We start from the raw sequence: 121,600 nt of genomic DNA, 5'->3' as shown, positions 1-121,600 counted from the left end.
TTTGATGTGTCTCTGTTGTTTTTTCAACTGGAAATACCTCGGTTAGGACCTCAAGAGGTGCACCATCTACAAATAAATTTTGTACATACCTTTAGACGTTCTATTAAAAGCAGGATATAGGTGGCCCGTTGTCACTTCCCTTCAACGCGAATCTTACTGTGTCATTATTCACTGCAGTGGACTTTTGGTTCTATTCTGGCGGTATGTACGGGTTCTATGTTGTAATGTAGAAAAATACAGTGTTGCAGTGCTTTTGCTGATTCAGTTTTAGGTATAGTATTTCTGGAGGTCGGCTCCAAGCAATGGGCTAGAGTATTGGACTCACCGGTCTCAGCTGTACCATCGCGTCCAGGTAACGTGCCGCAGTCGGTGCTTGTAGTGATAGCGATATCGTCGAGCGCAAAGTACGCTGCTGTCGGTATAGCTTCGAAATAGGCTGAAAACATCAGCTGGAGAGAATAGTGCAGGTACGTCAGTGCATAACTGTATTCTTTAAAAATTCGAAGTATTCAGGGTAGTGCCAATATCTAATACACATGGTGCTCAAGAGCAACATAGAAGGAAAGGGATTGGTATCAGTAGGTTTCGTCTTTAGTATAACTCTTCAATGTGTTCATAGTAGTTGGTTACATTTGGAGCCAATCCCTAAATTTATCACGACCGACCATTGGGTCAGGTGCTAATTATTACGCGTGGCTAACGATTCAATCAGAAACCGTCACAATATACAGCCGCTGTCTCCGGCCGAAAAGGGACGCCACCAGATTTTCTTTCTTTTTATTTGTGTGGTACGTTTAAGACTTTATCTTAAAGTCACATGCGAAGTTGTTCAGAAAACAAAATATTTAAAGATTCAGGAAAGCTATACACTGAAGCCTCATTGTAACCGAAAGGGTTTTCTGCAATGTAGTGGATAGAACAAACACAGCTTTTCTCTATGGAAGCTACCACACAAGACGTTGTGTCCGGTGTCTCATTTTAACGAATAAACGAAATAAAATATTTCTTATCAAGCATTATATAACTAGCCCTAAATGAACTTAACTTCTAATGAGGGTACAACAAGGGCCAGTTGGCTGAAAGTATGGAAAATAGAAACGCGCTTCTAGTTACCACAACAGCAGAGAAACATAAGGCGACCGGCAGATGAATCGACATTCTGTTGTCTTTCCCCCCTCCAATAGTTTTAACTTGAAGAGCGCTATTTTATTTTCAACACCTTCGCAGGAGATTTCTAACTGAGCGCCACAATGCCACAAAACTGAATTTACCGCTCATAGCCTCCACTGTCTAGCACCGCACAAAATATTCAAGAACGATTTCTGGCCTCAGAGGGGCCCATACGGAGCTTTATTCTGGATGGCTAGGCGGCTTAAGTGGGACAAAATATTGCCCCTCGCTGGAACTCGAGTACGCAGATTGCCTAACCATACCACACACCGCAGTGCTCAAAGCTTGCGGAGCTGTGCTTTGCCTCGACAATGAAAAAAATGGGCTTTTTACAAACTCATTAGAGTTACGCAGTTCTAGGACCTTCTCCCTAGGCAAGCACCATTGAGAGCGCCCTGTGTTTCTTGGACGCCTTGCGCTGTATAGTATGCGTTTTTCAGGCCTGATTGCATAGTTACACCGTATAGAAGTGTATTTGGCGAGAATGAATGTATTCATTACCCGATGGCTTCACGAGACCAAAATGAGTGACAGCGGCGGAAAACGAGGTGTAAGACAACATTCGTTTTTCACAAGGCGGCAATGAAAAACGGTTGATAGCCTATGGTGGTCGGGAGTATCTAAGCTCCACTACTAGATACTATAATAATGCAGTGCAATCATGTAATCGGCTGTTGCGCCAGTGTTCCTGTATGTGATGCAAAACGGGGGTCCAAAAACGCCATGCGTCCGCTTTTACCATATAAACAGGGCTATGTATCTGGATACTATATTCCCCTCCCTTTGTCCACATTCCACAAATCTAAGGCTCTGAAGTCTGCATGCGCCGCAGAGGAAGCGCGTGCGCGTTGACGAGGCTTGACGGTCGGTTGGTGCACCAATATTCGCGCGCATCGCTGGCACATTTAGAAGAATGGTGCCTAGTGGAAAAGACGACTTCTGACTTTTCCGTCCCGCAGCTAGGTGCTGAATCCCATAAGGCCGCGGCGGAAGCGGCCATGCGCAAGTGTTTCCGCCTCGAGTCTGTTTTGGATGTTTTACTGCCCTTGCACTTATAGGAGCCATTCCCCCAATTTAGCCTTTGTGTGTTTGTTCGTCGGCGAGCATATTTGTCTGAAGCCGGTTTTGGGGCAGGCTGCTCACCTGCCCATCGCGTGGTGGGCCACGCAAAAAGGGACGCCACGAGATGTTCTGGGCTTTTTATTTTTGTGGTACGTTTGAAACTTTACCTTAAACTCACATGTGAAGTTGTTCAGAAAATAAGCTATTTAAACATTCAGGGAAACCATACACTGAAACCTCCCTGTAATGGAAAGGGTTTTCAGCAGTCTAGTGGACAGACCAACCACAGCTGTCCTCTGCGAAGCTCCCACACATGATGTTGTATATATATATATATATATACAGCTCCCACACATGATGTTGTATATATATATATACAACATCATGTGTGGGAGCTTCGCAGAGGACAGCTGTGGTTGGTCTGTCCACTAGATTGCTGAAAACCCTTTCCATTACAGGGAGGTTTCAGTGTATGGTTTCCCTGAATGTTTAAATAGCTTATTTTCTGAAAAACGTCACATGCAATATATATATATATATATATATATATATATATATATATATATATATATATATATATATATATATATATATATATATATATATATATATATTCTCTTTCAAGGAACGTTTAGCCAACTAGCCCGCAACAGCACCCTCGTGAACTCCTTGCGAAGACTACGCGACACGCTCTACTATCTCATGGAACGGGCATTGCAGGGGAGAAGTCACTATCTCTGAAGACACCGTTACCAAAACGATACCTTGAATTATAAATTTTTCTCTTTAACCGACAGCCCTCCTATGAGTAGCACGGGCATCGGCTAGGACCTGCTTGCTGCGCAGCATAGAGGTGGTCTCACTTACATGGGTTTTTTGATGTGCTGCAACCCGTCCATGTTGCCAAGTCTCATTTTGGGTACCGTTCTGCTTCCACAGAGGCACCTTGGTGCCGGCATAAAGAGACACTATGCCAAATACCTGGGAAAAGAGCCCAACTTGTGATACAAGAACCAGCGAGGCAGTAGTTTGAACAGCGACCGAGCATTACTATATCATGCCTTGTACGCACCGGCAGTGTATTGAAGTTTAATGATACGCGGGAAATTTAAGTTTCATATTTGCAGGCGTCCACAGGACCCCACTTCTTAACTGAGCTATAAACGCGGAAAGATGAGTAGAATTTGACGAAGAGTAGTACAGGATACTAGGAAACTGATTTCACAGCCGGTGAAATTGTACTGGTTGCTTTCTCACAGAAACGGTGTGCGGCAACCTTGTCTAGTTGGCCGCTATAGCCGGATACAACTTAAGTCTGCAGTGAAGATCCGGCCACGTTCACGACCGCCGCGGAGAATTCCTTCGCAACAAAAAAGTGGTACGTTGTTGAAAATTTCCTTGCTACCTAATCAATAAGCTAACCAACAGAGGAAATTATAAGATAATAATTTTGATCCCTCTGGCATGCTTAACACAGTAAAACATTAAAAAGCTGATGTATTTTATTGTTGTGGTTGGCTAGCGGTGCAATACCGCACGCCGCGGACCATGGCCCAACTGCTGTTTTTTTAGTTTTACATGGAACCCCCAACATCTGAACTGCAGAATGCGTTAGCCTAGAAATTACAGTACATAAACTGAACGAATCTGGACATTCTGGATCAGATAACTCGCAATACAGTTTTAAGACATGTGTGTCAACCCTTGGAAGCATGCGCAGATATGAAAAACAAAGACACGGTGGCGTCGAAGGCAGGAAATTGCACCCGGCGTTCTTTTTTTCTTTTCTTCTAGCACCGAAACAAGATGTACGGTACTTTATTGTAGCTTGAGCTACACTGGCCGAGGTTGAGCAGTGTCGCGTGGCTCCTGGAGAGCCGTGCTGCGCATGCGCGAGGAGCAAGTGACGTCACAGCTGCGCAGCTGGTGCGCCGGAGCCGACAAGAAGAAGAGGATGGTGAGGAATGAGAGCCAGGCTACAGCCATGGAGAAGGAAAGCAAAGCCGCTGCTGAGCGGAAAAGTTGAATTCGCCGGATTCCGAAGTGGTTGCCTGGCAGTTAGCGGTTAACCAGAGGAAGAACGAACAGGCTAAGGCCAAGCGCGCAGCGGAGACGCCAGAGCAACGAGAGGAACGCCTAGCAAAGCAGCGTCGCCAGAAGGCTGAGCGGCGTGCCGGGGCCTCTCAGCAGCAGCCTCAGGACGGTGTCAAGACTCGCCGATCGACGGACTATACGGTGAAACTCAGTGAAAGTGCCAGAGCGATTCGGGCCTTTTCATGCCGACTTTGTGAACAATCCGTTTGGGTATGTGTGCGACGTGTGTGAAAGACTATGGCACTTAACTTGACGCAGAGCAACGAGAGTAATGCCTAGCAAAGCAGCGTCGCCGAGGTGTGTACATCTCGCCCTCACCTCACGCTACGTATATCCTGGCACAGCAGAGCTAAGCCACCGCCAGTTTTTGCGTACACCGATAGCAGAAATTGAAAGAACGCGATAAAAAATCAGGTCAGGGTGTTATGCTGAGTTTGGAGGGAAGTGGCTTCACTGAATTGCGCGCCGTCCTAGCAAACGTCTGCAGCCGCCACAATAATCGATGCACGTGTGGCAAGTCGTCCACCATCTAACAAAGAACATTGCTATATTCATATACAACAGTGTTCGTCCCTACGACACGCTGCCCTCTTGTGCTTACGAAATTTTGGCTGTTTGCTGGATGGCGATCTTTGGATGTCTTGTGATTCGGCCAGCCGCATTCCTTCATGGCAAAATACAAGCTAAATATAGTCACAAATCCTGAATAAAACGACAGCAAAGCAGACTGAAGGTAATTCAACGTTGATGTGTCCTCCATTCCTAACTGGCGGAGGCAGAAATAGTTTTTCCAAACAGCAAACATACAGCGGGAAAAAATTGTGGCTGAAGACTGCCGGGCATTCTTGTGAAGTAAATTAAGGACAGCAGCTGCAGCCGCGTTGCGGCACGAAGCGTCAAGTTTCGTGCAAGCTGTCGATGGCTCCAGCATTTATGAGGAAGCAAGAATTTTCGATACGAAGGCGAACAACCTTGTGTTCTTTGCTTCTAATGCGTGCGAGGACAAACTGCTTAGCATTTACAGCTACGTGGTCAGGCTCGGCAAGGCGCACATCTATTTGTTACAAAGTGGTAACGCGTGAGAATCTCCAGCGTATTTCTGAACACCGATGGACACAACGCTTGAGCAAAAAGGATCGGTCTGCTGATGACCTTACTGAGCGAACATGAAGGTTTCGTTGAACTGTGCTGTTGCTTGCTTTGAGAAATTTTGAAAAGCTGCGCCTTTACGTCATATTTTAGCAGAAGACGATCACGAGCTGCGCGCTGCCTACCGCATGTGCTATGTGGGTGGAGTAGAGCTCCTGGATGAATAGCGACGTCGAACAGAGCTAAGCTAGATAAATGCTCATGACGGGCTCGTTGGGTGGCTTACTGAAAGTGTCCATATTATGAATTATGTAATTCTTTATATTTCCGTAAAAACTTTCATGGAGCCACTATGGAGCACTTGGAGTCGGTATGGACTAGATAGACGCGCGCGTGGAAGCTTAGACTCTATATGGCTTCATGTGCACCGTGTGGAAGCCATATATTAATTATATGGGTGCTTAAAGATTCCGTACGGGTAATGTACGGATTTCAGTATATTTTTTCGTACCTTTTGGACTCGATAAGTCATATTTCTATAATTGGACACGAGCGGTTAATATGGAGCGTTTCAGTGAGAAAAATGCCCTGATGGAGTTAGAACTCGCCTCGGGGAGAAGAGTGCGCACCTCATCATTCCTGGCGCCATGACTTCCAGTCTCCAATCACTGGACACTTGCCTCAAGTAGCCGTTTCAGTCAAACGTGAAGCACTTGTGGGTAAATGAATGGACGGCGTTTTTTGTTTCCTGGCAACTACAGGATGCGTATGCAATCAAAACACTGCTATTTTGACATTGGATCAGTGATGCGCAAAATGCACTCCCGGCGTAACTGGCGCTGAAATAAGCTTTGTATCACAGTCTGCGCTTGAAGGGGGTAGCTGTGCTATCACGGAAAGTGTGCAGGTGATAGGAAAGAGCATATTTTTTCCTATCTTGGGAGTCAAAACGACCATGAGTTAATTTGCTTCGCATTGCATGCCCTCGCTAAGCCCACTTCATCCCCTTGATTTTAATTAGGATGTCATTAACATGCGATTGCTCCCTCACCCAGTATGTGTTTTTCCTTTTTTAATCTTCATGCTATCTCTTTCTTTTCCATCCTATCATTTTCCTGCATGGTTCTGCCCTACAGATGAGTACCGGTAAAATACAGCTGTTATGTACTGGACTCTGAAGGAATATTCCCAAACTTGTACTTATTATTTCAGAGAATCTGGGAAATGAGCTCCCCCCATGCTTATTCTTCTAGTTATTTTATTTTCATGGTCCGGGTCGGCGGTCAGTGCCTACCCTAAATATATGTATTCCATTACCAGTTCTAACTTTTCGCTACCAATTATAAGCTCCTATTCTCTTCAGAGGCTATTGGACATTACTTTGGTTTTCTGCCTATTGGTTTGAGACCGATTGATCTGCTTTGCCGAAGCTCCAATTTCCTCCGAGTGACATAGCACGGCAGTGCAATCAGCTAATAGCAGATTACTAAGGTATGCTCCATATGTCTCATCTCCAGCTGTTCCCACTCCAAGCCTCTGAATACCTTCTGTGAGCAGGCAGTGAATAGCATGGCCGAGATCGTGTCTCTGTGCCTGGTACCCTTTTTACTAGAATTGTATTGCTGACATTATGGAGAACAATGGGGGCTGTGCAGCCGTTATAGGTACCCTCCAGTATTTTTGCATAAGGCTTATCTACACCCTAATTCTATAACGCACGCGTAATTGCTTAGGCTTCGATAAAATGCTTTGTCGTAATCAATAAACGCTATATATATAAGGGTTTGTCATATACTACGTATTTCTCTATCACCTGAATGAAAGTGCGAATATGGTCTGTTGTCGAGTAGCTTACCGATAGCTCTCATAAACATACGTTTTCCTGACTTCATTAGCAATTAATTAAGTAAATACCTATTAGGAAATGGAGAGTAAGCTATTTGGCCTGTTTGTTCAAGTCCTTGAGGTAGAATTCTTTATGGATTACGATGATGGCGTTCTTCGAAGCTTCCGGTGCACTCGAGATCATCAGGAAGTGCGTACACAGAGTTCATAGCTTGTAAAGGATAATCTCCCGACCCTGCTTATACTAATCTGCTGTCACCTGATCTCCACCAGCTGCTTTGCCCTTTTACATTGCTCTTAAGGCTTTATTTAATTCTTCTTTCGATATTTGCGGGATATCCCTTCACTTTGCGCAGGTGCCTCTCTATTTACCGCCTTTATTACTTTGGTTAAAGCATAAATTTCAGCTGAACTCTTTGGTTAATTGAACTATCTTATCAAAACTGCGAAGGACATCTTCATCGTTTTAGGCTACCTGCATTCTTTAGAGCATACTTAATTTTCTGCATTCTACAGTTCCTGAAATCGGTTACCTTGCGCAAATTGATTACTTTGAAAGCTTTCCCATTTCTATCTGGTATGTAGGTAAGAAGCTTTCATGCTTTGCCTTTTTTAATCGAATCTTTCGTCTCCTTAGAAAGATTGCCAATATCGTGCTTAGCCATTCCACCGCATACTTCAGCTGAGCACTCCGTAATGATAGCTATGGTGTGATAGTTCACTGCTTGAACATTACTGCTATCGTCCTGAGTTAAAGCCAAATATCTGTTCCACAACGAAATCTTGGATTCATCTAATTTCTCGACCACAGAGAACTCTTTCATTGGCTTGTGCCCTACAAATTTCTTCTGTTCATTTAAGACTGTGGTAGTTCCCGACCTTACTATCCCAGGGGCTCTAGAACTCACATTTCCGAGCAGCGCAACATCATGCACGATGCCATCATCATCACGCAACATCATCACGATGCAACATCATCACGATGCCAGCGTGAGAGCAGAGTATGAAATTTATTGCATTTTTAGCCGCATTGGTCGGGCTTGGTCTATTCCGCGTCTGCTCACTGTTCTCTGGCTTGCGGAAGAAGGTATTTATGGTCCGCAAATTATTTCCCTGCGAGAACTCTAGCAATAACTGCTCCCTAGTATTCATAGAGCCTATGCCATAGATGGTCACAGCCTGGTCTCCAGGAAGCTTTCATTCATTCATTCATTCATTCATTCATTCATTCATTCATTCATTCATTCATTCATTCATTCATTCATTCATTCATTCATTCATTCATTCATTCATTCATTCATTCATCATTCATTCATTCATTCATTCATTCATTCATTCATTCATTCATTCATTCATTCATTCATTCATTCATTTTATTTTATTCATACTCTTGCCATACAAATTATCAAAACACTGACTGAACCCATAGCTGGAGGCTAGTGTGGGCTTCAGAAACAAAATACATGATGGCAATGACACAGAACGTGTGTATAATAAAAAGCACAGAATCACGGAGAAATACATAAAAACAGCATACATTGAGGAGAAAATAAAATAATGCGCATTTTACAGCAGAATAAATAAAAATCTTACATCTTATCGCTTGTCTTGGCATTGAATCCGCCCGTTAAAGCAGTGCGCTTCGTTTTTTACTTTCGTGATGTTGCAGTATCCATGCCTTCATTGAAGTTTTCGACGATATGTTCATCATGGCTGGATGTAGGCACGTGGGCCTGTACCACGTTCGGTTTGCGTTTCTTATTAAGCATAATAAGGTTGACCGCAACCTTCTCGTTAATACTTTAGAATTCCTCTATGTCGCCAGCTATATCTTGATTGATGAGGAATCCCACATCTAGTTCTTGTCTCTCCGCTAATCAACGATAGCATATTACGTGTCCGTCCTTTAGCACTGTAGACGCCTCATAGATGTGTGATCCTAATCTTCCTAAACCTATGACGTTTCATTTCGCACACGCTAGTTCCTCAGACAGCCCTGCTAGACTAGTCTCACTGAATAGGTCTCTACTTTTAAATGTTGTCAGGTTCAGTTTAATGGCGGCCTCTCTGGAGCAAGAGCTTCTTAGCATCATCTGATGCGTCAGAGGTCTAACCGCCGCCTTGGTGAATTGCTCCACAGCCGCAGGGGAGTGAAGAGGGAGCGTTACCTGGCATATTCATATAGAAGATTTTAGCCAAGTGCACAGCAAGGGTGGCCAAAATGGTGTTGGATTGATCGGTCGGTCCTCATCAGCGAAATCAGGCGTATTCCACGCCTCGTTTGCAGTTGCATCGGCACGCGGATACTCTGATTTTTTCGGTGGAGAATTTTTCGGCACTTCATTTTGAAACCTGGTCCTCTTGCACGTTCTATCTCTATGCCATCGCAGCATCCATGAAGAGGTAAACATAATCGAAGACCAGCACTTTTTCCGGCGTAATTCTTTATCTAGACGCCCTTACAAATCACCGGGAATTCCGTGAGAAAAGAATGTCGCCTAAAATGCATTCAGACTTTTTACTTTGCACTGATGATCACTTAAGACAATAGACTAACTGCTGGAATTAACTTTCATGAACTTGTGAAGGTCGCGTTCGCGCTTTCGTATATCTGCGACATGACGCGACACACCGTTCTCGTCTTCTGAGTGTGCCGGATACTTTGACGACTGCATTTCATCTTTTCGGCCTGACAAAGTTATGATATCCTTCTCTTTTTCGCTTGAAGCAATGCTGTCGCGCGTTCCAGAACTATAAAAAAACTTACTGATAAAATATTCGCAAGAAGTGCTCCATAGAAGGAAATGTTCGGCGGCACATTAAATAATCAACAAATCGTGAAGTGAGAGCAGACGACCTCACCGTGCGGCGATGATAATCAGAAATTTTGTAAGGGCCATTTTCTTCTTACCTCAAGGCTATTTCTCTCGTCCCCAAAGATGATGTAGTAGAAGCTGACGCACTGCGCGCTTCTTGTGCCCCGTGACAAAATATCTCCGATGAGGGGCGATGGGGGCGGTTGGTTTCCTTTGGTTGCTCTCATTCTCGCTAGCAAGATGTAGGATCCTGTTCAACGAAACAAGAATAACGTTACTGGCAAAATAAATTTGAGATGTGAGTACTCTTATCTCTTTCGACCTTATCGTACAGTGTAATCCCTCTTATTTTGATGGCTGTACCACTACTGGTCCTAAGATCATCTTGCTGGCACTGTTTTCAAAAACACCCGCAATAAACGGGTCCTCATGTGCGTAAGATTTCCGTGGAAAACTCAAGCTTCTCTGCATCCGTATGTGAGACTAGGGAATGATTGAATATAAAGAAAAAATGAAATGAAGAAATTTGGGAGGGGGGGGGGGGGGGCTAACCACATTTCTAAAAAGGAAAATTCGCCACTTTCAGAATGCCAACTGTGATGTCAACAATGAGTGTAATTTTCTTGCGAAGCTGACGCAAAAATTGCGGTTAGAACCGGTTCCATTGCCCTTATATCTTATGCGTGAGTCATCATTTCACAGAATGTCCGAGTACTTTTTATGGTATTATCATATGCGATTTTACTAATCTGAACCACTAACTCACCTTATTCCATTTTTTTCAGAAAAGTGCATATTTGAAACATTTTGGGGTCCTTAATAATTTTTTTTTTTTGGGGGGGGGGGGCAAACTTCTATAATCCTACAATAGGACCAGGATGGACAGGAGGACGGGCCCCGCAGGGCCTCACACAGCTACATTCTGTTCGTTCAGCAGTTCCGCCCCCCCCTCACCCCTTGCGGGGGTTTTGCGGCTGTAATGGCTATTTCTGCGCGGTGCACGCCACTTTTTTTCACGGCCGGAAATATAGTCCGAACGCTCTGGCCGGCTGTTTTGAGACGAAAAGGGTTGTGCCCGCTGAGCAGAAGCTAATGTTGAATTAGAAAAAATGCCAATTCTTGCTCATTGGAAAAGCATACCAGGCAAGGACTCCTCAAGCTGAAACAAAAGGTAAAAATCATCACAGATGCAAAGAAATGAAAATACCAGGCATTGCTTCTCATGAACAACTCTCTTTCCACCTACATTTAAGATTTATCCAAGAAAAAATCTTAGGATAACTGTGAAGCGAGGTAAGTTTTCTGCCAATAACAGGGAGCATGAGACCAGAGCGGGTAAGACAGATATACTTTAGAGGTCTTGAAGGATTGAGTGTTTAGAGCTTCCAAATTTGGTTTTCGTCACACGTTCATATATTAAGAAAATTGAGAGCAATTCAATGCATACCCCTGATGAGAATGTGCACAATTTATAAAACTACACCGAATATCACTCTTGATGTACTGAGTGATATCTCTACTTAAACATCGAAAAAGAAAGTATATTTATTATAGACCACAATAGCAGTATATTCCAATGGCAAGGAAGAGACATTACAGAAAATAAATAGTTAATCGAGTGGAGAGAAAGGCGGTACATTCCGCAAAAAAAAAAAAAACCCAGCTAACTGCCATATATTTACTGGCAGGTTATAATCAGAAAACACAACGGGCACAGAGTTTAGTTTTTGACAATTGTGCAAACGATAAAGATTAGGCACAATTCAGGCTGCTTCATCTATTAATAATTACATTTCAGAAACTAGACAATTAAAGAATTCATTAAAGGCCAGTATGATACAAAAATTATCATTTTTTCAGTTTATCTGCTTCAGAAGGTTCACGCAGTCCTCATAACCGTAAATATACTTATACTGCTCATAATTATACTGTTATAATTATAATATGCATATTATAATTACTGTTATACTGTTATTATAATATACTGTTATAATTATAATCATAGTGCTAAGTGAACATACGGCATAGAAAATTTCGCTCACATGTGTAAAGGTCTACCAGGGCATTGTAGGTAAGGAAATCGCGAATAAAGCAAGAACTAGAGATATTGACACGTCGGTGTAAAGACGCGCTAACGCACTAGGCGGTTAGGAAGGCTCCCAAGTGTGCACGGGCCGGCATCGGGTGATGAACAACGTTTATTCCCGATAAGATGGCATATATATACAGTGCCCTGACGTACTCAGTCATATGCAGATTATGCTGCAGCGAGTGACTTCAGACTTGCTCAGCTCTGCTACATCTTTCCTTCTTCGAACAAACCGGGTTCAGCGTCGCTCCGGTAGAGGGTACCGACAAGGTTCACGTCGCAACCATGTGCTTCGACGTAGCTCTTGGCCGGGCTCTGTGCAAGGGTCTTCTTGAGGGGCGGAACTTTTTTCCTGTTGCGGAGCCATCAGTCGTAGATGTTCTCGTGTGCGTCGAATTTCCCTGCCGTCTTCCGTTTTGAGGATCGCCGAGCGAGGTTCGTTAGCTGGCCTGAGGACGACAGCTGGAGACCAGGTCCGGTTGATTGTGTCATACACGGTGACCTGCTGGCCTGGCTTCGCAGGTGTCAGGTACCTGCTGCCACGGTTGTAGTACGTCCTTTGGCGTTGGCGTATATCACGAAGCCGGCCGTGGACCACGTTGCTGGGTATAGCTTGTGGCTCCAAATGGCTTGTAGGCACCGGGAGAGGAGTTCGTGTTTGGCGTCCCATCAGCCTCTGCACAGGGGACTGTAGCACATCATCACGCGGTGTATTGCGCCATTCAAGCAAAGCCATCTGAAATGCAGGCGTTTTAAGGGAACATTTTTTTAGAAGCTTCTTGGCTTGCTGCACCGCTCTTTCCGTCATGCCGTTAGACCGCGGGTAGTAGGGGCTTGACGTGACTTGGGCGATACCTAGGCTGTTCAGAAAATCCTTAAACTCACGGCTGTTAAAAGGCGGTCCATTATCAATGCACAACTTCACAGGCAAGCTGTGAACAGAGAAAATTTCAGAGCACCAGGAGATCAGCGAGGTTGCTGTGGTGGTGCGAAGTTCCCGCAGTTCTAAAAAAAAGAGTAAAAGTCGACGATGAGGGCAAATTCGCGACCTTCGTAAAAGAACAAGTCAATGCCAACAACTTGCCAGGGTAGGGTGGGAGCGTCGTGACTTAAAAGGGGCATTTTGGCGTTTCGCGGCTGATTTCTGAGACACACCTTGCAGCTTTTGCCTTGAACTCCCAGGATAATCCGGCTGCGGAGCAAGCGGTCTTCCAAGTCCCCGAACTCGCCGTTTTTTGCTAGCAGCTTTAGGTCTGTCAGCCAGTCGTTAAAAGGTTCCCCTTGTTTTCGGTCTCTTGATCCGAAGCGGAACTCATGGAATGTCAGACTGGTCGATTGCTTGTAGAATTCCTTAAACTTTTAAAGCAAAATGTCGACGTCGTTCTTGTCCTCTTCCTCGTCGAATTTGAAAGTGCTATATGTTTTCCTGCCGGCTTCTCCAATCGTTACAAGCAACGGCGCTGCTTGCATTCTTTAGGCTGTTTCCTTAACTGGATTGCCGTGGAAAACAGCATGAACTCATTTTTCCATGTTTTCCAAGCAGTCCATGCGTCGCCCGAGGTATCCAGTGGTTTCGGGGCCGGGAGCAGCGTCGACGGAGCGGACACAGTGAATGGGCACCGCTGCCACCATGTGCACGGGCCGGCATCGGGTGATGAACAACGTTTATTTCCGATAAGATGGCATATATATACAGTGCGCTGACGTACTCAGTCATGCGCAGATTATGCTGCAGCGAGTGACGTCAGAATTGCTGAGCTCTGCTACACCAACAACGTCCGGGGCCGACACCGACGGAGGAGAACTTCGTTGTCCCCTCCCTTACAGTCCTCACGTCGTCGTCTTCCGTAGAGCTAGCGTAATGAGCCCCCCCCCCCCCCCCCCCATCTCTCCCCCGTTCGTAAAGCACCGGCCGGATGCTAAAAGGAAACCAGCGTCAGAGGGGGTGTCATGGTGTTCTTGCGTGATACGGTCTCAGGCGAACGACCTGGACCACCTTGGGGAGCGCGTCGCGTCGTGAGCGTGGAGTTTCATCAGTAATGACTTCATAGTTGAGATCGCCGATGCGCTGCAGTACTTCGTAGGGGCCGAAGTAACGACGTAAGAGCTTGTCGCTGGGTCCGCGGCGTCGGATAGGGGACCAAACCCAGACAAGGTCGCCTAGGAAATATTCGACCTCCGTCTCCACAGGTTGTACCGTCGGGCATGTTGGTCCGGCTGAGCGCGAATTCGCACCCGTGCTAGTTGACGACCATCGTCGGCGCGCTGTAGAAAGTGGGCAACGTTGGTATTTGGGTGGTCGTCGACGTGAGGGAGCATGGCGTCGAGTGTAATGGTCACCTGTCGTCCATAGACGAGGCTAAACGGTGTCACGTTGGTTGTTTCCTGGACGGCGGTATTATAGGCGAACGGGACATAAGGCAGGACTTCATCCCACGTTTTGTGCTCCACGTCCACGTACATAGAAAGCATGTCCGCGAGAGTCTTGTTCAGGCGTTCGGTCAGGCCGTTTGTCTGGGGTCGTCCTGCGGTGGCTGGTGTAGCTGAAGGCAAGAATATGCTGCATGAGCTCAGCAGTAAATGCAGCTTCTCTGTCAGTAATGAGAACCCGAGGTGCGCCGTGGCACAAGACGATTTGAAGCACAAAAAATTGGCCACATCGATAGCGGTTCCACTCGAAAGAGCGACCGTCTCCGCGTAACGCGTGGGATAGTCTGTGGCGACATTATCCACCACTTTCCGGAGTTTGATATGGGGAACGGGCCGAGCATGTCCATCCCGATTTGTTGGAATAGTCGGGACGGCGGGTCAATGGGCTTGAGGAAGCCGGTGGGCTTGGCAGGAGGAACCTTGGGGCGCTGGCTGGTCACGAGGAGCCGACGGCCTAGGCCCTTCGACGCGCCGAGTGGCATGTGCAGGGGGACAGTGTATTCAGAAGTGAGCAGCGTCTCGGGTCGATGGTGCCGGTAGGTAGGGTGAGTCATGGCGTCGGTTCCAGTTTTGGGGCGGAGGAGCAACGGTGAGCTCGGTTCGGGTCTGGCAGGCTGTGGCACAGTAGAATGACGCGGGCCAGGAACCCCCCGCTTACGGAAGTACGCAGACACAGGGCTTTGAAGACCGATGACCAGGAGGATGAAAGTCGGCCGCCGCGGTGGCTCAGCGGTTATGGTGCTCGGCTGCTGACCCAAAAGACGCGGGTTCGATCCCGGCAGCAGCGGCTAGAATTTCTTTGGAGGAGAAATTCTAGAGGCCCGTGTACTGTGCGATGTCAGTGCACGTTAAAGAACTCCAGGTGGTCGAAATTTCCGGAGCCCTCCACTACGGCGTCTCTCATAGCCTTAGTCGCTTTGGGACGTTAAAGCCCATAAACCAAACCAAACCAAACCGATGAAAGTTGGGTGGTACCCCGCAACAGCCATCCGAAAAACTAGGCGTGATGAACGATGGAGAAGAGGGGATTTAATCGCAGTCGGCCTAGCGCGAGCGCTGCGTCCCGCGCCGCTGCCATCTTCGTCTTATTTATTTATTTACAATACTCTAAGGGCCCTCGTTCGATGGTATTACATAGGGGGGGGAGGGAGCAATACAAGCTTGAAAATACGGCACAAGCACTTGAAGCAAAATACATGTAATAACAAAGTATGAAATAACGCAAGTAATGTACACAAATAACGCAACAAACAACGCAGAATGAAATACTCAGTAAATGCACATAATACAACAAAAATACCAAGTTTGTTAGTCCATGGTTTGCTTTATCGAATTCTGAAACGATTGTAAGTTAACCTCAGTACCTATGAGTGATGGCAGGTTATTCCAGTGTATTATGGTGCGAGGAATGAATTCTTTCGCGTAAAGCGATGAACGGCATGTTATGCGTTTTATTTTGTTATCGTGGTCACGGCGAGGAAAGACTGCAGGGTGTGGCAAAAAGAAGTCGTCGTGGAGGGTGGGACGGTTGTACAGTTTGTGAAGTAAGGTTAGGCGAGCGAAATGGCGTCGACATTATAATGTTTCCAACTCGGCACGTATAGTTTTAATGCTGTGACACTGGTGAAGCGTGAATAATCTGAAAAGATGAAGTGAACAGCACGGTTTTGCAGGGATTCAGTGCTGTTTATGATGTATGCACTTGTTGAGGGTCCCATATGGCAGAAGCGTACTCAACTTTCAGGGCGGATTAGCGTGATGTAAGCATGAGAGAAGCCAACAGCCACAGAAACCAAGGGGCAGAGGGGATTTTTAATTAATTTATTTATATTGTGGTGTTGATCAATATATAATATTACTGAATATGTTATCGCTTAAAGCTAATTAATTAGAAAAGCAGAAGAAAAAACAACCACATGCCGCCGGTGGGATCCGAGCCCACGACCTCCGAATTACGCGTCCGGTGCTCTACCTCTGAGCTACGGCGACGGCTGTCAAACCTTCTGCTTTCAGGGGTATTTATGTTTACAAATAACCTAACCTTGGGAGTGTTCACCAGCGCCACCCACGTTCTTAAGCGGCGGACGCAGCACGTCCTGAGTTACCGCTGATGTGACGTAGAACGTCATCGAACGGCGAGGGTGGAAGCTGTGTGAGAACCCTCTTATGCTTCCTAAGGCATCAAGGCTGCCAGAACCAAGGCCCTCGTTAAGCGATTAAGCAGACAAGGAAAGGGGAATGAGGGGCTCGTTATAAATATGAGAGAAGCCAACAGCCACAAAAACCAAGGGGCACAGGAGATTTTTAATTTATTTATTTATTTTGTGGTGTTGATCAATTTATAATATTACTGAATATGTTATCGCTTAAAGCTAATTGATTAGAAATGCAGAAGAAAAAACAACCACATGCCGCCGGTGGGATCCGAACCCACGACCTCCGAATTACGCGTCCGGTGCTCTACCGCTGAGCTACGGCGACGGCTGTCAAACCTTCTGCTTTCAGGGGTATTTATGTTTACAAATAACCTAACCTTGGGAGTGTTCACCAGTGCCACCCACGTTCTCAATATTAATATTAATAGTAATATTATAAATTGATCAACACCACAAAATAAATAAATGAATTAAAAATCCCCTGTGCCCCTTGGTTTCTGTGGCTGTTGGCTTCTCTCATATTTATAACGAGCTCCTCATTCCCCTATCCTCGTGATGTAAGCAAGTTTTTTTAAGTGTGAAGGCACGTATTCGAGATTACGCCTAAGAAGGCCGAGTGCGCGATTTGCTGATGCTAAGATTTTGCTAATATGCTAATGCCAAGTTAGGTATGACTGAGAGTGAACTCCTAGGTACTTGTAAGTTGTAAGTTCTACGCTATCGTTATTGAGAAAGTTGGCTGTAGTAATTCGAGTGGAACGTTTAGTAAACAAAATTAACTTTGAGATGCATTTAGAGACATTAGCCAGGAGGAACACCGAGCCGCTGCAGCGTCAAGATCAGTTTGAAGGGAATGGCGGTCGTTTTCATTAGTAATATTACGATATACAATACCCCTCTGATGTACAATCCTCTCCACCAGGAGCTCGAACGAGCGGTCTCCGCATTGCACCCTTCCATCGTTTTCCTCCGCTGGGTCTCAGGACATTCAGGGATTGACGGCAAAGAGCTGGCCCATCAGCTCGCCCGCGACACACTTTTCCGGGCACCGTTGACCCCTTGGCCCAAGCCCTCGGAGGACGGTGGGAGACTCACCCTTCGCCGCACCATAAAAGAGGTCTACCTCGAGCTTCGCCTCGACAAACGCCTTTACCCTCCCCCTCATCCATCACTCACAGTGCCGGAGGCTCGCCTTCTTCGGCACATCGAAATGAATGCAGTCATCGCCCCGTCTCGCCTCTTTCTCTATCGCTATCGATCGTACCCTTCCATTCTCAACTGCCCCTGTATCTATGGGGACCTGCCCATTGCCTCTTCTATTGCCCGGCTGCTCAGCAGTCAGGTTCCTACCGCCCCCCCCCCCCCCCTACCTTCTTTATCGATCACCACCTTGCTCGACTGGCTTGGCGCTGAAGCGGAGGAAGAACGACTTCTGGTCGCCCAGGTGGTGGACATGCTCGGCCTGTAAATTATGGCCGAATAAAGGTCTACTACAACTACTTACGGTATATAACACATTAATCCGCGAATAACCTAATTTGAGACGATACACACTTGGGTAGTTTGATAACAAAAATTAAAAAAAGCAGAGGACCAAGTACACTGCCCTCGGGGACTCCAGATGTTACGGGCACAGAAGACGAGTTCAAGCTGTTGACAGAGGTGAATTGTTTTCTATTGTAAAGGAACTGTTCTATCCATGAAATAACGTTTGGATGAAGATTAAGTTGGTAAATTTCGTTAGGAGCCTGTAATGGGGAATGCGATCAAAAGCTTCAGAAAAGTGTAAAAATACTGCGTCAACTTGTAACCCTGCGTCTACGGCGGAAAATATGTCGTTAGTAAATCCACCGAGTTGGGTGTCGCATGAATAACCCCTGCGAAAACCGTGCTGGTATGTGAAAAAGATATCGTGCTCCTCTAGATAATTAATGACTTTAGTATGCATTATGTGCTCCTGGAGCTTACCGATGTTGCTGATTAATGAGATAGGGCGATAGTTAAGAGGAACACTGTGGTCTCCGGATTTGAATAGGGGTATTACTTTCGCCGTGCGCCAGTCATTAAAATTGTAGCAAATGATAATGATTGTGAAAAAAGCAATGTAAATACGTGATAGAGGTTAGAGAGGCATTTTTTAGTATTTTGTTACTAAAACCAAGATGATCAGAGCTAGTAGTAATTTTGAGGTTATTCAAAAGGGCGAGGATGCCTGATACACTAATGATTATTTCTGGCATGGACTGGCTTCGGCATCGGTTTCTGGCATCGGTTTCAGTGACTGCTTCACCGTCAGTATTATTTAGTACTATTTCGGGGTGGGAACTCCGATTGATGACGTGCCAGAATCTATGAGAGTTATTGGTTAACGTGGTGGACAGGTCGTGACTGAAGAAATGATGACGAGTTGTTTTTAGCAGTGACAAATATTCGTGATCGCAATGCCTTTACTTTGTCCATGACGATGGAAGACCTGTTTTGACTGCTTGGCGGTACAACCGTTTTTTCTTGTTATTAAGACGAAGAAGGCGATTTGCTTACCCCGGTGCATTTTTATGATATCTGATGGTGATGACTGGCACAAACCTGTCAGCAAGATTAGTCAATGTGTTTTTAAGCGATTGCCAATTTGTTTCGATTGAGCGAGATGAATAGTGGGCTAGAAAGTCCTCCGAAAATGATTGCAGCGCACATTTAATCCCATCAAAATTACCGTGGTTGTAGCAACGAATTCGCTTAGTGGAAGTTGTCTTTCTACTGAATGGACGAGTGATGCATCCGGTGATGATGTCGTGATCAGACAGGCCTTGTAAATTCAAGATATCGGAACAAACCTCAGGGTTATTTGTTAGGACGAGATCAAGAATATTTGCCGCTGTGGCAGAACGCCGGGTAGGATTAGTGATAAGTTGAACAAGAGAAAAATCTATGCAGGTATGAAGGAACATGTGGGCTTCCTGATCACTGGGGTTAACCGTAAGATTAGGCCAATCAATGTTTGGGAAGTTAAAATCACCAAATACAAGGAAAATGGAGTTAGCAAAACGCACATATAAGTGAGAAATTATGCATATTTGTAGCGCAACCAGGACAGAAACACAGGGAAAGAAAGACATACATGAGCGCTCGTGTTTGTCTTTCTTTCCTTGTGTTTCTGTCCTGGTCTGTCTTTCCACGTGTTTCTGTCCTAGTTGCGCTACAAATACGTATAATTTGTCACAAATCCAACTAGCCCAACATCTAACTCTTTTAAATCACATATGAGTCACTCAGTAATCTATGAAATTCACCAGAAAATGTGGCAGTCATATCTGGCGGTCGGTAGAATGCAGCAATAGCAACATCAGCAACACCGATTTTGCAACGTATCCAAACACATTCAAGAAAAGTAGGGACAGCGTTGGGGTCAGCAGATATTTGTTTCCTTGTTGCATTAAGGATGCCACTCTCTTTTATATTTTTCCTATCACAACGAAAAAGTAAAAATTTGGATTCACTGAGAAGAATGTTAACATCCGGAATAGAATCATCCAACCAAGTTTCAGTTAATACCTGAAGTGAAGCGCACGTTGCATCGATGAGTGAAGAAAGGGCAACAGATTTTGAAAGTACGCTTCGGATATTTGTAAAAAGCAAATTATTACTATTCTCTGAACTAAGACGAGTGTTCAAAGAGGATGATGAAGACGCTGGAAAAGATGTGGTGGCTTTACTTAAAAAAATAAATGCTGCATATGCTACGAATTCATGTAGTCTATTTTACCAAAAAAACATTAAAATCGATTAAATACCGAGGAAGCGTTAGCCACACAGAATAATAGCGTCAAATTGGATATATCTTTAAAGAACTAAGGAAGGTTAAATAATTTCTATTAACTCCACAATTAAGCTTTTCGCAGACGATTGCGTTATTTATCGAGTAATCAAATACGCATCAGACTCATCCATACTTCAAAGTGACCTAAATAAGGTATCTAATTGGTGTAATAGTTGGCTCATGAAACTGAATACTAACAAGTCTAAGGTCATGCGTATTTCACACCGATCTGCTAACAAAAATCTTATTCCCTACAATATTTCAGGTTCTCTCCTTGAGCAAGTTACCACATATAAATATTTAGAGGTTCATATAACTTCTAACCTTTCATGGCAGGCACATGTTGATTATATTGTTAACAATGCTAACCGCATGCTTGGCTACTTGCGTCGTAATTTTTCCATGGCTCCATCTTCTTTAAAGCCGCCGCGGTGGCTCAGCGGTTATGGTGCTCGGCTGCTGACCCGAAAGACGCGGGTTCGATCCCGGCCGCGGCGGCTGGAATTTCTTTGGAGGAGAAATTCTAGAGGCCCGTGTACTGTGCGATGTCAGTGCAGGTTAAAGAACCCCAGGTGGTCGAAATTTCCGGAGCCCTTCACTACGGCGTCTCTCATAGCCTCAGTCGCTTTGGGACGTTAAACCCCATAAACCAACCAACCATCTTCTTTAAAGCTACTACTCCATAAAACCTTAGATCGAAATTAGAATACGCGTGCTCTGTGTGGGACCCGGGACATGAAACTCTTACTAATCAGTTAGAGTCAGTACAGAATCGTAGCGCCCGATTTATTTTGTCTAACTTTTCCCGCGCTGCTAGTATAACTGCCATGAAAAATACTTTGAACCTTCCTAGCCTGTCCCTTCGTAGAAAACTCGCGCGAATGCTAACTTTTCACAAGATTTACTACCACGATCATCAGCTAAAACGGGATCTTCTATCTGGGTGGTGGTGAAAACTTTTAATTACTGAAATAGAGTTTGGGAGCCACACAGTGGCCCCGCTACATGGTCGGCGTCCCTAGTCCGGGACACCGCATGACAACGCCCCGTCTCTCGCCCGTTTCACCAGAGCCCTGTGGGACTCAAGCGAGGAGCAGTTGAGGAGGGCAGTCTCCCATGCCTCTCTAGAAGGGGTAGGGGAAGGGGGGAGGTGGGGATTTTGAGTATATGCCCACACCATGTGGAAGATATCACAGGTCTCCCCACAGTGCGGGCATCGCCCATCCGTGTTAGGATCGTAATGCTTTAAGATTGCAGGACAGAGTAGAGTACCTGTCTGCAGGCGCCTTAAAGTTCGCTCCTCCGTCTTACTCAGCCCCTTTGCAGGGGCCGGGAAAAGGCGGTGGATGTCGCTATAATGCGTTATAATTTCCTTGAATCGCAGCAGCGGCTGGTTAGTCTCCGAGCCAGAAGAGCTGGGATGAGAAGCCCGGTGAGTAAGCGCTCGGGCAGCCGCGTCAGCGGCCTCATTACCTCGTAAGCCCTGGTGGCCAGGAGCCCAAATGATTCTTTTGGGTGTTGGATCAGTGGCAGTCCGTCTTAGAATACAAGCAGCTAAGGGGGAGATCTCCCCTGCCAAGTAATGATCACATGCTTTTCGGGAGTCCGTAATGATGATTCTCGAATTGGCGTGGGCGGCAGCAAGCGCTATCCCTACTTCCTCGGCTCGCATTGAATTCGGGACTCGAAAAGAGAGTCCATCAACGTGCATTTCCTGGTGAACGACAGCGGCCGTGTAAAATCCCGTGGGCGATGGCCCTGCTACGTCTACATAATATACACCGGGTCGGGAGCCGTGTTGTCTCTCAAGAGACCGAGCCCGCGCTTGTCGCCTGTTTATGTGCATGTCGGTGTCCATGTTACGGGGGAGCGGGGAGACCCAGAGCATATGGCGCCACAGTACTGGGATACGCTCCGCCTCCTCTGGAGTGCAGTCCTGTTGGATGTGTAAGCGGTTTAGCAGGCGGCGCCCAGGAGTCGTCTGCATGAGCCGCGTGTATTGGTTCACGAGGTGGGCCTCCCGCAGCTCCTGGTAGGAGTTTAGCACCCCCAATGCCTTGAGTTTGGCATTAGAGGTAGCCACCGGGAGATCCAGGGCTCACTTAGTTGCCTTGCGGATGATGGCGTCTATTCGCGCCTGTCTTGCTTAGTAGTGCGGAGATATGGCACGGCGTAGAGGATCCGGCTAGTCACGAAGGCATAGACGAGCCGAAGCGCGTCCCTGCCCCGCAGACCGCCCCGCTTGTTGGAAACGCGGCGGATCATGCGCCCTACCTGTTCGCCTACTCTCTTGAGTTTCACAATGGTGGAGTCCGGTCTGAGTCTGTGGTGAATGAAAAGGCCCAGAATACGGAGCTCCTCCACCTCTCTAATAGGACCTCCTGACAGAGAGATGTGTATTGCTGTCCTTTCCTTTGGGTTCGCTCTGACATGCAGAAGCTCTGATTTCGCTGGAGCACATTGGAGACCACAGTCATTAGCATACGCATCGACTATGGAAGCAGCCTGCTGAAGGCGCTCCTCCATGTCCCCAAGGCTCCCCTGAGTGGTCCAAATTGTAATATCATCTGCATATAACGCGTGTTGAATGCCTTCCACCCGGGCCAATTGGCTTGGGAGGCGCATCATAGCAATGTTGAACAGGAGCGGTGATAACACTGCTCCCTGAGGGGTACCCCGTGTTCCCATCATGTAAGGGCCGTATTCCTCGCCCTCAATCTTCTATCTGAACCATCATTCATATCACCTCGCACGGATCATCGCCACAAGGTACGCATTCCATACTGCCGAAGCAATGCATACTTTAACTCGTTTATACCCAGGACGGCGAGCGATTGGAACCACCTGCCCACCTTGGTTGCCGATATTTCTGACACCTGTTTATTTAAAAATGCCGCGGAAAACTATGTGTTTGACTAAGCTGTTTTGTTAGCTAATCTGATATGTATTTTGTTCAAGCTTACGTTTTTTCTTTCTTTACCGTATTACATTACATTTTGCATTTACTTTTTGTATTTATTTTGCTGCATTGTCTTTAATTTTTTATCCACTCCCTTCTGTAACGCCCCACTGGGGCCCTGAAAGTATTGTAATAAATAAATAAATAAATAAATAAATAAATAAATAAATAAATAAATAAATAAATAAATAAATAAATAAATAAATAAATAAATAAATAAATAAATAAAAAGATGTAGTGCATTCTTCTGATTGGTGTCATGGTGATGTTTTCGGCGCCATTGAGAGTCGGTCGTGAACGACCGGGCAATCTGGCGGCATTCTTCGGCGTGCTGAGCAGCTTCGGTAACTGTGGTACATTCAGATGCGTCAGGGTTGTAGGGGAGCACAGTATCGAGGGGAGCAGATGGATGCCGACCGTAAACGTATAAGTAACGTATTTAGAATTAATAATACTTGTCTTGACATTGTACCCAGTATTTTATTGTAGAAACTGACAGTTTTTAGGAGTTTTCACAACTCTTTACAGAAACAAGCTTGGTGTGGAAGGAAGCACCATAGCATAGAAGACTAACTCCACTAACTGCTAAGTTATATTGAGAACATCAACGGCCACAATACAATTTTGAAGAATGCGGAATGTACAATATTATACGTGAGTCAAGATCCTCAGAAGACATATTTTAAATTAAGACAAATTTTTTGTAAGTTAAGATCTCAAGGATAACTCTTAGCAACTTCAGTTACATTCAAGCCGGGCCCACCAGCTGTAATTTCGTTGTTTGTGATGTGAGCGCCCCCCCCCCCCCCCCCAATTCTTTTTTTCTGCAAGTCAAGTTTTTTATTGATTCTGGGTTTTATTATATATTGGTTTAGGCCCTTTGTATTCTACGCGTTGCAGGTCTGGCAATTTTATTGTGATTTTTTTTTCTCTGCCTGCACTAATTTATGTTCTCCCCCACAGCCGCACCAAGGCGCTCACCGCCGACCCCTCGCTCTTGTGCCTACGGCGTGGTGCAGGTGATTTTCGGCGCCTTCCGAGTTTTACTTTTCTTAAAAAAATTGGCGGGGTTTGCTCCGCATAAACCGACGTGTGATGGGCGAAAGCGCGGTGACATATAAGGTGACTCCACAAGCGACAACATAACGACGAGATGCCGCAAATCTCAAATCCGTTAACTACTTTTTGGGCGGTGGACCGGGCTAAGTTTTTGGAAATGAGCCGGGTGAAATTTGGAGGTCACCAGTGCGTCGCGCACGCTTAATTACGACTATCAGGAGTTCTCCAACCTAATATCTAGAGAACGTCCCTAGAAAACGCGCAATGGAGACAACTGGTCTTTACCGCGAACGCGAACTAACTACAATAGACAAATGCTGTCCTATAATATGGCGTGCAATTTAAACAATTGCGATGAACTGTAATAGGATAAAAATAACAGTGTGTCGTTTCTTTCTTTACTGTACTAACCCAACCTGCTGTTGTGCCTTCCCTCTTGACATGAATGTTTGATGATTATGTCCTTATTGACGCCCTGAACATGTTTACTTCGATGCAATGTGCTCTCTTTTTAAATATTTCACAAACATACCATGTGCTGTAGCGTTATGTGATTGTGGGTTTTTGTGGATAATGAAGCTGCTATCAGTGGTGGGGACCTCCGTCAAGCCTATAGGTATAGGCTTCTTGTCCCTGGTGCTTAAATACCCTATATCAAATAAAATCTGATTGATTGAATGATGGATTGAGATTTTAGTCGCCCGACTTGCAGTGCCTCCTGTGCAGTGCACGTTAGTTATACGAAGAGCGCCAAAAGGCGACCGAAAAAAAAAATAAACGTTAGTGTTGCACAAATTTAAGGAAAGTAACTTATCATTTTTTGAAGGGCACATCAACCGCATCGGGAGAAAAGAGGAAAGCAGATGTAGAAAGAGGAAGCAAGCAGAAACGCAAATCCTGAATGCAAGCTGAAGGAAGGAAGGGAAAACTTTATTTACACTAATGGTTTTTCCTGCGGTTTAGGGGCATCTTCAGAGACGTCTTGGTTCTACCCCCAGGAGCCTTCTCTGTCGAAGTCGTCCGCCTCTAATCAATGCAAGCTGAATTAATTTTCAGCGTTCATGTTAGGCCACCCGCCGCTCAGTACTTATTTAGGGCGCTCGGCTACCTCGCTTCGGCGAGCGCGGCTTCGGCCGCTTATCTGTTTTTTGAGCAGCGTCCGCTCCGGCGGACGCAGTTGTTGCTGCGACGCGCGTCTTTCCTTTTCTCTCTCTCTTTCTTCTGATCTTTTAACTCTCCTCTATCTGCACGTGGCAGCGGTGGTGGCTTGGCTCGAGCCAGTAGCAGGCCAGTGCAATTTCCTTTTCATCCTTCTCACAGCAACAACAACAACGAGCCGGAGTGGTGGTGGTGAAAACTTTTATTTGGAAAAAAGAGTTTGTGAGCCACAGAGTGGCCCCGCTACATGGTCGGCGTCCCTAGTCCGGGACACCGCACGACGAGGCCCCGTCTCTCGCCCGTTTCACCAGAACCCTTTGGGACTCAAGCGAGGAGCAGTTGAGGAGGGCAGTCTCCCATGCCTCTCTGGAAGGGGTAGGGGAAGGGGGGAGGGGGGGATTTTGAGTACATGCCCACACCATGTGGAAGATATCACAGGTCTCCCCACAGTGAGGGCATCGCCCATCCGTGTTAGGATCGTAATGTTTTATTATTGCAGGACAGAGTAGAGTACCTGTCTGCAGGCGCCTTAAAGTTCGCTCCTCCGTCTTACTCAGCCCTTTTGCAGGGGCCGGGAAAAGGCGGTGGTTGTCGCTATAATGTGTTAATATTTCCCAGAATCGCAGCAGCGGCTGGTTAGTCTCCGAGCCAGAAGAGCTGGGATGAGGAGCCCGGTGAGTAAGCGCTCGGGCAGCCGCGTCAGCGGCCTCATTACCTCGTAAGCCCTGGTGGCCAGGAGCCCAAATGATTCGTTTGGGTGTTGGATCAGTGGCAGTCCGTCGTAGAATACAAGCAGCTAAGGGGGAGATCTCCCCTGCCAGGTAATGTTCACATGCTTTTCGGGAGTCCGTGATGATTATTCTCGAATTGGCGTGGGCGGCAGCAAGCGCTATCGCTACTTCCTCGGCCCACATTGAATTCGGGGCTCGAAAGGAGAGTCCATCAACGTGCATTTCCTGGTGAACGACAGGGGCCGAGTAAAATCCCGTGGGCGATGGCCCTGCTACGTCAACATAATATACACCGGGTCGGGAGCCGTGTTGTCTCTCAAGAGCCCGAGCCCGCGCTTGTCGTCTGTTTTCATGCATGTCGGTGTCCATGTTACGGGGGAGCGGGGAGACCCAGAGCATATGGCGCCATATTACTGGGATACGCTCCGCCTCCTCTGGAGTGCAGTCGTGTTGGATGTGTAAGCGGTTTAGCAGGCGGCGCCCAGGAGCCGTCTGCGTGAGCCGCGTGTATTGGTTCACGAGGTGGGCCTCCCGCAGCTCCTGGTAGGAGTTTAGCACCCCCAATGCCTTGAGTTTGGCATTAGAGGTAGCCACCGGGAGATCCAGGGCTCGCTTAGTTGCCTTGCGGATGATGGCGTCTATTCGCGCCTCGTCTTGCTTAGTAGTGCGGAGATATGGCACGGCGTAGAGGATCCGGCTAGTCACGAAGGCATAGACGAGCCGAAGCGCGTCCCTGCCCCGCAGACCACCCCGCTTGTTGGAAACGCGGCGGATCATGCGCCCTACCTGTTCGCCTACTCTCTTGAGTTTCGCAATAGTGGAGTCCGGTCTGAGTCTCTGGTGAATGAAAAGGCCCAGAATACGGAGCTCCTCCACCTCTCTAATAGGACCTCCTGACAGAGAGATGTGTATTGCTGTCCCATCCTTTGGGTTCACTCTGACATGCAGAAGCTCTGATTTCGCTGGAACACATTGGAGCCCACAGTCATTAGCATACGCATCGACTATGGAAGCAGCCTGCTGATGGCGGTCCTCCATGTCCTCAAGGCTCCCCTGAGTGGTCCAAATTGTAATATCATCTGCATATAACGCGTGTTGAATGCCTTCCACCCGGGCCAATTGGCTTGGGAGGCGCATCATAGCAATGTTGAACAGGAGCGGTGATAACACTGCTCCCTGAGGGGTACCCCGTGCTCCCATCATGTAAGGGCCGTATTCCTCGCCCTCAATCCGAAGAAAGGCCTGGCGATTAGACAAGAAATCCCTTACATACGCGTAGGTCCTAGCCCCACAATCGGTAGAACTCAAGTTGGCCAGGATGCTTCCGTGTTTCACATTGTCGAAAGCCCCTTTCAGATCAAGGGCGAGGATGGCTTTGTCATTGTGTTGCATAGTTGTGGGTCGTATTACATCCCTGTGCAGCTGGAGAAGGACATCCTGTGCAGACATGTGAGGGCGAAACCCGAACATGGTGACTGCAAAGAAGCCCTTACTCTCCAGGTATGGAGAGAGGCGATCCCGTACCATCGTCTCCATAAGCTTGCCCGCACATGAGGTCAGTGATATGGGCCTCAGGTTGTCCGTATTCACGGCCTTACCTGTTTTAGGGATAAACGTCACAAGTGACGTTTTCCACTCGGGAGGGAGTGGACGCCCGTCCCAGATCTGGTTGATGTATTCTAATAAATGAAGGTAGGCTGAGTCCGGTAGGTTCGCCAACAGGTTCACTGTTATGTGGTCCCGTCCCGGAGCCGTACCCCGGCGCATTTTTGCTAAGGCCGCCTTAAGGTCGTGCAACTCAAAAGGGGCATCGAGTGTTTCATTAGGCCTGCCAGAGTACATGTACTGTGGCCCAGGCGGGTCCTCCATACGACAGAGATATCTGTCGCACAGAGTGTCCGCAAGTTGCGCCGTCGTACCTTGGAACCCTTGCAGAGCCCGCCGGAGCTGCTTTTGCGTCTCCCCTCTCGTTTGGGAGGGGTCGATTAGACTGCGAAAGAGACGCCACGTCCCCTTCGAGCTCATCTGATGAGCTGCGGCGTCGCAGCGTGCTATCCAATTTGAATCTGAGAGATCGGCAGCATACGCTGCAGCCTGCTCTGTGAGTTTGGCTATGCGGTCGCGTAATTTGCGATTAGTTTTCTGCTTTTTCCACCGTTTAGTTAAGCTCCGGCGCGCCTCCCACAAATGCAGGAGGTGGGTGTCCACTGCGGGGTTCTCTTCGGTGGTTTGTAGTGTTGTGACGTGTTGTTTCTGAATGATGTATATGTGGTTAGCCCATTCCGCGTAGCCGCCGGAAAATAGTACGGGAGGGATAGTGTGATTCCGGAATTTGTGCCAATCGGTCAGCTTGGCCTGACCCCATTTTTTGCGCGCTGCCTTTGCCTCGAGTGTAATCCGGAGAAGGAGGCGATCGCTGCCTAGAGAATCTCCCAAGTTCTCCCATGCAGCCGCTCTAGCATTTTTAACGAGAGAAAGGTCTGGACACGTGTCGCGGGTTACCGAATTCCCCACTCGAGTGGGATACGCCGGGTCCGTGAGCAACGTGAGGCTGAGGGTGGAGATGAGCTCCGCCAGCTTACGTCCTCTTGCCTGTTCGAAGTGGTAGCCCCAATGAAGGCTGGGAGCATTGAAATCTCCAACGATCACTGAGGCTCTTTGGCTGCCAATTTTATCGCGCGAAGGAAGATTTCATTGAAAGTTACGCGCGGCTTACGCGGAGGGCAGTATATGTTGAGGATATGTATTGACGGGTCGCGGCGTCTGAGAGGCAGTACTCGGACCATTGTATATTCTTGCTCGGTACTCAAGTCTAAGTCGACCTGAACCACGGTGTAAGCCTTATTCACCAGGATGCACGTAGAGGGCCCCCCCTGAAAGATGCTGTAGCCTGATAATTTAGCGTCTATGCCGGGCTCCTGTAGGGCAATGAGCGCCGGCATGTCACCTAGGGACTGCAGGTAAAGCTGGAGGTGTGACCGCTTTTTCCAAGATCTGAAACCCCTGCAGTTCCATTGGACGATCTGGAATTTTTCAAAGTTTTTAGCATTCCTATTACATCTGCTAGCCATCTTGTCGTATTTATTTAAGGGTGATCGGAATAGCTCTGGCCGGGAGCCGGCGCAACCCCAGTGAGGGGCCGCACCGACCCACCAGCTGCCGAGCCTGAACCATGTTCCTCCGCTGCCTGACGGAAGGCTGTCTTACGTTTGAGGTGAGGGGATTCGCAGCTTGTGGCGTTCTTAATTTGGGTGCTGACCCAGGGCTGCACGGCTTTAAGGACCGATTCAGTGACCTGGGCCATAAGGTCGGGAAGTGCTTGCGTTAAAGCTGCCTTGAACATGTCCTGAAAGGACTCGCGGACTGCTAACATGATTTGGTTCGGGAGGGCCGCCACTTGCTCCTCCAGTTGCTCGGTTTGGCGCTGCAGTGCCTCTAGGCCGGCGACGCGACCAGCAGATCCAACTACCGTGTCCCCGCTCTGCCGCGAGACGCTAGTGAGGCAAGATGTTACGGGTGATCCGTCATCCTCGTCGTCTGGCTCAGCTTCTTGCATTGGTTCAGATGACCCGGCCTGTTTGGCCTCTAATTCCTGAATTTTGCGCGCTAGAATTTGGTTCTGGCGCCTGAGCTCCTCTACCTGCTGCTGTAGGGCGGTTTCGGTTGGGGAGGGACGGGTAGGGGAGGGACGGGTAGTGGGCCCGGAGACTGCCCTACTCCAACTGCTCACCTGTGGTTGGACGGGTGCCAAGGGCGGGAAGTCCCTGGCGTTGAGGACCGGGGGCGCCGCCTGGGTCGCGGACTTGACAGGTTTCGATGGCCCGGTTTTGGCCTTGGTTTCCTGATCGGCTGACGCTTTCTTGGCCTTGGGCGGAGGAGCCTGCTTGGGCCCCGTCTTTGTCTTCGGTTTGGATCCTGATGGGGAGCTGGGTTTGATGGGTTTCCGGAACCGCCCGGCACAGCCAGGAGCTCCGGTAGGGTGGCCGCCTCTGCAGATGAGGCAGCTCGGAACGCAGTCATGTTCCGCCGGGCCGTCAGGAGTGGCATCGGGAACCTGGACTCCGCAGCGTTTGCAGCGCCCCGGCTGCGGTCGCGGGCACGCATCGGCCCGATGGCCCACTGTGCCACAGCGGTGGCATGCAGGCACTGTTTTCTTGTACAGGCGAACAGGGAGCCGTTCGTAGCTGTACAACACCGTCCGTGGCACCTTAGTCCCCGCGAAGGTGATCACCGCAACCGGGGTTCCCCCCAGCTTGCGCACAGACACCACATTTGGTTCCGCACAGAGTTTTCTTTTAACGGTTTCAGACGTTTCGTCAGGCGAAACACTCACTACGCCGCGACAGAACGCACCGGAGAGTTTGGGGTGTCCCCGGAACGGTAGCTCGCGTTCCCCAACCCGCAGCACAACATCCCGGAGTAGCTTCTCCGCGGCGTCGACTGATTTCAACGCACATACTAGCACGTTTTGGTCCCAAACAGGCCACACCGCAAGTCCTGCATTTGCGTCGTCTCCGAGGATGCTGTGGATTGCAGCGCCGGCTTGTCCGGGACCAAAAGTTGCTCTGAGGTCGACCGTGTTTCGCGGTTTCAGCACCACGACGATGTGCCCGGGTTCGAACCCGACCGCGGCAGCAGCGTTCCGATGGAGGCGAAACGCGAAAGGCGCCCGTGTGCTTTGCGATGTCAGTGCACGTTAAAGGTACCCAGGTAGTCGAATTATTCCGGAGACCTCCTCTACGTCACCATTTCCTTCATTCCTTCTCTCAGTGCCTCCTTTATCTTTTCACTTACGGCGCGGTTCAGGTGTCCACCGAGATATGCGAAACATACTATTTCCTTTCCCAAAAACTACTTTTTCCAATTTTTATGCTAGGTTTTTTTTTTCACGAGTCGCTTCCAACACACCCCTCTAAAGTAAGACAGGTTTCGCATCCCAGAACTGTGGAGACGTGCTCTCCACATGCGGCCTCTTCCAGCAAACATGTCACACGAAGATCATAATGGTCGGCGCCTGGCACGAGCGGAAGCGCTAGCCCGACATTATGGCAACAAAACAGGCGTATACGACGTGGACGCCTCCGGTCCTCAGCACGGGGGATGGTACACGCTCGCGGTGGTTCGCAACAGCAACAGTTAACGGCCTCACCTTCCGAGCCAGCAGTGTAACACAAGCAGAAGAGGTCGCGATTGCTCTCGCGGCCTCACATTCCGATTCAAAATACATAATCACCGACTCGTGAGGGGCCTGTCGGAACGTCGAACAAGGCTGCACTCCCTTCCTAGCCTATCGAATCTACCAGCATTGCATACCGGATACGGACCCCGCACACCGTTACCTTATATGGGCCCCTGCTCATCAGGTGTTGGCAGGAAACGAGGCAGCAGACGCAGCCGCCCGCGCGCTCTCTCACCGGGCTGTTTTCTCCTCCTCATCCGATCAGGAACCCGATTTTAATCTGGTCTATACATTCAAAGATATTACCACATATCAAAATTGTCATCGCCTTTACCCTAGCCCATGTAAAGGCCTCCCTGCTGAAAAAAAGTTCTATGATGCAATAACCTCATAGATCATTCATCAAAGAATATCATACAATCTGTATGACATATCATATAATCTCTATGATATAACATACAATTCGTATGATATATCATACAGATTGTATATGTCATACAGATTGTATGATATTCTATGATGAATGATCTATGACGTTATTGCATCATAGAACTTTTTCAGCAGGGCTGAAGAAGGCGGATGAGCGGCTGCTTCTCCGCCTTCTCACCAATACATTGCTGTGCCCGGCAGCGCTAAAACATTTTGACCCCTCGTTTAGCGGCAGCTGCCCACAATGTAGTGCAGTGTCTTCTGACAACTATCACATGGTGTGGGCCTGCCCCTCCAACCCCGCTATTCCCCCCATCCCCAACCCAACCCGGGAGGACTGGGAGGCGACCCTGCTCGGCTGCCACGACTTACAGGCCCAACAAGCCTTAGTCGGGCGCGCCCGGGCGGCGGCCACCGCCACTGGGGTCCCATACTAGGGACCTCCACCCAGTGTTTGCAAGGATCGGTCCCTTACGGGCTGATCCAAACATACCTCCTGTCCCTTCTTAGTAAATGTTTTCACCACCACCACCACCGTGCACTTATAAGGAAGCTGATAGACGCGCATCGCGCGGAAGAACATTCCTCAGGAACATCCATCAAGCCTACTGGAACATCCCTCAAGCCAGGAACATCGCTCAAAGCTTGCCTACTGGAACATCCCTCAAGCCTACTGAAATTGAAAACATCCGGGGGGGGGGGGGGGTAAATAGCGCAGCAATTCTCGCGCATCTCGGTGGACACACCAACCGCCCCGTAAGGGAAGCCAGATGAAGGAAGTTAATGTTAAAGGAAGTTAAAGTTAAGAGGTGCTGTGTGGAGGGCTCCGGAGTAATTTCGACCACCTGGGGATCTTTAACGTGTACTGACATCGCACAGCACAAGGGCGCCTTTTCCGTGTGCCTGCATCGAAACATGGCCGCCGTGGTAGGGTTCGACCTCGGTTACTCTGGATCAGTAGAGGAAGGCGCTAACCACTGAGGCACCGCGGCGGGTTAGTAGAGAGCTGCGGGGTAATTTTGACCAGGTCCATTTTCATCCAGTCCTACCCCTATCCTGAACAACGAACGTGCACCACACTGCGCGTGGACAAATTTGGGTCTCCTTCCCATTCTTCGTAGCCTTGGCTCATAGCCGCGGAAAGTCGTCCACCAGCATAGTGGCTTAGCAGTCTGCCTCGGCTGTGGTAGCGTTTGTGTAGGAACACAAGGCCGTTAGGGCGGGTACAAGCATGCCCCGGGCAATCGCGCGGGTCCTTCCTTTGCTGTCGCACCAAAGCCAACTCTCAAAAATTCGCGTTACGCACTCGTAAGCTAACTCTCAGAAATTCAGGGGGCACTTTGACTGTCTAAAGTGCGTAAAGGCGAAAGCGTTCTCCGCAACCACTTTCGCTGCTTCTGTGGCACTGGTGCCGTCACATATAATTGAGTACTAATTCCTAAGTGATGACAAATCACTAATTAATGGTTAATCACTGATTAATGCCTGAATACTAATTAACTGCTAATTAATGACGCTAGTGGAACGCGAGAGTGTGTTGTAGCGCTGCCTGGGAGTCCACGGAACGCCACCACCCGTTCGGCGCGATGCCTTGCCCTTTGAACGCAACGCTTTTTGACGAAAGGAAATGGCGCAATAATTCTCTGTCATCTCGGTGGACACCTGAACCGCACCGTAGAGGAAGGGAGGAAGTGGGAGTGAAAGAAGACAAAGAGGGCCCATAATCAAGAAAATGAAAATTGTATTTGAGGAAAGGAAATTACGCAGTGACTGTCTCACATATCTCGGTGGACACCCGTCAAAATTCAGGGGGTCACTTTTTTGACCGAAAGTGTGGTCACTGCTGTGTGACTAAGATGTTAAGCTTCGCCTCTAAGAGTGGAACGCGACAGCGTCTTGCAACGCTGCCAGGGAGTCCATAGAACGCCATCGCCCATTCGGTTCCACGCCTCGCTCGTCGGTAAATTGGTTTTTGAGGACAGGAAATGTACCTGTACCTCATATCTCGGTGGACACCTGAACCTCGCCGGAAGGGAAGGGAGGAGGATGGGAGTGAGCGAAGACACCGTATTCACTGGACGGGCCTTTGTTCATTCCAGACCTTCGAGCTGGCATGGCGGAGTGGATAGCATGCTCGTCTCGCACGCCGAAGACCGGGGTTCGATTTCCGATTCCCTACTCTGTTTTATTTATTTATATGGCCTGACTAGAAAAGTTAATTAGGCTAATTTGGTAATTAAGCAATTAACTAAGCTCTGTCCCACTTACTTGGAGCATCACTATGGTTGGTTGGTTTATAGGGTTTAACGTCCCAAAGCGACTGAGGCTATGAGAGACGCCGTAGTGGAGGGCTCCGGAAATTTCGACCACCTGGGGTTCTTTAACGTGCACTGACATCGCACAGTACACGGGCCTCGAATTTCTCCTCCAAAGAAATTCAACCGCCGCGGCCGTGATCGAACCCGCGTCTTTCGGGACAGCAGCCGAGCACCATAGCCACTGAGCCACCGCGGCGGCGCATCATCACTATACGATCCCTTCAATTGGTTGCATGGTTACTAGCCAAAGTACAATTGGCCCCGTTTGAAATTCGCGCACTGTGACGTCACGACCGTTTCGACCAATTGAAAAGCGTGACATTTCTGTCGACAACTGCTGCTTACAACGAAGATACATTAAGGGCTTTCGCCTTAAAAATTCGCGTTACGCACTCGTAAGCGTCTTCTGATTTAATTTGCTTGGATCTGTGCACACATTCGTCCGCTTTTGCACATTAAGGCCCCAGCACGCAGGCGTGAAAAAACATACGCAGGGCACTCAATGTTCATAGTACGAGCCTGCGTACTATGAACATTGCACGCAGAAGCTCTGCCCAGTGCCCCGAACAATGAACAAAGTTTTAGGTCCCTTAGCCTGCCTTACGCAACAGAGGCTTGCAATGAACTTTCTATTTAAATATTTAAAAGATATTGGACATCTAGATAAGCTTTAAATTCACTTGCACGTTACCTTCATGCATTCTTCATACAGTGAACTTCGTCAGCCCATTTGTCGGACTATGCACTACATCATTCCATAGGTTAAGATAAGATAAAAGATAAAAATGTATTGTGTACAAATCGGTTACATGAATTCAGTACACAGACGAGGGTCCCAAAGTCAAGCGACTGTCACGGGACCCCCGGTAGATTAATACTAACTTGATTAAAAAACAAGCAGCATCACAGACAGGTACAATTAGCAGTAATAACAATGGTATTTTAAATAAGTAACATTTATATAATGAGAATGAAATAGATTATCAGGTTACATCTGTTAGGATAAACGAACAATTCAAAAGACGCTTATTCGTCTTTCCGTAACGAAGGAGCACTGGGTTAACAAGAGCTTGCTTGCTTGTTGCTTGTTTCGTGTCCAACACCTGAGTCTGGTCTTTACGCGCCGCGCGAGCGCTCGTCCTCCTCATCCTCTCCTCACATCACTCTCTCCTCCCACGGGCGGCTCGGGTTGCTCTGACTCAAAGTTCGGGTTGCTCGCCCTCCGCTGAAGGATCTCCGTCGGCGGGGATGAGTTGGCGCTCACATTCAGCCATCCTGTGCCACCGACCGTCCAGGTCGGAATCGTCCTCGCGTTCCAATTCTTCAGAACTTGTCTCGTTGAATTCCCGGTCCCAAATCTTCAGCTTATCAACCGGTGCAATACTGCTGTATGCTCTTCGCCTTTGCCGCGCCGGAGGCACGTTTTCGATGCGGTAGCGGTCGTTGGGAAGCCTTTCTCGGATGATGTACGGTCCTTTGTATTTTTCTTTCAGTTTCCTTGACTCCCCACTTGCTGCCGGTTCTCGCTCAACTAGTACATCTCCGGGATTGTATGTCAGCGCTTCCACCCGCTTCCTGTTGTACCGCTCCTGTTGCTTGCGTTGATCCTCTCGGATATTCTCCGCCGCTGTGGCTCGCCTGGTTTCAACTTCATGGTCAAATTCCTCGGCGAGGGCGTCTTCCACGGTGTCGCCCTTGATGCCTCGCGGCCTCAAGTCCGAACGGAGTAGTTTTAGTGGCTTTGTGGAGCGTATTGTTTATGCCCCACATCACCTGAGGCAACGCAGAGTCCCAGTCTTTGCCGTTTGCATCTTTCGTCAAGCTTGCCACTGCCGGGGTTATCATGCGATTATATCTTTCGACTTGTCAGTTAGCTCGCGGAGTGGCAGTAGCGTTATTGACGTGCATGATGTTGTAAGTTTCGCACGCTGCTTTGAATTTGGCACTTGTATAAGCAGTTCCGCGGTCCGTGATCACCATAGCCGCGGGGCCAAAGATTCCTGCCACATCGTGTAGAAACTGCGCCGCTGGTGCAGCTGATGTGATGCGGACTGCACGCAACAATACGAACTTTGTGAACGAGTCGACGACTACAATTATGTAGGCGTTTCCGGACTTGCTTCTTACAAATGGGCCTAGGTGACCGATGTGTATGGATCGAAATGGCTTGTTGCCCTTGTCAATGCTGTGAAGTTTGCCCGGTGTCTTTCCAGATGGCGTCTTGTGGAAAAGACATTCGATGCAAGAAGCTATGTATCTTCTAACGTAACGCTTCATGCTGGGAAACCAATACCTTTCCCTAAGTTTCTTCATGGTTTTCTCCACTCCAAAATGATCAATGTCATCATGACATGTCCTGACGATTCTCCAGCGAGCCTGGTTTGGAACTACCCACAGCAGTCCTACGTTCGAGTCGGTTTCTTGGTTCTTCTTGAATACTATGCGGTTACGCAACTGGTATTCGTTTTTGACGCGCCTGTCTTCTTTGGATAGGTCTTCTTTTTTTTTTTCTAGCCTTTCCTTCAAAGCTCGAACCTTTGGATCATTCAGCTGGGCAACAGTGAGCACGTCTTCTGTCGCTACGCATGTTGCAAGGACGTGAAGGCCAGGAACAATATCCGTCTTTTCTGGAGGGTCGTATGCAGAGCGGCTTAGTGCATCAACATGAGTCATTGCCGCCCCCTTGCGATATTCTATGTCGAAGGTGAACTCTTGCAGTCGCAGCCACCATCTGCCAATACAGGGAAGCAGATTTCTTTTGCTCATCGTTGCCCGTATTGCGTTGCATTCAGTGACCACCTCGAAGTTCATCCCGATAAGGTACACTCGAAACTTTCCTAACGCCCAAACAACCGCAAGCGGTTCTAGTACGTACGAGTGGTATCTCTCTTCGTAGTCAGTTGTCCGCCGGCTTGCGTAGACGACAGGATGAAGCTGCCCATCTGCTTGTTCTTGCAGAAGTATTGCTCCTAGGCCGTCTTTGCTGGCATCCGTGTGCACTTCTGTTCTTGCGTCGAACGCGAAATGCGACAAAACTGGCCTTTCAGTCAACATCATCTTCAGTTCAGTGAACGCGGCATCGTGCTCTGAAGTCCACTTCCAAACTGCGTCCTTAGACGTCAGTCGCGTTAGAGGTTTAGCGATGCTGGCGAACCATTTTACAAATCTTGGAAAATAGCTTGCCAGACCCAAAAACTGACGCACCTGGTGTACATTCGTTGGTTCGGGAAAGTCAGCGACGCTCTGGATCTTTAAACTGCCGGGTCGCACCCCTCTGGCAGAAATGTCGTAGCCAAGGTAATTGACTTTTTCGAAGAAGATACGGCACTTGCTTAATTGCAGCGCTAAACCCGCTCCACGGAGGACATCCAAAAGCATCCTCAGGTGGTCAAGCCCCTCTTCCACGGTCGTTGTGGGCAGCAGGATGTCATCCATGTAGGCGAGAGCCACGGTGTATCGTAGAGGACCCAGTACAGCGTTGATCATTCTCTGGAACACTGCCGGTGCGTTGGCCAAGCCAAATGGCATTCGGAAGAATTCGTAATGGCCGTCTGGAGTAACAAACGCAGTGCTGTGTCTCGATTCCTCGGTCATAGGAATTTGATAGTAGCCTGACGCAAGATCTAGGCTCGTGAAGAAGCATTTCCCTCTCAGACGGTCCAGTTGATCCTTAATTAAAGGCAGTGGATACCGGTCCTTTTTTGTGACACGGTTGAGGGCACGGTAGTCCACGCAAATTCATTGCTCCCCTGTCTTTTTTCGCACCAGTAGGATAGGACTTGCATAATCCGATTTGGAGTGGAGAACAATGCCAGATTGCTTTAGTTCTTCAATCATTTCTTTTGTGTGTGCCCGTTCGGCGTAAGAGAGTCGGTAGGGACGAAATTTCACTGGCTCCAGCGTTGTTAGCTCAATGCTCATTTCAGCGGCATTTGTGCAGCCAATCTCTGAAACGGTGGTTGCGAAGCAGTTCCGATACCCAAAAATAAGCTTTTCGAGCTTTGCACGTTCCTCAGGAGCAACACCAGGACCTACTTGAATCTCTTCGCTCGGTATCATTAAGGGCTGGAAAATGCTGGTGACCGACTCACCCTCTCGTGGCGATGCATCGTCTGGGTAGCAAATTTTCGCTCGTGCGACTCGTTCGTTCTCTTTGATGGTCGGTTCATGATTGGAAATGTTCATTATAGGAACTACTGTTTCGTCGGTCCCGTCAACGCTGAGGACACAGTGTGGTATGCAATGCTCTCGACCTTCTTGGAACCTGAGCTGCATGTCCACGAAGACATCCGAGCGTGGTGCGCTACCAGTGGCGTAGAGCTTAACGAAACCCACGTATTTTGGGGACACAACCGTTGTTTCCTTCGCCCATAGACACACAGGTCGTTCTTTGAGCTCTGTAATTTCAATGGACTGAAGCGTGAGGTCTCTATTGTCCTCGTTCCTATGCTCCTCAAAAATCCACACTGTGTTCTTCCGCCTCACAATCGTGACGTGTGGTTTCTCGGTGAAAGGTTGGCCCACGAGTAGGGGTATGGACTGTGACGCGTCGGGCACGACCAGCACGGTAACGTCCGCTGTAGCTTGGTCGACCGTGAGGGTGATGTTCGTTTCCCCACACGGTGTCACATGTCCGGACCCGTAGCCCCCGATAGTGAACGGCTTGGTCAACTTCGTGTAAGCGACTCCGATTCGGTTGGCATCCTCCTCCCGCAGAGTTACGCATTGGCTACCGAGATCGACGTATGCTCGTATGTCGCAGCCGTTCGCTTTCGCAATCATAAAGTAGTTTTCGTTCGCCTCTTCAGCGGCTCGTAGGTCAAAGCCCAACACGTTCTGAGCGACGCGGGCTCCTCTCTCCGTTTTTGCCCTGCAGTCTTTTTCTCCGTGGCCCACTCGTCCGCAAGCGTTGCATGTCGCCTTTCGCTGTGGTGCCGGACAATTGAGGGACACGTGACCGTACTTGCTGCAGTTGAAGCAGAGGGGTTCTCCTCTTTCATTCCATGGCGGCTTCCTCCTCGCCTTCGGAGAAAGGGTTTTGTGGTCGGTAGTGTTCAAGCTCGACGCCATTGCTTCGCTTTTGTTGCCATGGGCGTTGGCATAAGCGGGGAAACGAGAATGGTTCGGGGGACCACTTGATTTTGAACTTTTAGGGGCAGTGTTTCCCAATCTTTCTTCGAGACGTTTCAGGCAGTGAAAAAGGTCTTCCGGCGACTCGTACGTGCGTACGCTCACTGCTCTAATTACCTCGTCATCATATAGCCCCGTGATTAGGTATTCAATGCAAGCTTCATCTGTGATGTTGCAACGGCGAGCTTTCGAGAGCTTGTCGTAGTAATAATACTCGATGGGCTGACCGCGCTTTTGTCGTCGCTCCTGCATTCCTAGGTGGAGTCGTTGGAATCCCGCTGTCGTGGGTAGGGCGCGCTTAATTTCTTCTTTACATTCCGGCCATGTTTTGTTGACGGAAGAGAGGGAGTCATACCATGTCTTCGCAGGCCCTTCCAACCTCGAGAGTGCTTTGCCACATGTCCGCCGGTCAGACCAATGGTAGACTTGTGCCAAATCGTCCACGCGTCTTATCCACGCGTCTACTGTCGGAGAGCGGGATGACACCGGATCAAACGATGGTACTAACCGAGCTGTCTCTCCCGCGCCGATGATGGGTGTGGCCGCTGCTTGCTGCGTCTGAAGCAAGGCAATAGACGATATGCGAAATTGCTTGGCGGTCTGGCAACATCGCGCCCACAACTTCCGGTTTCCATCTTGGTGCGGGCGAGGTCGTCGAGCTGGTGCATCGTTTGCTATGCGTACATTCTTGATATCGGTACAGCTCTCATGAATCTTGCGCGTGAAATTTCAACAGGCAAGCTTCAGCTGTTGTGCTGTTTTCACTGTTGATCTTTTACCAAATGTAGGTGCTTTCAGTAAACGCCAAATTCCTCCTACCGCGTCCTGAGCTTCGCTTGAAGTCTGGCGCTGATGATAGCCAGAATCGGCACTGGGAAATGTGTTGGCATGTCGAACTCTGCGCCACTGTCATTTTAATTCGCGCATTAAAGCACCGGTTCAAGCATCACGCATTATCATAGCTGTTGTATTCCCAGGTGGACGCGATTTCATCTGGTGGGGTAGCGAGCGGTTATTTTGCGCTGAGTGCACAGATGTCTTGACAAATTTCTGTGACAGCGTGAACTTTCGTTCGCGCCAATGCCAGGAGCTTCGTGCATTGCAGTATATTCACACAGGACCCTCGACCAGCTGCGTAATGTGATTCCTTTAATGCAACGTACAATGCCTATCCGCAGTTTTCAACGTCACCGTTTCAGAGCCCGGCGCCGGCTGGTTTTCGCCGCAATTAGCGAGTATTGCGATGTTGTCAGTCGATATTAACAAGAGGAAAGTGGGCACTTATAATTCAAGATATTGTAAACAAAGACGCAGTTTTTTTTCATATAAGCACTGAGCTACCGCGGCGGCTTGATTAGAGAAAGAGCGTACAGCTGTAGGTGCCTGCACGGACTCGATACGCTGGTCAAGCTGTGTATGCGGGGGTGAAATTCGCATGTTCGGTTGCCTCCGACACTTAATTCGCTTCCTCCCAAACCTACACAAATTTCTTTGTTGCGAAGCAAGCTGTTGCAGCTTGCCACAACTATAATAAAATCTGATGGCCTGAAGCGTTTTCAGAACAATGTTGCACGAACTTTCTAGCTTGGAAATGCGTCGCGCCTTCACAATAAAGTACCTATATATTTTTTTCTGACTTTCTTCGCCGGAGATATCGAATGTATAGGAATCCTCAAAAAATAAATCATTCGCACCTAAGTTTTTATACGTAGGATGTATTGCTTCACAAAGACGTCTTAACGCGCATAACATATGCGGGCGCGATCACGTACGACATTATAAGAAAACAATGTGTGGGATCTTGCAACAACCCCATGGTCCAGAGAGATTGCTAGCCCTTCCAAAACTAACACGGGAAAAACTTATTGAACACGTAACAAAAGCAGTAGAGTGCGTGCGGTTCTTCGAGTGCGCTTAGTACGCCACGGCATGAGCAATCGAGGTTTTTAGATGGAGCGCACTGAGTGCCCATGGCCGCGATTTACCTGCACATTAATGAACGTGCTTCTCCGCAACTGGAATACACGCTTGAGGAACACAGACGTAGGCTTACTCAAAAAAAATTACCTTCTTTATTACGTTGCTCAAGTATGCGTCTACTCACGCCCGACCGGAGAGTTAATAAATGCACTAAATCGTATTTTAATTTTGATCAGAGGCAACAAAGGCTGTCGTCTGTATCTTAATGTAAACGCAAATCACCTAGAAAGCTTTGTGAAAAATCAGCGCAGAAAGCGCAAGCTGTGCACTGAATGGCGTTCTGACTCACGATACCTCACATGGCATTTGCTGTTACTAAAACGTTGGGACAGAGTAAAGAAAAAATAGAAAAACGAAAAGCTGGAACCCACCTAGTTCTGGCACGCAGCGTAGTTTCTGTGCATATTGGACAACATAGCGTAAGAGCGCATCGTCATTCCGCTTTTCAAACGAAGCGCAGCCGTTTTAACCCAACGCAGTGCCGCGGTTTCGTTTTCTGTACCGAACCAACATGGAGGACTTAGTTCTCGGAGCGCCGAGAGATGGCGGTGCGCATTTCGCATATCGCTCTATTCTGTTGATGGCTTCTCTCACTGCTGCCTGGACGCTGGCCTGCAGGATTTCCGCCACGTTAACCGTTGACTGAGGTATCGGAGGTAAGCTTCCACTTGTCACCACGTTGTCGGATCCGCCTTGGCTTGAGTCGTCGGTGTCGTCGTTCCTGCCATCGCTGCTCGGTCGTCCGCCATCTTCGTTTGCCATATCCGTTGAAGATGCTCCGGTGCGGGTGACAGGCATGGTGGGGCTTGCCGGTTAACTTCGTAAGTTCGGGCGAACGTTGACTCTACCCCACTTCTGAATTGTTAGGGTGAAAAGAACAATTAAAAAGACGTTTATTCGTCTTTCCGTAACAAAGGAGCACTGGGTTAACAAGAGGCCGTGTTGCTTGTTTCGCGTCCAACACCTGAGTCTGTTCTTTACGCGCTGCGCGAGCGCTCGTCCTCCTCATCCTCTCCTCACATCACTCTCTCCTCCCACGGGCGGCTCGGGTTGCTCTGACTCAAAGTTCGGGTTGCTCGCCCTCCGGCGAAGGATCTCCGTCGGCGGGGATGAGCTGCCGCTCACACATCAATACTCGCCGTTGCATCCTTGTACTCATTTCATGGCCGCATTTTATCTTCGTTTTTTTTTTTACCTTTTCCACACTGCTCTCCTTTTGTCTGTATCTCCCAAATTCCCCTCCCTACGCAGAGTAGCATGCCAGCGATTTTTAAACGCCGGCTAAATTCTCTGTATTTCATTAGAGTTTCTCGCTATCTCGTGAAAAAATTACTTCGTGCTGTCTATAGCCTAGATATCCGTCCGTTCACAAGTCGATCCTCTGCAAAGTAGCCTTTTCGTATTTTGCATCCCGCTGTTGTTTTGGGTGGCGCTTTTATAATAATCTTTATTATCACATTCTTTTTAGAGATTTTTCTTTGAATTTACAGTTAAGAGTAATTGCTCAAAAGGCTTCTTTACCGGAACGAGGCTACAGGTTAGAGAGAAACAGCTGAAGACGTTACCTGTAGCGTTCCCAAGGGTGTGGTCCTTACGGGGTCGCGGAAGTGCAGTCTTAGCGGCGCCTCCAGCGAACACCCATTCTTGCGCCCACAAAACCTGTTCGAATGGTAATGCTCCGTTGAACCAAGTGCAGAACCCGTCCTCGAAATCGCAATGCTGCTGAAACGGAACTGTAAGGCAAGACCACTTCTTGATGCATCTAAAAACATAAACGCAACTTAATGCAATGGTAATATACATTGAAAAGTGTTATTATGTTATCTGTAACAGAGATTTCTCAGAGAACTGGCTTGAGTTTGAGTACATACAGTATCTTTATGCCGCCAAAAGTGTAATAGCCACGCTGAACCCTAAACACCTAAATCTTTTTTCCTTGCAGCTGAAATTCAAGAATACAACGATCACAGCTGTAGCTATGTAATGTGAACCCACACTATTATTTTCTTTATTATTTATTTATTAATTTCCTGGAATATTGTGTGGATGGCCGCAATAAAAAAACAAGAAATATCACAAGGATAATAAAAGAGCTGTCCGAAATTCTCAATGCATTGTTTACAACAACAACGTTCTTTACTACGTTATCGTCGCTCTGCGGCGTTGCATCTACAAGGGCTCGTGACAGGCAATCGCCGTCGGAGTGCTTGCTTCCGGACTTCTAAAGAATGGTGATGGCAAACTTAGTTTCGTAAGGTCCATCGAATGAGGCAGCCAGACGGGTCCTTCAAGCTGGCGAGTCACCACAGCACGTGATGGCCAGTCACAACGCCTGTCGTATAACGTTAAAAGGTCTGTCGTTTAAGTACGGGCGGAAAAACGATGTGGCCCACACTACCGCAAGGCACTCCTTCCGTGTCATGGACTAGGTGGCCTGTACCTTTCATAACGAGTGGCTGGCACACACTATTATTCTCTTGCGGCTTTTATTGTTGCGGACAAGAACGACGTCTAGCCCCTCGCTGCTTGGTCTCTGTGAATTTCGGTTTCGTTGTTTTCATCGTAGAGTACAAGCATCGGCTGCTACTGCAAGCAGCGCTTGATTTCCTGGAATGATTCAGGTTGCGGACCTTCCCATTTCAATCGTACACCCGACTTCTTTAGCTGGGTAAATAGTCTGGCGTTGCGGAAAAAAGTTCTTTACAAATATTCGGGAATATGCGCAAAGCTTTCTTATCGGTCTGCGGTGGAAACTGCGCGATAGCGGCGGTTTTCTGCGCTGTTGTGTTTGAGAGCACACATTACCCTGGCCCCCGTGAAAACCAGCGCCGTGCGCCCGCCATTGCGTAAAGCAAGCCCGGGCTCATCGCTAGCGTCGCCTCGAGATTGAACCGACGCTTCACCGGCCGCCCTATCCAGGCTGCAAACTTTCAATGGCCGAACACTCTCGTCCATTCGTCCAATTCGAACGGTGGCCAGTGGCGTGACCTGATTAGAGATTGCTGACTGGAGATTGCTGTCCTTCTTCACGAGGACGACCGGGGCTGTCCAGGGGCTCTTCGATGGCTGGATGATGTCTTCGCAAAAGCATTTCTTCCACTTGGTCCCGGATGGCTTGCCGTTCTCGCGGCGATGCACGGTATGGGCTTCGGAGGAGAGGCCGGGTGTGCTGGCAGTCACAATGCGATTTTTGGCAATCGACGTTTGTCAGAGCTTGGGCGATGACGAGAAGCACTCGCTGCAGCTTCGAAGCAGACTGCGGGTCTGGTCTTGTCTGTTCCCAAGCAGGGCGGGGCTCATATAGAAAACACGCTTGTGATCTTCCTTAGGTGGACCACACAGGACTTGACCTGAGAGGGCGAAGGCATCATGAACGTCCGATAGTTCGTGCAAGAAAGCGATCGTCATTTTTTTGTTGACGTGCCATATTCTTCGCGGAACTTCGTGAGTAGCACTTCAGCCTGGTCGTAGCGGAAATGGGCAATGCCTCTTGCGATGTCGTCCACTTGGTCTAGAAGCAACTTCATGTTGCCTTCGATGATAGCTTCAATATTCTCGGCTTCTGTGGCACCTATAGCGATGATGACGCTCACTTTTTCATTCAAGACATTCAGGACAACGTGATGCGTCGGAGCTGTCATGGAAGGGATTGCCTCGTTTGTTGAAAGCGTGATCAGCTTGGATCGCAAGTCGATGATCACTTGATGCTGATAAAGGAAATTCATGCCCAAGATCACTTCGCGTGAGTATTTCTGTTGCTCTACGAAGGCCGCGGGATAGGTATGTTCCTTGACGGTCACTCACACAGTACAGTGTCCTGGTGGTGTAATGAGGTGACCTCCTGCGGGGCTGACTTGTGAGCCGTCCCTAGTGGTCGTGACTTTACTCAGCTGCGCAGCGAATGTTCCATTGATCATCGAATAGCCAGCTCGTGTGTCGACTAGAGCGGTAACTGTAGATCCAACGATAGCAACATACAAGTCGGATGTGGCTATTTCTGTATAGCTGCATGTGGATGCGGCAGGTTCTTTCGTTGCACGCCGTTCTCGGCGTCTGGTCCCAGCTTCGTCGGGTATGTGAATCGTCGGTCGTATATGTCGCCGATGACTTTCTAGGTGGCAACCTCATTCTGAATTCAGACAGCGTCGTGGTTGAGCTCCTGTTTATAGGTGGCATGCGGGCGTCTCCCTGCGACGTGGTTGCTGGAGGACCTTCGCCGTTTCCTCTGTAAGCAACCTAACCTCCACAGGTTGCTTTGCTTCGTTGCCCCTACGGGGGCCAAGAGACCTTCCTCGGACAGCCGGGCTTAGCTGTAGACCGGTGATGTAAAAGATATGTTTGAAGGCGACAGGGAGCGGGAAAGACGGCTTTACTACACGTACTCACTTCTACACAGCTATTCGTCGATTCCCCGTGGTCTTGGGGGCGTTGATGGCGAAACCGCGTAGGCTGATTCGTCTGTACGGGCAATGACAAAGTACTGGTAGGTAAAGCCATGATGGAAGCAGAGTGGGCGGTCGCCGGGAGTCCTGTAGTCGTAAGATTTTTTATGCCGTTGTGCCGCTAGTAAGATGGGCCTGCCGGATGTATGGGGTGTGGTTCTTGTAGAGCTGGCTCCCGTCGAAGAGCGCTTAGGGGGTTTCTTCGAGGCGCAGGACTGCGTAGTGGGGTGGCGTAGGTTATGGTTTCAGCTTCCGTTGGTGTCAGCGGTGACGGGCAGTCAAGCATGGATTATGTCCGTAATCATGAATTATGTCCGTGAGCGACGCCACCTGAGTCTGCTTTCCTGGAGCAGGCAGCAGCCGCCATAATTCTTCCCGAACAATTTCGCGTATTAGATCTCTCAGGTGATCCCCGCTTTTTGGCGCCTCATCTATGGGGCTTGCAGAGAGCACTTGAAGTGGTCGGTTGCACAGACGGGTCCGGGCGTAAAGGGTCTTCTCGACAGTAGAAGCGAACACCACAAACTCGGCGACGGTTTTTGGCGGGTTTTGGATCAGGCCGCGAACTCCTTCACACCACGCATCAGAAGGGTGAGTTTCTTTTCAAAAGTCGCGCATCAAAAGACGCTTCATTTCTTTTGGGTGTTGGGTTTTGAATTCGTGATTGAATTCTTATCGAATTCCGGTGTTGAATTCGTGAATGCGGGAGAGCCTCCCCGCTTTTTTTCCGCACGACACTACTGAAAGTTCCCAGCAGCTGCTTCTGGAAGGTCGTCCAGGTCGTGTTCTAGCTTTGCCATTCAGTGGAAAGTAAACATTAGACAGTTTGGCGATGTCGTCCCAGGCCTTCAGCGCGGCCACTCGGTGCTGCACGTCCACTACATTTTTGCGCGCTTGTCCATGGAAAGTCGGTGGCTCTCGGGGCTAGCGAAGCACTACAGGCGCTGACTGTGCACCAGGGTCTACTGCGGAGGACGTAGCAGGATTTCAGGTCGTTACGTCCACGAGATATTACATAGTACGGGGTCAATGCAGTCAGGCAAGCAGAAGCACAGCGACAATGGCTTCCAAAGGAAACTGTTTAGTTGGTCTGATTCGCACCCGCAAAGAATTGAATGACTCAGCAGTGGGGTAGCTGCCGGATGGCGGCCGGATGACGGAATAGCGGCCGCTTTTGGCTGTGCGTAATTTAAAGCAGACTCCGACTTTTAAGATGCGGCGTGCAGAGTGACCCCAAGTATGGAACAATGTAGGATCACTTCAGCCTTGCTGCGATCCTTCTAGATAAATCTGGTCGCGTGGAGCATCACAAGTATAGCGATAGAACTGCGTGTCGGGGTCGTTATATTTGCGATATTGTCAAGTCCAAATAATGTCGTCAAAATTTGTTTAATGTAATCAAACCTAATCACGAAGCGCGAAATGCCCCTCATAGGGGGTCCTCCAGGCAATAGTGTCGAATGATTCTCATGACCTCGACGATAATAGCTTTTTACCTGTTACTGTGATATTGCAGGGCATGTGGGATGAAATCTGGTTAGCCGCGGCTTAATCAGAGGCAGGAACAGCAAAACTAAAACTTACTTCTTGCAGTCTTACAGCTGTGTAGCTGGATGGCGCTGACGGCACATAGGGGAATGACTGTATGTTGCCGTGCTTCCATTGAGCACTCGAATGAGATCTGTGGGAAAAAGCATTTTTTAAGAAAAAGGCAGACTTTGCGTGCTCAGTTTCATTTGATGCTTCAAGTCTTCATCGCCTACCAAGTGGCATTGTTATAGTGCGGGAAACAAATGCTACTACAAATACGACAGCGCCCGTGCTGTCCGTCTTTCTGTGTGTTTTGTGTAGAATTCAGCGCTGTTTTTACTTTCCTGAACACAATGTCACACCAACTAGCCCCGCAAAAGGTACTGTTAAACAAATACTACCGCTACATTATTTTGTCAGAGGTCAGATGTACGAGTGGTAATCGTACGGTTGGTCGGATTAATCCGCACTGGATAACCAAAAAGTCTTCTACATTTGCTGTCTGAACAGACTACAAAAATAATGGAACCAGTATTGTTGCATAACACGCTGTCGCTTTTTTAAGAAACTTGGAATTTACATTATTAACACCGCGTCACGAAGGGGATTCCCTTTTTGGTCGTATGTTTCCAAATCCAGCAACATCGAAGACAATAAGGTCCATCGGGAAAAGCTCAGCACTCGGTGAAGTCAGGGGAATAATTATTGAACAAAGCAGAAAGACATTGCATAGCAGATTTCCTTACTCCAGGCGTCGAACGATTCTCACGATCTCGAGGATAATAGCTTTTTACCTGTTACTGTGATATTCAGCCGCGGCGGCTGAATTTCGATGAAGGCGAAATTCTAGAGGCCCGTGTACTGTGCGATGTCAGTGCACGTTAAAGAACCCCAGGTGGTCGAAATTTCCGGAGCCCTTCACTACGGCGTCTCTCATAGCCTAAGTCGCTTTGGGACGTTAAACCCCATAAAACCAAACCAAACTTATCACTTAGAATGAGCTCGCCGCTTGTGTCTTTAATTGTGCTCGCTGAATAATATCGTTCTTTAACTCGGGGCCACAATTGACCTGGGTTCTATCTAAGGGAACAGTGATGTATTTGTAAACATGAATCCTTGGGAGACATGGGTGCTGTTTTCTATTCAGTAGCATGAGCCTGCTAAGCAATCTAGAATTCTTTAGATTGGATTTGTTTTGTAGAGCGGAACAAGCATTTTTTCTCTTACATGTCGTTTTTAACTACTGACTGAACCGCAGTGAAAGTAGGTAAGGCTAGGTGACTATCGCTGGAATATATGATTGAATAAGCGTTGCAACTCAGTCATTCAGTGAATTTCGTTGCCATTCACTGAGCAGTCATAAAAGTTGGGACGCCAAACATCCGCAAAAGCTGAAATTTTGTAATTTTTTTCATAGAACCAGATTTTTATAAACACATAAATGTTTAGTGATGTTTCTTTCATTACTCACACAACACTCCAAAGGAAATATAGCAATAAAGGCTGTATGAAACCTTGTAGATAGGTATAACAGGCAGAGATCAGGCGCTGTGGCTGTCACTAATTGCATTATGTTAGCAATAGAAGGAACAATTCAAGTGGTCTGTGTTACCAGCTGAGGCAACTTGAAAACAAAGCAGAAATAAAAATATACCACATCCCGTGCAAAAAAATTTACAATAAAACATACATTGAATTATTGTTCTCACATTTATTTAAAATCGTCCACTGAAGTGAACAAAATGTTTAGGTCAGCCACTGTAATTTTATCGATTGCACTAAGAATATCAACAGCAAATATTGAGGAACAGGAGGGCGGACGACTGCAAGCACCTAATGCTACTTTCATAGAGCAGATTTGGATTTCAAACAAAACAAGATTTATTAGGCTTTAAACTTGATTAGAAAAAGGCATTCTGCATTAGTGACGGCTACGAGCCCACTTCTGCTACATCAAGCACTCCCGTCAAAGCCATAAATATCGTAGCGTCTGTCAGTGTGGCACAATTTTCTGCTACCACTATTCGATGGGGCACAGGCTTCAGTGGGACATAGCATGAGAGTCAAATCCTTTCCAGGGCTGATGAAGTAAATATGGTTAGTAAGGTATATATTGCTTCAAGCTTCTTTTCACTTTATTTATGTGCCTGGGACCATTTTGGGTGTACTAGATTAGCTGCTGTCTTAAAACCGCATGGAATAGCTACTGCGCAAAACGTGGCTGGTTTGATGTTGCGCTTAAAAAACAGAAAAACTCACGTTAAATGGTTCTTCTTCCTTGAAAGTAAGCTCTACCGCGACCCATCTATAATGAAACGATGAATCCCATGGTTGCCGCCAGAGCGTTTCCGTGTTGCGCTTTCGGTCTGAAAAGTAGTTTATTGAGTGCCACCCGCATAATGGACCACTTGGCCACTTTCACTACACTCATCGTTCACTCAGATGCATAGGTTCATCTATGAATAGGGCTAGTACAGCTATAGATTCGCAAGTAGATCGTCATTCAAGCCTACTGCAATTCAAGTAAACCCCTATCTAGTACCACGGTATCATTAAATATAATACCCCCCCCTCCCCCCGCACCATGGCCCATGAATATGCTGTCGTACAGCGAAATACTAGTATTATAGAAAATATGACCCACCCAAAGGGAGTTCAGCAAGCCCTCAGAATCGCAGCACGAATTTTATACATATGTCGATTTTATTATTTTTATTCGCAATGCACATGGGTCTCATCGGGGTCATTTCTTGGGGGCGGCGAAGACTACATGTGAAACGCATTTCACTTTGAGACTTTTTTTAGAAAAAGAGCCAAGAAATCTTCAGATTTCAACATTACACGCAAATAATGAAGGTGAAACGCTTTTTCTAACTTATAACCAATCGTTCATATTTAAAACTGCGCGAACAAAACAAAGACCGAGCAAGAACACAGTAACACACACAAGCGCTTGTGTGTGTTACTGTGTTCTTGCTCGGTCCTTGTTTTGTTCGCGCAGTTTTAAATATGAGCGATTCAAACCAACTAGCCCGCCAGAAGATACTTTATAACCAATGTACAGCGGATAAATAAATACGGAACCTCCTTGTTCGATGGGTTCTCAAAGTGGTACATTCTTTTCAAGGCTTACAGCTTCTGTTACAATAAGCTTCCTGCATAGAAACGCACTCCATTCGTTTGGATAGATTCAAATGCTAGCCACGTACTCAAGACAGCGATTGTGCTCTTAGTGTTTCAGCAGCGTGCGCAATTAAAAACAGCGTCCATTTCTCGAGCACGCTTTTGTCGACAAGGCGATAGAAGCTTTCTCATTTTAATCCTTGAGAAGTTATGGCGAACTATGCAAGTGCGAAAGTTACTTTGAGAAAGTATAGCTGGGACTGGTGTGTGTGTAAAGTTACTTTCATGGAAATATTGCCGCTGCCAGTGCGTGGAATTCCAAATGCACTGTGGTGTCCTGAGGGCCTTAATTGTGCTTGTGTGAACTTGCGGCTGCATCTGACAGGTGCACACTTTACCAAACACTTTGTAGCGGAGCTTTGGCCGTTTCCATAACTGTTAAAACACGAAGTTCTTTGTTAACGGCACACCAGGTTCGGGTACGAGAGTAATTGTACAACCATAAACAGGATTCTGTTTACAGACAGCTACATTTCTCATTGCTGAAAGGTACTTCACCGAAATGAAAGTGGTTGGGTTTTTGCTTAAGATCATGATTTTTGTCGCGGTGGCGATCACGGAAAAAGCCTCCAACGGTGAAACAGCGTGAATGCGGAACGACAAAAAATTAAGCATTTTGAATAACACTTGATACCACGGACTTATGACAAGCTCTGTTCAGTGAAATGTGCAAATAATGAGTCAGGACTGCTGTTATAGAATCCCTTTCGCAGCAGCTACAGGATAATTTGCGAAGCTGATAAAAGGAGGCGCAGTACAGAGCAGAACACGTGAATCAATAGCTTTAGCGAAATAAAATGAGCATATGGCCGGAACTGACCTGACTGACAGCTGTGCTGGGAACTACTAAATCTCCATGCGAAGAAATGGCCTGTTCATGTTCTTACACAATATCCATGCAGTATATGACACGCTACGATTGGCGGAAAGAGGAGAAAGAAGCTATAACAATGCCGTGGTTATCAAAACCACAGGTGTAAGTCTGGGCAGATTGAAAGCACATATCAACTGTTGTGATCATACAAGCAGAGCTCTCAATGAGGTCTCGACAAAAACAAAACCTAGAGAACAACTCATAAGCTACGGTAAGCAAGATGGCAGTGGAGACTTCGCTGCCTCTAGATGAGGTAATGTATGACATGATAGCCCTCTACACCAAGCATGTCGGGCTCTAGTTAAAGAGGTCTCAGAAGACACATTTCGGGCAGAAACGTGGAGGCTAACAAATAGGGTTCAGCTTAAGTTAAGGAAAACGCACCAAGCTATGGAAAGAAAAATTATAGCTGTAACGTTAAGAGATCGGAAGCTGGCAGAGTGGGTGAGGGAACAAACGCGGGTTTATGACATACTAATCGAAATCAAGAGGAAGAAATGGGCTTCGGCAGGGCATGTAATGCGAAGGCAAGTTAACCGGTGGTCCTTAAGGGTAACGGAGTGGATTACAAGAGATAACAAACATAGCAGGGGGCGGCAGAAAGTTAGGTGGGCGGATGAGATTAAGAAGTTTGCGGGGATACGGTGGCCGCTACCGGCAAAGGACAGGGCTAAATGGAGAGACATGGGAGAGGCCTTTGCCCTGCAGTAGGCGTAGTCAGTCTGATGCCGATGATGCCAGGGGAAACTGCGTAAATACCACGTACTCTTAGCCTTTTGAAAGGGAACTGTTTCCAGCACTGTCCTGCATCCTTTTAGTCCCATAGTACCTAATGGAGTAAAAAGCAGCTCAAGGCTTTCTGTCTTGGTTTTCAAAGTGATCCATTTTTTAAAACTTTATGTGCGTGATGTGGCGTCATAAACAGGTTTCACAGGAAGTGTTCGAAAATTCAGTTCAATGGGCTAGTTGTCTGTGAAGCTGAATTAAAATACACTGTAGAAATGAATGCACCTCGGCGAATTAGCATGATGTTTCTGATAAAAACGCAAAGTACGAATCACAGGGACGGAACTAAACACGGGAAAGCAAATTATAGAAACCGGTACCAAAGAAAAAGTCCATTCCGGCTCATGAACCTTTCCAGGAGCAGTTTCCTCTGAGTGGCAGGCATAAGCATGGGCCTGAGCAAATGCTCCCAGATATGTGCCATTAAGCGCAGGAATAAGACTGGCCACTTATGAGACATGTCGTATGCAGGTTTCAGGCAGTAACTATTCAGCGCGTGGTAGTGAAGAGACGAAGGGTGGAACTAGAGACGCCATTTTTAGTCCGCGTCGTTTAGGCTCATAACGGATTAGTCACGCGCGTTGTGAGTCCCTAGCTTTGACTGCATTTTCACTGCTTATGAAAATGAGGCCTGTGCTAAATGAAGCCAGCAGTAGTATGAAACGAGTGAAATTGTATGAACCAACTGCTTTAATTAATACAAATATCGTAGATCTCTTTTTGTAAGGCACATGGATCATCTACCGGCAGCCTGGAGTACAGGTCTGTCTTCCGCTTTGCCTACGACGACATAAAACAAATTTCATTGTTTTTTGTGTGTGTCTTTTCACACACCGATGCTCATCCCCTAATGGCGCGACCTCTAACCGTGCTTACGACACCTGTGATTCCGATTAAACAAAACGTTATAGATCACTGGGGCACCCTCATTGGAAAAATGCTTAAGCATGAAATCAAACTTTATGACGTCACACGTTGTGACATCACACCTTACGACGTCACATCAAGACCTAGACTTAACACCTTTTTTTATTCGAGGTGTTTGCCATTAGGCATAATGTAAAAGGGAAATAAATTTATAAGATGGAGTGTAGACAAGCCTCGCTTAAAAAGTGGCAAAAGTTTACGATAAAGCGATTATCATGAGTCCACTTGCGATAGTCGCCTGCAACGTCCCATCGCAGGCCTACTTTCTTTAGGCAGCGTCGTCTCATGGAAGCTGTAGCAGGGCAAGTCCACAGCAAGTGTTTTTCGTCACACTGGTCTGGTGCAGCACCACAACGAGGACACTTGTCAGTCACTTTGAAACGTTTGTCACGCCAGCGATGGCGCACAGAAGGAGTCAGAGCCGCTCCTGCCCGAATCCGGCGCACAGATACCTCCTCCTCCCGAGTGAGACTCCGGGGGAGAGGGTACGAACACGGAAGAATTAGAGCGCGTGTTCGCTGACGCAAAGCCTGTTTCTCGGAAACATGGAACAGGAATGGATCTGGGGGAAGAGAAGAAGGTGGCGGGATGTCTGATGTGTCAAGGTGTGTCATTTCATCCACATGAATATTATGGGGATCCTTGGCATGGCCGCAAATCCAGTGTATTCGCACAGGACAGGAGTAGGAAGGCAGTCATGATATGGAAAAAACTGACGGGCTGATTGTTGTGCAAATGAAGCTTCATCTACATGCAGAGCCAAGCGAATGCTTTCGGTATAATCAGCTACTTGATAAGTGCGTTCCATGGCGTGAAACACCCGCCAAAGATGTCTATTACCCTGTGTAGAGGAGAGACGGGGGCACCATGCAGCCCAGCGTTGTCTGCTAAGTCGCTTTGAGTAGCGCCGCGCTCTTGCAGTAGCCCGATGAAGAGCTGGAAGAGCTGAAGGGTCATCGGGATTACGAGAAGCATAATGATCCGCCCTGCGACGAAGAGCCCAGAGATTAAGAAGATGCATGTCCGGGTTCGGATCATTCTCATTGACACTAGTGGAGAATGTTTGAGTCGACAAAACAGCTGAGAGGGCAGACAGAACATTAGATGGATTCAGTGTAGACAACCGATTATCTGCGCGTACGGAATCCCATGATGTGAAGCGCACGCTGCGGCGTATTTTCCGGAGACGCGAAGTTGTGATAGAGATTAAAATAGGGCTGTGATCACTGCCCCAAGTATCTGGTTAAACAGTCCAACGAGGGTTGCCGGGGCCTAACCACCAAGACAAATCAGGCGAATACGGACCACCACGTGGGCGCGTTGAAGTTTGAAGGGTATCCCCACGAAGTATGAGCGCCGTTGAAATCTCCGCCAACTAAAATAGGAGTACCTGAGTAGTTATTACGGGGGAAACGAATCCAACATAGGTTGGGAGACACTGTTCCCGGACGACCATAGAAAGATACAAGTATCAGTGGCGTATGTACAGGCTTTAGGAGAAGGCCAACGACCTCCTGGCGAGTGTTGCACCACCGTGAAAGATCGATCGGTGTATGCGGAACAGAACGACGAACATAAATTGCAGATTTACCGGGATGGAGGGAGGAAGCGATGCAGCGGCGATCAGGGATGGAAGGAGAATGGTACGCGCAGAAACCAGAGAGGTGAGGAAGGGAATTGTGCTTTTGAAGAAGGAAGGCCCAGGCCTTGAGTTTGCCATCAAGCAGGCGGATGTTCACTTCCGATGACTTAGCAAAGCCACGGCAATTCCACTGCACCACCAGAGATGACGCAACATCCATGGCGCGGCCGAAGAGCTTCTATGACTTAACACTTCTGCACTTTTCACAACAACTCGAAAGGAAGTTGAGGCCCTTAAACCGGAAGAGCACCACTTCTCAATCACTTATCGATGGCTTATCCATACCTTATCGATGTCACGATTATTTGACCTACTTAATCGAGTTCCATCAAATGCCCATCTAAGTTTCCAAACTTCACGCCACGCTTCGTTTTCAGATTTGGTGCCACGGTCGCGTGGTGCCATACTTCTAGTCACGTGGTGCCATACTTGAGGCGTTTTCGAATTTGGCGCCACCTTTGCTCCGGCCTCGTCCACTTTTTAGAAGTTTTCGTCTCTAAGCAACTAATTTAACCTACCTCAACCCCTAAATTTTGCGCACAAGATTTTTTGATGCTCTATCCGATGGTACCATTCTTTTTCGTATAAACCCATTCGTTCGGAAGTCATCGAGCGGACAAGGTCGTGATGACATGAAACCACCCCCTTTCTGGACATTTTTGATATAGTTAATTAACTAATTAACCCACCTCAACCCTCAAGCCGACGAGGCAGAAGTGAGCGGACGAGGTAGGCAAACCAGCGAGCGTTCAAGACAGAAGGCGCAGCCAGGGCATTCATGAAACATTTTCTGGACAACCCGTTAGGCTCCATATGGAGGATATGCGGTTAGTCGTGAATCATGAACACTCACGCTGCCGGCGCTCCAACCGAGCCCCCGACGCACTCGTTGGAGTTCGGGAACAGCGAGAACTCGACGCTCCGGCTGTGCTAACGCTGGAGCAGCAACGTGACAACTCTCGTAGCTGTCCAGAGAGCTTCTTACTGGAGCAATTTCTTAGTATCCTGAATATCCGGCTCATATTCGAGAGATGCTGGGCTCGATTGCCAGGTCGCCGAGATTCGCCTCGACAAGGATGAAATGCTTGGAGAAAGTCCTTTCGACAACTTCGCTTCTCTATTGTTAAATTTTTCAAAACAAATTTGAAAAATTCCAATTCTAGACCCTAAAAATATAACGAAAATTTCTAATTTAGCATGGAAGCTAGAATTGTTAAAATTTATACGTAAATTCTTGCAGGTAATCTTTTATCCTTTAAATATATGCACTGAAGCTAAAATAGCAATTTAAAATCTTGAGTAACTGAAAGTTGAGATCATTTATATTTTGCCAAACCGCCTCTCCGCGTTCGGATACCGCTTCACTTACGATTCAGAGAGTCTCCCATAGACGGCTCTGAACGCAAAATAACCCACCTCAAAGAACGCACCTGCCAGCACCGAACTGACCAACTCTGTTTGCCGCGCACGTCGCACTCAAGCGTGCTATGGCGAAGCATGCCCAACGTTCTACTGGTTAGTGTATTTGTACAGAGTGTGACGTGACATTGACTGTTTTCACCAGCACCAGCCTCGTCCATAGCGGCGGACATAGAACGACTGGTAACACTTCAAGGATTCAGTGGAACTGGATCGAATGGTGAGTGCGGTAGGTGTGTGAGCACTCTCCTATGCTGCCTGTGGGACCACTTCGGCCATGATCGAGACCCTCGTTAGGCTTGCTTGAAATATTTTTCATGCCACAGACAGCATAAGGGCGCGTTCACACTTGTCCGAAAATCCGGCGAGCGAAGCGGATTCACTCGCCGCGAAAACTAGGACCTGTTGTCATCTGTTGACACCCGGGCGAGGCGGAACCGGCGCGTCGCTGCTGTTTCTCGCTTTTCCACACGATGTCGCTGCTGGCGGCACACACAGATAGAGTGAGAAACGAGCATAAATTTACGCTCTCTGCGTACCATAAGCGTATGCATGCTTACGTACGCTAAACTCAGGCGCATTCCCAATTTTATTTCAGCGTATGCTAGCACTGACGCAAAAATAAACTCAGCCTATACTGGCGTCATCTGCTTGTCAGGACGGGAACCATTGCTGTCAACAAACCGATTCTCCTCTTCAGCCTAGAAGCGGCAGAATCGTCATTCTTAATAAAAAACTAAAGCAAATTTATCACTTATACGTTTTCTTAGAGGCGAGGTGAGACGAAGCGAAGGACCGGTGCCCTATTTATGGCCAGTGAATACACAAAATAAGGCAGCAACAACGAGAATTCAGTCCGAAGCGACGGGTCCGGCTTCGAAGGGCGCTACCATGGTTGCCGCCGCGCGGCGGAAATCAGTCTGGACCGACTGGCCTCGCCGCGCCGCTTTCCGCCTCGCTCGGCGTCAAAAGCGGCCGAATCCGCTTCGCTCGCCGGATTTTTTAGGCAAGTGTGAACGCGCCTTAAGAGTGGCGCCGCACTGCTGCCGCTCACACGGTTCGATTACGTTCCACGTGGACGTAGTGATATTACAAGGCGATGAACGTCCGCCGCTACTGACGAGGCGGCGCTGTTTCACATGGCGTTACATGTGACACAAGCTCGAAAGTAGAAGGTTGGACACGTTCCGCCATGGCTGAGTGGGTAAAGCACTGTATGATACAAGCTGAAGTCATGGTTTCGGATTCCACCGGCGCCATCTGGTTGGTTTTGCTGCCTGAGCCTTACGAGTGCCATTAGGAGAAAATGCCGCCGTGTGTCCGCTTTGGAGCCGAGTGAAGCCTCCGGCTTTTGCACCGAGTCGAGCACGGGAACAGCCTCCTAGTTGCTGCCTCCCGACGAGAGGCGAGGGAAAAATATAAATTGACGGATGCCGAGAGGCACGGCACTGCGACGCCCCGAACGAGCGGCGAGTGTCGGGAGCGGGAAAGCAGCGCTGAAAGCATGGGCGCTCTAATCCAATGCGGCGCGCCAAGTAAGGCGAAGTGTGTATATCCAACGAATCTAAAAGCATAACAAATAATTAGCGACCTATAAAACAAGCCAAAGTAAAACACGCTGGAAATGCAGCAGATCTAAATAAATATCATTATCGAGGAATTGCAGCCAGCCAAACTAAAGCGAAATTCATTGGCTGAACTTCCAAGTAATAGGATGAGGCAAAAGGTAAAAGCAACTATTATAAAATAATTTAATACAAAAGCATCACCCTAAAAGCGCATTGTGATTTCGCAGTTTATTTTTTCACACTATCTCAGCGTCTCAGGGTCTGTTCAGACGATTCGATGGTGTCCGTCCTCCTTATTTACTTTCTATTTAATTATTTTTGGCATTGAGAAAAGATTGCGCTAATATTTTTTATTTTTATCAACGCCACAATGTTTTTTTAAATCTCTGTAATTTTCTCAGTTTCAGACCCTTGTGCCTTTCCCCATACTGCAGAGCACTGGATGTAACATTGTATGAGCAGCCAGATTATTTGCTTTCACAATGTACGCTGTCCGACTTCTTAGAAGAGTACTTACTGCCTCTGAAACCCATGAAACAATGCTTGATTGTTTCGGGCGCATCAAAGAGCCGGAAATTTACCGAATACTTTAAAAATCCCAATTTCTCGTCATGTTTTAGTGGACATTGTTTCAATGAGTAGCATTCAGAAGAAAAACTCGGTAAACTGCGAGACAGGAATAGAACGTACTATAGAGGTTCGCCACAGTTTTGATGTCCAAGCAAGCTGAAGAATGCAAAGCTTTACATAGGCGGAAGACGAAGTACAGAAATCGAACCGTTCTGCAACTGATTCCGTTTTACTGGAACAAGATCCTCGAAGAAAATGGAGCCACTAACAAAGAAACTTCGAAGTGCACCTCATACATTAGCACGGCAGGCAACGAGGGTCATAAATATTAGAAACCAAAATAAAGGTGGCAGAATGCTGTAGAAATTGTCTCGTAAAAATATATGTTGCCAAATGTTTAAGAGAAGCATAAACGATACACAAACCGTCGCCAATGACCATAGACATTGGCAGGCCGTAAAAGGCTCCTATGTTCTAACTCAAAACGTGATTATGATACAAAAATCGCGCACTGTGGAAGCGTTGTATAATCAAGTAAAATGAATAATTTTCACAGAATAATAAATATAAATAATAAATATAAATAATAAATAAATAATATAATAAATATAAATAAATAAATGACGCATGGTGTACTATTTACACATGAGCTGTGTCACAGCATTTTTTGCTTTTGGACAATTTTGTTAGTGTGCCAGTATTCATACGACCACCCCTACACGTGCACAGAAGCTGCTCTCGGAATCTTGGGCTGCAAGTGATATTCTGAAGACTGAGGCGGAGAGCTGAAAGCATCGATTGATGTTGGAAACCCCAATTTTTCTAGCGCTCACTGTTTTATTGTCCTCCGATAGGGCACGTATTCATTTTTACACACTCGCCTTGCGTAATGTGTCGCTTAGACCCTGTCAACATGGCAGCGAAGGCGATATTCCACTTTAGACAACATTTTATGCATGTAAGCGGAAGAAGAAGCCTTCGATGAACGACAGTGCACTAGCTGATTGTTGCGCAAGATAGTGCAAGAGGAAAGAAACACTGAGAAAATTGAAGAAAACAGGCCCAACTGCCCTTTTATTCGTTCATCGCTAGTTCATACCTATTCAACCTGTTTTTTTCCATGTTCCACGATTTTTCTGTTGCCTTTTCTGTGCCCAGCAGTAACCAGCGTCTCCCCACGTCGGCTTGTTGATGAATGCACAAAGCCTGCTTTGTCGCTCGGAAATAAATTGACGTGGATTTTTTGCTCATGAGTATTAAATGACATTACGTGCGCAACTCCTTTGTATATTTCTTTTTGCATTTATCAGTCAGACCGTGAGCAATAACAAGGTACTCTACTGACAATACACTGAACAATGTATTTAAATTATTATAAGTGCCTATGGAGCCCTTGAAGTTTCTTCTTTGCATCGACATGTTTGCTTGTTCCAGCGCGGCGAATGCATTGTGAATAATACAAGTTTTTGGTACAGATTGTTAATAGGATTTTCTAAATCCCTACCGGTTTTCGTCAAGCTGATCCAGTTTCCTTTATGTAGAAACATCTCAGGGCGAACGTAGTAGTGAAACCGCATGCATTGAACTTCTGGTCGCCCTGGCAGAGGCGGTGACGTCAAGGCTGCTTCCGTCGCATTTTCAGGTGCCATCAGTTCGGCATGGCGACCTGCGAGTAGGAGTCGGTTGTATCAGTCATCCGCAGCCAATATTCTCGCAAAGTTTTAATTCATTGAAGTACAAGACGCCTAAAAGCTCATAGTGGCCACGCCTGTATTATAGATGAATCGGCAATCAGAAAACTGCGGTGTCTAGAAACACTTCTTTGATCGCTGCTCTGTAAAACTAACAGATTGTTGCAACATCATTTTGCAATAAGCGGTGAATGGCGCAGATTAACAAAACCATAAATCGCGGTATGCTCCAGCAGCATTGGTTCGTATGTAATGTTGGAACTTCAAGGAGATGCATTTTTGATTAATGAAACGCAGGAGTTTAGGGCTCCAGAATAATTTTCATGGCTCTGTGATGCCCCTGTTACGAAGGGTTGGTAAGTAAAGAAAAACATCCGCATATACATATATGGGCATGCATATGTGCACAATAGTACATTATCGCAATGCGTTAATGGGATAATGCCCATATATGCGCAATCGGTCATTCTGTACCTTATGCCAGGAATCCCACATCCCTGGGATTCCTCATACCACTCCTGCCCAGTGGAGCAGCGGTTAAGTGATGTGGCACTGCACTGCGATGGCCGGTGCTGCCACCAGTAGAGCTTGTGAGACCCGTGTTGCTCTTGCCGAGAAACCACAAGCGACCTGTCATTATTTAAACTTCTAGCTGCCGCGGCGGTCAGGCTTTGATTAAACCACAAGGTCATGTGGCATAGATGTTCACCCTTAGGTAGTTTCTCTGTTTTTTCTTGGATTTGTTGCTCACTGTCAGCGACGCCGATCAAGACACCGGCTTTTCTTCGACACGACAATACTTTCCTCTTGAACTGAGCTCGAAATTCAACCGCCCAGCTATTATAACCCGCATCAAATACGTTGGACTTCTCACCACCGCTTCACCGCATCAAGTTCTTGTATATTATATATAATAATGTTAGCCACCTTTTCATGGATCGGGGGAACCTAACAATAATTATTTCTGCATCAACTGCCCGTGAACAGCTTATTGGACTCGCTCTGTCTAAAATGTGAGTTAGTCTGAGTAGTACGTTAACCGTTACAAGCCACATGCCGCCAATCTAATTTGTTTCCAGATTCGTAATTCAATGATTACTTTTTATAAGATGCAACGTTTTCAATCATTAAAGAGAATATTTTCCAGTGATCGCTTAGTTGCTGCGTCCGATTTTTGTTTTGTCATTGACAAGTTGTAGTCACTGGCTTAACTCCAAGAACCAGAACTTAATGGCAAACACTGGTGTAGCACGTAATTACCTTGGGTTACAGCACCAATGGTCGAGCTGCGGAGAAAGCACGTGTAAGAGGGCGTGTCCACGCGTATAAGTCCGAGAGCCGTTGTTCCACGCTTGGCCATTCGCATTTCCGAACGACGGCGCAACAAATTGTAATGTTTAGTGAACTGAGACTTTCTCCCCTGCGAGCGTGGAAAGGACTTGGGGAGTTAAAACTGCGCCTTTCCCTCCGGCGTGCACACCAATACGCTCCTCGGTGTCGTTACTGGTGCGTTACGAAGTGAACGGGCGATTGAAATCAGACCAAATGAACAAAAAATGTGAAAAACCATATTCATCATCATCAGCCTGACTACACCCACTGCAGGGCAAAGGCCTCTCCCATGTCTCTCCAATTAACCCTGTCCTTTGCCAGCTGCGCCTACCCTATCCCCGCCGACTTCTTAATCTCATCGGATTCGGTCACGTATCGCATTCTGGCGGGATTCAATGCAGGGCATATCAAGAGTAGGTGGTGAATGTCCGCTTCGGCTGCTTGCGACAGGAATACTAGACAACACAATCTAGGCACGAAGCCTCGAGAGGACAGAAAGGACAGTTTTGAGGATGCGTATTTGTTTCGATAACCGTTAATCTGATCCTCTGAAGCGCAATCTCCTCTGGGCGGGCGACATCACACGTAGGAACTACATCACGTTCTCAGCGCGTGCTCTTTTTCGTCGGCAGGAGGCTGGCGGGATCTACATTGAGGACTTGAGCACGTAACGAGAGGGGGAGGAAAGGAGTGTCGCGGAATCTGGATTTTATTGTGAACGCAGGAGATCACGTGAACGACATTCAATACAATTAGTTGTGAAATGCGATCCACTGGACAATGAATGTCTTCTCACGTAAATATTCTTCACGCTCAGAAGCCGCAGACTGTGACGGATGACAAATCTGTAATAACGCCGCTGCCGTATTATGATGCGGGTGCAACGATGCATGGTAATGGTGGCCTCAGGCGAAAGACCCCCCCCGTAGAGCCACTATCTCCGCGCAAAAGGAGGAAGGAAGTCCCGTCAGTCGATACGCTTTCAGTTCCTATAGATTTTAAAGACAGAGGTGATTTTATTAGCCTTGAATGCTGGCATCTACATAGATGATAATGAAGCCATGGCGCCGGTGGGAACCGCTTTAAGTTATTAAGTGGCGAAGAGGCGGCCTACGGCAGTCTGTAGTGGGAGGCCGAAAACTGGCATCATTTTAGCCACACAGCTGTGCCATTACCAGAGATGTAAGAGGCAGCAGCGGTTGTGTCATTGAGGAGTGCGACCAAATACAAGTGGTACGTGCTAATTTCGAGTGAGATAGGCTCGCCTTAAGGAAACGACGGTCATATCGCGGCTTCAATAGTACATCTATTGTATGTTACTGTGCGGTACATCTGAGAAGCACGGTCAGAGTAATGCGCCTAAGACAAATGATGGCTTTGAAAGCACTTAATGAAGGTTGCTACTGTAGATTCTATGTGTCTTAATTGCTCTGATGTCGCCTTGAGAGTAAAACATCCTTATCATTGGCACAGCTGGAAGGTGTGAAAAGACTATCCTAATTCGAACAGCTCGGTACGCGCGGTATTGTGACGTAGTGGTGACGGCAGTCGAGCGGTCAGGAAGAGAGCGCAGTTTGAAAGAAGCCGTTTGTTATGCAGACCTGGCGCAGAAGCGACTAAGTTACTCGGCGGCGGCATAGCAACAAGCCAGCTGGGCGGTCGTGAAAAGTATGCCTGCCGCTCTCGGCTGCGCTCAGCTTAAAGCTTACAATGAACGTTCGAGATAAGGCGAGCTAAATAACCATAGCAGTCTGGAACAGCGTAGAATCGGCTGCGCCTGGGAATGATTCGTCGAGATAAATCTCGCATCACAAACAGAGTGGTAGAGCCGCGTGCTTGCAGCTTTGAACAATGAAGAAAAAAAGCTTTGCGTTAATATGGTATATGTGTCTACAAACTAAATCTAGAAACCACGTCAAGCATGCTGAAGGAGGCTAATAATCCGCCGGTCTCCCATGCGACTGGATGTCTACAACACTTGTATAGTGTTGTCATCAACTCTGCACCATTTCGATGGATCTCTGCACACCGTGGCAATCCGAACTGCGAAAAGGCAGATGAAGCCTCTGGAATAGGCCACCAACACCGGAACTGTCGGCAGGCTTCCTGTAGAAAATTCTGCCAGTTTGTGTGGCAAAAATATAGGCTCGTGAATACAGGGACGCGGTCTGAAGCTCGCTATATGATAATTTTGCATGTATTCATTTCCTTCCCCAGCATCTAAAACAGTCTTTCGCATTGTCTTTTCCTCTATCTCTAGACTATTTACCCCGTCTGCACACCGTGTTCCCGATAACATAATGGTACTGCTGTGGACAAGCGTACGGTCCACATTGTGGCAACTGTGTCTCACTTGGGCTGATGAAGAATATTGTCTTCTATTGGTGATGGCAGTCCAGCAATCACAAAAAGACATCAAAAAGGCTACCAAAAGGAAAATTTGAATGTGCTGACTCGAGCCCACAAAGAACTGAAATAACCCCATAGCGGCCCTAGCATTGAGTGTGCACAGAAGCCGCCGAACACAATGACGTCACTCTCTGTTGTGTTCAATTTAAAGCTGACGACTAATTTTGGATCTGCTATTACCTCATGCATGTAACCACAGAAATTTCGACAATCACAGAATCGACTCCCTCTGCGAGCAATCATTTGAGATAAATCTGGTCGCGTCTTGCACCACAAATAAAGCGGTTACGCCAAGTGCGGCAGCTTTGAGGACGGAACAAACAACCTAATATTACAAAAGCTTTGCGGCAGTAATTTGAGTGCTCAGCTTACTGAGACAAGTTGGTGTGTTAAAAGCAGAAAATGCAGTTTTTAGAAAGAACGCCGCTTTTCACGTTCGCTTATAATTTATGAACCCGCTGCGGTTGCTCAGTCGTTAAGGCGCTCGCCAACCGAGCCAGATTGCCCGACTTTGAACCCAAAGGCGGCGGATACGTTTCGATTCGATGGAGGCAGAACGCAAAAGGCGTCCGTGTGCTGTGCGATGTCAGTGCACGTTAAAGATCCCCAGGTCGTCGAAATTATTCCGGAGACCTCCACTACGGCACCTCTTTCTTCCTTTCTTCTTTCACTCCCACCTTCGTCCCTAGCATTATGGCGTGGTTCAGGTGTTCACTAAGATATATGAGAAAGTTACTGCGCCATTTCCTTTCCTCAAAAACGTATTTACTTATAATTTATAGCACCACAATTACGAAGTATATACGCTCCACTCAGATGACATTCAGCTCTGTCGTGAGGTATCGAATTTACAAAACTCTAGATACAATACCAGATTTTGCTTCGAAAAAAAAAAAAACACATTAACGCAGTGTAAAGGAACGAGGACAGAAAAGAGCATAGGGCAGGCGCTGCGTCCAGTCGTGTGTGCTTTCTTTCGCTTCCTCGCTGCTTTGCGGTGGGGGGATCTATTGACAGCAGTGGGCAACTCTTCGTTTCCTTTTGTGGAGCGTCTTTTAGGCCTCGAGCACCTCTCGTTTCGTGGTTTTAGCCGCGAATCCTGCAACATTATGGTGGCAGCAGGGCGGAAACCTACCACGAAGAATCAATCATCCTGCCGCCTGCTAAATCTGAAAGTGAATCGAGTCATTGGCCTATAGGCAGAAATTCGCACTTGCGGGAAAATTTTAAAGCGTCTTTGATATATCGGGCGTGCTCTGCAGGATAATCTTCTTGCCTTTCAGACATTCGACTCCTTTGCCAAATTTCCAATATCCTTGCATTCTTCTTTTACGTCTAATTCAAAGAACCTTTTATTTATGCTATTTTATATTCTTTGTTTTGCATTATAATGTAGGGGTAGTCATGGTTCTCTTACGAGGAAAAATAAAGTAAACGGCGGTGAACTCACCTAGCATAGAGATTGGAAACGTCGTCCACGAATCAACTCCGTTCAGATGTTCCACGATCTTCCATGCGGTGTTGCCTCTTGTGGTTTCATAGCCGCAGGAATTATTAGAGAAGTCGCAGGAACCATCGTTACGCTCTACTGCAGGCAGAAAATGTTTGGAAGGAAAGAAGAGAACACTTGTGTGCGAGAGAAGCATCACGCAATACACCACGGCACTTTTTGTGAAGTCCGTAAACCGTATGCAGAACAACGTGAAGCGAAAAGCAAAGTGCCGGCGTATATCGAATACGTAACCCTTAAAATTTATGAAACATACGAATCGCCCAAGCAACCAACAATGGCTAGCGAACCAAATCTTTGTCCTGGAAGTCATTATCATCATCAGCAGCAGCCTGACTACGGCCACCGCTGCACAAATAGCTCTCCCACATCGTTTTAATGATCAGTATGCTGTGACAGACACAACCGCCGTATTTTCGATGATTTGCTAATCTAAATCACCCACAAAACGTACTCTCGCTCCCTGTTACGCTTGCCTTTGCTTTTTCCTTGGAACCCAGTTCATTTCCATTAACGATCATCGGATATATAGCCTTCACATTTTATGCTCCGCCAAAGCTCATTTCTTCTTGATTTCGACTCGGGACGTCACTAATTCTCATTTTTTTCGTTGATATATTCTGCTCATTTGCATCCCTTAACGTTATACCTATCATTTTACTTTCCGTATATTTCTGCGTTGTTCTCAATTTAGGTTGAATCCTTCTCGTTGGGCTCCACGTTTTCGCCCAGTGCATGAGTACCTGAAAGGTACTCCATTTACATAGTGCTGAAGGACAATATTAAACTTGAATTGTTGGTCTCAGAGTACTTGTAAAATCAGTTCCACACTTTTCTCATTCTTCTAGTTATTTATTTCTCGTGGTCCGACTCTGCGATCACTGCCTCCCCTAAATCCGCAGCGGTGGCTCAGTGGTTATGGCGCTCGGCTGCTCACTCGTAAGAAGCGGGTTTGATCCCGGCCGCGGCGGTCAGATTTCGATGAAGGCGAAACTGTAGAGGCCAGTCCATAGCGCGATGGCAGTGCACGTTAAAGAACCCCAGGTGATCGAAATTTCCGGAGCCCTTCACGGCGGCGTCCGTGACAGCCTAAGTCACTTTGGGACGTTAAACCCTAACAGACCAACCAAACCAACTACCTCCCCTAAGTAGACACATTCCCTTACCACTTCAATCCCCTCCCTCCTAGTTGCAATACGCTCTTTCCTTCTGAAACTATTGAACAATACCTCATTTTTCTGTGCAAAAAGGTTTAGTCCTACTTTTCTGCTTTGCTTTTTTAATTGATTAATAGTGCTTTTAGTTCTTTGGCATTTCTTTATCGCTGTTTACTAAGGTATTCACCATCAACTCTTATTGTCCTCACAGTGGCTCAATGGTTATGATGCCCGGCTGCTGAACCGAGAGACGCGGGTTCGATCCCGGCCTCGGCGGTCGAATTTCGATGGAGGCGGCATTCTAGAGGCCCGTGTGCTGTGCGATGTCAGTGCACGTGAAAGAACCCCAGGTGGTCGAAATTACCGGAGCCCTTCACTACGGCGTCTCTCATAGCCTGAGTCGCTTTGGGACGTTAAACCCCATAAACTAAACCAAAATATCACTCTTATCCCCATTTGTTCCCGATCCACGTCTCTGGATGCGTTTTGTGCAGAGGCCATGAAAAGCATTGGGGAGGCCATGTATTCACGCCTGAGACCCTTCCTTATTGCAATTTTAATCCTATCTTTATGGAATATGATCATGGCTGTGCAGCCGTTTTATTTATCTGTAGTATATTTACATAAGTCTCTTCTAGGCCCTCTTTCCGTAGAACCTGTATGAGTGCTGAGGTTTAGACTTAGTACAACGGTTTCCCGTAATCTATGAAGGCTATATATACTATTGCTTGGTTCGTTTGAGCATTTCTCCTTCAACTGAATGATAGTGTGAATACGGTCTATTGTCGAGTTGCCTTTACAAAACCCTGCCTCGCCCCTTCGTTCGTTGAAGCCTAAAGTTGTCCTGATGAGATTACTTTAGCAAATGTATTGTCCGAACACAGAGCAATACGAACTGAATGTAATTTTTCAAGTAGCTGACATCCCTTCTCATAGCTTAAGATCAAGGAAGCGTTCTTCCAAAATTTCGGCACGCGTCATAAGCCATTAGGTATGCAGGGTGGATAGTTCCTCTAGCACAATCTCCCTGTAGTCCTTCAACGGATCTGGTATTACCTCATCCTCACCGGTGGCTCTCCCTCCTTTGCATTACTTCTATTGTTTTCTTTACTTCCTCTTTTGTTACTGGCGGCGTAGCCAATTGTTTTGCACTACTGTCTATCCGCTTTACGTCTTTATTAGACTGGATTCTATATACATTTGTGGAGAAATCTTCGGGTATCATACTCAGTTCTGTCCATGTACCGTCTTTGTCAAAAGTAACCAGGCTGCCGCGACGGCTGCGGGAGCAGGCGCGCGGCCGTGCGGCGGTGTTGCGCTCGCTGTCGCTGGCCGAAGCTCGCCCGCTGCGAGGGTGCAGCTGCTGACGTAACTGCACCCTCACCCTCGTTTCTTAGATATGATAAAACTAGGTGCGTAAGATGTGCGCGCTGCGCTTTCGTGTGTTCGGAGCATGGTTGCGCCGACCGAGGGCGCACTGTACAGCAGCGGTGATCGTCTTTCGTTACGGGCAACCGCGCTGAAGTGGATACCTCGCGTTTTTCGCTGTATAATTATGCCTGCTTATAATTATGCCATGTTCTATGAAATGAATGAGAAAAGTATCATTTTTTCTGCTCGTTTTGATGCGTCTTAATTAAAGCAGGGTAACGGTCCTCAAAATTTAAATAGGCTTTTTCTGGGTTGTGTTGCGTACCGCTGCTTGAGTGCACGCACATGGGGAAGCTTTTTAGCCTTTGGCGGTTTTCGAGGCCACTTATCTGTTTTTTTTTATCCGCAAATCGTTTCTATTAGCCCCCTGGTTACTATGCCTATAATTAACTGCAATACTTCGGCTTGGTTTTTTAGGGGTTAACGTCCCAAAGCGACTCAGGCTATGAGGGACGCCGTAGTGAAGGGCTCCGGAAATTTCGACCACCTGGGGTTCTTTAACGTGCACTGACATCGCACTGTACACGGGCCTTCAGAATTTCGCCTCCATCGAATTTCGCCCGCTGCTGCCAGGATCGAACCCGCGTCTTTCGGGTCAGCAGCCGAGCGTCTTAACCACTGAGCGACCGCAGCGGGGTCAGTGCAATGCTTCATTGTAATAATTTCTTGCATTTGATTGTTGCTAAGTTTTTTAAAATTTAATTAAGACACATCAAAACGAGCAGAAAAAATGATACTTTTCTTATCCATTTCAGAGAACATGGCATAATTATAAGCAGGCATAATTCTACAGCGAAAAACGCGAGGTATCCACTTCAGCGCAGTTGCCCGTAACGAAAGACGATCACCGCTGCTGTACAGTGCGCCCTCGGTCGGCGCAACCATGCTCCGAACACGCGAAAGCGCAGCGCGCACATCTTACGCACCTAGTTTTATCATATCTAAGAAACGAGGGTGAGGGTGCAGAGTTACGTCAGCAGCTGCACCCTCGCAGCGGGCGAGCTCCGGCCAGCGACAGCGAGCGCAACGCCGCCGCACGGCCGCGCGCCTGCTCCCGCAGCCGTCGCGGCAGCCTGGTTACTTTTGACAAAGACGGTACGTTAGCTCGCGCTTATTGAGTAGTTTTGATTGCTCTGCCAGTTCAGTTCTCCTTGCGGATTTAGAGGTGTTCAGGCTTTGGCGTTTGTTTATTATAGTAGTAGTAGTAGAAGACCTTTATTCGACCATAATTTACAGGCCGCGAATGTCGACCACCTGTGCGGCCAGAAGTCGCTGTTCTTCCTCCCCTTCAGCACCAAACCAGTCGAGCCAGGTGGGGGTGGATGAAGAACGTAGGGGGTAGGAACCCGACCGCTGAGCAGCCGGGCAATAGAAGAGGCTATGAGAAGGTCCGCATAGATACAGGGACAATTGGGACAGGAAGGGTCCAATCGATAGCGATAGAGAAAGAAGCGGGACGGGGGGATGACTGCATTCATTTGGGTGTGCCGAAGAACGGGAGCCTTCGGCACCGTGAGTTTGCCCTGAGAGAGCTTACAAGTGTCCTGCGTAACCATTTTCATCCTACAACCTACTTCTAATGGGGACTGGATTACAACTGCTTTGAGAGTATATTCAATTTGCTTGGACTTTCAGGCCGTCTCGTGTTAAAGCCGAATATCTATTCAGCGACGAGATGATGAATACCTCTTCTTTCCTAATTTCCGCTAGCTCGTTGATGGTTTTCTTCATCACTACTTTCTTCCGTTCTCTCTTCAAACCTAGGGTAATTGGAGACCTTATATTACTATGGTCGCTACATCGTATCCTTTAGTGCATACGCACTTACCTGATGGGCACCAGCCACAACCGAAATTGTTCGTTTTCTGTTCGTAGCTCACCTAGTGCGAGCGCTCTGTCACGAGGCACTGCAAACTCATCATCGCCTTCACATAGCCATGCCTTCCTATTGATTTCAATGTAGCACAAGGCAGATCACCGCAAGCTACACAGGGACAGGAAAGTAGACGAGACACACACAGCGCTGCACTTTCTTGTCCCTGTGTAGCTTGCGCTGTTCTGCCTCGTGATGAACCAACGAGCCCGCGATGTGTTATTTAATGTAGCAAACATTCTCTACACTTTTTCGAGCACCTTCATATACTGCACGGTGCTAGGATGAGCGCACTCTATGAAATCCACTTCATTCCACGACCACTTGCTTTCTCCAGTGCGCAGAAGAAGGCATTCGTGATAAGGAAATTATTCTTTTCTGGAAACTATACTATAAAGTAAAGCCTAAGCCATAGACACGGACTACTTGGTCTCCAGGGTGATTCTTGATGGTATTGAAGTAGCCAAGTCGTACGCCAAAAAAAAGACGAAACAGGAAGGAAACACAGAACAGGAAAGAGGCGCAAGGCCTTCGCCCTGCAGTGGGCGCAGTAAGGCTGACGCTGACGATGAAGATGTGAGCTACCCGTCTCACATGGAAGTGTGAGGTATTCTACGGCGGTTTTTATGCGAAGTTGCGAAGTTATAACGAAGAGACTTGTGTTAGATATCAGCCCTGTTATTTCTTATCAACTGCGGTGTTGCCCGTAGGAAGAGACACACATTTTGTGCAAATGCCTATTGATATACATACTTCCCACAAAAACTAAGATGCTGGTATACAATTCAATATTCAACTCGCATTTAAACTATTGTCAGTTGGTGTGGGGCATTACAACATTCACTAACCTTGAACGTATTCATTTAATGCAAAAAAGATATCTCCGAAATGCATATAATTTACAGTTCCGACATCAAAGTGCAGCTTTCTTTTGTCATTCCAGGGTTATTAAAGCACACAATCTTTATAAATATCGCCTCAGTGTTACTTTTAAAACAGAAATCAAGAAGAATGTAACAAATCTTAAAAATTTAGCAGAACTAAGGAAAAAGGAATCAGTCTATCCAACAAGACGTGGCGAAGAATGGACAGTGCCAACACCTCGACTAAATCTTGGTAGGGAATGCCTTCAGTACACACTTCCATCTCTTCTAAATAGGTATATCCACATTAACCTCGATTTGTTTTCTTTTTCACGTCGTGAACTACATAATTTGTTTTTGAATAACATGGTTTAAGTTTCATTATGTATACATATTGCTGTTTCGTGTATTCTCCGGCGCTTCCTTGATGTGCTTGTTTTTTTGAAATTGTATAAACTCTTGTGTTGCCTCCCTGTCAATAATTAGGATTGTAGACTCGTCAAGCTGCCCAAGGGCAGCTTTTTCTACGATTCCTCTATCTGTAGTGCTAGATGGGAAATAAACTTTGATTTGATTGGATTTGATTTCAGCAGCTTTCAACGCCCTGTTGTCACTCACTACCTTGAGAAATGAATTTCACTTTCAGAAGATATCATTAGCACCAGCCAGATTATAGCTGCTGAAGCAAACAGATCCCTCCAAATGGTCACCAAGAGTTCCTTTCTGAGCATTCTGGCGCCACCCCATCGTCTATTATTCATATTACTCTTTCGATAAGCTGTCCTTTCTTTAAATCAGTATTTTTATCGTGATAAAATAGGTGCTAGATGTTCCGGTTTCAATTTACTATAAAATTTTATTATCTGCTCACACTGTCGATAGACAGCACGCCCGTAGCGCCAACTGACAGCACAAAACTGATACGTTAAACCCCCACAAACCGGAAACCGTAAAAGATTTCAGCCAATGAATATCTATACGCTACACTTAATGGATTCACGGAGTTCGCCAATTGCACTGCCAATTGCACTGAAGCCGTTCTTATGCTTTTCGACCATGGTGGTCGCCTTTCGATGCAGGCGAAATGCTAGAGTTTCGTGTGTTGTGCGATATTGCCACGTATCATTGGCAATCATTGGAACGTATCACGTATCGTTCGTTCGCACAAGGCCGCAGAAAAGGGGTGTTATCATTTTTTTTCCCCCTTCAATTTCGGCTGGTCGCTTGCCGGGCCGGGGTCGTGGAGCGTCCTAAGAGAACTCTCGGATGCCCAGTCTTCTGTATGGGCAGTGCCGGAGGACGTGACCGGCTTCGCCACAGTGGAAGCATAGTGGGCGGCGCTGGTCGGGAGTTCTCCACTCGTCGCATTTCCTCGGCTGCGCGCGTCGCTCGTAGGACGGGCGGGTTGGAGCGAGTGGGCGGCGGTCCAACGCAGCTGGCTGAGGGCGATACGGGCTTGGGTCCCGTCGTCGAGGGGCAGGACGGCGCACAGCTGCGGCGTAAGTCATGGCTGGGGGCTGCAGAGGCTGCGTGGGTATCGGCGTCACACCCAAGGCCTGTTGAACCTCGTCCTGGATGACGTCAGTGAGCGATTAAAGTTGCGGCTGCGTTCCCGTTGGCAGCAATCGTCGGAGCTCCTCTCGCACAACTTGACGTATAACCTCCCGCAGGTCATCGTTGTTAGCGGTGTCCAGGCAGCTTGCTGAGAAAACGCGCTGCTGGCGGTCATACTGGCGTGCTCGGGCATCAAGAGTTTTTTCCATCGTGGATGCCTCTTCTACAAATTCCGCGACAGTTTTCGGTGGGTTGCGGACGAGGCCGGCAAAGAGTTGCTCTTTAACTCCTCGCATGAGCAACTTTAAACTTTACTTTTTTTTCTTCCTTCATGTTTGCGTCGGCACGCCGGAAGAGACGCTTCATTTCCTCAGTGTACACAGCAATGGTCTCGTTTGGGTGTTGTATGCGAGACTGTAGCAGCTGCTGGGCTCTCTCCTTTCGCACGACGTTCGTGAAGGTCTTTAGAAGCTGATCCTTGAAGGTTTCCCAGTTCGTGAGGTTAGCTTCCTCATTCTCAAACCAGACTTTTGCTGGTCCCTCCAAGGCGAAGAAGACGTACCTAAGTTTCGTAGCATCATCCCAGTTGTTGAAGGCAGCCACACGGTCGAACTGTTCCAGCCATTCTTCGGGGTCGGCGCCAGGTTAAGCGTCGAAGGTTGGTGGCACCCGGGGCTGGTGAAGAATGATTGGAGCCGTCGGCTGGGGCAAGCTCATGGTGGACGTTCCTGCTGGCTTTCACTTCCGGGTAGGGTCAGGCAGAATCCCGAACTCAGGTGCGTCTCCTAGCAGACGTCGGCTTGCGCGGTGGACTGGACTCAGGTCCTGCGGTGAATGACTCAGAGGGCTGGCGTCACGACTTGTAGGGGGTGTTCGGAACATGGAAGGCTCCCCGGCATCTCCACCAGATGTCACGTTGTAGTGACGGCAGTCCAGCGGTCAGGAAGACACCAGAAAGACTTGTAAACGAAGCTCTTTATTTGGGCTGACTTGCGCCCGCAAAAGAACTGGATCACTCGGTGGCGGCGTAAGCAACAAGCGTGCTCGTCAATCGTCGAACTATGAATGCCCACTGCTCGCGGCATCGTTCAATTTAAAGCCGGCAAGGAAACTTCGAGATAACAGGCCGAGATCATCTAGAGTAATCTGGAAACACGTAGATGCAGCTGTTCATGGCTGTGAACAATCGAGATTAGACCGGTCGCTTCTCGCGTCACGAACAAAAATGATAGCACCCCTCTTCTGCGGCCTTGTGCGAACGAACGGACGCTACAATGATACGTGGCATTATCAGTGCACGTTAAAGAACACCAGGTGGTCGAAATTGTCCGGAGCCCTCCACTACGGCGTCCCTCATAGCCTTAGTCGCTTTGAGACGTTAAACCCCGCAATGCAACCAGCCATTCTTATTGTCGTGGTGATTATTTTTTCATAGCCGCAATCTGCGTGATTATTAGCCTCGACTGAATTGCATTAATTCTCTGTATAACCCCTACCTCGCATATCAAAATATTTCACTTTCCGAGCACTGCAGAACGCTGTCAGATTTGTTCATAAGATCATAGAAACATTACTGTCCCTTGGTTAGGTTCCTTAACATGTGCTAAAATTTATCCTGCAAGATTACTTCACACGGCTAAGTCATGCGCAATTCGCAGGTTGCTATAGCTGCATTAACCACAGGTATTGAAGCCCAGTTTTGTGTGCGCGTCAGTGACATTATGGGATGTGCCTGACATCACCTAGGACATATATGCCCTAAAATTTTCTAGTGGAGAGCGAGCGCCGCCATGCCTTTTGCGCGCATAATTACCGCCATATTGACATGAATTTTGCGGAAGCTACAGTTACAGATTGCCTACATATTGCTGCCGCTATAAAATGAAATAACTGTTTTTAACTTTTGAACGTTCAATTAATCAAGTAAAGAACTCGGCATAACTAACACAAACAAAATGGTGCGTAAGATTGCTCTCTGTTTGTTTACCGAAGAAGGAAATTGCCTTTCCAGATATCACCAGTACTCTTGACATCCTTTGTTGTTTTTGTTCTTTGATCTCTATAGTTATACCGAGACCACGTGCAGTAATTTTACTTGCAAGTTGAGTGTGATGCCTGGAGTTAATATACTATCTCGTGCTTTACAGCATTTTCTTTGGTTTATTTAATGAGCAACTAGCCCAGCAATCTTCCTTGTTCAAGTTTATTATTATCACCGGCCAACTTCGTCCACAGCAGGACATCTGTTAGGGTAGACTGTAACAGAAATAACGAAAATAGTGCCCGGCTCGGATTGCCTGCGGCACAAAGGGCGTCCGCTCCTGCACCACGACCTCTCGTATATTCCTCCAAATAATCCTGTACTGTGCCACCTATCTTCACCTTATCCCTGCAAACCTACTAACCTCACCGCCAACCTGACCCTCTGAAGCTTTCTACTACGTTTCCTTCTTTTGTAATCTCTCCGTCATCTTAGGCACCTATCGAATATCTCGCGTTCACGTCACGTGCCTTTCCCACGCCCATTTTTTACCTCGATGTGAATACATCACGTTTGTTTCCTGGTCCAGACTGCTCTCTTCCTATCTCTTTCGTTCCAGCTGTCATTTAACCTATCAATAGAACCACGCAGTATCGCTGCTGCATTGTCTCCTTTATTCCTTTCTCCCATGCAGGCCACTGCAGAGCCTGGTGGCCTCGAATGCTCATTCACGCAGCCACCACTGGCTGTTTGCCACTGCAGAGCTCCGCTTCACTGCCGGACAGTAGAAAAGCATGTACTTACAGCAACGAAAAGAAATTGGGTACATGCTTTCAGCGGTCATCAGAAATATGCCGCACACAGTTCCGAAATCCTCAGCTTCTGGTCGCACCGGATCCACCAAGACTTTCTTGAAGCAGCAGTTTTGGCCTCAGCAACGTGGCTCTTGTCTTTGAACAACCTTGTCTAATTATTTGAATGCGAAGGTGTAAAGGGTGTCATTCAGCGGGAAAACCGGCGTAGTGCCTCAATGTTGTGTTGAGGAACTCCGGATTCAACGAAAAGGTGTCTACGTCACACGTGGAGCGACAGAATTTAAAATTGATTTAAGCTTTAGGAAATTGGTGATTAGAAGTGTCCCGACATGGATTAACTGTCAGCAGGTTATGTAAATACATTAGGTGAGTGAATTGTGTTGAAAAAAAAATTCGGGTGGTTAGCCAGGAATCAAACCACAGACCCTTGTGTTGCCGCCCACATACGTCCGTAGCACTTGGTTAAAGGGATGTTTCATACATATATCGTTTCGCCTTTCACGTACTCATTGGTATTGCAAAGGTTTGATTTGGTTTATTGGTGTTTAACGTCCCAAAGCAATTCAGGCTATGAGGGACGCCGTAGGGAAGGGCTCCGGAAATTTCGACCACCTGGGATTCTTTAACGTGCACTGACATCGCACAGTACACCGGCCTCTAGAATTTCGCCTCCACTGAAATTCGGTCGCCGCGGCCGGGATCGAACCCGCGTCTTTCGGGGGTCAGCAGCCGAGCGCTGTAACCACTGAGCCACCGCGGCGGGGGGTATTGCGAAGGAGAAAACTGTATTCAAGTCGGCGTGGGAAAAAGAAGCCGCTCAAGGGAGCCAATAATGCTACAGCGTCAAGCCCTTAAAGGCGCAAGTTAAGCATCCCCTAAATTTTTCTTCCTCTTGTTGCGTACGCCCTTGGACTTCGCTGACGACAGTTCACAATTTCCTAAGCAGGAAGCATGCCATGAACGTTGGTGACTGGCAGCGGAGCAGAGGAAGAGAGGTTGAATAAAATGATGGCATAAGTCCGTCTGCTCGTTCCGTTACTACCAAGGGCAAAACATTTGATACATAAAAACTACAAACGGCCACTTAGTTTTCGCCGATAAAACGTCGTCGTTGTTGTCATTACTTTTGAAAGGCCGAAAAATTTCTTACAGTGGAAAAGCGTCTAATGAAGCAGGTAGTATAGAGCCAGTGTCGGCGTAATGCGTATTACTATTATTGATAATAGCAATGCACAGTGAATTATGTCGAAAATTAGGCAGTCTTAAAGGAAGAACAAATGACATTTAGATTAAATATTAATTGTCAAGGGCACCTCATAACACTGCCAAAATTATTACCAAAGACTTAATTCTACTGACGCTAACTGGGGTGATAATGCCAGCACTCACCAACAGGACACACCCCAGGCTGTACTGTCAGGTCATCGAACGCCACAATTCCATCCTCAGGCTGTTCTGGGAGGGTTTGGTGGATCTCAATCTGCGTATTAGAAATTATAGGTGAAATTGGCGATGTTAACTCTAACTAGAAGAAATTTCCCAGAGTAATAGCGAAAAGCCAAACCGGATGAACTGCCTATTTGTATTGATAAGAGTAGCAGGTTTCGCAGCGTGTCTTTGGGGGCGCAGAAGGAAGCTCGCCTCCAGACGCCTTCGTTAAGACGCTTCCTCTCGCGTTTCTCTTGTTCATCCCGGTAAGGCGTGACACTATCATCTTAGAATACCAGGCCATAAGTCGATCTTGTGGAGACGATCTTGTGTGAAGTTTTTTCCTCATACTTCTTCACATTGGAATAGGCTTCCCAAGAGCATAGAAAAATGTAAACCGGGTAAACATTTTCAGTCTTTCCTGGCGTCCAACTTGAGCTTTCCACCCTATTAAGCTTGTTTCTAGAACTGTCATTTCAGTGATGGGGTTCTTTTTTATTTTTAAACAAATGAGCTTTACTGTTTACTTTCAGTAAGGTTGACATGATCATTTTAGGTATATGTTTACTGTTACTGTCCCCCCTGCTATAATGCTCCTGGGCGCAGCATGTACTTGTATATAATAACGAACACCGCTTACACCAGGCATGCACCGACCAGACACATTTTTCTCTTTCTTGGAGTACACAAGTAGATACTCCAGGACTCCCGATTGCCCAGACACTCCAGAGTGCAGAAGTACGAGGTCTGTTAGAAAAGTATCCGACCTTTGGTCGAAAAAAAAAAACTGGCACAACTGGAGCGTTGGAAACCTAATAATCTTCAAAGTGGTCTCCTTGGGACTCCACACACTTCTCGCAGCGGTGCTGCCATTGTTGGAAGTATTCCGAAAAGGCCCCTTTCGTAATGTGGTTTAGCTCAGGTGTCGTTGCAGCCATAATATCCTCTCTTGTCTGAAATCACGCTCCTTTCAATGGCCTCTTGATTTTGGGAAACAGCCAGAAGTCGCAGGGGGCCATATCAGGAGAGTAAGGAGTCTGCTGAACTACAGGTGTCTGGTTTTTCTTCAAAAAAGTCTGAATCAAGTGCGAGGAATGTGCAGAACCATTGTCGTGATGGATGCGCCAATTTCCTGTTGACCTCAGCTCCGGTCTCTTGCGCCGCACAGCATCACGTAGGCGATGGAGGACATCCCTGTAGCACTCTTTGGTCATTGTTTGACCCTCTGGGGTGCGTGCTCGTGGTGTGCCACACAGCGGGAGTCAAACAAAGCAGTCAGCATCACTTTGACGTTGCTGCGCATTTGGCAGGCCATCTTTGGTCTTGGGGACGTGGAATGCTTCCACTGTGACGACTGGGATTTGGTTTCCGGGTCGTAACCGGACACCCAAGACTCGTCACCAGTGATTATGGTGTTGATGAAGTCGGGGTCACTGTTTGCGGAATCCAGCATGTCATGTGAGACTTCAACACGAAGCTGCTTTTCCTCCATCGTCAGCAGCTTCGGCACGAATTTCGCCGCAACTCTCTCCATGGCCAGATCTTCGGTGATAATGGAATGTGCAGAAAAATTGCTGGTGTCCTCCTCTTCCGCAATTTCTCGGATAGTCACACGAGGGTCCCGCATCACCACAGCGTTCACTTCCGTAATGACCTAGTCATTTCGGCATGTTGATGGCCGACCGGAGCATGGCTCGCTCTCCACCGATGTGCGGCCGTCTTTAAACCAGTTGTACCACTGCTTAATCTGTGTGCTGCTCATAGCATCGTCCCCGAAAGCCGTCTGAATATTCCGAATGGTTTCCGCTTGGTTGTCGCCCAGTTTATGGCAAAATTTGATGCAGTAGCGCTGCTCCTGTCGCTCCGCGATTTTCCTTGCAATAAAAAACCGACGAGAGCACTGCGCATTGCCTCACTCAAACGCTGCGTCCCAGCGACTGTCGGCAGGCGGGAAAAAATTCGTGCATGCGCACGAAGGCTCAAGGTCGGCTTATGCAAGCGCGCTTGTTTCATACCCATCAGGTGTTCGCAAAAAAAAAAAAAATAAAGTCGGATACTTTTCTAACAGACCTCGTACTTCGCTTCAGACACTACTGCACGGTATTCAGCGATACAAAAAAATTAGCCTTCAAAGTGGCTGGCGTCCAATACAGTGCACAGTTGAGGTGTAGTTGGTACAAGTAGTGATAAAATCTTGGTAGAAGCTTTTAAGAAAGACCATGTGCGCATTGGGGCAATTTGGGCTTCAACATCTATAACGGATATTGTTCCAAACAGGAACTCTTCCCCCGTCGACCGCAGGGTCTCAAAAAAGCCACTCGTCGAGGTTTGCTGAAATTAAGGAGAAAATCGGATTAAGGAGAGACCGATAACAAGTCTTCGCTGTGCCCAAGCCTAGTGGTTCGGAAATGCAAAATAGTTACACCGTGAGGGAGATTTAGAAACGTTTTCTTTAACGCTGCGCTTCGCGTAAACATTTTACGAAGTTACGGCACTTTCGCTACTGTCAACTTCCTGTCAACCATTCCGCTTCGCGTAATGTTAAGCCAGGTCTTATGGTGAATTCCGATCACAAATCCGGTGCAGTTCGCACGCTCTGATGGGGCGCTTCTGGCGGAGAAATTAGCCTGCTTTATTTAGGCCCTACCAGGCCGTAATCTGCCACGGAGCTGGAGGAAACGTGCCTACGTCACACAGGCTTCCGGTCGAATCCCCCGATTTTGGTGGCGCTCCGCTGAGCGACCACGGTTCGGCGTCGGCACTCTGCCTACAATTGGAAACCACGATTCCAAGTACAGATATGTCATTCAATTACAGCTGCTACGAAAATAACAGAAAATGTGCTCGTAAAGTGCTCCAAATGTCGATTCGAAGACCCCATTCCAACTGGTCGGAGTGCCGTCGGTGGTCCTTCGTGAAATGTTACAATAATCGGTATTGTTTGCCAATTTGCCTGCTCTGTTTTGCACTTTGGCGATTCATTTCATTGATCGTAGCTGTTGTTTCCTTGCTGCTCTCCTGCAAGTCATTTCATACTGTCGCTTTGTGAGCTGCAAAACCTCGCCATCTTCGCACAGCTGTATGAAATTTTCTCTGGATAGGCGAGAACACTGAACGGTTAGCGGCTAATGAAGCGCCTTAATGCAGCTCATCTGTGTATTTCAAGATGAACAACTATTTACACAGAACATTGCAAATAAATATGCAATTAACGGCGGTATAAAGTGAATCAGATTATAACAACTGTGTCCTTCATAGTCTGGTGGTCTCTCCAACATATACGGAATGCTGGCCACGAAGTTGTGGCAACTCCAAACAGTACGTTTAAATGGCCGTGAGACCCAGTAAACAACATTCATGCATAGCACACACAGATTTGAAACTTTAAATAAGCCTTCTGAAATAGCAGTTGTAAATTATTTTAAAGCGGCCCGTGAAAGGCAGCCTCTGCTTATTAGTGAAATATCGCTCATTTCATATTTTATTATGCTGCTGAGAATTCGCTGAACTTAAATATCATGAAACCTGCTGATTAATATAAAACCGTTTTCACGTTCACTCACCTTGAAAGCTGAATGGCTAGACTCTGATATACGTGCACGCCGCCATTCTCCAGCCGCAGTGTGCCATGATAGTTCTTCCTTGAATCTGCGTTTACGGACACTTCCTTGCATCAAATAAAAATTTGGCTTATAAGCATACGGGCCTGGCGCGTGGTACCATGCAGTGAAACAAAATGGTCCTTTTGCCTCCCTAGTGAGCACGGCGATCTTTGCCTCGTTTTTGACTTCGATGTCGGCCACAGCGTAGGCGCATGACCCTTCCTCTGTGAATACAAAAGAAAAGGTAAAGCAGTTTCACGGTTTCGGTATGCATTGGTGAACGTGTGGGAGCTTCAAAATACAGTAGTAATCAAAAATGTACGATATTTTCAATTTTTTTCGCGTAAATGCAGAATATCTCGGATTTAAACGCCTATTTGCTATTTCTGTATATATAATTTGATGCTACATCGCCCTCTACCGCTTGGAGGTTTTACAAGCGTAATTATTTCGCTTCAGTTGGTTTTCGATTTGTTTCCTTTCATAGCCGCATTTAACTGCGCTAATTTTCTGTCTTTTCTAAGTTCTGATTAACTTGCTGTCACATTTACGTGACGTACTCTGCGGTTGCATCTATTACTCCGTATTTTTATAAGCAATTGGCGTAGTTTGAGGTTAGCATAATGCCTTGAGGACTCCTGAATGAGCGGTTGCATGCGGCCACAACTTATGGAATGGAACACTGTACATCAGAGGTTTCACTGTACATAAGAGCAACGCCTTCCACGTTTTCACAAGTTTTCAAGAAATAGAGGTCAAGAGGACGTTTGGTTTCTCGATCTTCGCAGGAGACACTCCAGGATGACCAACCAAGTTGCTGAGAAAGACATTGTTGGCGCGAGTCTAAAAAACTACAGACATTCCAGAAGACTCTATTTTCAGGATCTACAGTAACTCCACGGAACCTCACACGTCATATAAAATGTGCCCAACAAAAAGCGGTTAGCCCGCACGGCTACTGAACCGCGCCGCAGCGGCCGCCTTCCGATCGAGGCCAAACGCAAAGGCACCTAGGTGCTGTGCGAAGTCAGTGCACGTTAAAGATCTCCACGTAGTTGAAATTATTCTGAAGCCCTCTACTACGGCGGCTCTTTCTCTCTTTCCTCTTTTGCTTCTACCTTCCTCCCTACCCTAACGGCCCAATTCGGGTTTCCGCCGAGATACGTGAGGCAATTACTGCGCCATTTATTTTCCTAAAAAAAAAATTGTTCTTAAAACCTACAGGAGCCCGCCTCAAACCCTGCGTATCTGTGAAAATAATTGAGTTTCTAGGGTGATGTAAGTAAAGGAACTGAACAGCGGATTTGAGTCGCCCTCTTCTTTTTCTTACAGGACACCCGGTGTGGATAGGTCACGAATGGAAATGAGTGATTTTATTCGATGAATCAAAGTTCTTATCGTGCGAGATTGATGGGATTCTCTTGTTTACGCCGTTTCAAGTGCAATTAAATATGGACGTCTTTTTCAGCTTACCACGTTAAGCCAAGGAGGTCGGAAGGTTATGTCACAGGGCTGATTCTCCGCGCGTAGAGTTTGTCGCCTTGAGGTAGTGTTCGAGGTTCCATGACCGAAAAAGTGGATCGGGGAACTCTCGAAAAGGGTAGTATTCCATATTCACACAAAAGTTTGGATTTAAATATGTATTTGAAAAGAAATACGACGTGATTCTTTTTTCTACGAATATGAAAGATTGAATCCACAAAAGACGGTGGACCTTCTGGAGGGATGAATCCATCCTACCATGAATATTTCAAATGAATATATTGCGATAAATGTCGTGAGGCGTTTGAGTGACGAAATAGCTAGCAGCGCTTAGCTTGAATTCTAGAAGCTGCTTCAAGAGTGGGGAGCGTGGGCTAACCGTTAACTCACAACTGCTCGGACTCTACCGGGACCAAGCAGCGATCGCCGCAAAAGGCTTGCGTGTGAAGTATTGATGCAATCAATAGGTTATTGTGAAAAGGTATTCCTTCTGCTTCCTTTTAAATAAAAAAACATAACCGCCGACACCTTCACGCACGCCGGAAGAAGTAGTTCAATATATTTTGTATTGGAACAAATTGTCCGTTAATATGATGATAAACATTTGTTGCTACTGTTTAAAAAGTCTCATATTGTCGTCCCATCAACCTCATGCGCCAATTTTAGTGTACACTAAAAAAGTTAAATTCGAAAACTGAGATATTATATATTTTTCTTCACTACTGTCTACTGCAAGACATTGATCAATTGCAGGAGGGTCTAAGATTTCTTGGACAAAGCCGCCGTTCTTGATGAACATGAACGTAAGAGATGATGATAAGTTGTCACAGGTGTTGAATTTGGGGTACATTGGTCGAGCTCGCTTTCTCAACAGAGAAAAAGAAGCCGTGCTGCTGGCTAAGTTACAGCGAAAAAACATGGCGATCAAAGTGCTTCGAGTAGGTCACGTGAACTGTAGCGTCGCCATAGTAACGACGGTAAGCAGAGCAGCAGGAGCGGCGGAAGGGACAGAATAGCTCATCTGGAATATTTGTTTGAGCACAGTGTAGGCGCTATATCAGTGGCTGAGAAATTTTTCTTAGAAAGAACGGACTGCCAATGACTTCCATTGAAAAACGTAATAGCCACGACGGAAAAAGGTTGCATGGTCCGTTGAAGCATGACATTGCTTGCCAACAGCCTATCTGGCTCCGGCGTTGACTTGTGAACTCTTACATCAGTGGGCTCTCTGAGGCCCAAGTTATTCTTGAGAGAGCTCTGATGCGGAGGGAGGAGCCAGAAAGGAAGGTGCCTTTTGCGCGAAGATAGGAGGAGGGAGCGGAGTGGACACGCGCAAAGAAAATCGTACAGTAGGCAGTTGTTAGTGGACGGCAGTATTGAAAAAAAAAATGTAGCAAACACTACGCAGTGTCACAAACGTGATGAAGACAAGAGAGAATAGACCACATGCAAAAAATCGTAACAAACGTGATGTGGGTGCCGAAGTTTTGGTCAGGGAGACTATAGATGGACAGCATATCCCAACTTGTGAAGTGACATTGTTCTATGGGGCCATTTGTTTCAGTATTATAGACGGATGCTGCTTCATGGGCTGTCTTTAAACGACTGGCTAAGGTTTTGGACAAACAGGCGGACATGTTTGAAGCAGAATAATGCAAGCAGCGATAACCGTCTTCCTTTTCAGGCAAAGCCAGAGGAAAAGCAAGCTGACAAAATCTAGGCGCAAAATAAGGACAGGGCGAAGGAGCAGACGGATGTCAGCAGGCGCCACTGACAGTTGACTACAAAACTACTGCAGTTGGGAGTAGCCCCTGTGAACGTGCTTGCCTGTATTGGCTCTCCTGGGTATGTTGTGCCTTAAGTTTTTTTAAACACGCCAAATGAACTCGCGCAGCAGTTTGCTTCAATAAAAAAGAATCTGTTTAGACATATCCGCATGAGTGGTAGGCGGCGCTAAACATACAGCGATTGCCTGCCGGTAACAAAGCAAGGAGTTAACAAAGCACCAAAAATGCGGCGAGTCGAACATAGAGCGAATGCTATCGGGACACTGTCGGCAAAAGCTCTTCACAGCAAACTCGTGCACTCGTTTCACACTCGCTCTAAAGAAACCCAATAATGGCGCACATAAATGAAGGACAGATACAACTATGAAGCCTAACAAGGCCTCAATTATACCGCTACTGCTCCAGGGATGTACAGACGGAGCCAAAGATATGTGACCTCCACTCTAAGTTCCCAAATATGACGCGCGGCATGCGGGTGCCATCTGACGGTATACTCAAGGTGTCCAGATCGATGCAGTGTCGGAGTCGGTGCAGTGTGCCGGTCAAGACACCACAACTGCACCAGTCTCAACTCCAACAGCACGTCGGCAGTTGGCACCCGCATGCAGCGCGTCGCGGTTGAGAATTTAAAGGGAAGCCAGACTTTTAACCTCTAATTTACGAGCGAAGCAGCAGCATTCAAGCATCGACTAGAATTGTAAAGCACAACGACCACCAGCTAGTTCTGTTATTCCGCATCACAAGGGGAGGAGTTGTCGCCATTTTTTTCTTTGCTTCAAGGCCTTGCTCTCGTCATAATATAAGTGCACGTTCTTTTTGCGAGGCCGGAACTAGTGTATTGCTTGTGCTGTGTAAGACACATTTTTGCGGCTCTAGGAATACACGCTTGTCTCGTTGCTCTTGTGCGTATGGTGCGTCCATAGTCGGGCGTCTCCATCTAACAACCACAAGGTGAAGCCTTTTTTTTTGCTGTACTAGAGTGTGTACGCGTTGAGTATGCTTCAGGATGTTGGTACGGAGGGCACTGTTTTGGTAATGAATACAAATGTGCATTAGTGCACGTCATCATTAAGACGGCACATAATATGAAGTTCATAATATGACGGCACATAATATGAAAGTATGAAGTTCCGAGGTACTTCGCTCTGGTTAATGAATTCTGGTTTGATCCACATTACGCCTCCCGTTAGATGTGGGCTATGGTGAAATCGCACTGAAACAGTGCTTTATCGGAAAGATCTTAGACTTGTATACTAATTATAACACCGGTTACTAATTATAGCAGCGTCAAAAAAAAAGAGCGAGATAAAGAGCACCATAAAATTACCTGAACTGGATATGGTTGCTTTGTCTAGTAATTAAAGCAACACCATAGGAGGAGCTATGCTTTCTAACGAACATTTCATATATACATCCTCTTTCTTGAAGAATTTGCGATAAGACCAATATTTCCAGAAGATCCAATAATTTACGAAGATTGTGGTTGAACTAGTTATTTGCTGCCACAATTTTAATGAGAGTTATAACACTGCATGCCAAACTCAGTTGCCGGTTTATGGAGTTGGGTTCGCCTAGGATGGAAACGAACTAGTGAATAATGCTCTTATAATTCGGGTTACACAATGAAAAATTTCAGTTCAAGTAGACCGCTAAAGGCTGGGCTCTAATTGATGTCCGGCACAACAAAATAAAGGAAAGCCTTACGAGGACTAACTAACACTTGATTTACTATGAGACGTTCAATGAAGATACTATACCACTATAAATAGCGCTGCATGTCACAAACGCTTGTGAAGGTGTTATCCGTACCAAAATAACATAAACCACGAGTTCTTTATAAGAGAGATGTACGTACAGGCCTCAAAATAAACGCGGGTTTTGTGCAGCTCACCTGTTTCCGTTGTTCGATCCCAGGAGGGGCCGTAGTCCATGTCAGCCACCTTGTACACTTTGAAGCAACCTTGCGTTGTGCAGTCAGAGGTATTCCATTCGCTGCACATTCCCTTCTCAAAAGTGCATGTGTCTATAATAATAAAAAATGAAATTTCACAGACTTCGGTTTTCCCCAAATTAAGCGAGCAAGCAATACGAAAGGCGAAGAAAGCTTCTCATGCGATGTTTCTCGCGAGGAAGTGTCCTCACTTTTCATTACTGGTTACATTATGACAAACAGCCGATAATCGAGAGCGCAACACTTTCTTCTAAAGGCTGCCTGCTTGTGACCCCACTCGAGAAAACACAAACTAGGAAAGTACACCACCGAGACTTAATGGCTTTAACCTTTCGCTGCTCACACCAAAGGCGCGGGCTCGATCTCTATCGCACTGCTATACAGATGGGAAGTGCAAAAAACGGCTGTGTGTTGTGCAATTTAAGTGCTGTTTGAAAAAAAACCACTCAGTAAAAATTAATCTGCAGCTTTCCACTATGGCATTCCTCGCAGCCTATGCGTCTCTTCTAGAAGTCGTGCTTGTCAATACACTAATTAACCCCCACAAAAGTGGCAAAGTACTCTCTGTTTGAGATTTTGTATTAGTGGAAAGGAATGTTCAGGTAGTTCGTACATGATTCTTCGCAAAACAGCATCGTAGCGACGAAGCACGCAGCATGTCAGAAGAACTGGGACAGCGTCTCTACCGTCTGCCTACTCCGTGCTTTGTTGCTGGGCTGGCTATTTGTCGAGGTAGATATTTCTGTCTACCATGACCGTTTAAAATTTGCTTTTATACCCTAAACGATATCGCAATCGATGATAGGGTGACTGCCTTTATCAAAATTGGAAAAAACAGCGAGGTAAATTCATCTTTAACATAAATTTCTACTAGCTCTATTAAACTCCGGAAAGTTTATTACCGGCTAATATCGAAGCAGTTCCGTGAAATGAGAGGAGAGCCGCGTATTAAGGAAGAAATTTACGGGCACAAAAAGCTGCTGAGAAATGGAAAAAGAACATTCAAAAGAGCACATGTTGATTCAAAATTTGGCATCTTAGTAGGGCAATATCGGGCGAAATTGTTTATGGGATGCAGGTGTGAGGAAAAATTATTTTTGAAACAGTCAGGAAAACAAATCACCTCAAATATCTGAAGTTGTGTGATAACGAGCATGCTCCATAAGCTGGTAACTTTACCATGCGAATGGATTGGAAGGGCGCGGAAGAGCAATCTTCTTTCCGAGGACTCGCATCGCGGAACTTTTTTGGCCGGTTATTACATTCTACTTAGCTGTACCCACCACAGCTGGAAAATGGTTGTCACTTTCAGCTTCTTAAAGTTCAGTGGCTAAGTGACAACGGCGTCTGGGCATGGAATAATGCGCTAAACGTTTCACGTGGGATGTAGTGTGCTCGTGCTTTATCTCATGATGTCGCTTTGCTTGAAAAAACGTTTAATGCCAAAATTGCTTTCTTTTCGCTCCTGTTTATTTGTTGTCACGTGGGTCACGACTGACATACATACACTCTTTACTCTCAACAAGTGGTTGGTAACTTGGTGGGAGCAGAGCAGCGGCCGAGGTTCAAATCCTGGTGCCGCGCAAATCGGCACCGGACTAAACAAAAATTCCGCGTGGTGCAACTGCATACCCAGACATGAGGTGCGGCTTGATCTTGGTGACGAGAAACAACAATGCAACCCTTTGCCAATACAGGATTTGGCCATCCTGGTGTAGTGCATGACCACCACCGCCTAGAAGATGCAGGGATTAACGCTAGGCCCTCAGACCACTGCTGCTGCGGAGCAACTGACGAAGGCGGCAGTCAGACCTGTGACGCAGCGAGTGTGCTAAGATCTACAGAGGTCTCCATTGGAAACTGAACCCGGCAACGTTTAGCGCAAGAACTTTATCCCGTGCGGCTAGCTTAGCAATAGTGTTTGAGGAACTAGTAGGCCTTAGATGGGGCGTCAGCGGGGTTAGTGAGGTTAGGAGGACAGATCAGGCGTATACAGAACTACAGGGTGGGCGCGTACTGCGCTATCGTGTATCAGCGGACAGACGAGAAAAATTGTGGGATTCCTCATCCATGAGCATATAGTTGACAACATAGAGGAGTGTAAGAGTATTAAAGAGAGGGTGGAAGCTGTCGTAATTGGGCTTAATAAAAGGTACACGCTGAAAGTGGTACAGGCAGGGTGTCGAACCGGAACCGAAGCTGAACCCGAAACCGGAACCGAACCCTAATTTTCGCCCGGAACCGAACCAATCCCATATTTTTTTCGCCATCTTGGAGCTGAATCCGAACCGGAACAATTCGAAGGAACCGTTCCGAACCGGTTCGGGACTCGGTTCAGCCACCCTTCTTTGCACACGCAGCAGACTTTTTTTTTTCAGACAAAATGAGATAGTCTAGAGCGTAGGTTTGCCCATTCGAAGCTGTCTGCGCTCTAAAGTGCGAAAATGGGACAAGTATATGCGACAACAAAATTGAATGAAGTCCGGTGCCTGGGAAGAAGCCTAATTGACGCTTGGTGTAATGTACTAGCACCAATTCGTTCGCGGCTCGGTGCCGTCGCTTCTCCGCTTCTTGTCGTTGTCGTTTAGCGAGCCGTTCTTCGGGTGTCTCACCCGCACGCCGGACCCTTCTCGTTTCCTTTTCGTGTTGTCGGCTGGCCTTGTACCATGCTACGACTTCGGGATCTTTCATCGTTGGTAAAGCTGGTGAAGTGAGAACATCTCACATTAATTTTTTTTTGCATTTTTATTCTATATATCGATGGGCCAGAAAAAGTTAACCCGCATAACAAGGTTGATTAAAAGCCATCTACGATCAAAATTTTTTTTTGTCGTGAACCCGTTGGAACCCGTTTGAACCGGTTCAGCACTGTTCGAAGCGGTTCGAACCGGAACGGTATTGGAGCTGAACCCAGAACTGAACCCGAAAGGTGTGAACCCGAACCAGAACCGAACCCGAAAAAATTCCGGTTCGACACCCTGGGTACAGGCCTACGCGCCTACATCAAGCCACGGTAACCAGATCGTTGAAAGCTTCTACGAAAATGTCGAATCGAAAATGTGGAATAAACAAAGTAAAATCACAGCCCAGTGTACTGATGGAGGACTTCAATGTGAAGGTAGGCAAGAAGCAGGCTGGAGACCAGACGGTAGGTGACTATGGCATAGGTTCTGGGAGTGACAGCGGAGAGGTATTAGCAGAGTTCACCGATAGAAATAATTCACGAATCATCAATACCTTGTCCTGCAATCGAAAAACAGGCAGGGGACGTGGAAGAGCCCCAATGAGGAGACTAAAAATTAAATAAACTTATTACTATGCGCTCACCCTGGCATCCTAGAAAATGTGGAGGTCCTGGCAAAGGTACATTGCAGCGACCGCAGAATGGCAAGGTCTCGTATAAGCTCATAGTCTAAGAGGGAACGGAGGAAACTAGAGAAGTGGAAGCAAATTAACGACGTAGCGTTAAGAGCGAAAGTAGAGGAATTCAAGACTTCGCTGCAGAACAGATATTCCGCTGTAGATGAGGGAGAAGACTGCAATTTTGAAACAATGAACGATAATCTCACAGGTATCGTTATGAAGTGCGCCGTAGAAGTAGGCGGTAGAATGGAACGACAGGATACCGGCAAGCTATCTCAGGAGACGAAAGATCTGATTAAGAAACGCCAAAGCATGAGGGCGTCTAACTCTACAGACACAAGAGAACTAGCAGAGCTATCAAAGTTAATAAATAAGCGCAAGGTAGCCAACATAGGAAGTTTAACATGGAGAGTCGAGCATGCTCTGAAGGACGGAGGCAGCATAAAAGTGGTGAAGAGACAACTAGGCATAGGTAAAAATTACATGTATGCGTTAAGAGACAAAGAGGGCAATTACATAAGCAATATGGATAAGATAGTTCAAACAGCCGGAGAGTTCTACACAACTGTATACAGTTGCGAATGAAATCAGAAGACTAATGACAGAGGCGGCAGCGCACAGCAATGGGACATCCCACCAGAGGCGAAAGATAAAGTAAAGAAAGAGTTAGGAGCAGTTTAAAGGGGGAAAACAGTTGACGAGGATCAGGTAACACCATATCTCTTGAAGGACGCAGGGGAGATTGTGCTAGAAAAACTAGCCACCCTGCATATGCTTGGCCTATGACCTCGAGCGTACCAGAAGATTGGAAGACCACTAACATTATCCTAACTTATAAGAAAGGAGACGTCAAGAACTCGAAAATTTAGAGTGCGCTCAGCTTATGGTGCGTCGCCTACAAGGTATTTACTCAGGTAATCGCTAATAGAGCCGGCCAACCTCAGATTTCAATCAAGAAAATTATCAGGAAGAAAGGAGACGTCAAGAACTCGAAAATTTAGAGTCCGCTCAGCTTATGGTTCGTCGCCTACAAGGTATTTACTAAGGTAATCGCTAATAGAGCCGGCCAACCTCAGACTTAATCCAGAAAATTATCAGGAGGCTTTCATAAAGGGTACTCGACGATAGATCATATTCAGACTGTTAATCAGTGCATCGAGAAATGCGCAGAATATAACCAGCCCCCATATACAGCATTTATTGATTATGAGAAGGCATTTGACTCAGAGGAAACCTCAGCTTTCATGCAGGCATAGCGGAATCTGGGTGTAGAGGAGTGTTATGTGAAAATATTGGAAGATATCTATAACGACTGCAGAGCTACCATAGTCCTCTATAAAGCCGGCCATAAAATTCCAATAAGGAGGGGTGTCAGGCTTGGATACGCGATCTCGCCATTGCTATTCACCGCCTGTTTAGAGGAGGTATTTCGAGGCCTGAATTTGGAACAGTTGGGCATAAGAGTTAATGGAGAATACCCAAGTAATATGTGATTCGCTGATGACATTGCCTTGTTCACTCAGCGCATGAACTGCAAAGCATGGTCAATGTGCTAGGCAGGCAGATCAGAACGGTTGGTCTAGTAATTCATATGCAGAAAACCATAAAAGTCTAGCAATGGAACCGCAGTTCGTAGTTGGTAGCGAGGTGCTGCAAGTAGTAAGGAAATATGTCTACTAAGGGAAGGTAGTCATCGCTTACCCGCATCCTGAGAGGGAAATAACTAGAAGATAACAAGTGGGGTGGGAAGATATGACAGGTTCTCTCAGATCATGAATGGCAGTCTACCAGTATCCCATAAGAGAAAAGCATACAACAGCTGTATCCTACCGGTACTGACTTATGGGGCAGAAACGTAGAGGATTCAGTTTAAGTTTAGTAGAGCGCCGCGAGCCATGGAAAGAAAAATGATAAGTGTAACGTTAAGAGATTGAAATCGGGTGGACTGGGTGAGACAACAAACGCGGATTAATGAGATCCTAGTCAAAATGAAGAGGAAGAAATGGCTTGGACAGCGCATCTACTGCGAAGGGAAGATCACCGCTGGTCCTTAAGGGCAACGGAGTGGATTCCAAGAGAAGGCAAGAGTAGCAGAGGGCGGCATACTGTTATGCGGGCAGATGAGGTTTGCGGGGATACGGTAATTAATAATTAATCAATAATAAATTAATATTTTCCAGGGATGAGCATGGTAAATGTGAGGTGGGTTAATGCTCAAATAACAGAGGCAATTTTTGTTGCGATGTTATTAACGTGTTCATCCTATGGTAATGTGCTTGTAAAAATTCCAAACATTTTAAATTTTCTTAGTGCCTCTATTGACGTCATATTGCACATGATTTGTGGAGTGAATTGAAAAGGCGCAGTTATATCGTCAAAGTAGATATTGAAAATAAACGGCCCTAAGACACTTCCGGGCGGCACTCCTGATTTTATTGGCTTAGTTACAGAGTGGTTCCCGCAGATGTAAACGCATTGGTGGCGGTTGTTCAAGTAAGACTTTAACAGATTTAGTACGTGTCCTACATACCCGTAAACCTTCACTTTTAGAACAACTTAGCATGTCATAGACCATCGAAGGTTTTCTTCAAGTCGATGAATAAAGATAGCTCAAGGTCTTCGTTTCTATTGCTTCTAAATTACATTCTTTTTGATCCTGGAGAGCAAGTTCGGCAGATCGGTGCGTGCGGAAACCACACTGCACTGAAATAAAAGGCTGTGTTTATCAGCGAATTTGATGAGCCGGATAAGCACTGACTTTTGTTGCGAAAGCAACACTACGCGAGTCGCCGAGCCACTTCGCGGAGCTGACGAAAGGCCATACTGGGCATGCGCGAGGAGCAGTGATGCCACACGGCGCACAGTTGGCGCGCCGCCGCCGACGCTGCGCGGGTGACTCAGAGGTGCCGCCGCCCCCTCGCCAGTTGCGCATGCGCAGTAGCGGCGCATAGCTAGCGTGCCGGGGCCGCCACTGCTGCCACGCTCTCTCCATCGCCTCTCTGTCTCTCGTCGTTGCTTTCGCAGTCCTCCACGTTAACCAGAGCTTAACCACTGCCAATTTTTTCAAACCCTTTCCGAACGCCGGAGGAATGGATATGGCATGTAGTATTCGATGTTGTTCATGCCTCTTTTCTTATAAATGGGTACTACTTTGGCAACTTGCTTCCTAACTGAAAATACGGCTTTTTCAATCACTAGGTTGAAGATAAAAGACAAAACAGGAGCAATAATAAGAATGACAGGCTTCATGGGTCTTATCTGAACGTTCTCAAAGCGGGTAGTATGGCTATTATTGAGGCTGCAGAATACTCCTGCCCCATCGTCATTCGTTGCAGGGGAAAAATATATACTGGTGTCAGTGCATTAAGATATCCATTGGTAACAGAACATGTCCAGTTTTTAAACACAGATATGAAATAATCATTAAAGGAATTGGTAAGTTCCGTTTGCGTTATTTTATTATTATTTCTAGCCGAATTTGTTGGCAGACTATTATGATCATTTTTGATTAGCATACTGTTGATGATTTTCCAAGTTCATCCATCTTACCATTACCAGAGAAAAAACTTTTGGCAGTACGTCTCCTTGGCCTGCCTCAATTCTCGCTGAAGCTTGTTTCAAAATTTCTTAAATTGTGACATATGAGAGAAGCCAACAGCCACAGAAACCAAGGGGCACAAGGTTTTTTTTAATTAATTTATTTTGTGGTGTTGATCAATTTATAATATCACTGAATATGTTATCGCTTAAAGCTAATTGATTAGAAAAGCAGAAGAAAAAACAACCACATGCCGCCGGTGGGATCCGAACACACGACCTCCGAATTACGCGTCCGGTGCTCTACCGCTGAGCTACGGCGACGGCTGTCAAATCTTCTGCTTTCGGGGGTATTTATGTTTACAAATAACCTAACCTTGGGAGTGTTCACCAGTGCCACCCACGTTCTTAGGCGGCGGACGTAGCACGTCCTGAGTTACCGCTGATGTACCGTAGAACGTCATCGAACGGCGAGGGTGGAAGCTGTGTCAGAACCCTCTTATGCTTCCTATGGCGTCAAGGCTGCCAGAGCCGAGGCCCTCGCTAAGCAATTAAGCAAACAAGGGAGGGGGAATGAGGGGCTCGTTATAAATATGAGAGAAGCCAACAGCCACAGAAACCAAGGGGCACAGGGTTTTTTTTAATTAATTTATTTTGTGGTGTTGATCAATTTATAATATCACTGAATATGTTATCGCTTAAAGCGATAACATATTCACCGTAGCTCACATATTCACCGTCGCCGTAGCTCAGCGGTAGAGCACCGGACGCGTAATTCGGAGTTCGTGGGTTCGGATCCCACCGGCGGCATGTGGTTGTTTTTTCTTCTGCTTCTCTAATCAATTAGCATTAAGCGATAACATATTCAGTGATATTATAAATTGATCAACACCACAAAATAAATAAATTAAAAAAACCCTGTGCCGCAGCACGTGATAACTTTATGGAGGTCTCCTAAGCATGGCGTGTCCTTGCCGACCTTCATAAGAAAGTGGACCTAATGACTTGAAATATTACAGAACGGTGAGCTTACTGTCCGTTGGCTTAAAATATTTATTAAGGTAATCACATATTCAGAAAGGGCAACCTTAGTCCTCGATCAACCAAATCATCTGGCAAGCATTCCTAAAGGCTAATGCGCAGTAGGCCATACTCACTGTGTCAATCAGGTGATTCACACTATCGACCAGGTGATACATAAATGCGCAGAATATAACCACCTCCTACATATAGCCCTCATAGATTACGAGAGAACATTTAACTCAGTCGAAGCCGGATCAGACATGCAAGCATTGCCGAATAAGGGTTTAGAGAATTCTTGTAAAAATATTGCAAGACATCAACAGCGGCTGCGCTGCAGAAATAAAATTCCAGTAACGAAAGATGTCAGGCAGATTAGTACGATCTGAATAATCTATTCCCCGCCTGTTTACGAGGCGTATTCAGAGGCTTGGTTTGGGAACAGGTTGGTACAGGAGTCAATGGAAGATGTCTTAGGAATATGCGATTCGCTGTTGACATCTCATAGCTAAGTCACTCATGGAATCAATTGAAGAGTATGATAAATTAGTTAGACAGGCAGAGCAGAACGGTGGGTCTAAGAATTATAATGCAGAAAACCAAACTAATTTTTCACTGTCCGGCAAGGGAACAAGCAGTCTCCACCAGAGTGAGGCTCTGGAAGCGGTAAGGAATTAAGTCTGCATAGGGCAGGTAGTGACCTCATATCCGTTTCACGAGAGACAAATAGCTAAGAATTAAGAATGGGTTCGGGTGCATTTGGCTACTTCCCTCAGATCATGAATGGTAGTTTATCAATGTTCCTCAAGAGAAAAGAGTGTAAAAAGCGCCTCTTAGCGGTACTTGACTATGGAGTAGAACCATGGAGGCTAACGAAATGAGTTCAACTTAAATTGAGGTCAACGCAGCGAGCGAAGGAAAGGAAGAATATATGCGCAGCCTTAAGGAAAGTATAGAGGACAGAGTGGCTTAGTGAACAAACACGGGTAGAAATCAAGTAGAAACCAAAATTAGTAGAAATCAAGAAGGAGAGATGGGCTTGTGCAGGGCATGTAATGAGACTTCAGGCAAGATTGCAATGGTCGTTAAGAGTAACGGAGTGGATTCCAAGAGAAGGCAAGCGTTGCCGGGGGCAGCGAAAAGGTAGTCTGGCGGATGAAATACGGAAGTTTACAGGGTATAATGTGGTGGTGAAAACATTTATTGCCAAGAAATGCAGAGGGCGCCAACCCTACCCCGCCTTACGTGGCACGAGGCACCCCTTGGGCGGCTGCCCTTAAAGGGCAAAGAAGAGCCCTTGGAGGGCTATGCGCCTCAGGGCGTCGGTAAGTATCCGGCTCTGGTCAGCAGCAGCGGAGCTGGCCAGGAGAGTCTTCCAGTTTGACTGTCCTGTGGTTGGGGATGAAAGGTGTGGGAAGGTAGGGTATGTGAGGAGGATGTGAATAAAGTGTTCCGGTTTTCCGCATAATTTACAGGAGGAAAGGAACTGATCGGGGTAGCGGGCATGAAGAATAATAGGGTAGGGCTTGCGCCAGTGGGAGGCCTGGGTTAGGGAGGGAACCGGCGGTGCGTAAACACGCCGAGTATCTCGGTGGTGGGCAAGGATATCTCTGAACGTAAGCAGACGCTCCTGGGATGACGGAGGGGGCCCAAAACAAGCGCAGAAAGTCAGACCTCGGAAGAGGGAGTGGACCTCCTTGTTACCCGGGAAGATTGTGTGTGCAGGGGTCCAGATAAAGGTTACTTGGCGGATGCGGTGCCAGAGAAGCAGAGCCATGGGGCAGGATATCAGGCCTTTATCGAAACTGGAGAGGGCTGATTTTGAGTCGGAGAGAATTCTGGTGGCAGAGGTGGAGATGAGAGTTAGCGCAATGGCTGCTTCCTCTGCAATTTCTGATGAGGTGGCCGCAGCTGGCACAGGACAGAGTTAAGGCGAAAGGTATGGGAGTTGTCTTTGTCTTGCAGTGGGCTTCGTCAGGCTGATAATCATGATGATGATGATTATGATGAATATCAGCGCCAGTCCTGCCCGACTTTGGTGTTCGTCCTCGTCTATTCTCGTTGCGTTCCCTTGTAATGAAAACAGACCAATCAGCCCAAACGAAAACTGTAGAAGTCGTCATATCACCTCACGCCTATGTCCGTGGGCATTAGAAGAGCATATAACGATACATGCATGCCATAATAAGGCTTGTCATTATGGCGATAGTCGCGCACAAAGCTCTTAGCTTTCTCATTGTGCTCGTTAGCCGTGTGTGCTCAGCGACACTTGATAAAAAATGACTCCTTTTACTTATACAGGCCATCTTTTGTTATACAGAATCATTTTTAGGTATATATGCTCCGTTCCTGAGAAGAATTGCCCTGTCAAGATTCAGGAACCTTTCCAAAGGGTCGGCAAGGCTTCTTACCCCGTTCTTACAGAATGGGGTGAGAACGAAAAAAAAGAACAAGAACTTCGCGGCCCTTGTATTTCACTCCCGCGCATATTACGATGTAACAGCGCTCCTAATGTGTATTTATATAGAAACACTTTTACTGTAACAACGTCCGAATGGGCCGACACCGCAGTAGCAGCTGAAGAAACAAGTGCTTATCCCACGCTAGTCTTTCGTAGACTACTCCGTGGCGACGCCGCATCATGCGGTCCATTTCGTGAAAATTGGCGATAAAGGGCCACTAGATCCTAGCGCTTGGCGCCGCCACCCATAAGCCTGTCTTCATGCAGCACGTTTCGTAGCATGATGTGGCAGCACGACAGTGTGTCATAATCGACCGCTCTCGTCGAACCTACATTCTTCTCTTTCTTGGTCGCTATTAGCCATCGAGTTTTTCTCCTCCGCTTCCTGCTCGTCCGCTAAGAGGCTTAAAGCATCACCGCATCCCTGGCGAACCCGGCGATGAGCGCATAAGTACTGTGCTCTAAAACAATGTGCTGACCGATGTATCACAGCCAAATTCCTGCTGCTGTGTCAGTAGACGGAATGCCACTTTGAAGCTTGCAGATTGAGAATAAGCAAATCTCAAGAATAAAATTTCTGCTTGAACACAAAAACTTCTAGATACTCCGCGGGCTCAGTGTTTCTCAAAATGAACCGCGATACTAATGTCTGTCGAGATGTTGAAGCACTAAGACAATTTACATGGGCGTTGTAGGAAACAAGAGGGCCAGTAAAGAACGTCAAAACAATTGCGATGACGAAGAAGATGAAATTAGAAATAAAGTTTAGGAAAAGCATGCGGCTCTCTGGTACTTGCCTGCCCATGTGCCCGTCTTGAAGGACCAAATGAAGAGCACAAGTAGATTCACATGAGAGTGGAAGAACCAGATTGCCATCGCGCTTTTTTTAGGATTAAATCGAAATGCTCTTTTTTACGCGCAATATCGCCAGTGAGTGCCCCACAGTGACGAAGTGATCGGAACGTACGGAGTACATGTATGGTCTAAAACCCACGCCTGCTTAAAATGACGCCTAATGAAGCCCTCTAAGATATCTGTTGCTTACGCAGATTTATCTACTTCTGACAGGTTTCTGTCAGCTTAAACTGGGGCCGAGAAAGGTCAATTCTGAGCGGTGCTGTTTTGTGGGGAAACAAAGCCCGGGGACGTAAAGAGATAGGTGGGAGCCGTTATCTCCGCTTTTAGACATTAGCTCACGCTTGAAAAGATAGCCATAGAGTTGTACCATTTCTAAATGTCGTGATTGACATTTGTAGCGCTTGACATTGTCGTGCCGACCGTTGATGTCAAATGCCGTGCATGACAAAGAAAAGGCGTAGTAAAATGCCGACAATGAATTTAGAACTTTTTCTCATTCAATACCTCATGTGTGCTCCTGCGCATCAGTGAGTCAACCCCATGAGAAGGTGTGTGAAATAACATTCTGCTCATCTGACTTCGTCGATTTTGCTCAAGAATTCGAGTTTTGTGGCATTGCTAAATTGTCTACATCCGGGCAACAGTTACGTGTCCGCACCTTTCATTGTAGATTACGGTGATGAGCGATATTACTTGCAATGCTCACGCATCAATGAAGCGTCAACGGTGCTTTGCCTTTAACTATACCTTCGATGTTTTTCGGAGGCTTGAAACCAGAGAAACCATGATGTTGAAACGCACTACGACGAATGCTTTGTTGTGATTTCGAAAACGCTAGCTGCATACGACAATAGAAAGAAACGAACAGAGACAAAGAGCTACAAACAACTGTTTATTTTTCGGAAGAATCATGGGTATAAATGTACCTTGCAACGTCATATCATGCGCAGCAAAAGGTGCAGCGCTACTGCCTCCGTGCTCTCGTGAAAGAATAAAAAAGAAAAGGAAAAACGAAAAATAGAGCAAAAGGGAAACAGAATCCAGCAATCGAATGTTGCACAAGAGCTTAAGATTGTGGTCCTTGAAGTAATTAAACTTCCTTCTCCTTAAAGTGACCGACGGCGCTCTGATGCAGAGGTACTCAGACGCAATGAGGCGCAAAGGCTTCAATGATTTCTCTTACCTCTCTGTATTTAGCTGCTCCTATCACGTTCGTATTTTTTATTAGTGGAATGCACTGATACTGTGACCAGGCTGGGGACAGATTTCAAGTATTTGCAACCTATTGACATGTCACTTCGTGCTCTCTTAGCCTGTTGTTAAGGCACCTTCCCGTCTGCCCAACATAGGAACCTTTGCTGCCAAGCGCAGTATTGTAGATGGCATTTTCGTCGGTGCAGGCGATACGCTTTCCCTTTGTTTTTCTAGCTTTTTCATTTTTTTTTCGGATTCCTATCTTATGAGGAGCCACGAAAAAACACCTTTCCGTCGTACTTGTTTGCAGTCTTCTTTAAACTGTAGGGGACGTCGTCCACATATGGCATCCCACCAGAGCGTTCTTCATAGCTTGCTTTCTTTGCCTTTCGGAAACCTGTAAAGTCTCTTAGCAAGGTTTTCGCGATGCCGCCAACAAACTGCTTTGTACAGCCACTCTCCTTCAGTCGGTTGACCTTCTGAACAACAATGATCCATGGAGGGAAGCCCCTGGATATTTTTATCGCTTATTTTAAGCGAAATGAGGCCACTGCAAAGGACAAAGAGAGGAGATTTTTTAATTCAGTAGGCAATTATAGTCGTAACCATAACTCCTGGGCATACAAACTCACGGCACAAACGCCGTCGTTACAGCTTTATTGCGTCCATTCACAATTTGTAAAACGAAGGGAGAGTAGCCACTGACTGTGGTGAGAGTGAAATCACAGGCAGTAACACGACTAGGACAATATATATAGAGGAACAAGGCGGGATAGAAAACACCAGAGAGTCGGGACCGTCTGCCTAACGATGCCAGATCTATCGCTCAACCTTTCTGTATAGCCGTCGTTAATCTCTGCCCATCTTTGTTTTGGCATAGCAGCCAAGGCACATGACATGATGTCATTGATTGCTTCATTGGTTCCATGGTGACTGCGTTTAAGAAAGAGCGAAGATTTGGACAGAAACTTTTGAGTAGACAGAGTTTGCGTAGAGATCAGTGGTACAGGAAGGACTTGAACGATGCGCCGCTTTGCAGGAGATCAGCACGAATGTTTTGTTGCGAAAGCAACACTACGCTAGTCGCCGAGCCATTACGCGGAGCCGAGGAAAGGCCATACTACGCATGCGAGAGGAGCGGTGACGTCACACGGCGCAAGCTGACGCGCCGCCGCCGTCGCTGCGCGGGTGTCTCAGAAGTGCCGTCGCCGCGCTCGCCTGTTGCGCATAGCTCGCCTGCCGGGGCCGCCGCCTCTGCCGCGCGCTCTCCATCGTCTCTCTCTCTTTCCTCTCCCATGCGCAGTAGCGGAGCACAGATAGCGTGCTGGGGCCGCTGGCACGCCAGCTGTGCGTAGTGACGTCACTTGCTCCTCGCGCATGAGCAGTATAGTCATGCAAGAGCACGCGAAATGGCGAGACTGTGGGCAATGTAGTTCACGCAACAATATATGGCTACGCGCAGATGTTGATTTCGGAATCATCCAGGCTTAACCAAAGCTAAACCACAGCCAATTTTTATTATCCAGCGTACAAAATAACCATTTTCTTTTATGGCGTATAAGAAGTAATGCACAAAGGTGAAATCAGTCCGATAAATAGATGCCTGTCCGATAGTTAGATTAGATGACTAAAAAAGTGCCGTAATTAGATGATGAAAATGCTACACTATCGTTTTTTGATTTTCTATCGTGCCGCTTTTTACTGTTTCCCGCGCAGCTACTGTTATAGAGAACTTCAGTTTGTACGTCATCTCCTTTTCTTTTAAATCGATATGACTAAAGGAAAAACCACTTAATGTGACTTCGACCATGTGCTATCAAAAGAGATGTAAAGCAAACCTGCACTGGTCCTGTGCCAGCTGTATGGAATGAAAGGAATACACGTATATTTCACACCACTTTAGCCATGGTTTACAATACGCAGCAGCGGAATATGAGAACCATGCACTTCCTGTTGCGCCAGTTTGTGTGGTGTTCCCGGAAATAATAGCACTATGTTCAGTGTAAACAATGATACATGAGCATACTGTTGCAAATTTTTCTGCTTTCTAGGATAATGGGTAGTTCACCAAACGTTGAAGTCATAGTTAAAATGAGTCGCTATGCTAAAATCTGTGAGCAAGATAACAGTGCTAGGATAAATTTATTTCAAGGTACTAGAAAAATGGAGCGCAGTTGCTTACAAAACAACCGCCGCTAGAAAAGAAAAGGGGCAAACTGAGTTGAGTTGCAGAAAGGCATTCGTCTAAGTGACACTTGTCTGCCCATGTGCTCAGACACAGGAACCATGTACCTGAACAAGGGCTCCTAATGGAAGCTCTTTAGATACGTCTTATTTGTCAGCCCTTTTGTTTGTTAGTGCGTCGCTGATACAAACCTTGAAAGGTCATTTCCGAACGGTGTTCGTTAAGAAGTGACTGGAACTTGGAGACACGACGTGAGAAGTGTTTGCGCAGCAGCACATGACCCCCCTCTCTCCCCCTCTCCTTCCTCAGCCCTGGAGGGTATCAAGCGACGTCTACCTTTTTTGTAAATGTTAGGCAGGAACGTTGCTTAGCTCCCAACTCAGCGCGTTCCGAGAATTGCTAAATAATAAGCCATTCTTGGCATTTCCTCACTTCGGCAAGCCTTCCCACTCGTTTTCTTTTAGTGCTGAACATGGATGTCACCAGAGTAAAAACACAATCAACCTGGACTTTGCATACTGCATACGAGCCAAGAATTTCAGAGCAATTTTTGAGGCTAAAGTGCCCTGAAGCCTGAAGATGCGTTGGAGTGAGATGAAGAAATTTGGGACTATTTTCGTTACATTTTTCTCATATACCTACAATAAACCGTTTTTTAGAGTTTGCTTAATATTTCGCCCGAAATTGATCCCACTGGTGAGGTCAGAGACACGGAATGTGGAATACTGCTCTTTGGGTCTAACGTTTGTACCCAAAGCAAAAAAAAATGAACAACAGCACAATGCAGACAGAATTAACAGGTGACACTTTTAGCCGTGGGTAAGAGAATTATGATCATTTCGTAAGTAATTGTCTCAAAACTGACAGAATATTTCCAGATAGCACAACTAAAGCAAGTGCAGTGCTGAAGGCAATTTAACATGATGCCTGTGAGTGTGATCTCTCCTGAGGAAAATTGTCCTGTCTCGCTTGCAAAGGCAAGGACCCGTGCCAGTGAAAAAACAGGAAAATCTTTGCGCCAATGATCGAATGAGGTTGAAAGAAATTTAAATTAAATTATGCATTGGCTATCTTGTAACGTATTGTCTAAACTAAGGTGCAGCTAATTATGCACAGTTGATTTTATCCTTCTGACTTTGAGTGAGCTTGCATCAGCAGAAATTTTCTTTCAGAGAAAGGAAAGCAGCTCCTCGTGAAGACTCTCTGATTTGTCCGGCTGTCTCTGCAAATAGAAATATAAGGCGCAAGCCCTGCCTGTATCAAGCCTCCATAAAATTTGCTAATAACTTGTAACCAACAAACCACCAAAACGGACAGCATCAACTAGATTCGGCGCCATCCACGATGAACTTCTTCATTTTTGGAACCGGTCACTTTAACTGCGAGAGCGAAATTTATAATTAAATTGCCCATATCGACAACAACCTGAAAGAACAGTGAGACTCCCCCAAGTGATTAAGACCGCTCCGAGCTGTCTGGCAGCGTTTCACGTAAGAAATAAGGAGATAAGCGCCCGAGCCACTAGCGTTTATCAGACTATAAAGCATCAGCAAGAGTAAAACCATTGTTGTAGCGCAACACACCACAAGAACGCATATTAAAAGGAGCCGCAAACAGCGCTAACCTCGAACAACTTTGTAGCGAAGGAACACATCTATATATATACACGCGCCGTTTCCGTGCTATCACCATACATACGTGATATCAACAAGCCTGAATGAAAGCAAATTCTTGTTGGGACCGGTTCGCAAAGGGGGTGCTAACGCAGGCAATTCCTAACCGATCTGTCTTTTCTTATCCATTCCTGAAGCAGATGTAGGGTGTTGTCGGCTGCATCTTACGTAGAGCAACGAAGCGACAGAGACGCAGTTGTCGCGCTTTCGAGAATAGCTGCGGGTAGTGAAGACCAGCGGCTAATTACCTCGCAGGAGTGATATACAAAAACAGTTTGGATTCGATGCCTTACGTCTTTAACATTGCCATTCTTCAGTTGTTGAACAGGGAGACGTTTAGTGAATACACTTTAGACGGCGATGCAGAGTTTGGTTGCGCCGCTTGAACTCCCGGTTGAAGATATATGTTCGCGAAAAAGAGCTGTTACAAACTTCAAGCTCCACCTTTCTACTGTTGCACATGTGAATCACAAATTCTCTCTCTGTACCACCAGACCGCACTACTTTCCATCCCAGTGGAAAGCAGCCCTGTGCAGCCAGCTTCACCTGATCGCGCAGCCCGTCTGGACAGCTGGGGAAAATGTTGTCCAGGATTTTGCGCTCCACTCACTGGGGGCCCCCTTTCAATCTGCGTTGATAATTAAACATTTTTTTCTCTCTCTAACCGAGGCTATGACGCGACGTTTTGCACGAAGACTCATATTTAGGCTGAGTGTAGTGATTGTGTGGCCGGGAACAATGATTAAATTAGGCACGCTGTGGTCCGCATACGAAGACATTAATGTGATTCTAGCGTCTACAAACTTTCCAGCCTCCCTGATGTGCCGTACTTGACCAGCAGAGGATCGCGAGAGCAAGAAAATAGATTACTGCAGTAGTTGCTCATTCGAAAAGATCTCTCGAGCCGGGAAAAAAACTACAGCCGATTTCCCTTACTTGGCCAGATGTGAAGTATGCGCCCTAACGCTTCTTTTCTCATATCGCTTTCGGTTCAAGGCTAGAGTTTCGTGGTCAGGCATAAGGTGAAAACTGCCTAAATTCGTTATTGGTGAACTTAGTGGTAAGCTACTATAAAATTTTGGAACCACTCAACGCACCTAAATAGAGCACTCCGATAGCGGTGTCTTCAGGGTCCATTGCACACGGATGGAAGCTGAAGACGACGACATGGAATGCAGAGCGTGAGAGAGTGGCGATTAAACACGAGAGGTGATCGGTTGTGGTAATAGCATAATGGTATCGTGCAGTGACCAGCGCAGCTGATCTATTCATGCCGTCGCGGATTCAAAACGGAGTCTTGAACATGTTTATTTTATTTCTGCACGTCTCTCTGCCTCCAGACAAGCATAAAACGTTTTTTTTAGATTAAAAGTCCTAGTGTTGTAATAGTAAAAGCAATAGTAAGTGGTACGCGCTGTACCATTCGTAAAATGTTTTCGTGCGTTACGACGTGAAATTGCGTGCACAGGCTGGTCTAGACAACTACAGCTATCCGGTTGTAATAAAGCCAAAGACAACGCGCGTTATAGGTACTGTAGTTGAAAAGCCCGGCAAGCGGAGAGCGGGACCACGGAAGTATGTCGCTGAAGATGGAGTACCGGCGGCTGCACAGGCTGAGTGCATGTGGCGGACGACAATGACGGAGGAGGAGAAGCAAGTGGAGCAGACTTCCGACTCGAATGGTAGTTACTATAGTAGGATATAACTTAAGTCGGTAGTGAAGCTACGCCTGCATCCAGGACCACCGCAGGGAATTCCAGCACGAAGAAAATGTAGACGGTTGATGAAACTCCATATCTTAAGAAGAAGCTTAGCACAAGAAAAAAATATTGCAAGCTTGAGAATTTTGATACCTGCCTTGTTTAATACAAACCAACGTTGGAAAGGCGATTTCATTTACTACTGCGATTGGCCGGCGAAATACATGTAATACAGGATGCCGCGGACCGTGGCTCACTGTTATCAACTGCTGTTTTTACAAGTTGTTTGCTAGTATGAATCGCATGTTGCTCATTCCACGCCTAATTACCAAGACTTAGCATTCGAAAAATTTTTATGAACAAAAACAACACACACTACATGGTGTTCCTGTCGTAAACAATACCTTAGCTGGTTTCTGGCAAAAAATATTTTGGCAGGCCATGACAGCCATCTAAGTTTCCTATATCATAGTGTATTCTATTTCAAAAAAATGGAAAAAATATAAGATGCAAATGGTTTATCGTCACATTTTTGTCACATAAATAAAAGCGTGACTTTATAATAAAGTGGCCCGAAATGAACACCTTGAATCTTCACTCAGATATGAGACACTGAATGAGGTGCAAAACCATGATGATTAATATTTTTTTAATTGTATCTCAAGTTCTCGCTTATGTCAATTCTACTATTGTCTAGCATTGTGCAGATGGGAATGAAGCCTGTAATGCTGTCTCGAAATGCAGGAATAAATGCTATGTCAGAAAAAAATTTTCCCGACTGGAAAAAAGCTGCATCATAACCAGCATTCTAGGACGAAAATTATGAATATCGAAATATTGTAGGATATGATGATGGAAATATGGAAGACAATGGTGCATTCTTCTGATATTGTCACGCGTGGTTCAGTACGGCAGGCACGGTCAGGTACGTTAATGTACGCAACTGCAGCGGACGTCGGTAGCAGCCCAAAAGCGGAGCATTCGCTAGCCAGACACTTCAGCTTCTTACTTTCTTAGGCGAGCTCGCGCGCATTCCGCGCTGTCGTGTTTCCAGGAGAATGATGACGACGAATGGATGGTATCAATATGTAGCAAAGTCTTTCCTTTACAAGTTTCTATTTATCGCAGCGAACAGTTAAGGGTGCCTTAGAAAACTAATGGGGAACGCTTTTGATAGTAGCAAGAACGCTAATAGAAAACAAAATGCAAGACTGCCATAGGATCATCTGCGGATATATTGATTGTTATACGTAAGTATTGCATTATACGAAAAAAGTGCATTCATAAAAGGCTTCCCGCTCAACAATGGTTTTGACAAGATTTGAGGGGTTTCAAAGCAATAACCACATAGAGACTTTAAAATACAAATGTCATACAATTTTGTGTACTAATGTCTAACATTTGTGTAACGAGTGCAGGCTTTTGTAACGATCAATGATGTTTGTATGACAGGTTAATAATAATTGTAAGAGGTATTTTCACTTGCGCAGTTCTTGCGCAAACTTCTTTTTGTGGGATATTCATCAGCCCGTTGCTTATTGAGGTAGTTGAACCAAAAAAATTATTAAAGCTCGTTAGGACTGAAGCTTGGGCGAGTTGGTATGCCATGTTCAAGAAGAACAGCGCGAAAAGACAAGGACCACAGGAAGATACACAAAGACAAGCGCTGGAAGATACACAAAGACAAGCTGCCGTGCTGCAGAGTGCCACTTGATGGTCTTTATTAAAGGGACCTTAATCGCCAGGCTTTTTGTTACATGAGAAACAGTTTTTTAGGTTGACAACCGGCGCCTTACCACAACGATACTCCCTGCCCGCTCTTCACCACAGTGCACGCAGCCGCAAGAGCTAAGCCAACACGGAATCACCTTCACGGTGGTCCAAGTGGGTGCTCCAGGAGATAAGGTGCTTAAAGGTCGTTTGGCGAGCTTATCTATGTTTTAACGCTTGAAGCTTTTAGGCCGCCGAGTACGGCGTAAGTCCGGCGTGCACAGTTGAGAGGGATGAAGGCTTGATGTGACCAAATCCCCGTGTCTCTCTCAAAGGTGCCGCTCTTTGAAAGTGCCCTGTGACCTGAATATATTGTTCTTGAACAATTTCTTGGCACACAAAGAGGGCTGCGGACACCTTGGTGTTTTTCTTCGCTTCTATAAATAGCTGAGGAGCGGGTACGTAACAAATTTAATTTATTTAAAACTTTATTTGCGATGCCTTTACGTACAGGTAACACTGGAGAGAAAATGGGCCTGTCCCAACTGTAGAAATACACCAAACCACATTAGGAAAAAATGTGAAGCAGTGGAGGACAAGAAACAGTGCAGCTTAATATATTCTTGTAATCAAAGCGAGAAACAAAACAATCTATCAGCAAGCAACATAGGCACTGAGCCTGAGTAGCGCAATATTCGAATTAATAAAGAAGTCAGAACTGCAGTAATTAGGTAATCACAGTGGCAAAGACGTTTTAAGGTGGAATAGATTGACTGATGCTACTTAATGATGAAGGTGAAGAATTGCATTCCTTACACGTTCACAGAAAATACAGTTGCGCACAAGTTAATTTTCTGTAATGAGACGCAATGGCATTTTCTTCGTGATTAGTGCAGAAATAATTGTACAGTGCTGGGCCAAATAATGGAGCGAAGATGCGAATTGTGGTAATAAAACTTATCCATTGTGTTGCTGGTAACATTAGGTTTAAAGATTTTTTCATTTGGGTGGCGCTTGCTAAACGAAGGCAAATAGCGAAAATTAAACCAGGCGCGCTTCAATGCACAGTTTCAAACTTCTGTGCTAATAAGATCTGTCTAGGGGCCCGTAAAGATGAGCCATGTTTCATTTTTGATGCATGTTTTTCATACGGTATAACAACGATTTTTTGAATATAGATTTGGTTCAAAGATTTTTGCAAAGTAGCAAATTCTTTAAAAATACCTAAAGCCAATATTTGTTAAAACGCCGAATGCCTAATGCTTCATTTTCTATACGCATTTTCTCGGCCAGAATGTTAGTTATATGAACGCCGAGGTACTGGAAAGGTGTTGAGTTTTCAAGAAGGCTACTATGAAGAAAATAAATCGGACAGCTTAATCTAGCAGTCACCCCTATCTCGAACCCCAGCCCAATGGGACGCCATGCTGTCCAGCTTGGACCGGGATGACCAGTGCAAGGTCGTGTACCGTACCAGGCTGGCGGCTGCCAATTCAGCAGCTCCGGAGTGGGACCCCTCCGAGGGGGGGGGGGGGGAGCAAATTTCTTTCAGGACAGAATAATTTTGAAAGCGTGAGCTACATTGGCCACAGTCTCGCCGTTTCGCGTGCTCCCTCTGTCGACGTTACTGCGCATGCGCGAGGAGCGAATGACGTCCCTGCGCACAGGTGGCGCGCCTCGCCGCGCGCGCTCGCCCCTGCCGCCGGTGCAGAACCACGTGACGTCACTGTTCAAGCTACGTATATCCTGGCACAGCAGAGCTAAGCCATTGCCAACTTTTTTTTTACTGCGTTAACTTCATCGGAAACATTGTGTTCGACCGAGAAACTCGCACATTTGTATTTATGATCCTTTGTTCCATTTGCCTAACACGACACGATCATCATCATCAGCCTGACTACGCCCACTGCAGGTCAAAGGCTTCTCCCATATCTCTCCAATTAAAACTTTCCTGTGCCAGCTGTAGGCACCCTACTCCCGGCAACTTTTTAATCTCATCCGCTCACGTAACTTTCTGCCACCGCTATGCTACGCTTGCCTTCTCTTGGAATCCACTCCATTATCCACCGTCGGTTAACCACCATCCACCATCGGCTATCTTGTCTTCGCATTACATGCGCTGCCCAAGCCAATTTTTTCATCTTGATTTCGGCAGAGATGTAATTACCCTGCATTTGTTCCTTGAGCCACTGCCCTCTTCCTGTATCTTAACGTTATACAATCATTTACCAATAAATTAAACATACAAACTATTCAGGTCGACCTGGAGAGTGGGAACATGAGAATAGTCGGTTATTTTATTTAAAATCAAGAAGTCATCTGAAAACGACCTATTATGAGGGTAACAGCAGAACGTAAATAATTCAAATAAATTCCGAATAACAGGGGGCAAGGACTGATCCGTGAGGATCCATGGAGGAATGGAATACATAGCGTTGATGAACCGAACACAAGGAGAAAACATTGTCCGAATATAAATAAGAACTGCAGGGCAAAATTTTGCAACACTTAGCGTATACAAGAACAGTGTATGGTTATCGCTATGGCATGCTTCATCAGTGTGTAAACTATGCAGTCAGTTAAAATAGTGAAGTAAAACTAAAGGTAGAAGATGTAGCGAAAGGAAAGTAGTTGATAGTGTAGAGAGGGAAATGTTGAATGGCCAGGAAGCTCACCTTGATGTATTTCGCGGTGCTCACTGCCAAGCTAATAAAAGAGCGAACTCTGTTTTGCTCACGGCAGACGGCACGATCCCTTAGAACGGGTTTCACTTTGTTTTCTATCAGGGCGCAGTGTACTCATCCTGTCAGAAGAGTAGGAAATTAGGTGGACATGACGAGCTCTGTCTTTTTATGCCGAGGAACACTGGCTACTGTGGAGATGCTCAGACTAGAAGCGGCACGTGAACCTGATAGCACTTTGGGTAGGTAAGTTGTAGGAAACGGAAGTTTGCACAGACCTGTGCGCGCGCAGCGAGCGATGAAAAGAGGAAAGGCTGCAGTAAACAACATGGGAAGCATTTTGTGAGGTGCTGCACCGGTGTGGTCTATGAGATACCGTTGACCTGCGGGAAGGCCTATATGGGCCAAACAGGAGGTGTATCAATTACCGTGCCGCGGACCACGCGCGCTCGCTCAAAGATTGTGGGCAATTCCTCTGCGCGGGGACGCACAGGCAGTCACTCGAGGCAGGACTTTGTACAAAGGGTTTATTCTCACATCAGGGGGGCCGGTCGTCGTCGTGGCAGCTGGGTCAGGTGGTCCTTTCGCAGAGCTGGTCCAAGAGCGAGAGAGCGCGAGCCTTCCCGGTCTCGCCTTATAAAGGCTTTCTCCCAGCCTCGCTCCCCCCGCCCCCCCGCTCGGGAAGAAGGGGTCCGAGGCTACCCGCGGTGAGCGGCGCGAGATTTGACTTGCCCGCGAGCAGACCCTACATTCCCCCCCCCCCCCCCCCTCAAACGTCCGTCTCGGGGTCCGCCAGTAGGCGTTCGATGACCTCCGGGTCCGGGTCCATAGAGTCGTCGCAGGGGGGAGGGGTGCTCGCCGGGGGGCCGCTCACCGCTGGCTGGACGGGCTCCTCACGAGCCGTCTGGGGGAGCGAGGCGCCTGGCTCCACTGGGGGCCCTGCCGGCAGCGCCCTCCAAAGCTCCTCGGTCGCCGGGGACAGCAGGTCTGGGCGGCTGGACTGGAGGATGCGGAGGGCCGCCTCCTCCGGGCTGCCCCTCTGCAGTGGCGCAGCGGGGGAAGGTGCTGCAGCCGCCAAGGACTTCTCCGCTGCCTCCTTGCGCTCTCTATGCAGCGCACCGGCCTCGTGGCGGGGCCGGTGCACAACAAGTGTGCCGCAGAGGGAACACAGGCCGGCCCGCTCCTCGTCACTAAACACGGCCGGGGGCTCCTGGACCGCCTGGGTTGCGGCTGCTCGGCGGCCGAAGCGCCGGCTGGGTGCTGAGGGGTGCCCTGCGCTTGATGATCCCTGGGCCCTTGCGTTGGCCTGCACCACTGGGAGGTGCTCTCCAGTGGTTAGGCACGTGGTTTGGCTGGCGGTGGGGGCCACCGCGGCCGTGGAACCTGCGCCACTCGCGCGGCTCCTGCCGCCAGCCGGGTGGCGCGGCTTGATGGCGGCCACCGTTCGACGGTGGTCTGCCTTGCCTTCTGGAGTCCGAGCCACGGGCGTCGGTCCGCTGGAGCTTCCTAGAAGACATACTGAGAGGGCGAGAGCACTGCGAGTGATAATTGATCGAGAGACACGGGTACTACCTGGTCCTCAGGTTGTAGCGTCGGTTGCGAACCGCACCGCTACCTGCTCGTCCTCCCGGGGATGAGATCGCCGCATCGCGCTGATTTTCCACCGCTTCGCAGCCATCATCCTTGCGAAGGTGGAAAGCCTTCAAATCAGCGACATGCACCGGACCGGCGGTTTCGCCGTTTGTCAACAACCGCAGCTGGTAGGTGAGCGGCGTAGTCCGTGCCGTAACTTCGTACGGCCCAGCCCACTTGTGCGCTAGCGACGCGGCGAAACCGCGCGCTGCGTTACTAAGTGGGTGCGTTCTCTTGAGTACTAAGTCGCCTGTGTTGAAAACGACGTGACGGCGACCTTTGTTGTACTGATCCGCCTGCTCCATGCGCGCCACATCGAGGTTTTCGCGGGCTGCTCGCTGCGCTGCCTCCAGGCGCTCCCGGAGCCTTGCCGCGTACTGCGAAAGCGGAGGGGGCGCAGGCCCCGCCGCGTCGAGTAGGGCATTCTCTAGCGGAAAAGCGATCTCTCTCCCAAAATTCAAGTATGCGGGTGTAATACCCACTGACCTGTTCACGGTTGTCCTTGTAGCGAACGCCAGTTCGGACAGCCGCGCGTCCCAATCTCTGTGCTGCTCGTCGTCGCGACCAGCATGCTCTTCAGATTTCGATTCACCCGCTCGGTTATGTTGCTCTGAGCGTGGTAGGGACTCGTTCTCCTGTGGCGGATTTGAAGCGCCCGACAAGAGTCTACAAAGACTTTGCTTGTGAAATACGAAGCATTGTCTGTAATCAGGTCGGAAGGGAAACCGAAACGAGTGAAAGTCTCCAACAGTTTTTCCCAAATTCGTTCCGACACAAGCTTCCTAAGGGGGAAAACCTCAACCCACTTGGAATAGTGGTCCGTTATTACCAGGATGAATTGGTTTCCGCGTGCGGACCGAGGGAGGGGTCCCATGATATCGCACGCGACCACTTGCCACGGGTAGTTGCTAACTACCGCCTTCATCATGCCAGCGGGCTTGCCCGCCCGAGGCTTGGCTACCTGGCATACCGGGCAGGTACGGGCGTATCCCAGCACATCCTTTCTCATGCCTGGCCAGGTCGCGACACGGCATAACTTCTCGTAAGTCTTACTGCCGCTGCCATGGCCTGCCAGCGCTGAGTCATGGAAGTACTGCAGGAACCGTTTCCGCAACCTTCTCGGGACCACGACTCGGAAAGGGGATGCTATCGCCTCTTCCTCGTCAAGTTGGGGAATATAGCGGAGCAGCAAGCCATCATCGCCCAGCAGATACGCGTCGTACTTGCCCTCAGCGTTCCCGGTGCAAGCTGCGCTGCTCGCAAACTCCTTCAGCACCCGCTGGCAAAGACCGTCTGCTTTCTGGGCCTCGATCAGCTCTTCTCTACAGACCGCTACTTCCCAAGACAGATTTCTTTCTGCCTCGCTCCTAGGCAGGCGAGCGGTCGCCGCCACGAGCTGCTGTGTTTCCCTTCCGTCACAGCACCGTGCGGGACCTTTGTCCGTCTCCTCTCTCTCCAAACCGGGCGCGACACTCCCGTCCGCCCTCTCCTCCTCTCCAACAGCGGTGACGCCGCTTTTTACAAAGCTGGGCTGCGCCTCTGAAGCGCTTCCGCCAGCATTCCACGGTGCGCGCGATAAAGCATCGGCCACCTTGTTCAAGCTGCCCCGGCGGTACTCGATGGCGTACGCGTAACGTTGCAACGTCAGCGCCCATCTCGCGAGTCTGCCTGCGGGGTTCTTGAGACTCTTTAACCAAGACAATGCCTGATGATCTGTCTGCACGGTGAAGACCGCTCCGTCTAGGTACATGTCGAACTTCGACAATGCGAACATGATCGCCAGGCATTCCTTTTCGGTCACGGAGTAATTCCGCTCCGCCGATGTGAGCGTGCGACTAGCGAACGCGACAGGGCGCAGTTTGCCCTCGTGTTCCTGCAACAAAATAGCTCCAACACCGTAGTCACTAGCGTCTGTCTGCAAGACAAACTGCTTGTTCAGGTCGGGGAGGCGCAGACTAGCGGTATTCGCTATCGCGCGAGCCAAGGCAACAAATGCGTCACTCTGTTCCTTGCCCCAGACCCACTTCGAGCCTTTATGCAACAGCAGGTTCAGCGGCCTTGCAAGCTCCGAACAGCGCGGGATGAATTGCCTGTAGAACGCAACCATCCCCAAAAACCTCTGCAAGCTTTTCACATCCATGGGGCAGGGGTAGTTCAGAATTGCCTGCAGTTTGTCATCATTCGGTCTCAGTGTGCCATCATCCACGACAAAGCCCAAGAGGTTCACTCTCTTCGATGCCAACTGCACTTTCTTTGGATTGATGGTTAGACCGGCACGTCTCATTCTATCGAGAACGGAATTCAGGTGAATGAGGTGCTCCTCGAACGACTGTGAGAATATCACAACGTCGTCGAGGTACGCCATGGCGTAGTTGAACCTTGAATCGCCCAGCACGATGTCCATCAGTCGCATGAACGTGCTCGGTGCGTTAGACAAACCAAACGGGAGTCGAGTAAATTCGAAGAGCCCGCGGTGGCAGGTGAATGCGGTTTTCTCAATGTCACCTTCGGCCACCTCAATATGCAGGTACCCTCTGCTTGCATCTAGGACTGTGAAGAACCTCGCGTTCCCTAACGCGTACATCACAGCCTCGATCGACTGAAAAGGGTACGCAACCGTAGGCGTCAGTGAGTTGAGCTTACGATAATCAACACACAGCCTGACCGATCCATCTTTCTTCGGCGCTAGAACCACTGGTGACGCCCAGGAACTTTGTGAGGGTCTCACCGCACTGGTATCAATCATTTCGTCAAGGGCACAGTCGAGAAGCTGCCTCTTATGCGCACTTAACGGCCTCGGGTTGCACCTGAAAGGGCGCGTATCACCCGTCTGAATCTCGTGCTGAAGCAGGTCGGTTCTGCCCGGTTTCTCCGTGAAGCAATCCGAAAACGGGAGTAAAGTTTCCGCGAGCCTTCGGCGCTGACTACTGGGTCCTGAGAAAGACGCAATAATCGCTTCTAACGGGCCACCGTCTCTCAGCATCTCGAGGGAGCTCACCTGCCTTTCTGTCGCACAGGTGTGGACACCCACCTTTTGTGCAGGACAGCCGGGCAAGGGTGCGCTTTCGAAGGGAATGAGGGGAGCGAGCTGGCTGTAACGATAGCCATTCTCCCCCATGTCGAGCACAATGCCTTCGCTCGAGAGAAAATCCCTTCCCAGAATTACTGGTATCGACAAGCCAGGCAGATAGACGAAGCGATGTCTCCGCTTTCTGCCGTCAAAGCGCATCGTAAGACGCACTGCTCCCTTTGCCTTTGCCGCCCCAGCTGCTAAGCTTAACGGGGTTTCGGCCGGTCTGACACGGATGTTACCTATCCGGCAGGCCTCGTACACCTCGTCACCGACCAGTGACAGCGTTGAGCCCGTGTCTACGAGTGCAGAGTAGCATCGACCCGCTAACTGCACTAGCATAAAAGGGTTTGAGCGCGGAACGACTCCCTGAGCTCTACAGGCGAGCGGAACAAAGGCCTCCCCGTCGCCGGCGCAGGAGTTCTTTTCCTGACTAGCGCCTTGACAACCATGAAATTCTCCCGCTGACGGTGAAAGGCCGGTGCCACCAGACATCACCGCGAGCGCCTGGCGTTTCCCTGCATACGCCTAGCTTGGCATTCGCGTGCCATGTGACCGGGCTGGTTGCAATTCCAGCAAAGCCGGTCGTTCACCCGCCGCGTGGACGGAGGACCCCTCGTTCCACGAAGCGATTGGGGACGGCTCTCCCCTTTCTCCGCGCATTCCTGACGCTCGCTCGGCGCGTGGCCTGTGAGACCGGCAGACGCCGCTGCTCGAATGCGTACGGGTCAAGCGCGCGAGGGACAACAGGGGGTTCCGCCTGCCTTTCCACGGCCATTACCTCGGCGCGCCGAGCCCTCATCGCGCATTCTCGGCCTCCATCCCATGCGCATCCCGGTTCCAGCGATTCGGCCGGCCTGGGGGGCGGCTGGTAGCGCAGCTCGGCCAGCAAATCCGCCTGCACGGTTTTGGCCTCCTGCGCTAGGGCCTCGAGGTTTGTAAAACTGCGGCCCCGCAGATACGGCTTGAAGCGTGGATGGCACTGCCTGATCACACGCGCAACCTGATCTCGGTCGGTTGCCGTCGGATCTGCCCTCTTGTACAGCTCTTGCATTGGGCGTACGTACTCGAGGAGGCTTTCCTCTGGGTGTTGGGTGCGCAACGCGAGCTCCTCCAGCATCCGGCGCTCATAATCAGGCGGCAAGAACTCGGCGCGGAAACGGTCTTTGAAGTCCGCCATCGACTGGAAAGTCGGCTGGCAGCGCCTCCATCGCGCCGCGCTCTCGACGAGTGCTACAGGCAGGACCTGCCCTAGCATTACGTCATCTGGGGCGCCCAGAGCCGTCTGGTAGTCCTCGAGTTGTTGTAGAAACTCGTGGACTGATTTCGCGTCCGTGTACCCGGAAAAGGAGGGGACCTCCATATTTATCCGCGGGCGCGATGCTGTCGCCGATGCTACCGATGCTGCGGCCTGGTTGGCGCCAGCCACTGAACCGAGCTGACGGGCTAATGCGGCAAACATCTCAGTCACCTGCCCCATTACGGCCGCCGCGTCGGCCGTCTCACTACCGGCTGCCCCGCCATCCAAAGCCGTGGCTGAAACATCCTTTCTGGGAGGCATAGTTCGCGCTAACTGTCCGGCCGCACCGGCTAACTGCTCATGGCAACAAGAACATTCACATACACAACAATCTATCTACAAACACGCGGAAATACACAACAGAAAACGCCCGAAAACTACATAAATAACACAAAACCCCTAACAAATTTACAACACTACACAAGTCGCTACCCCGCGAACATTCCGCCTGACCCGCTCCTTAACCCTATCGGTCCGGCGTGGCCCCGAACAAAGAGGGCCTGCCACGAGTCTGGCTGCACGTCCCAAAATCGGCAGAGAAATCGTCCACAAGGTGTTAATTAAAGCCGCACGCTGGGCGCCATTATTTGTGGGCAATTCCTCTGCGCGGGGACGCACAGGCAGTCACTCGAGGCAGGACTTTGTACAAAGGGTTTATTCTCACATCAGGAGGGCCGGTCGTCGTCGTGGCAGCTGGGTCAGGTGGTCCTTTCGCAGAGCTGGTCCAAGAGCGAGAGAGCGCGAGCCTTCCCGGTCTCGCCTTATAAAGGCTTTCTCCCAGCCTCGCTCCCCCCGCCCCCCCGCTCGGGAAGAAGGGGTCCGAGGCTACCCGCGGTGAGCAGCGCGAGATTTGACTTGCCCGCGAGCAAACCCTACAAGATATAGGAGAGTGCAAGGTGTGCCACCGAGCGGCAGAACATGCGGCGGGAGAAAATTGTCAGCACTGCAAAAAGTGTGAACCACGACTTGATGGGATAAAGATTCTGGGCAGGAGCGGTGATAGTAAGGCACGGTAGCTTTTGGAGGCATACCACATAAGAAAAACAGGAAAAAGTTGTGTCAGCAATACATCTGCGAACCTTTTTAAAGCTGAGATTTCATATCTTGAGCGGTTCTGTTGATTGCACATGAGGTTTCTTTCTGCGCATGCCTAGGTTTGTGTATATTTGCTCGCTTTTCATAGGTTAAAGTCAGATTAAATTCGCGCTTGTCCTATGCTGTTCTTCAGCTGTGTGTGTGCTTTTTCGGCGCTACTGTTTTCCTTTCTCGAGTACAATGAACCATCCAGCCCAAATAGAAGTTCTTCTATACTACACACACAACACCACTTGCAGCGATGTTTTGTAAGCGGGGACTCCGTTTTGTGGCGGCGCTTCTGGGTTCTCATTTTCACCGCAACCAAGTGTCCAGTCAGCTTCTTCGCGATCAGCCCGCCGGCCGCGAACTCTCACCCAGTCTCTTTGCAAAACTATGGCTGCTGCCTCCCGATCCAGACATATACGCCGACTTCAAGAACGGCCTGACAGCTTACTTTGGCGCAGAGCTCCTGCAGCCTCCCTGCACTCCTTTTCGAGCTCAGCTGCTTCATCGCCACTTCAGGGACCTCCACCTAGTGCTTGTAAGGATCGGTCCCTTACGGGCTGATCCAAACATACCTCCTGTCCCTTCTTAATAAATGTTTTCACCACCACCACGACCATCGCCACTTGACTCACCACCCCTGGCTGAATCCCCTCTCAGAGCTTCTCCGCCTTTCCCTCCGCCAGCTCTCTACCCTCTCTGGTCCCTCCGCTACTGGTCTCTACACTATCGCAACCATCCACTGAGCCCCAACCCAAGCCACGCGTGCAAGCGTCGGTCTCTTACCAGCCATCTCAGCCACCTCCTTCAACCTACATCGAGGTTTCTCCCGGCTTTCTCTATCCGCCCCTTCAAGCGCTTCCTCTACCGCTGTCTCCAGGGACGCCCCAGGCTCTATGTGCCACCTCCTAGTCTCGGGCTCTTCAGTTCCATCTCACGCCATCGAATGCCTGGGCGCCGACCATGCCGTTGACGGGCACCGGCGCCCAGTCCATGCCAAGCGTGCTGTGTCCACCCCAGTGCAACGACCACCTCCCCTCTTTATCCCAGGGGCAGCTCCCAACAGGTGCCACTCCCGCTTTCACCCGCCGCCGCAGTTGCCCGCCTACTGCTACTTCGCCGCCGTCTTCCACACCACTCCGCACTAAAACATTTCCCCTTGCAATGCAGCGCGCCCCACTGTGTACACTACCTTGTGCCTGCTAGCCGCCAGGCCCCCTCAGTCAGCCCTACTTTCCACAGACACCGGCCACTTTCACAGGACATTATGGTTCTTCAGGGTCTCCACCCATGTGCTCGCGCTTCCAGCAAGTCCAGTCAACACAAGACCCCCGCACCACCTCCTCTTCCCTTCATTCCCACCTCGGCAATCAAGCCGCAACTTTTTCCGCCTCTCAGCCTCGTCCACTAAGCAGCACCCAACCCCGCCCTCCCGTACTTCTTCTAGGCTGTTTACGGCCCTTCAAGGACTTCCGAACCAACCCGGACTTTTCAGTCTCTTTTCGTTTACCGCGGATCATGCTAAGGCGGGAGCACCTGCACCGGCGCTGCCATCGACAGCGGCGCTCATGACTAAGAGGAAACTTGGCGCGCGACCTCGCTTGCGCAGGATATAACACATTTGGCAACCAGCCTGGCCAGCAGGGTCGACAGCCCGCTCCATCCGTTCATGAGCCGCGGCTACCGGTCACCCTTCAATAAATTCGGATTACCTTCCACATGTGCGTCAGTTTAGCTGGCTCCACCATCGGTACGGAAACGCGTTCTAATCACACCAAGGCAACTTTCTCTGAAACAGGAATTTTCTACACTGCAAAAAAAAAAAGAATGGTCGTTGATTTGTGTAGTTAGATCAAATTCTAATTGGATGCACTAGCAGTTCGGTTTTTCCTTCGGCTACGGTGTTCAGATGCAGTGCTCACGAATGGCAGTTGCTCGGATAGCGACAATGGGTTGTCTATCTTTGCGAAATTGGCAATTCCGCTTATATTAGTCATTGCTCATGGAGTCCAATCAACTGGTCAAAGAAAAATGTAGCATTTGTCATACGGGATGGGTAATAGAGCTCTGCGAGTCTTCCGGCTTATCTTGGCGCAATAGTGCAGCGGCCAAGGCATGCGCCGCTGCCCTTCTATGGAAGGTGCTGCCATCGGCGGGATATCGGTTTCGGTCGCGACCCTGGTTGCTTTTCGCAAGCAGCCTCTCACGATTAAATGAGCTGCCGCCTGACAAAGTGGGCAGGTTGCTAGGTGCATATTGTAGCGCCACCACATGAACTTGAGCTTGAAAAACAAGATGAGGTGCCGGGCACGTGCCGGCTGGAACGATGATGGCACTCGGGCAGAGCGAACGTGTTCGCTGCCATTCCCCACTCATCGGGTCTCAAGTCATCTGCAGTTAATTTGGGTCCACGTCTAGCGCCCACATTTCCCGGACGCACGCAGCCCGCAGTAGTGCCGTTTCGCCAGCCGCGCTCCTCACGCCTGGCTTCCCCGCTATCTGCTGGTTCTCGGCGGGGCACTGTTGCGATTCAAACACGCTAATAAAACTATATAGAGACGTCGCCATCACAGGGCGACTTCGTATTTAAAAAGCGTACGTCGATAGTGATTTTTTCAGGATCCCAGAGGCTACACAATACTGCCATTTTCAAACGATGGCAACCCATCTTTTCAGTAGGCAACGATAGGAGTTTGATTCGACTCGTGGGAAGTTTTTAAATGCAAGTTGCTCGGTGATCAAAGCATCTTTTGCTCGATAGCAAATGCTGACAGGGCAGAAAGGTGCACAGAACCGATTTTTACAGGCATGAATAATAGATGGCGATGTCCTTAGGGTCCCTTTACGAATGCAGATTACAGGTGCCGTGTGCCACATACATATTGTTCTTTTTTTTATTTTTTCCCCCAAAACTGCGTACCGTTTTAAAGGTGTTGGCGAAAGGCGAATTAGGATTAATAGCGATTTATTTTTTTACTTCAGTTACGACTCGAAGCTCTGTTTGAAAGGTATAGCAGGCAACGGAGAAGTTTGGAATTGGAACAAAGCTGTCCTTGAACGGTATGACGGGATAGCGGTAATGAGTTAATGCCCCCATTTGCAGATTTGGTCATTTTTTATTCTACATCCATAGATCGCTTGGAGTCCTCATACGATTCATGGTGCAGTGGCGCATCCGTTTGGCTACGCGCCACTGCCCAGCGATGGCAGATGCTGACACCGGTGGGGATATGAGACATAGGTTGCTCTTAATATTAGCGCTCATGAATAAATCCGCCACTACTCTTACTAGTGGTGGAGCTACCACTACCGCTGCTGATGCTACCCCAGCTATTACTGCTGCCCCTACTGCTGTCACTACTACTACTGCTACTACTAGCACTACTACTACTACTACTACTACTACTATTACCACTACTACTACTACAACTACATCTACTACTACTACTACTACTACTACTACTACTACTGCTACTACCACTATTACTACTGCTACTACCATTACAAGAACTACTACTACTACTAATACTACTACAGCTACTGGTACTACTACCAGTGTTACTGCTACTAATTTTACTACTACTGCTATTATTACTTCTACTAATAAGTAGCTACAGCAAGTAGCTAAAGCTACAGTAAATAGCTAAAGCTACTACTTCTAGCACAACGGCTGCTAATAGTACAACTGCCACTATCTGCTTCTGCAGCTGCTTTCTATACAAGTATTAACGATGGATTTATATAGGAAGAAAATTGAAGTTACATTTTCAGCCCCAAGTGCCGAAAGAGCTTGAGAGGTTCTGTCTGGAATCTGCAAGCACACTAAAAATAAAATTCAAAGAATTTAATGTCAGATTCAAAACAGGGATTGATTACACAGAAAAAAGATATTAATCAGTTTTCGGCGACTGATAAAATTTTTTATTCAGAATCTCATGTAGACTCTGAAGAGCGTAGTACGAAAGGGATTTTCGCTATATCTGATTCGCATATGCTCTAAAGTAAAGTGATCACGATTGTGGAGTGGCCTCATAGGTATGCATGAGCACAAAATTCTCTCGCACAAGTGCTCCTCACCAGTACCGCTTCTGTGATGAATTTCGAAACGTCAGCATTTGTATCTGGGAAAAAAAAACCCTTGTTGTTACTATCCGACGACTTAGAATAAAAAGTGCTATCGGTATGGGCTTGAACAGATCTCCACATTATTTTGTTAATGCCCTGAACAGAAATAAAAGCAGAAAATGCCGTAGCACAACATTGTGCAGGATAAAGCCTGGACAATCTGTTTTATAAGAGGAAATCGGCACAATGTGTGAAAACAGACACTAAATCGGAAGCCGTGATCTACTGGTTAACCACTCGCATCGCTTGAGGAGGTTCAAATCTCTTTGCGGCCGAGAAACCACCGGTTTTCGAAACGATACATCCTCCCGACCGCCTGATGCTTGGATTTTAAAGGGTGTAATGCTTGAGAACATGGTATTTGGCCATCCCCCTCGCAGACCTTGAGCGAATTACTATAAATTCAATATGCAATGTGCAGTAAACCAAACTACTGGCTGCCACTTCCGGTGGCTTGCTGCTGCTTGCTTCTGTTTCTTCCTTTTTCTGGTGCTGCTTGCTACATCTGGGCCCTCCTGGTGCATGCTGATGCGGCTTGTGCTTCTTGAAGCGGCTGCTTGCTGCTATTTGATCCCGCTACCACCACTACTACTGTTGTCATTACTACTAATCCTACTGCTGCGTTCCCTGCTACTGTGAACTGCAGTTGCGTACTGTGAGCTTAAGGCCTTCCTTAGGCGTTTATTAAATTCTCTCTCTCCCTCGTGAGGCTTTGCGAAGGTGGGTGAGCGGCTTCCGCCACGAATTATTTTAGAACTTGTGCAAAAAATGGCTGCTGTGCGACACATCGCGCACCTTCGTTATGGTAAAGACCACCTTAGTTTCATAGTGTACAATGTGTCTGTATGAGGGGGGTATTACACACATTATAGGTAGCCTCTCCAGGATGTCTGTCACGTATGTACAGGCTTTTATTGCGTTAGCAATACTACTGTAGATTTCGCCTCGTCGCGTAGCCCGGGTCGGTAGGGACGGATGACCTTGAACAGCGCTGCTTCAGCCGCGCTCCGTCATATGGCAGCGCCGTCGGCGCGCCGCGCGGCAGCGGCCGAGCAATTTGCTCTGTCTACGACAGATGGCGCCACTAGGAGGCCCGTCACTTCTGGTCTTCGAAGCTGATGTTAGCAGCATTGGCGCGCTGTGCATCTATGACTTTTGAATGATATCGGTTAAGCAATTAGCCTAATTTCTAGTCAGACCACATAAATAAATAACACCGAGTGGAAATTGGTCGAGTTGGGGAATCGAACCAAAGTCTCCGGAGTGCGAGACGAGCACGCTAACCACTCCGCCATGCCAGCTCGATGGTTTGGAATGAACAAAGGCGCGTCTAGTGAATACGGTGTCTTCGTTCACTCCCATCTTCCTCCATTCCCGTTACGGCGAGGTTCAGGTGCCCACCGAGATATGCGTGACATACATTTCCTTTGCTCGAAAACCAATTTACCGACGAGCAAAGCGTACAGCCGAACGTGCGATGGAGTTCTCTGGTCTCCCTGGCAGCTTGGCGGAATGGTCACGTGACCAAATATGGCGGCGTCCATGCTCCCGCGCTGTAAAGCGTCTATAAATGCGCGCTTGCCTTGGCGTGAATGGTTTGCTATGCAGTCCTCTAAGGAGAAGTGGCAGTGACAGGAAGAAGCGAGAAAGCGACAACGTGTACAAGGGACGCCAGGACAGCGTGAAGAACGTCTTGCAAAGCGTCGTGCTCAGGATGCAGCTCGGCGACAACGCTCTACCTCGCAGATTTGTCCCACGTCATCGGTCACCGATGAATCTCACTACCTGACTGCTCAGGAACGCCGCAATGCTACCAGGCGAAGGAAACGCGCCGAAGAATCGCCAGAAGAATGCACGCACCATTACTAAAGCAATTTACCCGGTTTAACCACAGCTAAACTACTGCCAATTTTTTAAAAAGTTTAGGGGGTTATGGGGGTTTGGCTCAAGCTATATAGTTGGGCCCTGTAGTACCCTTTGAAGTCCTAACCTTCAAAAGGTGAAGTACCAGAGTTGACCTTATTTTCAAAAGATTTTCTACAATAGGGTTTCAGAAAGAGTCACATGGTGTGGCCCAGAAGCAAGCTGCCATTTGCTCTGAACTTTTCACAAAGCATGTACATGCTAGACGTCACAGCTACCTGGCAGATCAAGACAAAGCGCTACTAGGTAGCCTCTTGGCAAACGGCACCGACGGTGTACAGAAGTTCGTAAGACGTGTCACACCAGTGACCAGTGAAAGCTTAACCCATCTGAAACAGGTAATATGGAACCAGCTGTAACGGGGAACCAGCTGGTAAACCTACCTTGAAACCATCCAGAGAACGACGAAGGAAGAGGAGGAACATGAAAGATATCAAGCGTTCAATAGGACCAACCATCAGTTTATAATGAGAACTTGCAATGGAAACTTTTTATCACACCGCAAACGGGATATGAACATAGTGTCCAAACTCAGACCAGGAAAAAAGGCCGCGAATCAGCGACAGCACAACGGTCACACCGTGACGAATTTACCAATATGCAGAGTCTAACTTTAAAATTTGGTGTTTTACCGAAGCGTACCGCATGTTATTTTGGTGAAATATTGTAAAAAGCCTGATTTTCTGTACAATAGTTAATTCCGACGCGTTATGGAAGCGTATTAATAACTGTATTTTAGACAAGCTTAATTGAAACTCTCCAGATCACAC

General features: G+C 47.6%; 2 protein-coding genes across 2 annotated transcripts in view; both read right to left on the bottom strand.

Annotated features, from left to right (window-relative positions):
* LOC149370477 (uncharacterized) overlaps positions 1-3,209 on the bottom strand; it is a 77,073-nt gene extending 73,864 nt beyond the window's left edge. The window contains exons 1-2 of the mRNA XM_089583391.1: positions 3,100-3,209; positions 326-449 (exon numbers count right to left, since the gene is read on the bottom strand). Coding sequence (XP_089439517.1) covers positions 326-446 — 121 coding nt within the window. The 5' untranslated portion in view covers positions 447-449; positions 3,100-3,209. The remainder of the gene's footprint in view (positions 1-325; positions 450-3,099) is intronic.
* A 39,521-nt stretch (positions 3,210-42,730) lies between these two features.
* LOC149370476 (MAM and LDL-receptor class A domain-containing protein 2-like) lies at positions 42,731-85,635 on the bottom strand. Its single transcript, XM_089583384.1, has 8 exons — positions 85,259-85,635; positions 80,060-80,322; positions 76,458-76,548; positions 65,335-65,472; positions 59,957-60,118; positions 49,743-49,849; positions 47,538-47,634; positions 42,731-43,244 (listed from the first exon to the last, which is right to left on the bottom strand). Exons 1-8 carry the CDS (start codon positions 85,365-85,367, stop codon positions 42,976-42,978), a joined length of 1,236 nt encoding a protein of 411 aa, XP_089439510.1. The 5' UTR covers positions 85,368-85,635; the 3' UTR covers positions 42,731-42,975.
* Positions 85,636-121,600: the final 35,965 nt, after the last annotated feature.

This window comes from Amblyomma mixtum, chromosome 1 (assembly GCF_055824585.1).
Source record: "Amblyomma mixtum isolate Tamu chromosome 1, ASM5582458v1, whole genome shotgun sequence".
Taxonomy (NCBI): Eukaryota; Metazoa; Arthropoda; class Arachnida; order Ixodida; family Ixodidae; genus Amblyomma; species Amblyomma mixtum.
This window is presented reverse-complemented; position numbering and strand designations above follow the sequence as displayed.

Excerpts from the sequence above, each read along its gene's own strand:
- LOC149370476 (XM_089583384.1), bottom strand. The coding sequence starts at position 85,367 with ATGTGCAGCGAATGGAATACCTCTGACTGCACAACGCAAGGTTGCTTC. Across the intron at positions 80,323-85,258 it reads GGATCGAACAACGGAAACAG|AGGAAGGGTCATGCGCCTAC; the intron begins GTGAGCTGCACA and ends TTGTATTCACAG. Across the intron at positions 47,635-49,742 it reads AGGAAGAAGAACCATTTAAC|ATCTCATTCGAGTGCTCAAT; the intron begins GTGAGTTTTTCT and ends TTTTTCCCACAG.